General features: G+C 44.4%; 3 protein-coding genes across 5 annotated transcripts; 2 read left to right on the top strand and 1 right to left on the bottom strand.

Moving 5' to 3' along the window:
• Positions 1–45,379: 45,379 nt before the first annotated feature.
• Positions 45,380–59,786, bottom strand: SOX30 (SRY-box transcription factor 30). Its single transcript, XM_066612939.1, has 5 exons — positions 58,883–59,786; positions 52,787–53,026; positions 50,100–50,336; positions 47,445–47,937; positions 45,380–45,761 (listed from the first exon to the last, which is right to left on the bottom strand). The coding sequence occupies exons 1-5, from the start codon at positions 59,784–59,786 to the stop codon at positions 45,380–45,382; spliced, it is 2,256 nt and encodes a 751-aa protein (XP_066469036.1).
• Positions 59,787–61,178: 1,392 nt separating this feature from the next.
• On the top strand, positions 61,179–73,028 carry THG1L (tRNA-histidine guanylyltransferase 1 like). 3 transcript variants are annotated; one of them, XM_066615701.1, is made up of 6 exons: positions 61,179–61,361; positions 63,552–63,728; positions 65,017–65,186; positions 66,525–66,613; positions 68,575–68,682; positions 69,943–73,028. In XM_066615701.1, the coding sequence occupies exons 1-6, from the start codon at positions 61,198–61,200 to the stop codon at positions 70,102–70,104; spliced, it is 870 nt and encodes a 289-aa protein (XP_066471798.1). In that variant the 5' UTR covers positions 61,179–61,197; the 3' UTR covers positions 70,105–73,028. The 3 variants fall into 3 exon arrangements, with proteins under 3 accessions (XP_066471798.1, XP_066471800.1, XP_066471799.1); XM_066615703.1 differs by lacking the exon at positions 61,179–61,361 and having other exon boundaries at positions 63,568–63,728; positions 65,112–65,186; XM_066615702.1 differs by lacking the exon at positions 61,179–61,361 and having other exon boundaries at positions 63,642–63,728; positions 65,021–65,186.
• Positions 73,029–75,401: 2,373 nt separating this feature from the next.
• LSM11 (LSM11, U7 small nuclear RNA associated) lies at positions 75,402–99,979 on the top strand. Its single transcript, XM_066617257.1, has 4 exons — positions 75,402–75,819; positions 90,883–91,022; positions 92,826–92,909; positions 96,023–99,979. Exons 1-4 carry the CDS (start codon positions 75,402–75,404, stop codon positions 96,410–96,412), a joined length of 1,032 nt encoding a protein of 343 aa, XP_066473354.1. The 3' UTR covers positions 96,413–99,979.
• Positions 99,980–125,775: the final 25,796 nt, after the last annotated feature.

The raw sequence follows: 125,775 nt of genomic DNA on the forward strand, positions 1-125,775 counted from the left end.
GCACTTTTTTATAAGACTTGCAACTTCTGGGCTGGTTTTCAAGCTACCACAACAAAGATATTGCTGCATCAGAGTGTTTGTTTTTTTAAAATCCATGTTCCTTCACCTGGTTATGCACCCAAGTACAAAACTGCATGGCAAAAATAAGTATAGCTTGTTTGTGTGAACCAGCCCTCAAAAACCACTATTCAAGGCAAACTAACTGAGGAACACAAGCAATCTAACCATGCTCATGTTGGTGCATTGTCCAATCACGGATTCCCATTCAATTGAATGGTGTTTACTTTTAAGTAAGGATTACTTACTGCAGCTTATTTTCTTCTGCAGCTTTATTTTCTTCTTTTGAACCAGCTGCAAAACTGAGAAACTCTAAAAAGCATTTTGCTCAGTGGACTTTGGGCGATCCTTGCCAAACAAAAGTGGATTACTAAATCACTACTCCAAATGCACACTTATTCAGTTCAGTGGAATTTACTCCCAAGTAGGTGTGACTGGTATTGCAGTCTCTGGCAGACTCCCACCCAGAAAGAGTGCTATTATTTGGGCAATTGAAAAGGAATCTTCAGCCATGAGCAGGACATAAACCTTTGCTTTGCAACAATAACTTGTGTGGATGCAGCCTGCTGCCTGCAATTTTTAATGTCCTCTGCTAAAGCATAGTGGCTGGCTGGAAGAAGACAGCTGTTGCCGGTTCTCATTAAGATGAAAACCTCAGGAGCCGGGCTGGATCCAAAGAGTGAGCAAGGCCCTGGCCCACAGCCATAGCGTACAGATGTCTTAAGGACTGCATTCCCCTCCCAGTCCTATTCAGAGAACTCTTGGCTTGCTCCACTCTGTCAATGATGGTATTGTTCAGGCCAAAGCCTCAACACCATGGAGCTGCACAATGAGAGTCTGCAGTGAAGGGGGCTTCTATTTTGTGGTCTTAAGTACCAGCACAGGCTGGGAGTGTCAAATGCCTCACAAATGAGGCAGATGGAAATTTAGGGTCAAAGGGAGCATTATGTCATAAAATGGCAACATGGGAATAGCGAGATGGGCATCATAGCTCCCTTCTCGCATGGTTGTTGTGGCTATCCCGTCGGTTCCTACACAACGGAAAGCCCCATCGGAGTGGAGAAAGCCATCTATAGTCTCCAATGTCTCTGCATGGCTCATGACTTATCTTTCAGGAATGCATCCCATTTTAAAATTGCAAAGGCAGAAGACTGCATCTTTACATCAATCGCATCTTGAGAGATTAAGGACATCTTCTTGTCCAATGCAGAAATCACAGTACTGAAGTGTTCGAAATATTGCAAAGATGGAGTTTGCAGATGCCAATCTGTGTATCTTACCTAGCCACTGAGTGAGAAAAGCTACCAAGCTACTCTAGCCCACCTACCTTCTCGAGATTTTGGCTTGCTAGCCCTGCAGGTAAATATAATGAGCACAAAAGCCAGTAAATAAATGGAGGACATGAGCTCTTTTCACCCCAATAAATCCTGACAATGGCCTATCAGTTATTATGACATCACTTGGATTAATTGGGGACTGCAGCCCTTTTCAGATGCCTGTAAGGAGAGAGACTCTGCTGCAGATGTGCTCCGACCATCACACTCTGCTCTCCATGGAGAAACAAGGGCAGAACTTCCTGGGTGAGGTCATAGCATCTTATAAGCTCTCTTATGTCTGAAAATAGGTTGTTCCACATACTTAATATGGGCATACAGGTCTGTCCTTCTTCTCTGCAGGTTTGAGACTCATGGATTTGAGCCAACGCAGGTCAGGAGGGCCAACCTGTGCATTCTGGTCACGTTGAGAAGGAAGCAGCACGTGGCCCCTTGTGTTTCAGAAGGCCTGCCAGAACCTTTCAGGGTGCACTTTTGGTTTTTCACTAAATCAGAAATGCACTTTAAGAGGCTCCAGCAGACCTTCTAAAGTGCGGGAAAAGCGAACATGTCTGTCCGTCACCCTGGGCTTCAGAACACCTCCAGACATAACCTGAACACAGTTCCAGTTGCCTCCAGAGGTCTTTTATGGACCAAATCCATGGATTCCATTAGCTGCGGGTTTCAGTATCTGCAGGGGGAGTGGTCTGGGAAGGGATCCCCCATGGATACCAAGTTCCAACTCTATTTTGGCATACTGTGTGCGAGCCCTATGTATGCTGCTTTGAGTTCCATGATGGATGAAGGACTGGACAGAAATGAATAAATACATAAATTCATCAAATGTACACATGATATGCCAGAATGAAATGATGCCGGTTATTTCAATCTCTCTCTCTAAAACTTGGTAACTTTTGATCCCTAACTTTCTAAAGAAATATTTGATTCATGCAAAATGTCCTCGACACTTCCTAGTGAGCTCAATAAGGAAAAATTAGAAATGCTTCTGAGAAAAATGTATTTGTCTCACACTGGACAGTGGTTGTGCTTTAAGAGGAAACTGTCATTTGAAGTTTTAAAACAAATATGTAAGGTGTTGCCTCGCCACGGTCCGTTAACCTCATGGGGTGCGTGGGGTTTAGGGTGAAAACCGACAAGCGGATCGACAACTCTGCACCATGCAACAGAAAACAGAAAACTACTGCCCTAAAGCTGGGCACCTGGAACGTTAGGACAATGACACCTGGCTTCTCTGATGACCTGCAAGAAATAGACGACGCACGCAAAACAGCTGTCATCGACATGGAGCTGAGCAGACTGCAGATGGACATCGTCGCCCTTCAAGAGACTAGGCTGCCAGATTCCGGATCTGTCAAGGAGAGAAATTTCTCATTTTTCTGGCAGGGAAAACCACCAAACGAAACCAGGGAACATGGCGTTGGCTTTGCGGTCAGAAATACCCTGCTGAAATCCATCATCCCACCTACTGTGGGAAGTGAAAGAATTTTGTCCCTGCAGCTCCAGTCATCAGCAGGACCTATCACTCTCATCAGTGCTTATGCACCGACTCTGTCGTCTCCAGCAGAAGCCAAAGACAAATTCTATGATGACCTGGCCACCACTGTCAAGAAAATCCCTGTAAAAGAGCCATTGTTCATCCTCGGCGATTTCAATGCTAGAGTTGGTGCTGATAACAGTTCATGGCCCACTTGCTTAGGTCAGTTTGGCACTGGGAGGATGAACGAAAATGGCCAACGCCTGCTAGAGTTTTGCTGTCATCACGGTCTCTGTGTCAGCAACACATTCTTCAACACAAAGCCCCAACATAGAGTCTCTTGGAGACATCCAAGATCAAAGCACTGGCACCAGCTCGACCTGATCCTCACCAGACGCTCCAGCCTTCCCAGCATCAAGATCACACGCAGTTATCATGGTGCTGCCTGCGACACTGACCACTCCCTGGTGTGCAGCAGAGTGAAACTGCAAACAAAGCGACTGTATCACACGAAAAAGGAAGGAAGACCTCGCATTGATACCAGCAAGACCCGGGATCAGAGAAAAGTGGAGGAATTTGCACAAGCGCTTGAGGAATCTCTTCCAGGCCCGGCCGACGCAAACGCATCCAACAGATGGGAACATTTCAAGAATACCGTTTACAACACCGCCTTGTCCATATTCGGCAAGAAGACCAACAAGGCGGCAGACTGGTTTGAAGCCCACTCTGAGGAGTTGACACCAGTCATTGAGGAAAGGAGGAGAGCTCAAGCAGCATACAAGGCCTGTCCCAGTGAGCGCAACCTGCAGGTCCTCCGAACTGCTCGCAGCAAAGTCCAACAGACTGCCAGGAGATGTGCTAATGACTACTGGCTCCAGCTCTGTTCCGAGATACAGATAGCAGCTGACACGGGCAACATCAAGGGGATGTATGATGGTATCAAGCAGGCCCTAGGTCCAACACAGAAGAAAATTGCCCCTCTGAAGTCTGCCACAGGCGAGGTCATCCAGGATCGGGCGCAGCAGATGGAACGCTGGGTGCAGCACTACTCTGAGCTATATTCCAGAGAAAATGTAGTCACCGAAGAAGCACTGAACAACATTGAGTGCCTGCCTGTGCTGGAAGAGCTTGACAGTGAACCAACCCTAGAAGAACTTCACGTGGCCCTGGACTCCCTTGCCTTTGGCAAGGCACCTGGAAAAGACAGCATCCCTGCTGAAGTCCTAAAATGCTGCAAAGAGATCATAGTCACTGAGCTGCATGAAATCCTCTGTCTCTGCTGGAGAGAAGGTGGAGTACCTCAAGACATGAGGGATGCAAACATCATCACGCTGTACAAGAACAAAGGTGACAGGGGTGACTGCAACAACTACCGCGGCATCTCTCTCCTTAGCGTCGTAGGAAAGCTGTTTGCCCGAGTTGTACTAAAGAGGCTCCAGGTACTTGCAGAGAGCGTCTATCCAGAATCGCAGTGTGGATTCCGAGCCAACAGGTCCACCACTGATATGGTATTCTCCCTTAGACAACTGCAGGAGAAATGCAGGGAACAACGACAGCCACTCTTTATAGCCTTCATAGATCTCACGAAGGCTTTCGACCTGGTCAGCAGAGACGGCCTCTTCAAGATTCTCCCCAAGATTGGATGTCCACCCAGGCTCCTCAGCATCATCAGATCTTTCCACAAGGACATGAAGGGCACTGTTGTCTTCGATGGCTCCACATCAGACCCTTTTGACATCCGAAGCGGAGTGAAGCAGGGCTGTGTTCTTGCACCAACCTTGTTTGGGATTTTCTTCGCTGTCCTGCTGAAGCAGGCCTTTGGAACTGCAACAGAAGGCATCTATCTCCGGACCAGATCAGACGGAAAGCTTTTCAACCTCTCCAGACTGAGAGCAAAATCCAAAGTCCAGCTGAAATGTCTGCGTGACTTCCTCTTTGCCGACGATGCAGCTGTCACTACCCACTCTGCCAAAGATCTCCAGCAGCTCATGGATCGTTTTAGCAAGGCCTGCCAAGATTTTGGACTGACAATCAGCCTGAAGAAAACACAGGTCATGGTTCAGGATGTGGACTCACCTCCCTGCATTACAATCTCTGAGCATGAACTGGAGGTTGTCCATGACTTTGTGTACCTTGGCTCAACGATCTCCGACACACATTCTCTCGATACCGAGCTAAACAAGCGCATCGGTAAAGCAGCTACCACGTTTTCCAGACTCACAAAGAGAGTCTGGTCCAACAAGAAGCTGACGGAACATACCAAGATCCAGGTCTACAGAGCTTGCGTCCTGAGTACACTTCTGTACTGCAGCGAGTCATGGACTCTTCACTCACAACAGGAGAGGAAACTGAGCGCTTTCCACATGCGCTGCCTCCGACGCATCCTCGGCATCACCTGGCAGGACAAAGTTCCAAACAACACAGTCCTGGAACGTGCTGGAATCCCTAGCATGTATTCACTGCTGAAACAGAGACGCCTGCGTTGGCTTGGTCATGTCGTGAGAATGGATGATGGCCGGATCCCAAAGGATCTCCTCTATGGAGAACTCGTGCAAGGAAAGCGCCCTACAGGTAGACCACAGCTGCGATACAAGGACATCTGCAAGAGGGATCTGAAGGCCTTAGGGATGGACCTCAACAAGTGGGAAACCCTGGCCTCTGAGCGGCCCGCTTGGAGGCAGGCTGTGCAGCATGGCCTTTCCCAGTTTGAAGAGACACTTTGCCAACAGTCTGAGGCTAAGAGGCAAAGAAGGAAGGCCCATAGCCAGGGAGACAGACCAGGGACAGACTGCACTTGCTCCCGGTGTGGAAGGGATTGTCACTCCCGGATTGGCCTTTTCAGCCACACTAGACGCTGTGCCAGAACCACCTTTCAGAGCGCGATACCATAGTCTTTCGAGACTGAAGGTTGCCAATACAGGACAGTGGTTGTGCTTTAAGAGGAAACTGTCATTTGAAGTTTTAAAACAAATATGTAAGTTTTCTTGTGTAAATCTAATATCAGTCCATGGAACTCATCAGGGATATGTCAAAATGAGGTCAAAATCACCAAGACTTACTTACAGCAAATTCTTCATCTGAAATAATAAATCTATCAAAAAGGTTTGCCAAGAACATTTGGAAGTAGACAAATTCATTTCCCAGTAGTGTGCTTCATGCCGCTCTTTTAGGATCCACATTTCTATCTCTGTGTTGCTGTCATTCTTTCGACCACTGTACAATCGCCTTAAAGTAAGTGATAATCTGACTTTTGCTCTGGCTGTGTGACTGTAATAATATAAAAGCTGCTTATTGTGAGAAACTCAGCTGTCCCAATGTGTGAGCTGGGTGGTGGCTGTCATTATCATCAGAGATGCTTTTTAATTTCTGTAATGCAACCTTGGAAATGAGCAACGCCTCTAACCACTGAAATTTAACATTTTCAGCTGGCTTTGGAAATTGTAACTCACACTTACTTTCATCTGTCCCAAGGAGATTAGGAAGAATGTTTACCCACCAAGTCAGGAATTAGATACAAGCCAAAAGCTTTTGGATGAATTGTTCTTTTTTTTAATGACTTGCAGAAGGCTTAGTTTAGTACAGGCTAAATCTGTACATACGTGTCAGGACAGCAGAGGCAGCAGTCAGTGATGAGGTATTGCAACAAAATGTACAAGATACATAAAGTCATAGAAACAAAACACAGTCAGCAGCTGGAAGGGGTCGTTCTCTTTCTATTATGCGCTGAGAAACAGCTACAAGCTTTTCAAAAAGAGTTGTTGCAGCTTAGTGGGTTTGAGTTACAGAACACTGTAAGAAAGATGCAGCCAAACAGGAGCAGGTTCAGAGGAGAGTGATGAGGATGATCTGAGGGCTAGAAAACAAGCCCTATGATGGATCGGACATCAGGAAAAAATTCCTGCTAGTAAGGGCAGTTTGGAAGTGGAACAGATTGCTGAGGAAGGTGGTAGGTTCTCCCTCACTGGAGAACTTCAAGTAGAGGCTTGGCAAGCACCTGCTGGAGATGCGCCGTGGCACACTGATGTGCAGTGAATGGTCCCCAGGTGTGCCGCAGGAATTTGGGAGAGGGTCATTTATCAATAGGACCATTGCGGGATGCGAGACCCCAATGACAGCACAGTGTGCCTTATCAATTGTCAGAAAGCTGATGGTGTGCCCTGACCATTTTAGTGCCTTGCCAGTGTGCTGCGAGATGAAAAAGGTTGAAAATCACTGCTCTGGTCTAGGAGAAATCTAGGAGAATTTCTTTGCTGCAGGCAGGGGGTTAAGACTAGATGAACTTTTAGGTCTCTTCCAACTCTATGATTCTGTGAACACTCAAAAAACAAGTGAGCAGTTGTCCTTGCAGAATCTACCTCTACCTGCTCTGGCTGGTCTTACCATGAATTGTGTCAAGCGGCAGATTCAAGAGGAGTATCAATTCCCTACCTCCATCCTCCAGTTGTGTGGAGTGTTTTTGTTTCATTTTTAAAGACAGTGTTAATATGATATCGTGAAATGTCTACACCTAGTTGCCTCTGAAGTGAAAAAAGTCGTTACCCTGAACAGATACAATACAGCTGTCCAAACCAGGCAGGAGAGACGGCAGCAGAAGTATCAAGGCCATGTCAGTGTCTTTATTTAGCCAGGTCCTGACCAGGAACCTTGAGCAGGTTGTATTCAGCACAGGCCAAGTCAATGGTATGATCTACTTTAGTGTTTTACAGAAAGAGCAGAGAAATACACATCTGGAAATTATCTTCAAAACAAACACATTCAAAACAACTTGTACGCTAATCCTTTCCTATACTAAAGATACAACCTACACATTACACCGAACAAATGAGTAACAGGAGGGGTCAAATTCTGAGCCACTCCACTTTAGAGTTCAGATGGGAAGTCCAACTGTTGAATCTTTCCCACACACAGACCCACGAAAAAAGGATCTTGTACATAGAACAGCAGCAACTCAGAGAGAAGCCTAGGCTAACCCTTTCCTCCAATGCGATCACTTACTACATGCAATGAGAGGTTTTTAAAATGTGACCTCACTCTTGCAGGTCAAAGTAGAACAATCCCAAATTGAACCATTTCAGCTTGCCTCTTCATTCTGTATAAAGTGTATATTGGAACTACTTTCAGAGCACTCTCACTATCCCGCGGTAACTCCATCAACCACTTCCAACTTCCAAAACCCCAGAGCGCTACTGTCACTGAAGCAGGTTCCACCTCCCCACATTCCAATGGCTAATCCAGAGCAACAGAAACATAAGGGACATGAGACTGCCTATACCAGAGAGCTGATCAAACTCAGACTACAGGCCACTTCTCACCCACTTGCAGCTGAATGCATGAACCAACTCTGTTGAAAAATATTATAAGAACATCATCTTTTGAGGCAACCTCAAGTGATATGAAAGCTCCTTCTATATTATAGTATTAGATCAACAATGGCTCTTTCATACATGCAACTCATCACTTGAGCATGAAAATATGAACTGGAGTTAACTTTTCAGAAGAGTCCCTTGACACAGACTTCACTCAGTGCATGTTTTTTGTGTTGCCTAGTTTTGGTTGTCCATAAGATAATATTTGATATGTTATGACTGAAAGCATCCTTGTTGGTATTTGAACTGAAATTATCTTTTAACAAGTATACCTAGACCCCTCAAGCTGAACATGAACATCTGTTAACTCAGATTGCCCATTTCACGTGCAACTGAATCACTCTTTCACTCCAGCAGACTTCAGAGATTTGGGTTGTGTGTGTCACTCTCTCCCCTCACCTCATTTATTGAGCAAGCTGGTCTTCTAGAAAATATGATTTGTCAGGTGTGTTTTAAGTAGAGCTAACTAAGTCCCCCTCTTACCCTCCCCAAAGATCAAAGAATGTAAATCTGGAAAGCAAAGCTGACAGTACATCCTCCTGCAAGATAAACAAAAAAAGGACAGGAGAGAAGGAAGGAAGTATTCCTCCAGCCTAGGAAATTGTACAATGTTTAGAGTCGAGGAGGAGATAACTTAGAGAGGCCAGTTTCCTGGTTGAACCCTCCAACAATGAAATCATTATTCCAAGAGGAAGATGAGCTAAAATTCCCTGGTGCCAGATCTGTTTTTCCTGACCATTCAGATGCTCTTTGTAAGACCTGCAGAAACAGTCAAATCCTTTAGTCATTTATTTCCATTAGTACCCCTGTACATACAGCCTGTATGTAGGAAGTAGACTGATAAGCAGGCAGTTGCTGTGCAGAAAATCTTAGCCATCCTTTCTGCCAACAGTTGAAGTGGACAACAGCCTCCTCCTTTCTTCAGTGCCTTAACCAAGCACTGGAAAGGGAAGAGATAAGGCAGGAAATGACAGAGCAGGGAAAAGGGCTTTCTTGTTGGCTCTGACGCAAGGAAACAGTACAGTGCATTTGGCAGTGACACTGTTTTACTTTCTGGGATACAGTAGGCTAGAATTAGATCACTGAATCAGATTGTGAGCCAAGACATTTTCATTGCCAACTGGTCCAGTCACACCAGTCAATTGCTGCCTTGTACTGGCTTCCATCACAAGGACTTTTTCCATAGCTGAAGTAGAAATGGTCTCTCAAGACAAAATCCCATGCCTCCACAAAATCCTATGCTTTCTCTATCAAGCAAACTATGTTTATCAGATTCACTTCAGGCTAAGCCATACGTTACAAGACAGATCTACGGTTGGAATTCCCAATATTTTGGTTTTTAGTAATTTGCAGTTACAGAGGGTAGCCAGGTTTTTAATTTTTTTTTTTTCAAAGAAGCAGTAAGTGGAAAAATCACATTTCACCTTTCCTCCCAGCACTGTTTTTCTAATCAAAATTGCACATGCACTTCACCAAGTTTCTCTTTACCCTATGGGAGAAAAAAATACAGGCAAACTACAGGCACCTGTTGTTCATTTTCAAAAAAAAATTAAAAATTTTAAAAAATTAACCACATAACTTTATGTGGAGGTGTTTAAATAATTAAACTTTATGCAGAGGAGTTTAAATAATTAAACTTTATTTATTTTAATTTTTAAAAAATTAACCACATAACCATGTTATTCTAAAAATCTGCAAGTGTAAATTAAGTTTTGATATTAAACAAGTGTGTTCTTCCAAAAATGTCTAAATCAAACATGTGAAATGAGAGGTCCCTGGGACTTCTTCCTTGTTGCTGCCTGATCAAATACAAAAAGGACAAATCAGCAAAGCCAATTGTGGCTTGTTTTTATCACTGATAGCATGCTGAACTCAGACCTGGGTTCTAGCCTTTGCTTGTCCTTTTTTATTGTATTGGCAAACTTCAGTCTCGAAAGACTATGGTATCGCGCTCTGAAAGGTGGTTCTGGCACAGCGTCTAGTGTGGCTGAAAAGGCCAATCCGGGAGTGACAATCCCTTCCACACCGGGAGCAAGTGCAGTCTGTCCCTGGTCTGTCTCCCTGGCTATGGGCCTTCCTTCTTTGCCTCTTAGCCTCAGACTGTTGGCAAAGTGTCTCTTCAAACTGGGAAAGGCCATGCTGCACAGCCTGCCTCCAAGCAGGCCGCTCAGACGCCAGGGTTTCCCACTTGTTGAGGTCCATCCCTAAGGCCTTCAGATCCCTCTTGCAGATGTCCTTGTATCGCAGCTGTGGTCTACCTGTAGGGCGCTTTCCTTGCACGAGTTCTCCATAGAGGAGATCCTTTGGGATCTGGCCATCATCCATTCTCACGACATGACCAAGCCAACGCAGGCGTCTCTGTTTCAGCAGTGAATACATGCTAGGGATTCCAGCACGTTCCAGGATTGTGTTGTTTGGAACTTTGTCCTGCCAGGTGATGCCGAGGATGCATCGGAGGCAGCGCATGTGGAAAGCGCTCAGTTTCCTCTCCTGTTGTGAGCGAAGAGTCCATGACTCGCTGCAGTACAGAAGTGTACTCAGGACGCAAGCTCTGTAGACCTGGATCTTGGTATGTTCCGTCAGCTTCTTGTTGGACCAGACTCTCTTTGTGAGTCTGGAAAACGTGGTAGCTGCTTTACCGATGCGCTTGTTTAGCTCGGTATCGAGAGAATGTGTGTCGGAGATCGTTGAGCCAAGGTACACAAAGTCATGGACAACCTCCAGTTCGTGCTCAGAGATTGTAATGCAGGGAGGTGAGTCCACATCCTGAACCATGACCTGTGTTTTCTTCAGGCTGATTGTCAGTCCAAAATCTTGGCAGGCCTTGCTAAAACGATCCATGAGCTGCTGGAGATCTTTGGCAGAGTGGGTAGTGACAGCTGCATCGTCGGCAAAGAGGAAGTCACGCAGACATTTCAACTGGACTTTGCTCTCAGTCTGGAGAGGTTGAAGAGCTTTCCGTCTGATCTGGTCCGGAGATAGATGCCTTCTGTTGCAGTTCCAAAGGCCTGCTTCAGCAGGACAGCGAAGAAAATCCCAAACAAGGTTGGTGCAAGAACACAGCCCTGCTTCACTCCGCTTCGGATGTCAAAAGGGTCTGATGTGGAGCCATCGAAGACAACAGTGCCCTTCATGTCCTTGTGAAAAGATCTGATGATGCTGAGGAGCCTGGGTGGACATCCAATCTTGGGGAGAATCTTGAAGAGGCCGTCTCTGCTGACCAGGTCGAAAGCCTTTGTGAGATCTATGAAGGCTATAAAGAGTGGCTGTCGTTGTTCCCTGCATTTCTCCTGCAGTTGTCTAAGGGAGAATACCATATCAGTGGTGGACCTGTTGGCTCGGAATCCACACTGCGATTCTGGATAGACGCTCTCTGCAAGTACCTGGAGCCTCTTTAGTACAACTCGGGCAAACAGCTTTCCTACAACACTAAGGAGAGAGATGCCGCGGTAGTTGTTGCAGTCACCCCTGTCACCTTGTCCTTTACAATTTACAATATCACATCAATGTCTGGATCTTCTGAAGTAAAGAAGATCCTTGGAAAAGAGATAAATGGGCAGTGGCCAGTTGTTAAGACAACCAACAATAACATCCATTCCAAAAGAGAGATTTTCTAATACTATTCTACTGTTAAATGTACAAATGTCTTCAAATATATCTTTCACTCTTTGGGAGAAAAAGAAAATTTGTTTCAGTTTGTCTGCACAGATATCAAAGGTTTACCCAATAGTATTTCTGAGGCAGAACCCTGCCACATACAAGGAATGTATGTTTTCATCACTTCTTCAGTTCATTGCCAGAATGTCAACACTGACATTTGAGTCAACACTGACTTCTTCCCCCCACCCCCGTTTCTCTATTTCAAAATGCATTTAAACAATCTCAGTACCTCTTGGGTTCTTCCTACATTCTGGCCAACATTATTCTTAGAACCTATTCTATATATATTTTGCTAATAGTTTGCCTGGTGTTTTCTGTTCTGCATCTGCAGAGGCTCGCCATCTCAACAACTCATCTTATAAAAATAAAATGGAACTGCAGCAGGTATTTAGGAAGTGCTGTAATCCCACCTCTTCAATACTAGCAGCAACAACGCCACAAATGAGCATTAGTTTATATGTTCAATGTATTGAGCTTTGGTATACGCTAAACTTGTTACAAAATAGAAAATTCCAATTGTTGGCCATGTGAACTTAAACTGTTGCATTTTAAGACTTCCGCAAGTCTAAGACAAAAGGGGAAATGGGATCTTAAAAACAAGTTTTCAAAGAATATGTCTTATAATCTCAATTTCATCTTTTTCTGTAATCATGTTTACTTGGAAATAAGAACCACTGACTTCCTTCTAAAATTACAGCTCCGATACGCTCCTTAACCCACAAGCGATCTACTTCTGTTTCTAGCCTGACGCCACCAAAGATTCAACACTTCTGAGTAAAACCTTAAAGGAACATTTTGCCAAACTGAATTTAGAACAGGATTAGGCCTGATCCAATCCAAGGTGTTTGCCTCCAGGAAATTTTAAATCAAGGTAAGATAAGGGATTTCCCCTAATATCAATTTTAAAGTAAAGAAAAAGATTTCAGGTTGTAACAAAGCATATTCCTTCTCCCTTCTCCCCATGAAAAAGGTTACATGAAGGATAGAATTTTCTAAGGTGCCTTTCAGTTTATGTTGATGCCCTATCTAGATCCAACAGCCATGGTAGCAGCTCTGGAGCATCCTGTCATCAAATTCAAATGCATCTCCTTGGACAAACTAAGGACTGCAACCCTAAGGGTGCCTCTATCAACTTGAGGCCTGGGATTACCACACTCTTTCCTTTGTTCTGGTGGTCACAGATGTAAACACTCATTTCTTGCACCATCTCCCCAATCCACATCCCTTGTCCATTCTCACACAAGAATTTGATAAAGAGCTGATCATGAGCTCAGATCAGGATTTGAGCCAATCAAGACCTAAGACACTTCTCAAAGCAAATAGTCAGTGAGCCTAAAATTCTACACACTGGCTCCTGGATCACACCCTTCTCTTCAAGCAAGAAGTCAGGAGGAGACCCACCATTCAAGCTGCAATGGGAAATTCAAGTATAATGACTCGATTTTGGGTAGATATTGGTGCTGTGCTCAATATCTTGAACCCAGCCTTGGTTTTTGATCAGCAACTGAAAAACTACTCAACAGGTTGGGGGGGGGGGAGGTCCAGGAAGCCTCCATGTGACAGGAAGCACCCTGTTTTTCTCTAAGAACCATTCAAAGAGATGATTGGCAAATTATTAACGCTGACGAGAGAAAACATATTGAAAATGTGGGCCTTATTTGTGCAAATGATGCTTTTGAACTCTGCAATGATCGGTTTTCTCAGATGTGACCATTTCTCATCATGTATATAGTGGGATACATTAACATAATTATACTTTAATATAGATTGGTGGAGGATGCATTTGTGCTAATACATATTCATAAGGGGGTTTAGGTTATATGTCATTGCCTATGCTACTCCTTTGCTGCTTACACACATATACACCCATGTTAAATTGTGGTGCAATCCAGGCGTGGGCCACAATTCACCAGATGAAGTCAAACAAATTGGATTATTATTTCTGTTTTAGATGCCAGCAAATATAATCACAAGAAATGTGTTTCTACATACACAGAACTAGAGTTACTGTGGTTTAATTACCTGGACATTTGATAGAAGCCAGTACAAAGTATGTGTGGGAGTTGGGAGGCAGGGGGAAAGTTGCATGAAATAAATATATCAAACGAATTTATGAGTCCAGTTTCTTTCTGCCTGTATTCCCTTACCAAGTTGAATGCTATGCAAGTGTGTTTAGAGTTACGAGGGGCCCAGCTCAGGAAGTAAACACAATATATGTGTTCCGTTTGCTAGCATGTTAAGAGCAGGCCTCAGATGAAAATAGAACAACACAGTTCCCAGGAGGCACCTGGAGGTTATATCATCAGGCTTAGAGCTAATCTGTTGCTATGTTTTGCTCAAGATTCTGGGTTTCACCATTAATAGATTTATCTTTGCTGCATTTCACAGTTTAAAAATGCTTAGTTTAAAAAAAATGAGCATATTGGCATATTATTTGCACTAGGACGTGGACCCATACTAACTCACAGGCCAAGCGTACTGTTGTCCTACCTTGGTGAAGCCGCACAAAAAACAGACATGCTGTATCCAGGGGGGAGGGGATCAGGAAGCTTTGGAGAGGAAAGGGGATCACCATACCCCTCCATTATTTTCCTGCTTTGTGAAGTGTTTCCTTGAACCTGCATCAGAAACTTTGCTAGTGCAAGTTCAAGGAGAGAAAGGGGGCAGGAAGGCTGCTTCTGGAGGGGATAGGATCTGGTGTGCACCATCACTGCCAGATTCTCCCCATCCCACAACCTCCCTGTTGCCTGTTTTGGCAGCTCCCCACCCCATTCTGCCCCCCCCCCATTCCTCCAGCCTCTCTGCTGTCTTACCTGCTTTGGTTGGTGACCAGTGATCCCCTGACACACATGGGAAGTCTCCAGTCTTCCCACTGGGTAGTGTGCTACTCTACACACTGCCGGAGCACCCTTTATGGTTTCTTTGCAGCAGTCACTGCTTGTGGAACATGCATTCCACTGGCTGAAGGGCCCAATAGGATTGGGCTGTCAGAGTAACAGATTGCTGAAGACTCTTCATGTCTGCTTTGCAGCTTAAATCCTAGTTCTATTCTGTCTATAACAAAACATATTGAGTGAGTTCAATGCTTCTTCATAAGGATGCTATGACAGAAATATTGAAGTTTTCCTATATTTTAGTACATTGAGTGAAATCCTGATCCCCTTGAGATCAATCAAAACTTTGCCCTTCACCCAAAGTGATAATGGAGCAAAGATTTGATTTTAGATACAAAAGAGTGACAAAAGTGGATGTGTACTTGCACCAGTCTGACCCAACACAGGTCTTTCAGCTCCAGGAGCCATTCTGGAGCCCGCAGAAGCTACAGGTGAATGCGAGCAGCATCTGTAGGCTTCAGAAAGCCCCCCAAGAAAGGACCAGAGCATAACTCCGGTCCCCTGTGGAGGCCTTATGGGGCCAAAAAACGCAGATTTGCTTATCCGCGATTTTCTTTATTCGCCTGGGTCTGAGAATGCGGATACCAAGGTCCTACCTGCATTTATACCCCACTTTGTCATACAAGATTTCAATGCAAGTTACTTACTCATTCTTCTCAACATTCAAGATAAGATCTCTTCCTTCCGCTGTTATCTCAACTTCAGCTCTGGGTGGATGCTGCATGCAACATAGACACTGTTGGTTATGCAATCTTTGCACAGCCATCTTATTACAGCCCTAAAAATAAATAAAGGTTCACAAAAATGGCAGCTGACTTCTGTCACTGGTTTTTAAACTGTCATCTGCAGAGTCCTGACAGCCCAAGCCCATGCATGGTTACTTAGAAGAAAGCTCCACTCCCAGGAGCGTGTGCGTAGAAGTGTATGCATAGAAGTGTAATGTGCAACCATGTAATGTGTGCACATAGGTGTTCTTTATTCAAAAAACGGAAAACGAAACCAGAACAGCAGCCTAGGGAAGTGCAAAACAGAGTAGAACCACAACAGGGCAAGGGTCTTTGGGGCTTTGTTTCTGCTTCAGTTTTGTTCCCAATTACTTCCTGTGGCAAGTTATTTTAAAGAGAATATTCTCAGAGGTGTCACATGATACCTCAATGACAGTTCATGGGTTGAGGGAAATGACATCATAGACAGAATCATTCCTATCCACATAATTGATCTTGTGGGTCTACAGCTCCTTTCTATTAGGAGGGTGGGGGAGTTCATGGAATGATAATACCCCAACAGTTGGTCATGAAAGGGATGGAAATAGCACCCCAACAGGCACCATTTCCAGTCATGTGTACCCCAAAACCTCCTTCTTTTGCCTTACAAAGGCAAGATGACTGTAGAACATCAGGCCTAACATTCGGGGGGGGGGCAGAAATGATGCCCTATAGGTGCCATTTCAGGTCATGTGGTTGGACTGCTTTTAGGCCCTATCTTCTGTCACTTTATAGACTTTACATATTAAGAAAAACTGAGAATTAATAATACATGGAAGTTCAACAGAGATTGTGGGCCCAATCCTATCCAATTTTCCAGTGCCAGTACTTTTGTGCCAAAGGCGTATGCACTGTTTCCTGTGTTGGGGAGGCAGTCACAGAGGCCTCCTCAAGGTATGAGAACATTTGTTCCCTTACCTCAGGGCTGCATTGTGGCTGCCCTGGTGCTGGAAAGTTGAATAGGATTAGGCCCTCACTCTGCTTCTATAGACCACAAACTGTCTTCCTGGTTAGTTAAGGCCAAGGTCAACAAGTTGCATTACTTATTGACAGTTTCAAAGAAGAAAACCATCATTTTGCAACACCTAAGAATATTGCAAGATTGTTCACAGAAAAGGGGAAGTTGGCAAATTCAAAAGAGTCTTTGTGCTGATGACCTGTGAATGCCCCAGGTTGGTAACCTGCTTTTACTTCGCAAATCAATTACAGCTAGACCACAGGGGCAAAGCAACAGCCCCTTCTCTTGCCTAATTTTCCCACTACCAGTAACTATTAGTGAGAAATAAAGCAAAATGTAACATTACACCACTCCTGAAAGTACATGCTCCCTTCGTCAACATACGCACAAATGAGCCTCTTTCACATCTAGGAGATTGTGCATGACAGATGACACAAGAAGTTGTTCAACAGCAGCAACCTGCAGTTGCTTCTATAGTTTGGTAGCCTCCTTCTCATAGGTGGTGTTGATGATTGTACATAGGGGAACGTTACCTTCTCATGCTAACCATAATTCAAGAGTTTCTCTCTTCCCATGACTAATTTGAAGCAGTCTGCTTACTCTCCCTTATAGTGACAATTCCCTCTGGGTGGGGAAAAAGCGGGTTACAAATATTTTTAAATAAATCAAACTTTACTTTCTGACTAGGGCTATAATCTTTAATCAATTACTTTGAGTAATTGACTTTTAAAAGATTTTGATCCACTACAAGCAGTGGTATTCAGACTGGGGCGTCATGACGCCCCAGCCTGAGGATCCTGGCCTCTGTCCCCTTAAGGAGTGGGGGCAGGGGGGAAGGCAAAAGCAACTGCTAACGGGTCTGCAGGGACTGGGATGTACTCAAAATGATGCAGGGCTCCCCACACCCTGGGAAGGCTGCTGCAGGGACTGGTGAGTACATCCCAGTCCCTTCAGCTCCCGAGTGGCACAATCCTGGGGATTGCATCGCTGCCTTCGCCCCGCCCCAACTGCCTCCCTCCCTCCCCTGCAAAGACTTAGTGGCTCTCAAACTCTCCCAGAGAGTTTGAGAACCACTGCACTACAAGGATGCTGTAAAGCAGTTTATGTACACACATACACATGCGTGCGCACTTTCAATATAAACATTTACAAAGATTAAAGATGGCGAGTACCACTTTGAGAGAGGCATGCCTCTCCTAAAAGTATGCCTACTTTGACACACATTTTGCCCTCCTGACTGAGGAAAGAGGCCTCTTTTAAAGTGGTGGTTCTCTTACACTGAGCAAGAGGGAGAGTATCTGTCCCTATTCATCTCAGCTTATGATCTCTCCCAGTGATTGCTGGTGTTACCCTTGTGCTTCTTTTTAGATTGGGAGCTCCTACTTTCTGGATTTTTGGTTGAAAAACGACACACAAATATTCAATCATCTTCATTCAAAACACAAAGGAAGCATGCTTTTTGCTTCAGAGCCATTGCATTTAATCATATACAGGTTTAAACAACCCAGTCCTGAGCTGCCTGGCACACAGAACTGCCAGGGTGCCAAAAATGGCTGCCACAGTATTCTGCATCCTGTGTATCCTAGACACAGTATCCTGTCTGCACTGGGCAGCCCACGGTGGCTCCTGAGGGGAAGGGGACAAGTCCCCTTACCCCAGGTGAGGGAAGTAGCTGAGCTCCGCTGGTCCCACCCCTCCTGCCCTGTTCCCTCCCCTGCCACGCCTCCTCCTCCTCCTCTCCCTGATCTCCTCCCACCCCAGATTGCCTCCACTCCACCGCCACTCACCTCTCTGCCACCTGACGGTCCGGGCAAACCGCTGGGCAGTGGAATGCGGGCCCAGTGCTGAAGCTGGTCCAGCGCAGGCTCGCGCTGAGCTAGCTCCAGTGGTGGGCCTTGCAGTAAGGCATGCAAACGTGCACTGCATGTTTGCGACAGCGCATGCTGGCAGTAAGCTAGTAAGCCAGGCTCAGGATCAGGCCCTAATTGGCTAGCGTAGATAAAATTAATTTTGCAATTCTGTGCACACATCTGGAGTGGGAAGAGGTCTCACTAAACACAATGGGACTTCTTCCCAACTAAAAAAACTTTGACTTATAAAGATTTCTACAATCTGTTAATAGGGCTATTTCTGAGAGCTGGAGTTCATGAGAGGGGGAAAAGACAATCTGGCAGCTAACGCACAGGTTCAGACCCCAGCTTGACAGTCCCTTGTGTCAACACTTTAATTTCTGCCCAACGTTGCATATATGCAACAGGGACCACATGTGTATACCTGTGGACGGGGCAAAAATGGGTTAATAGGCAATCCATGTCACCACTCTGTAACTAAACACTAACACATGACACAGTGCTTTCTTCCTTCATGTTACACAAGACCTCTAACATCCTTCCAAACAGTTAAAACAAGAGGGGCTTCGAGTGCAAGTGAGCCTGAAAGCTGGCCCTCTACCTTTGATCTAAAGCACATGCGCATGGCCACACACATAGCAAGGAAGAAAAGCTGTTCTTGCTTCAATGAAATGTCATCTTCTGCTTCACACCTGTCTAGTACTTCCACACAAAGGGAGATTCAATGCAGAGAAGGCCAGAAACATCTGCTTTATTTCCTCAGACAACTCTGCTGCACATGTGGCTTTTTTTTTTAACCTCAGGGAATCATTGTGTTGGAGTAGCTCCCCCAAATTAGCCTGTGTTTGGAGCAGGTGAGAGACTTACACAGCACCACTGACCATCTAACAACTACTTCACACAATCAGATTTCTCTGTACACAAGCTGCCATAGCACCACAGCCACACAGGAAACCAGGAGAGAGAAACTAAGCTATACATGGAGACAGTTGCCAAACATTTCCACAACCCCAGCTGCACTTTTTCCAACAGCTGCAAATCAAGTATTGCTCTCTCTTTATATGGGTGGTTCACAGTAATGTGCCCTTGTGTAACCACATGCCCCATAAGGGGCTGCGGGTGCTCAACTGTTCCCCATGCTTTCAAGAACTAGTGTGATGAGGTAAGGGTTCAAATCCCATGATGGCCACAAATTCACGAGATAACCTTGTGCAAATGGCACAGACTTGCTCATCCATTTTTACCATACAGTGTAGGAAACACTGGTGATTCCTATCTTACTGGAAAGGACAGTTGGTTTTTTCTGATAGGGGCACCATACAGCTTACTGTGTTTTCCAAGGCCTGTGGCTTCACATCACAGATACTTTCTCACTTGACGCTTCAAGTGAAAGCTAGCACCTGCCTTATGGAGAACTGGAAACCATTCATGGACTTCCTGCATGTTGAGGGGAAAGTGGGCCAAATGATCTATGGATTTGACGAGTAGATAGGAGTTAATTTTTCCACTTTTTTATTTTTCTATTTGCGTGAAAAATGTACTCTATAATAGGTGTAGACTGTTTAAGATTTGATAATTTTTTGTATGATTTTATAGTAGAAGAAAGAAATATAGTTTGAGATCTCCACACTTGCCACATAACTTGTAACGTATTTTTGTGTGTGTGTGTGATTGTTTTTAATAAAACTAAAAAGTAAAGAAAAAAAGAAAGCGAGCACCTACCACTTCATGTTTTAACAAACAATGACCACAAGTAATATAAAGGCAGTAACAAAAAGCAAAAAAAAAAAAAATCACACCTTCCCTGTCCTCAAAGCTAGACACCCTACCTTATCATAGCCAGAGCTTTCATCTGCTCTCCACTGAGGTATTATGATTTCATGGTGCACCTGGAGATCAACTGCATTCCTTGACCCTGAGGAAACATAAGCAGCTGTTTAAAATTTCAATATCAACTTGTAAAGCCCATTAAATAAAACCAGCACAAAAGCAGCCGTGAACATTTGGTCCATTTTGCCTTCAGTGTCTTTAGGCACCCAGACAATTTCTTATTGTTACTCAGCAGCAGGCGTTGTTTCAGCAGAAGAATAGTCAAATGCCTTTCAAGTGCTGTATTTCATTCAGTGTTCCACAAATATAATCATAAAAATCATGTTGCCCATGTGGGCTTGAACAGACATACACACATAAATACCACAGTTTTCAAAGAAGATCTCATAAGAATTAGAAGAAGGAAGACTGATCAGTCAAGAAATAAAATATCATTTATTCACATATTTGATAATTAGGAAAGTGAAATTAGAAACAATTTAAATGACACTTGTCACCATGAGAGTTTTGGAAAGGCTCCCAAAACACACTTTTCTCACATGATTTCACTCCTGTTTATGCCCTTCTAAATACAGTAGTTGCTTCAGTGCAGCATTTCTCAAAGTATGCTCCTAGCAGCCCTGGAGCAACCCAAGACCCCTTCAGTGGCCACTGTGTGCTCAGCGCTGTGCCATTCTGCACATGCTCTGGAGCTCTGGGGTTCCCTGAGACTCCATGCAAGAGCTGATGGGGCTCCCTTAGACTCTGTTTAGGGATGTAAAGGGCTGCACAGACAGAAATGTTTGAGAACCACAGTCTTAGAGGATCTTAAGAGCACAGTGGAGCACAAATCCCTGCCAGCTTCCATGTGATAGCCCTTGAGATATTTGAAGATCATTGTTATGTCCCCACTCAACCATCTCTTCTCCAGGCTAAACATGCTGTGTTTCTTCAACCTTTCCTCACAGGACGTGTTTTTTACTTACCTCCTGTTTACCTTCAGATTGTTCCCCCACCATAGCAAAGAACACATGGCTTTTTGGTGTGGCTGAATGCTGTTGCATGGCAGGGGACAGAACTGGGCTCCTAGTCAATCAGGAATTGTGAAGGCAGTATGAGAACATCATGGCACTAAATAGTGATATTTGATAATATGATGACATCATAAAACCAAATCAGAACAAGAACAATGTTTCCTAGATTCACTCCGAGTCAGAGAACATTTTTGTTCCATTTTGGAGTCAATGTTGTCCCCAAATTATCAACTAAATAGGGAGCACATTTCCTCTTGAAAACACCTGCTCTCCCCAATTATAGTTCAGCTAAGAGAGATTAATATAGTAATGTTGTTTATAGATATATTAATTTTGCTTGAAAATTATAGCAGATGGTGAAAGAACTGTATATTTGAGGATGAGGAAGAATGGGACTTTTCTTAACTCTCAATTTTAATGTCAGTTTCATAATCGCATCAATCTCATAATCAGCAGATGGAGAAACAAGAAGCATTGCTGTAGCTATCTTTAGAAGAAAATGTACTTCAAATTTGCCATGTAATTCCAGAAATCCTCTATTGACTGATATGATTATGATCTCATTCTTTAGGTACTTCCTACCAATCTATAGATACGGAACTGCATTTTCACTTTCTCCTATACCTTTATTGCCAGTTCTGTTGGCAACTCCCAAAATCCTGTCAGGCCTTTAAAATGAGAAGGTTGCATGATTCTAGTTGGGCAAAAGAAATAAAAGATTTTTATTTTGTTGTATATATCCAGCTTTTTAAAAACCGCACAAGGGAACTAACAATCTAAAAACTAATTACAATAAACATAATGCATTATTTATTGATAGAAGGGAAGAGCAGAATGGAAACACCTGGGACTGAAAGTTTGGAGAGTCTGGTGCCCTGCCTTTCAGGTACAATGGGTTGGCCCTAGTTGTGAGCCCTTAGTGTGAGCAAAAGGGCTCTTGGCCCTAAAATTGCAGCCCTCAGATTCATCACTGGGACAGTGTGGGTTGCATACACTACAAGCATCCAGTAAGCAACATTAAGTGTAAGGCGATGCACACTGGGGCAAAACATCCCAGCTTCACATATACACTAATGGATTTTAACATGTATTCAATGAACCACGAAACCAGGAAAGAACCAGGTTGTGGTGGACAGCCCAATAAAACTGACAACTCCATGTGAAGCAGCAGTGAAGAAGGCAAATTCCATGCGACAGGTCATTAGGAAAGTAAGAAAGATTAAGATTATTCTCCATTAATAATTTGTTATTAATATATTCCCCCTGCATAAACCCATGGTGCAGCTACATTTGGAATACTATGCATAGTTCTAGTATACTATGCACAGTCTAGTCTGTGCATACATCGATGTAGAGCTGGGAAAGATGCAAAACAAGGGCAAGCAAAATGATCAGAGGGTAGGGCACCTTCCTAGCAAGGAAAGGCTACAATGTTTGGGCTTTTTAGCTTTGAAAAACAGCAAATCAAGGAGGAAATGCCTGAGACTTATACAATTATGTACGGCAGTGTTATTCAAACTGTGTGGCGCGGCTCATTAGGGAGGCGCCAGGAACTCAAAGGGGAGGTGCGGGATGTCCTCTTGCAGCTATACAGTCACACCCCTGGGCAGAATACGAGCCCGTGGTCTTCTGCCCGTCATCTGCGCTTTTTTTTAAAGCAGAAGAAATGGGAGTTGCTCAGCTGAGAGAGTGGCCGCAGCCGCCCCGCCCTCTTCTCCCTCCACTCCGAGGCTGCCGCCTTCTGTGTTCGCTGCATGTTGTTTCCAAAGCTCTTCCACTCCAACCCCCATCTGGCAAGTACCGAGCATGCTCAGCTTGCAGTCCTTAACCGTCGCTGATCCTTGTCTGGTTGGTTCCTAGTTCCCAGCCTGGGATCGCTTCTCATCAAAGTGAAATCTCTCTTTTCAGCCCCCTCCCTCTTCCACTCCCCCTTTCAATCTCCAAACCTTCCCACTTTCCTCCTCCTCCCCAAATAAAACGCTTCCTATTTTACCAGTCACCGGGGGTCTTAAAGTTGTTTCCATGCAGTTGGCAAAGGGGGGGGGGAGAGAGAGAGAGAAGCACACACTTTACTTGGCCAGGAGCAGAAAAAGGGTACTGTTTTTAAAGTGATTTATTAATCTTGTTGTTTGACTGAAGAGGAGAGGCTGTATTTTTTAAGTGATGAATTTTGCTGTTTGAAGGGAATACTTATCAGCCATTGATGAAGTGATTGCCAGCCCAATCCTATCCACACTTTCCTGGGAGTAAGCCCCATTGACTCTAATGGGACTTACTTCTGAGTAGACATGCATAGGCTTGAGCTGTGCACCTCCTAGTATAGGAGACAAATCAGCTTCCTAACCAAACCCTTATCAGCTCTGATATATTTTCATGGTCTATTTTTGTTTCATTAAATTTCATTAAATTAATGAAGGGTTCAATCCTATCCAAGGAGAATGGGAGAAATGACTAGTTGCATTGGGGTCTACAGGGGTGTGTGTGTGTAATGTTGGTCAGACTGGTTGTTCACCAAGTTCATTTGATAAAACAATTCTATTGGTATGCTTACAAAGTTTAAAAAAATGAGTCTTCCTGGACCAGACAAAATCTACCTACTCCAGCATCCTGTCTCCAACAGTGATCAGCAGCTGATCATTTATAAAGCATGTATATTGCTGTGGATTAATAATATATTTTTAAGATCTGAATTTAATTAATGATATGATTAATATAATTAATATTAATATAGTTAATATTATAGTATTATATTTAATATAGTTAATATTTCTGACCACTTCCTGTTTAATGATGTCACTTCCAGCCCTCAGGAACATGATGGGGAGTCATGGCCAACAGCCACGGGGGTCAAGGGAGCCACTGGCCAGAAAAGTTTGAGTACCACTGATGCACGGTGTGGAAAGAACAAAGTTGCTCCCTTTTTCACACAGTACCATATAACCAGTACAGGTGTGTGCCAATTGCAGAGGGGGATACATTCTCTTATCCCTGTTGTTATGTGATTAGGTCATTAAGCAAACATTCAGCTCAATCTAATCTTGGTTGTATAAACAGACACTCCCTCCCTGCCAGAAACTAGCTGGCTGAACAGGCTACTGAAGATAGACTGCCTCTTCTTTGCATTAAGAACCCCTTTGTTGTGTAAACAGACACTCTGCTGCAGGCTATGGGAGACCTGACTGCCTCATTAAAAGCTTCTTTGTTGTGCTTTGACCACAATTGCATAATCAGTCAGACAGTTGTTAAGCAGGGAGCAGACCTGTAGTTTTGTTAGCCAATGAAACTGATTGGCAGGAGGTATAGGGCAGATCAAAGGAGGTACTTCACACAATGCATAATCAGTCTGGGGAATTCACTGCCACAAGATGCAGTGACAGTAGCTAACCTGGAGGGCTGTAACCCATTGCTGCCCAGTCCACAGGTGTACACATTTGATCCCTGTGGCATATACGCAACATTGGGCAGAAATGGCTTAAAGGGGGACTGTGGCGACTTGCCACAAAGGCTGTGCCTCTGTGCTGCAGGAGAGCATTAGTGGGAGAGAAGTATGCCTTTCTCTCCTGCTTGGGGGCTTTTGAGAGGCAGCTCATGGTCCACTGTGCGAAACAGGATGCTGAACTAGAGGGCCCTGGCCTGATCCAGCAGGGTTTTACTTAGATACCATTACTAATCAATAGTGATGTAAATATAATTGCCATAATAAATAATTAAATAATATGTTTCTCTGTTCGTTTATTATTCTATCACCTCTTCCTTGTGCCCACAGCAAGTGTATGAAGTGGCCATGAGGTTGAAAAACAGAAATTTCCTTTATAGCCAGGGTGGGTTGGAAGAGGGTAGCACATGGCCTGTATGTACATTGCTTGCATCCATTAAAAAGCATTTCATTCTGTGCAATGAACTAGGGCTCATATTACACCAGCTATGCTTTCTCTCCAATTATCTTTTCTTTGGTGTTAAAAAAAAAAAAAGGCACTAAGGCTGCTTTCTCATCCTGTGTCGATTCTCTAGGGATTTGTGCTGGCTGTAGAGGTAAACAAGGAAATAAAACATGAGAAAATCCTACTGATTTAACCTCAATTTCATTGTGCCAGTATCCAGATGTTGAAATTAAGAGGATCTAATTCTGTTTCAGTCAAAACCTAAAACAACCTCCATTGGAATAAGTCACTTTTCAACCAATCATTCAGGTATATAATCTCAAATTACATTTTACAGGCACAAGATTTATTCTGCTAGCAAGTGAGCTGAATTTAGATTAAGACTTCCTGACCAAACTGAGACCAATCAAACATCTTCACCACAGTCCACTGAGGACTTAATCGTAGTCAGCACTCAGTCCTACAGCTGTGCTGGGGGGAAGGAATTCCCCAAAGCCCAAGCTTCCTAGGTCCTGGGCCATGACAAAACAAACTATAGACTATAAAACAAATTTATTACAAAACAAATATGTGGATATTTCAATCTCAGCCTATCTAGGACTGTTTCCACTACAGTTTTAATCAACTTTAATTAAGATCATAAGAACAGCCCCACTGGATCAGGCCATAGGCCCATCTAGTCCAGCTTCCTGTATCTTACAGCGGCCCACCAAATGCCCCAGGGACCACACCTGATAACAAGAGACCTGCATCCTGGTGCCCTCCCTTGCATTGGCATTCTGACACAGCCCATTTCTAAAATCAGGAGGTTGCACATACACATCATGGCTTGTAACCCATAATGGATTTTTCCTCCAGAAACTTGTCCAATCCCCTTTTAAAGGCATCCAGGCCAGATGCTGTCACCACATCCTGCGGCAAGGAGTTCCACAGACCGACCAAACGCTGAGTAAAGAAATATTTTCTTTTGTCTGTCCTAACCCTCCCAACACTCAATTTTAGTGGATCTCCCCTGGTTCTGGTGTTATGTGAGAGTGTAAAGAGCATCTCTCTATCCACTTTATCCTTCCCATGCATAATTTTGTATGTCTCAATCATGTCCCCCCTCAGGCATCTCTTTTCTAGGCTGAAGAGGCCCAAACGCCATAGCCTTTCCTCATAAAGAAGGTGCCCCAGCCCAGTAAACATCTTAGTCACTCTCTTTTGCACCTTTTCCATTTCCACTATATCCTTTTTGAAATGTGGCAACCAGAACTGGACACAATACTCCAGGTGCGCCCTTACCATCGATTTGTACAACGGCATTATAATATTAGCCGTTTTGTTCTCAATACCTTTTCTAATGATCCCAAGCATAGAATTGGCCTTCTTTACAGCCGCTGCACATTGGGTCGACACTTTCATCGACCTGTCCACCCCTGTCCACCCCAAGATCTCTCTCCTGTCACAGACAGCTCAGAACCAATTAGCCTATATGTGAAGTTTTGATTTTTTGCCCCAATGTGCATGACTTTGCACTTACTTACATTGAAACGCATCTGCCATTTTGCTGTCCATTCTGCCAGTTTGGAGAGATCCTTCTGGAGCTCCTCACAATCACTTCTGGTCTTCACCACTCAGAAAAGTTTGGTGTCATCTGCAAACTTAGCCACCTCATTGCTCACCCCTGTCTCCAGGTCATTTATGAAGAGGTTGAAGAGCACCAGTCCCAGGACAGATCCTTGGGGCACACCACTTTTCACCTCTCTCCATTGTGAAAATTGCCCATTGACACCTACTCTCTGTCTTCAACCAGGTCTCAATCCTGGAGAGGACCTGCCCTCTAATTCCCTTACTGTGGTGTTGTCTCAGTAGCCTTTGGTGAGGGACCATGTCAAACGCCTTCTGAAAGTCCAGATATATAATGTCCACGGGTTCTCCCGCATCCACGTGCCTGTTGACCTTTTCAAAGAATTCTATAAGGTTTGTGAGGCAAGACTTACCCTTACAGAAGCCATGCTGATTCTCCCTCAGCAAGGCCTGTTCGTCTATGTGTTTTGAGATTCTATCTTTGATGAGGCATTCCACCATCTTACCCAGTATAGATGTCAGGCTAACCGGCCTATAGTTTCCTGGGTCCCCTGTCTTTCCCTTTTTAAAGATTGGTATGACATTTGCTATCCTCCAATCCTCTGGCACTGTGGCTGTTTTGAGGGACAAGTTGCATATTTTAGTCAAGAGATCAGCAACTTCATTCTTTAATTGCGTTTAAATTTGGAGGTGGGGGGGAGAATCAAACTAGACCCAACGCCAGCTCTCAACTGCCCTGTGCTGAGTCAGGAATGTGAAAGCACTTCTGAACATGTGCAGATTACCTTTCCATCCTCAAAACAAAAACAAACCCTATAGCCTGTCCACAGATATTTTGGTCTTGGAGCAAGATTTCCAGGACAGGGCTTGATTTGCGCTCCAAAATCAGATATCTGATTTTAGGAAGTGAGTCTGCTGCTGCCTCTCTTTTTACTTTGGGTAAAGGTTGATTTCCCTGTGACTGACCTACAAATCAAAGCTGCTATATTTAATCCAGTCTAGGACTTCATCTCTAACTACAGCTGCCATCCACTCCCCCCATCAATCCTGCTGGCATAGGATTCTATGTGGTGTGTCAAGAGACAATGGAAATTTGTAGTTCTGCTGCAATAACCCCCCTGGGCATACCTGTTAGCATCCTCTCACAAACATGTGTTGCTTCTAAATTTGGGCTCCACTGCCAGCAGAACACACAAAAGATGTGGGGGGGGGGGAGCAACTATTATGCTTTCTCACCCTCACCCCCTCTGCTCCACCTGTAATCTTTTGTTGACAATTTCAGGGACTTGCAAAAAAAAACCCTCACCTAGATCAAGGATGCTACAAGCTTCCTTCCTGGTCAGATTCCCATTGCAAATGATACGCTTCCCATTAAACACACCATCCTTTCATCAAAGTGTCCCCATGTACCCAAATATCCCACTCACCTATCCCAGTTGCTGTAGCCTGATGAACAATGCCTTGCACACAGTGCATTTTTTTTCCATTGCTTTGCAAATTGTGGTCCAGTTTTCATTCTGCTCTGCTGCCTCCCCCCCCCCCCCGCACAAACAGAAATAGAAACACTCACCTCTCCATCCAGTCTGCTGGGCAGCAAACGGTCTCAGCCAAAGCAAGAGGATAGAAACGTAATAAATCAAGCCTCGTTCTGCAACCCTGGGCATGATCTCTCCCTTGGTCTTCAGGGAAGGCTCCTTCAGGGAGATGGAGCCCTCATAGGTTCTGCTGGTGGTGATTCAAGCTGCTGCTGCTGCTGCTGCAATCAGTGAGATGTAGAAGCTTCATATTTTGCAAGCATGCGAAGCAGAAGCAAGGGTGGGCACTTGAACTCGTGCCTACCCAAATCGACCCATGATGAAAGCCTGTCCCAAGCCAGATAAGGACCGGTGACGTCTCAGATGCAAACCCAGGCTTGCTCCAACCATGATCAGAGAGTCGGAGTGGGCGGGGCTGAGAAATGCATCCCGGTTTGTTCCTTGCTGCCCGTCTTCACCGGTGCCCCTCCTTTGTCTCCAGACTCTGGGTTGCAGGAGGAGCTGAAGGCAGGGGAAGCAGGGACGTTGTTCATCAGAGGTGGCATTGAGAGGTGGAGGCTCTATACAGATAGATTTTCTTCAATGAAAGAAAAAAAAAAAGCAACCACATACTCATATGAATGGAATGGGATGTCCCACCTAATGCCACTGCTCTGCATCACTCTTCGCCCTTGGAGGAGAATGCACCCACCGTCCACATCTCCAGCCAGCTGCAGAACGGGGCTGCAGGGCTTGTTCAGATGAACGCTGCCTTCTGCAAGGCACATCTGTGCTCTGCAAGCCTGTCCAGGCTGTTCGTTCGCTCGCCCTCTGGTGGCAAGTCTAGGACTTGCAGCGAGCACTGCTAAGAATTACTGGGCACTCCCCATGCGCTCTGTGTGCCCATGCTGGTGCCTATTCTAGAGTATGCGTGTGGACTGTATTTTAGTTTGGTTGCCCCAGAGTGCAGGTGAAGGGAGTCTGCACCTGTTGAACTTCTGTCTGCTCTGCTCTGTCTGCTCTGTCTGTTATTCCACCTGCTCTTGGAGAGATGAAGGAGCTGCTTGTCAGCCTGTGAGGGAGGAATCTGGAGGCCAGAAAGTGATAACAGACCATAAAAGATCCATCTGAAATGTTGTGCGGTTCTTGAAAGATAGAACCTTTCTTCAATTGTAAAAATCCCTATGGGGATTTAGAACAGCCTGCCCATGTAAAACGCCTTGAATTAAAGTCTGAAGAGAAATCTGACGACCAAGAAAGGCGGTATATAAATGCCTGTATTATTATTATTATTGTTATTGTTATTATTGTTATTATGCATCTGTTAAAAGCACAGAAGCTCTGCTGGAGAGGGGGGCGCAAGTGTGGGCACCAGGATGCAGGTAACTCATCTTGTGTGCTCCCGGAGCATCTGGTGGGCCACTGTGAGATACAGGAGGCTGGACTAGATGGGCCTTTGGCCTGATCCAGTGGGGCTCTTCTTATGTTTTTATAGGACAAATGGCAACTGTAAGCCAGATTTTGAAAAATGAAGGCAAGAGTTGCCCCCCCTCCAATCAAACAAGACATCAAGGTATGTTCTCTTCTACTTTATCATCAATTAGAGCATTTATGGGCACTGCCAGGACTCAAAGTCATCCCCAAGTTTTTTTTCCAGAAGGTTCAGGGGAGAGAATGATAATCTTGGGAGATCTGCATTATAATTCATGACCAGCAGTAAACTCCGTGAATAGTCCTGTGTAAATCAAAAGCCTGTTTGCCATTTTTAAGGGGGGGAAAACTGCCTGTATAGCATTTTTGTCAAGGAATAAAGCAGTTTATTGCGACATTTTTGATCACGGGAAAGAAAAAAGAAGCTATGCAATCGCCACTTCCAGTGCCACATCTGTTGGGGTCAGAGTGGGGCAGAACAGGATGGGTGGCCATTCCACTTAGTTTCCAGTGAATCTAAAATAATCCTGCTTCCATTTTTCTCTCAGTGAGAGTACTGAACTGAATAGACCACAAGCTAAATTGAGTTCAGCTTAAAAAATCCCACTTCCTCTTTTTCCTCCTATTTCCAAAATTGGTTGTGCTCCACACTACCCTATCCTGCAGCATGAATAACAATGTTTGCTACCAAAATGGGTTTCATCCATTGATGGCCATGTATAAGTAGAGATTCTGTATGAATGCTCATCTTTGGGTATTGATGATGGTGGCTTCTGCCAAAGGAGTATTTTGCTAATACTGAATTAGTTCTGTGTATCTTCAGCACCCATATAAGTAGTCCCCATGTAACGGTATGCCAAGACTAACCTTACTGCTAGAGAGAACCCATGTTGATAGAGGATGGGCAGATAGTTTTTGTCACGCATGGAACATATGATAACTCATTGCTGGGATGTGTTACGGGAAAATCCCCCCCCCCATTTTATTGTATTTCTGGTTATGTTACTTTGATATCAAAAACAGGCCTTCATATATGGATAATAGCAGGCAAAATGAACTATTCTCCCAGAAAACACTGGCCTACAGGCCTCATTCCCACTGTGGTCAAGCTCAGACTCTTGGTTGTTTGTTTGTATTCCCTCTTCTCCCCTCACAATCACACATCCTGGAAGGAAATTGATAATCCCATGTTGTATCTCTAGTTGAATGAAACTCAATAATCCTGTCAGACAGTTTTCCATTGTATCTACAGTTTGTGTTTGCTTTCCTGAATGCAATTCCAGTAACTTCTGTATTTTGCACCAAAACATTGGATTATACCTGTATTTTGCATTAACTTAGGTAAACCTCACTTAACGTTGCCAGACATCCTCTGGCACCAAAGAGCTAATTTGTATTTTAGCTGACACTGCTAGCCCTATTTACCCACATCCTGGTTGATTAAGAGGAATTCCCTTCATTCATACCCAAGTTACCTATTGATACCCCAAGTTACACATTTATCCCCTAAACATTCTGCTTATACATAAGCAACTTTTCAATATCCTTAAATACTAAGGAGATTTGACTAGCAAATGGTCACTCTCCAGAGTGCTCTAACACAGGGTGTCCACACACGCTGCTCACCGAAACTGCTGCTCATAGACCAGACGTCCAGACAGGTAGCTATGTCTTGCGCTTTGAACTCTTTCTCTTCCCTCACCCCCCTTGTTCCCTTCTCTCCCCATCTTTAGCTAGCAGCTGGGGTTGGCAGAGCAGGGATCCCTGAAATGCTTCCCTACCATTCTCTTTCTGATTTCTTCAGATGCACCAAGTGCACTCGCACAACACTGAACTCACCACTATAGGGCACTCTGGTTAGGGCACTACAATAGTCCTGTACTGATTCTTTTGGATATCTATTTTGTGTCCCTTTTAATGAAGCTGTAGTCATTTATTGGAATATTTCTCTGTCTCTTCTTTAAAAGGAATTTCTGCAGAACGCTGGTTCGCATCCAGTCTAAGGTCCCAGTGTTCCAACAGAGCAGGTATATTAATTCCCCTAAACAACTAAACCAAGCTCATTTGGTAACAGATGTGCCAGGCTCACTGCATCAGTCATGAGTCTCCGACCCCCTGACTCGAGTCAACTCACAAGTCATAATGGGCAGCATTTTGCAACTCATCCTGAGCCACTGTAGGGTCATTTTTTACTTGAGTCTGAGTCATTATGAGAAATGAGTCACGGTGTGAGTCAGGCACAGCCAAAAAAAAAGCACATGCACAAACACAAAACAGAGTTGCAAGCACACAGAAAAGCAAGTCAGGACACAAGTCTATTCGAGTCATAACTCTTTTTCGAGTTACTGGTCATGAGTCGGGTTCGAGTCAGTGACATCTATGACTTAACACTTTTGTCTTTTGCCTTTCCCTCTTGATGCACCGTTGAACTTCTGTTTCTTTCTATACCTATATTAATTATTGTATTATTTTAAATTCTGTTTCTTGGAGTGTATAAAGTGTTCTCTTGCTTTGCAGCTGCCTTCTCCTTCTTTACCAGGGGACATCCACTAAAATTGAGTGTTGGGAGAGTTAGAACAGACAAAAGAAAATATATTTTTACTCAGCGTGTGGTCGGTCTGTGAAACTCCTTGCCACAGGATGTGGTGCTGGCGTCTAGCCTAGACGCCTTTAAAAGGGGATTGGACAAGTTTCTGGAGGAAAAATCCATTACGAGGTACAAGCCATGATGTGTATGCGCAACCTCCTGATTTTAGAAATGGGTTATGTCAGAATGCCAGATGCAAGGGAGGGCACCAGGATGAGGTCTCTTGTTATCTGGTGTGCTCCCTGGGGCATTTGGTGGGCCGCTGTGAGATACAGGAAGCTGGACTAGATGGGCCTATGGCTTGATCCAGTGGGGCTGTTCTTATGTTCTTATCACATCTCTTGCAGCGCAATCCTATGTGTGCCTACTCAGAAGTGATTCCCATTGTATGCAGTGGGGCTTCCTCCTAGGAAAGTGTGTACAGTATAAGACTGCAACCTGAGATGGTGAGCCTGCAGACAGGATCTTCTGTGTTTTATTTTTTGAACTGTGGCTAGCATGTATTAGCCACTTGTATCAATAATAAACAATGATAACTAGAGATGGGAGAAAACAGTGATAACAAAATAAAGGGCGCAATCCTAACCAACTTTCGAGCACTGACTTAGTCGCAATGCAGCCCCAAGGTAAGGTAACAAACATGCCCTTACCTTGAGGAGGCCCCCCTGACTGCCTCCCTGCTGCAGGTTGAAGTGCATGCCACAGCTATGTCAGTGCTAGAAAGTTGGTTAGAATTGCACCCCAAAAGAAATAACACAACTTTCTGCACTTCATTTAAAAACAAACAAAAAAGCCCCTGAAATCTACCAAAAAAACCCAAACATTTTATTTGGTTTTTATTTATTATTTAATGTGAGGAGCATGGGTGGTTGTATCTACAGACACTATACTACCTATATCACCCACCTAGTACACCTTTAAAATGATTATAATTTATAATTAAAGTGTAAATTTTGAATAAAAACACATAACACCATTTTCTGCACTTCTAACTTTGGAAAACATTGAAATCCTTGAAAAAAAATAAAACTGTTCTCTCCACTTCTGATGATAACAGGCATTATCCAATAAATGACTGATATTAATGCAGCTAAAACAAGGGGAGGTAGTTGTACTGGGTATTCAATAACTGAACTCTCCCAGCAAATTCAGTTTGTGATATGTGCTGAGAAATTGTGACTATCAACAATAGCTGCCCCTGGAAAGATGACACCAACTGATTAGCAGAAGAGAGAGAGAGAGAGAGAGAGAGTCTCTCTCTCTCTCTCTCTCTCTCTCTCACACACACACACACACAAAGAGCTTATGGTTACATAATGCCTGAATAGGGCTATTCTGCCCATCCATCCATCCATCCATATGTCAACTGAGGCTAATGCTCTGGGCCACACAGCTTATTTCACAATAAATCATGCTAGTCTTGAGTTTCTAACCACTTGATTTTTGTTGTTGTTTTAGGCAAAAGAGCTTGTGAATTACTGTTTTTTATGGAAAATATCATATGGAGAGAATAGTGGTTTAGGCTTCACATCTCCAGTTTTTCCTTTAGACCAGGAGTGTCCAAAGTTTTTGGCAGGAGGGCCACATCGTCTCTCTGACACTGTGTTGGGGGCCGGGGAGGGGGGGAGAATTAATTTGCATTTAAAATTTGAATAAATTTACATAAGTTCACATAAATGAATATATTAAAGATGAACTTGTATGAATGAATGAAGGTCTTGCAAAAGCTCAAGGCCTATAAAAGGCCTTGCACAAAGCAAGGCTGGCCTTTCCTTTGCTGCTGCTACTGCATCACAGACATGAAACAACAAGCAGTGGAGGGAGACCTCATCCCACAGCTCACACAAGAGGTCAAACAGTCACCCTCACACTAAGAGCAGTTACATCGGGCCAGTGTGGGCTCCAACACATCTCTGGAGGGCTAGAGGCTCATTGGAGACTAGGGGCTCCCTGAGGGCCGCAGTGAGAGGCCTCAAGGGCTGCAAGTGGCCCCAGGGCCGGGGTTTGGGCACCCCTGCTTTAGACTAACAATGAACCAGGAATGTATATGTTATTGTAAACATGCTTCTTGATTATGCAAAATGGATGTCACTCTCTTGGTGTTTGCACAGCCTGACACCTTATGATGCACAGTAGGGTCCTGGTTATTTGTCTTTGATGGCCAATGGCTGTCCCTACAAGGCACTATAAAAACACTCCAGCTGCTGGTTGGCAGCCGTGGGGTGAGGGAAATGTCTGAGAGAAATCTGTTTTTTTGGTTGGAATGTGATTGGAAGAGTGAAAAGTTGGGAACTTGCTAGAATATGTTGTTTAATTTCTGGAAGGCAGAAACAGATCTGGTACCACATCAACCTGCTCACATCTATGATACTGAGAAAAACGTGAGACCTTGGAATTATAAAATTGGAAGGAATTCTAAGAATAATTTGTGCTGAAATGTGACATTTGAACTCAGGTAAGGTGTGTTTGCTTTTTCAGGGACTTGGAGGTGGCTTGAAACACTTGTTTATGCAAATGTTTGCCTTGTTTTTTCCACTCTTAGATTTTTTCAAGCTTCTGCACTATTTCAAAAACCCGTTTGAAGTGACAGTGAATGAGACAAATATATGTGTGTGCTGTTGGAAGCAAAACCTGTCTCTAACCACTTTCAGTTCTCTCAACTCTCCAGCCTCAAAGAACTTGCACCTTGATAAGAAGAGAAAGACTATGTGAGAGCCCTGAGGAACTCCATGTTTACCTTTACTAGACTGTTGGGCCACTTCTGTGATGGCAGCGTTCAGGAATCCAGCTTGCCAAGACTGAGGCTGGCACGCACTCTATGCACTGGTGGCTGGCACACACTGTGTCCTATAGCAGTGTCAAATTTGGTTTAAAACAGTGGTGCCCAAACCCCAGCCCTGCGGCCACTTGTGGCCCTTGAGGCCTCTCAATGCGTCCCTCAAGGAGCTCCCAGTCTTCAATGAGCTTCTGGTGATTTGTTGGAGTCCACACTGGCCTGATGCAACTGCTCTCAGCGTGAGGGCAACTATTTGACTTCTCGTGTGAGCTGTGGGATGACGGCTCCCTCCACTGGTTGCTGTTTCACATCTATGATGCAGTAGTGGCAGAAAAGGAAAGGCCAGCCTTGCTTTGTGCAAGGCCTTTTATAGGCCTTGAGCTATTGCAAGACCATCATTCATTCATATAAGTTCATCTTTAATATATTCATTTATGTAAATGTATGTAAATTTATTCAAATTTGAAATGTAACTTAATTCTTTTTTTTCCCTGGCCCCCCACGCAGTGTCAGAGAGAAGATGTGGCCCTCCTGCCAAAAACTTTGGACACCCCTGGTTTAAAACACAGGCATTTCTCCTGGCCAACCTAAGGACAGGAGGGATTGCGTAAGGTAGGTTTCTTTACACAATGTAAAGTAGAAGAATGTTGGGAAACCACAGTGATATATATCACTTCCCCAGAATTGTTTATTTACGTACAGGTTAAATGTATATATCACCTTTCTGGTTGGCATTTGAGGCTGTGTACAAGTTAAAATATACTGCCACCGAACCTGGAGGTAGTGCATAGCCATCATGACTCGTACCCATTGGTAGACCTGCCCTCCATGAATTTCTCTAATCTCTTTTTAAAACCATCTAACCATTGTTACCATCTACCACCTTGTGGTAGAGAATTCTATAGAATAATGATGCCGTGTGAAGGATTTCCTTTTGTGCATCCTAAATTTCCTGCCAGTCAGTTCCATTGGGTGACCCTGGATTCTCGTGTTGTGAGAGAGGAAGAAAAACTTCTGTCCATCCACCTTCTCCACACCATGCATAATTTTATAAACATCAGGCATGTTTATACTTCTATAAACAAACTTCTGTTCTCCATGCCCACTTCTCCAATCCCCCCCACTATGCAGTGTCAACCGCACAGTTGGGACGGCACAGCTGCACGGCATAAATATCGTGGCACAGTGCAGCTTCTCGTTCATGGTGTTAGCACAATATAACAACTGGCTGCATGATGCTGGCAAGAGCCTTGAGCACAGTCGTATCCTGCTCATGTGGCACTTCGCAGAGGATAAGATTAAGCTATAAAACGAGATTCCTAACCGCAGCTAGCACAGGCAGAGGGTTTATATTTGCGAACTTTATGTGAAAATGGCAAAAAACAAACAAACCATGTTCATTTTGGTGTAATAGAAGGCAGACGGTTGAAGAAGAATAGCGATTAAAGTAATAAATTGGTTCGGAGAATAGCTTGGAAGGATATCAAGTCTTCAGTCCTGATTCAGGGGAAAAAGATAATTGAATAAGTCTTCATTCAAAAATCCTTCCCATCTCTGGAGAACAGATGTGTGTGCCCGTATTGATACACTCACACACTTCTGTATATAGCACTGGTTTCTAACCTGTGATCTGTGGACCACAGGTGGTCTGCAAGACCCTGAGAAGCGGTCCGCAAGGTTTCAGGGGAAAAAATCACTGCCAGTGTCTTGCCAAGCAAGTAATCTCCCATGGGCCACCAAAGAGGCTGGAGACTGCCCACAGCCACAATCTACCCACTATTTGCCCACAGACAGTGTCTGTTGTGGTTGTGGCTGCTCCATTCTCTGTCCTTTCTGATGGTCTATAGGGGAGCGCTTGGGAGACAGACCACCAGAGAGGGCAGAGGCCAGACCACCCACAGCCATATGTGGTTCATGAAGATTACAATTTTTGCCTCAGTGGTCCTTGGGCTCCTAAAGGTTGGGAACCACTGGTGTATAACGTGTGTGTGTGTAGAAAATAAGGGCTGATTACATGTGATCAAAGGCCAATTCATATGTTTGAACCCCTTTCAAATACTCAGTTGTACAACTGTGTCTCAGGCATAGGTTCACAGGGAGAATGCCATTCTGAGTTGCTGCTGTGATCCAAAGCAATGAGCACCCATTTCTATACGGCCAGCTGTAGGTAACGTATCTGCTGTTTATCAACTCTTACTGATTCATCAGCTGTAAATTGCTTCTGGACAGAGACCTGCCACTTTCATCCATGCCTTGGTTCCAGGCTAGATGAGTGCAACATGCTCTGTATGGGACTATCTTTGAAAATAGTTTGCCATCAAAATGCTACCGCTCATCCCTTGATGGGCTTGAGCAAATATATCACCTAGTTTGAAACTGCTGCACTAGGTACCATTTTGTTTATAGGCCCAATTCATTGTTTTCTTTTGATCATTCAAGCCCTAAACCAGAGATACCCAAACTGAGGGGTTGCAATTCTCCAGCTAGGGAAGCCCTGTCTCTGCCCTCTTATGGGGTAGCGAGATGGTGAAGGCAATGACACAATTGCCACAATCACACTGCTGCCTGGATCAAAAGGGTATTTTTTTGTCTTATCTCTGGCAGCATTGGTCCTCCAGTGGGTATGGGGAGCCTGTGGACCCCTCTGCAGGGCTTCCCAAGCATCAGAACAACTAACAAAAGAAATTGCAAGTGGGTCACAGTCACTTTTTTTAGCTGTTCTGAAGCTTGGGGAGCCCTGCAGAGGAGACCATGGGCTCCCCACACCCTCTGGAGGGCTGCTGCCAGGGGTAAGTAGAAAGCAGCCCTTTTGTCCCCAGTAGTGGTGCAATCATGTCGAACGTGTCACTTCCTTTGCTCCTCCCCTGAAAGTACTTACAGTGGCCCAAACTCTTCCAGAGAGTTTGGGAATTGCTGCCCTAAACAAATAAGTTTGCTCATGAAAGAGGTACCATGCTTCAGGCATCCAACAATAACTATTGTACAACTAACGAAAATCATATTAAATAATTACATCACTGAAGTATCTAAATTCAAGCACCTTTTTGGCCTTAGGCTCTCCTCTCAGGTCCAACCACTTACCAAGGCCACTACAGCAGGATTGAACTGTCAGACCTTGCACTTTACTTTTGGCCTACCTCTCAAAGGCATGATACATAACACAAGGCACCATCACCACCCCCACAGAAGAATGAGCTGTCCATGCTGGACACCTTCACAGCTCTGTTGTCTTCCCACAAGACCTGACTCAGCAGTGGGCATAGCAGAGGATGCCTCCAGTGTCTTAGGAAGCAAATCACCAATATTTTACAAACATACTAAGGCTCTCATGGCTGACCTCCTGAAGTTGCTTTCCACAGTTGAAAGTGAAACTTTGGTTCCTACTGTATGTTTTAATCCATATCTTAAAGACTCAAGCAACATGTTAAATTATGTTTTAAACACCAATAATTTCTTTCCCAGGAAATGCAGGAGAATCCCAGGTCAGTGGAGACAGGAAGGCATCTTCCAGAAACACCCAAATCCAGTGTCTTTGGATTGTTCACCAGTGGCAATTAATGAGGAAGGCCACCTGCATATGCACATCCTTGCAGCTGGGCAATGTGCCATCTCCAGACCTGACCCTTTGCTTCCTGCACCCTGTATGTTACAGGTCCTGTCACCTCCACAGTTGTAGGAATTCATTAGGGATGGGGAGCCTAATCCTAACTGTGGAGGCACCGCTGGGTGTAGTGGCCCCAAAGTGGTGACCGCTGTATCCAGTAGCCTTGCTGGGACTGCAAGGGGACTTTTGTCTCCTTCCCCTGAGTAAGAGTGCAGGGGCCACAATGGGTCTCCATCAGTTTGTGCAGGCTATTTTGGAGGAGCTCCATCGAGGAGATTTTCAGTCCAACACTGGGCATAGGATCTGGCCGAGCAGGACTCTGCTGGTCCCACCCCCTCGCCCCAGATCTTCCCCGCGCCCTGTCCTCCCCTGCCCTGTTTTGCCCACTCCCTGCATCACCCCACCCCAAAACTACTCACTGTGCCAGCGGTCAATAACAAGGAAGCTGTTCTCAACTCAAAGGGGAGGGAATTCCACAGTGCAGGTGCCACACCGAAAAGGCCCTGTTTCTGGTTGCCATCCCCTTCACCACTCTCAATGACGGCACAACCCTTCTGATGACCTCAGAGAACGGACCAGACTATACAGAAGAAGGTGGATCTAAAATGCCTTAAGAGCATCTAAGATGCCTTAAGAGTGTGAATCAGCCCTTAGTCAATACCTTTTTCAGACATAGGTTCGATTTGTGGGAACACTGCATGTCAAGAATCTGCAATGGAATCAGTAGCCCAGAAGTCCTTAACACTGGGCAGGAAATTCTTGCATTCTTACCTGTGTGAAGGATTTTATTTGACAGCTTCACCCTGAAGCTCTGTTAAAAAGTTGGGGAGAGGGAGAAAGGGGCCTGGAATTTGTTCCTGAGTATTGGCAATGAATGTTAGTATTTTGGAGTTGTGACAACCTAGGAAGGCTCTATTAAATCACACGGAACTGCCTGGGCTTCAGGTTATATTTTTTACAATTTTGGCAAGAAATATTTGCAGGCCCTTGAAGCAGCTGTTCTTTCCAGAGTAAGGAGACATATGGTAAGAAGATATTACCTCTACTGCACACTTGATTCTACTCTTTGAGAGAGAGAGAGAGAGAGAGAGAGAGAGAAACTATAAAACCTCTGTTCCTTCCAAAAACAAAATGACTACATTTAAGAGGTGAATGATATATTCACAGAAGAGGTCTGTTGTTGTAGCATTCACCATTGCTATGGAATAATATTCCCCGCAGTTCATATTCATGGATGCTCAAGTGACAGTGGACTTTCCCATGAGCTATCAGGTGATGAAACCTGAGCTCTGTAAGGGATATGCGGAATTACAAGTATAATACTGAATAGACTGTGTCACGGGGACACAAACGTCCCTTTGGACCTATAAGCACAACCGTTTCACACTAAAGTTTGTTGCCTATTTATTCTCTTAATATTAAAAAGTCAGGGAACAGACATTTAAATTGTGGTGTTTTTCCTATGTCTTAAATCTTCACAGTGTTGTCACACAAGTCCAATTATTAATCTTCAAATGTTAGTGTTTTCATGCTCTTTCAACTAAGCAGTGGCATTGAAAATAGATGCTTGTGTTAAATTCTGGTGGACATTGGCCCAAGTTAAGCTCTTTATTTTGTCCACGTGGCTAAAATTGTTCTTTACATTTTGAAGTGGGGGGATCATTTGGGATACTTTTCTTTTTAAAACTATGCAACCAGCTATACAGTAGATACATATATGAGTATTTCCTCACATTTTAAGTGCTTGATTGGTTGCCTTGAATTTTTGCCAGCGGGTGAGTGGGTATGTGTTCACTTAAAAATGCATACATTCAATAACTTATGCCAAGTGGAATTCATGTCGTTTTAACAAGTGGCTTAATTTCAAAGTGACAGGTGCTGGAGTTCAACTTTGTCTGGAAGCCATGCTCCTGCCCTGTCTCTTATGGAAGCCATTCCCTCTATCCATAGATGTGTAAAAAGAAGAGCTGGATATTTCACAGTCAGGAGATGGTGGCATCTGCACCTCTTTAAGGGCACTCTTTCTTTTCTAAGACCTGGTACGGGGTAAAAATGAAGGTTTAAAGCATGCAGTCCCACCAACCCCAAAAAGTCACCAATTGCTTCTGGTCACCAGTATATTTGCTGGGAGGAGGCATGGCAGGGGGAGGGAGTAGGGTGGGACCAGTGAAGCTGAGCTCTGCTAGATCCAGAGCCCGTGTTGGGCCAGGCGGCCTGATATGAGGCTTCTTGATTCTGCACTAAATAACCAACGCAGAATTGAGAAGCCCCATTGCGGGGCTGTTTCCCTTACTCTGGGGAAGGCGATGGATATCCTCCCAAGGAGCCAGTGGTGGCTGCCCAGTGTGCTCAGGATGCCATGGCAGTCATTTTAGTGCTGTGGCAGCCCAGCCCTGTGTTCCAGGCAGCTCAGGATTGGGCTGCCCATCATCATTCTACCTGTGACAAGCTTGGCTCTGATTCACAAGAGCTTATGCCAAGCAATAAACATGTTACTCTTGCAGGCACCAGAAAACTTTTGATTGTTTCAATCTCAAATTAACTCTAATGTGCAAGAATCAGCTCCCCACCTCCACACTTTATTTGTGAAAATCTTCTGGAATAACTTCAGACCTTGCATCCAAAATGTTCTAAAGACTTAAAGTTCCTGCAAATGAAACTTTCCTTTTGTATCCTACAATGGGGGAAAGTTTCCAGCCCCATGCTGGACCTCATCTTTGAAAGCACATACTCCAGTGTTTTTGTATGATTGAGCTTCGCTGCTTGTCACAATGGAGAAGGCAGCCCAGTACAGGCACTGAGTTGGGTTGCCATCTTTTTAGAAGTATTCTTTTTTTGTGACTTCACCTCTCCCCTGACAGAAATTGAGCAGTTTTCCCCATCATTCGGGTTGGGAACAGACAATGGTTATTTCAGAAAGCTTATTTGACACAACTATGATTGTTCATTGCTTGTGATGTATGCATTCTCACCATTCTTGTCTGAAGTTAAACAGGTTATTATTATTTATTTATTTATTTATTTATTTATTTATTTTTACCCCGCCTTTCTCCCTGAAGGGACTCAAGGCGGCTAACAAACAAGGTTAAAACAAGTTAAAAACATAATTTAAAAGCAGATAAAAACATAACATAACAGGTTTTGTTGGGATTTGTGGTGCTTCGAAAACCTGTACAACCATGAGACATTTATACACCACATAGGATGATACTTTGTACTGTACTGCTTTCAAGAGCCTTAACAAACTCTGATATTTATCTGCATGTCAGGAAAAGCTTCATCTGCAAGATCTACATAGGTCTGGTTGCTGTGAGGGGCACAGCAGGGCTCTTAAAAAAATAACATCCCTAGCATGAAGACTTTTGCTTTCCTTGCTGGATTATAAAGTGCATCTATTTTTCTGTCTATGAGGGGCAATGAAGAAATTATCCAAGAAGAATATGCCTCATGAAAGCAAACAGGGGTAGGGAACAGTCAATATTATATGGAACTGATTCCCAGTTCTAGAACGTGTATCAGCAGCAATTTCATAAAGCCAACAGAACCTTTATAAAATGATCCTTTCTTCGGATTCAGTGCCAAGCCTTGGTTTTGTGTTTTGTGCTCTAGCCTTACATATTCTCTCCTCCCTCTTTTTCCCTGTACTGGAGAAGAGGGGGGAAGGGGAGGAGAGAGCATGTGAGCCCAGGGGTCCAGCCAGATTTGTTCACTTAATTCTAAAGCATAGTGTTATATTTGAACTACTGGTCTGGTGATTCCTGCTAACCGAGGCTACAGTTTGTAAAAAGAGTGGGGCAGGACAAATGGAAAAAAGTCAGATGAAGGGAACAATCTGACAGCTGTTTTATACTTTAGAGGAAGGCATAGTTATGTGGGAAATTGCACATTTGCCCACAAGAATTCTTGAAGATCAGTTTTCAACCAGAAGCCTGTTTAGGAGCAAAGGCATGCTTTTGGCTATTAATAAAACTTTCCTTTAAAGGCACCACTGACACAGCAGGCATAATGAAAGCAGAGGATCTGGTTGCAATTTTCAGTGTAGGTAGGCATCAGCCATCTTAACTATGTTCTGCAGCTAGCACAAACTCTTGGAAATGTTAAGTCTGAAGTATATCTAATCTATCAGAAACTGTAATGATATTGATGGGATTTACATAGTCCACTGCTGATGTGGAGATACTGCCCTTAATGGCCTGTGAAAATTAATAATCCCACTCTCCCCACTCCCCGATGTAGCCATGCCAAGAAAGGCTTAGACTGCATCAGGGGTGGGGGTCTGTAGGCTTGGGAGATGTAATGGAACATATTTTTCCTTACCTCCCCTTAAGCCTCCCACTCGCCAATGGGTCTTCTTATACCTGTTACCCTTCACATGCCTGATCTTGGAAGCTCAGCAGGGTCAGGCCTGGTTAGTACTTGGATGGGAGACCGCCAGAGAATACTGGGTGCTGTAGGCTTATACCATAGTCTTTCGAGACTGAAGGTTGCCAACCATTTTTCTTTAGCTGATGCAAGCCCATGAAGAGAAAGGAGGTGTCAGAAGACAAAGAAGGGGATAGCATCCAGTGTATGCTGCCTATGCTGGGTGCCACTCCCCCCCACCTCCGGACATGCCTCCTGCCTTCCCCTTGTTTTGTCCTATTCCACCCTCACCTCTAGCTGCTGACACTGTCATTAGGGGGCACTCCTCTATCCTGTGGTGCACAGAGGCTCTCTGTGGCCTCGCTGCCTGTGCTTTAGCAGCACACAGCTTTGTGCGCTGCTGGAGTGGCTTTTACGACTGTTGTAAGGCAGACTCTGCTGCCAGAACAGGACTGGACTGTTTAGGACCTTATTCTGTTTAGGTTTGCATACTCAAACAGTGTCTGCTTTAATATGTATCATAAGGCTGTATAGAGACCGTTTGCCTTGCTACTGCTAGTACTTTGAAAAGACTTTTTAATAGAAATTATACATTCCTCCATACATCTATGATTTCATAGTCTTTGAAAAAGCCAATCTTTTTCTTCATAATAAATCTCTTCAAAGAGATATTTAAGATTTACCACTACAGTCACACTTACTATACAGGAACAAATCAAATGGGATGATTTCATAATTCATAGTTTGTCACAATAGATAGAGCTAACAGCTCTATATATATATACCTCACCCCTCATGTCCCACAATCCTCTCCTCCCTCTGCCTTCTCTATCCAGCACAATCCAGCCTGACCCCTCCCTCCTCCATGTCCTACAATCTCTTCTCTATCCACCATAATTCTGCAATCCTCTCCCTCCACAACCCCAGTTTGGCTGTACTTGTCGTAAGAGGCGACTAAACAGCCACCAGGTAGATGAGGCTCGTCAGCCTGGGAAGGCAGCTCATCTAAGAGAAGGAAACTCTGACCTCAACACTGCCTTGTGGCTAAATCCAGTTGTGGAAAAGGCTTCAGGACTCAACCTCAAGGCAAAATTCAGAGCCGGAGTCCCTGAGTCAGTTCATGGCTGAACAGAGTCACGTTCTAGCAACTCCTGCGACGCCACTGGAACCAACCGTATTGGCTTCTGCCTTTCCGTTGGACTGTTGCAGTGATGTGGAGAGGGGGGATTTGCTGCATGGGTAACAGTCTATCCTCCATACCCACTTTACCCAGGCCTCGCGCTCTGGAGAGGACCACCATTCAGAGCGCGATACCATAGTCTTTCGAGACTGAAGGTTGCCAACATAGAGCTAACAGCATACAGTTAATGTGATTTTATTTTAATGTAACAAAAATGGAACAAATATATTATCAACCCTTCTCCTTCAAAACAAAGAAAAATTGGAAATAAAATTAAATAGTTTTTAACATGAACAAATAGTTTAGTAACATTTCATCTTTCTTTACAACTATTTTTCAAACACTACATTTTTCAAAATGTAAGTTTGAGATACTACTATAATTTATAATCTGGTATAGAATCATAGCCCACTTATACAAAACACAGCTAGATTCACCCTTATTTATCCTTGGAAACATTTAACAATCCCAATAATGTGGGTTTTAAAATATGAGCTCCTCTTGCAAAGAAAGGAGTTACCTGAAAATTATCATTTTCAGCATAAACATTAGAATCTGAAACAACTGTACTTGTTTTAACAGCGCTGTGGCCAAATGACACGTTTTAAAACCTTGACAAAATTATCTTATCTGAAATATATCAGAATATGTATTCTTGGCAGGGAAGGGAAATAGATAATTTCAGCCCCATTATGTCATCCAGAACAGAATAAAAATCCCACGATGTCATTTAGGGACACAAAGATTCCAAGATAAGGAAGTCTCCTTTGTATGAATGGTGTCATCCAAGTGATACTTAAAACTATATTTGCAAGTCTACAGACATTTGAGGAATAGTGCAATCCATCCATGGATCTATTACTATGTCCTAACTCCATAAACTGCCATACCTCTTCCAAGCACCTTTACAATTTACTGCACATATTGGCAATCACATGAATCTGACACTGTTGTACTGGAAGTGCTAGCTGCTAGCTGCCAATGTTCATAAAGGGGGAGTGCACAAACATGCAATGAACTGCATAGTCTTAACAGCTGCCTAGACTAGATATAGTTCCAAAAACTAGTGTAATAAAATAGAAGTCCTGTGATGGCACAGGATCTAACACTGCCCTAGAAAATCTCCCATGTGTATCATTCATATATATGTTTTATAACAATCTGGACTTATTATGTCTTCTTGACCACACTCACTAAAATAGTGTTATATGACCAACATGTTTTATTTTATGTTTTATAAAAAGGATGCTCAATACTATCATTTCGTTTTAAAAATTACAAATCTCTCAACACCTTTCCTTCTTCCTCATCATCACTATCAGTTACATTGACTTGCTGTACACTAGAGGGTGTGGATGGGGTTGCTGTAAAAACGTTCTCAAGAGCCCCAATGTCCAGCTGTGGCATAGGATTCAAGTATTCCTCTTCAGTCTGACTGTGGCTGCTGTAATAGGATGTCCCTTCCAAGCTCTCGCAGCTACGGGAGTCTTCACTATGTGTGTGCTCGTCAGGGTATTCCCTAAAAGGATAGTCTCTGTTCAGCGCAGAAAACATAGCCTCATGCTTTTGATACTGGTCTTCATAAAAGCCAAGGCATTCAGGCATGGAGCTGGGGAAATTCCCATAGCCAAATGGAGGACGGCTGTACGGACATGTGCTGCAGCAAAACAAAGATATGTTACATCAAGGTTTTTACCATGGGATTAATCTACTACCAATAATAAGTACATCCTGTTTTTTCTGAAGTCTGGAAATCAATTGTTTTAATACAAGGTTACCACTGAGTCAAGGGATTGAGTCACAAAATAAGTCACCAGGATAAGAAAGTACTGTATATCTCAACCTTAAATTGTATATCCACAGCATACAAAAATGATTGAGTTAGAAGAGACTAGTTTATCTAGTCCTCTGACAAGACCATTCAATCCACGCATGCACACACAAACCCCATCTCATGTAATAAGCAGAGAGCATGTGCACTGAAAGAGATGCTTATAGAGCAATAGCTCCAGAACCAGCTTGAAGATCTGTAGTGAGCCAAGCCATATATTGACAAGAAAGACAAAGAAGTCCACAGTGTTACTAGTCAGTATGACCATGAACAAATGTTTTATAAAGTTCCAAAGCTTATAAATGGATATAAGATAATGTATATAATGTTTAAAAAAGAGGCAGCATACCACAACAGAATTATGATTACCAGAATGGAATTATCAACCCTGTTTAACTTGCCTGAAACTGTCTTTCATAGAATGCATTCACACTTATTTTTAAAGCAGAACTATTTATGTATTTATTAAATATTCTGTGTTTGGGGCTATTTCAGGCCTTCTAGCTGGTTCAAAATACCAGAATACTAAATAATAAAATCACCAGCATGTTTCAACAGGAAAATCAAGGGAAAGACAGAGTTGACTGGACCAGCTGAAACAGTAATGAATCTACCCTTTTCTAAACTCCCATACCAGCTAGTTACTCTGCATATTGTTCACAAATTATAGTCTTGTGAGGAATAGGGAAAAGAGGAGGAGTGTTCAGCCACTTCAAGAGATAAAGGAGAATCAAAAAAGGACAGCGGGTCAACAGAAACTCATTGTTCCATGCTACATGAATGAGCCCTACAGAATCATGTGCTCACATACTGCTTCCTCTTCGTCTTCACTTACCTCCTTTGCTCACACAGCCAGAAATCCTGATTGCTTTAAAGTTTAAACCACAGCCCTGCAGTTCATGTTGCATGATTAAGCATTATTAAGGATAATAAAACTGGGAACTATAATTTAATTCTGGTTTCCAGACCAGGAAGTGAAACCAGAGTTTGAAGTTGGCATCACATCTTGGTTTGAAAATCAGAGTTAAACCACAATTCTCAGCTTTGCACAAGCTATAGCATCATGGTTTAAAGAAACCAAGATTTAATCATTATGGCTCCATGGCAGAGCCTAATAGGTAAGAAAGAGAAGAAGGGAGCATGCTACTCTCTCAGGACTTGCTAGTGTAGTGAGAAACCAGGGTTTCCTTAAATGCCTGACAAAAAAAGAGTCCAAAGACACCAAGGACAACAGGGAACTGAGGAGGAAAGCATAACAATAGTATCAAAGGCAGACAGGTTCACTGCTGGAAAGCTCAATAAGAATAATTTCAGTGAAATGAAATAAACTGAGAAAAGGTATGACAGAAAAGAGAGGGGAATAGGGGAAGGCAGGGGAGAAAGGTGTATACATGGACATTCACAATGGATCTGTCACTCCTTTCTTTGTACAGTAGATTTGCCCAAATCTTTCAGTGACTGTTTGATTATATATTAATTCTCAGTTCAGAACACATTTACTTGCATTACCTTGATGGAAAGTAATGTGGTCCTGGTAAAAAATAAGGATGATGAAATGAAAACCGAGGTGGAGCTCCAAGTAGAGTGGCAGGATGACCGATGGGAGGAGGCTGATAGACATGCGGATGGGGGATGGGAGAACCTTGAGGAATGGGTCCATTTCTAGAACAAGAGGAAACACCTGAGTACTCCTTAGGGGGCTGACTATTAGATACGCTGTATCGGGAATGTGTAGTGTTTGTATTATTTGGGTTCCTGCTTGCACTCTCAATGGAAACCTGGGTGGGTCTCTTTATAGAGCAATTTGTTCCTGAAGATACACGGTGACCTTCTGTCGGTGAAGGTGCAGCAAAGCGCTGAGGCTGAAGCACAGGGCGAATTGGCAGGCTTGTAGGTGGGGCAGCCAATGGCGTTGTGCTTCCTACACTTGGCTGGAACAGCGTAATGGGGCCTGGATGCTGAGCAGAAGGAGCGGGCAACTGGATAGTAGAAGGGGCTTCACCTTTGGAAAAGAGAAATGGTCAGTAGTGAGTGAGAAGTTCTCATTAAAAGTATTTTGTAAGTATTATACTATGTGACTATACCTTTAACATGATGAAGAAGAAAAAATCACAGGACTATATGATGTTATCCTTCCTCATTTTTCAAGCCAGACAGCTCTAGCTCAAAAGTGTGTTTCTCACTTTTCTTTAACAGAAGAACTACTTACTTCAGTTAAATGTTCAAAATAATCTGTACATCCTGTTCCATGAATCAGTCTCACTGGAAACAAGGAAGTTAATACTCAGATCATTAATCCATCTTTCTTAAACTCCTACTAAGCCTCCATCTTGAGAGGAGCCATGGCCAGTGATAGAGCACATGATGTGCATTCAGTAGCTCCCAGGTTCAACCCGACATCTCCAGCTAGGAATGGAAAAGATCCCTGTATGTAATCATAGAGGGATCTATGATTACATACTTGCTGCCACTCAATGGCAAGAATACTGATTCAGGAGAAGGCAGCCTTATAGATTCATCTGATAAAGTCCAATATGCAGTGTTGCTACTGGAAACTTTTCATAAGTCTCTCAGTTCCTGAACTGTAAAATGGGCATACAGTATTTTATACAAAATCAAGTTCTTAACATTCTGTTCCACTCTTTGTGTCATTCTCTAGCATGACCAAAAATCAGAACCCAAGGCACAGCTATGCAGCTGAAGACTGTGTAAGGAACTGTGTGTGAATGTCTCAAGTTGTGTCTCTCTGTAACCAATGTCTAATACCTGAGACCCAGGCCTGGCCTTTTAGCAAGTCAGGTCAAGTAAACATCTCAGAGAAAGGGTGCCCTGGAAAGGCACTAGACTGGATGAAAGGCACTAGCCTAGAGAAAGGCACTAGACTGGATGCAGTCAGTTGACCCAGCCTGAATGCAGTCAGCTGACCCCTAAGGGCACAATCCTAACCCCTTATGTCAGTGCTTTCCAGCACTGGCATAGTGGTGCCAATGGAACATGTGCTGTGTCCTGCAGTTGGGTGTCACTCACGGAGGCCTCCTCAAAGTAAGGGAATGTTTGTTCAGAGCTGGAAAACACTGACAATAAGGGGTTAGGATTGCACCCTAAGCCTTATAAAACCCAAATCTCCAAGCCAACCTAACATTCTAAGCATCTTGTCAAAGTAAATCACAGACTTCCTCATCTTGCCTTGTCTTGCTCTGCCTCTGGATGGTGTTAGACTGATTCTCCTGGCACCTGACCCCAGCCTAGCCCTAATAACACCTGCTGCCTCTGGCCCTCAGCTGACTGACTTCCCTGGTATTCAGCCCTCACCTATCCTGAGGTTTTCATCCCTTGGCTCATCAAACTCAACAGACCTTTTGCTAGTAATAATAATAAACACTGTTTTGAAAATGATTAAGAAAATAAAGCATTCTTCATAATATAATAAAGAATCAAGTTGTTAAATAAAATAGTCACAAAAATATGGCCACATCACATCATCTCATCTATTTTCTGTGAAACCTTTTACTGGGACCTTTGTTCCTGGTATTTGGTAGCTGCTGAGCAGCCCAATCCTGAGCTGTCCGGGGCGTGCAGCTCCGATGGCATCAAAAACAGCTGCCGTGGCATCCTCTTCACCCCTGGCTACCATGGGCGGCACCTCGGGAGAAGGGGACTTTTGTTCCCTTCTCCCAGGTAAGGGAAGCAGCACCGCAATGGGACTGCTCACATTACCGCTGACCAAAAGGTAAGGTAAAGGCGTTTGTGTAGGGCACCGATCGGAGCTCCACGGGACCCACCTCCTTCCCTCCCTGCAGCACGCCTCCTGCCCACCCTCTCCCTGCCTCCCTGTCACACCTCCTGCCTGCCCTCTCTCCGGCCCCCCTTCCCCACTTACCATGCTGTGGCTTGGCAGTCCATGCAACTGCTAAGCAGTGGAGGGCGGGCACCCATCCGGCACTAGCCCAGCACCAGCCAGCGCTAGGCTAGCACAGGAGCTGGCCTGGCGGTAAGTCTTGCAGACGTCCCTTACGGCACGTTTGCGACAGTGCACTCCGGCAGGAAGCCTGCGTGCCGAGCTCAGGATTGGGCTCTTAAACATTCCTACAAAATCATACTCTTCATATGCATTTAGACATTGGGTTCTTAGAGAACTCACATAAACTATTGGAATGAACTCACAGACTGAATGTCCAATGCTGTTCTGTACATTGGGTATGACCACAGAGTAGGTGGGTGATCGGAAAGGATAAATGGTAGTTGGATTTGTAGAAATGATATTCTGAGAGGTCCCAGTAAAGACAGTTGAGGCCGCCATTGGGCTTGTGGCAATGATATTCTGTGTAGTGCCAGAGAACACAGTGGACACTGTCAGTGGGAACCGCTTCCTTTTGCCAGGCCGTGGTTGGTAAACCCAACCTGTGGGAACAGAAAAAGATATTCTCAGTGAGACATGCAGGGCTTTCTTCTTTCACTAAATGTTACCTAAATAAATAAACACAGCGCACACATTCTCAGTAATAAAAATGATTACATAATAATTGAAATTTAAAAAAAGATAATATGAAACCACATCAGGAGTTCACAAGGTCAAAATAAAATCTTACAAATATGAAGAAAAAGCTTCTAAAAGTGGATTTAAGAAAGGTTTTAGGTTTCCAAAAGGCTTTTTCCTCTTCCATTTTTTCCTTCTCTCCATGGATGTTAGTCCCACCAATGATCCCTGCCCTATTTTATTGTGCAGTTTTGCAAACAGGACAAATCACCTAACTTACCTAGATCTAACAAGATACTACTACTTCTGCTAATGCTTAATGAAGTTTGTAATAAATTACAGTATTAACATTCTGATTTATTTCTTCAAATAATATCTATATTACTCATTCTATTCACATTTAAACTTGCAGAATTTGGCTTTCAGGTTTCATTTTTTTTATTTTGATGTACAGCAAAATCAAGTCTCTGCATCTTATTAAAATATCTAGTAATTACATCACAAGCAAGGGATAAAAAAAGAAGGGACAGGAAGCATATAAATTTAGGATGCAAATGTCATAAAAAAGGATAGTTAACAGAGTATAGGGAAAATGACCATGTTAAAATGTGTTCCCTATTAAGCACATTTTTTAATTTCTTCAATGTTTACTCTCAGTTAATTAAATAACACGAGAGGGAATGCATATCCACAAAACAAATGAGGGAACTGCCTGTTTGTTTCAGGGGTGTTTTTTTTTTGCAATACTGAACACACCTGAATACTTGCAAGTCCTACTGATATAATTGGAAAGCCCATTTTGCTTCAGAGCTTGTGGATTACCAAATGTTGTGCCTGGTTCCACCACTATACATATGGCTGGGTTGTGACTGAAACACCTTTAGAGCGCCCCGTGTTGGTGAACCATCCCTATTTTGTTTTCTAAACAATTTTGTATTACATATTTTAAGGACTGGTTTCCATTCTTTTCTGGTCTGTTTTCCCAATGAAGAGCTTGACATAGCTTCAAAGACATTGGGCCTTTTAGCAATATTTGCTACAATAAATTTGCTCCTGCCCTCAGTTATTGTTTGTAGAAGGTTTTTATGACTAACAAATATTTTCTTTCTATAGACCAGTGTTTCTCAGACTGTGGATCCCACTGTGGGTGGGGACCCACACTTTGGTGGGTCATGAAAAGCTTCTGAATTTTTTTTTTAACTTGCAATCACCCTTCCTGGGTTTGCAGAAGAAAACTGCAGAAGTGGATGATCCGGGTGGAGAGATCACTTCTATGGTTGGAATACTGTCATGTGGTATGAGGTAATTTTCATACCCCCAAATTAAAATGTTACATATTCTATTTTTTCTAGTAATTGGCATTCCGTAGATCAAATGTGAATCCAGTTTCAGCCTTTTGTCTGGCCTGGAAGTCCCTAACTGCACATCTTGCTCTCCAGTTCAGCCTTCTGGGTACTCTGGAATGACTGCAAAGGTTTGGGAGAGCCGTCCTTGAATTCAGTTGTTTCTGAATTCAATTCAAATTCAGTTTCTGGAGTCTACATACACACTATATGCAAGGTCTCTAGCAGCCTCAGAAGCACAGGGCCCTGATTATTATTAATTAATAATTTTATAATTATTATTAATAAAATATTATGTCTTTCTTGATCTCCTTTTTTGTCTAGTAAAGCTATGTGGGTTGCTACAGATTGTCATTTTAAGAAGTAGGTTCTGGTACTAAAAGTTTGGAAAGCACTGCTGTAGATCAGGGGTGTCCAAACTTTTTGGCAGAAGGCCCACATCTTCTCTCTGACACTGTGTAGGGGGGCTGGGAAAAAAGAGTTAATTTACACTTCAAATTTGAATAAATTTACATAAACGAATACATTAAAGATAGAACTTATATGAATGAATGACGGGCCTGCAATAGCTCATGGTCTATAAAAGGCCTTGCACAAAGCAAGGCTGGCCTTTCCTTTGCTGCCACTGCTGCATCACAGATGTGAGACAACAAGCAGCAGAGGGAGCCCTTGTCGCATAGCTCACATGAGAGCACCCCTGCTATAGATTATGATCTAGAAACACACAAGTGCACATGCCCCCCATTCAGCGAATTTATTTGGTACAATCCTCTTGCTGCAGTTCCTTCCATAGAACTACCAAACTGATTTTTAAATTCCCAGAGTATGAAAGATTAGAGGAAGGCATAAGATACTGCTTAAAAGAAAAGTATCTTGTAGTATGTGCATGTTAAAATTTGCCTGTATTTTTCTTTAAGCAATGTTTCTTGCCAGGTCAAGGTGCTTATACAACATCATTCCAGGTATCAAACTGTTTGAAATATACAAAACATTTCAGCAAGACAATCCAATGTTTTATATCTATTTTGTACCAGGAAATTCTTCTCGGTGTTTTTCTTTAATCTTCTGAGCTTCATCATAATAAGGCTTCTTTTGCTCTTCCGTGAGTTTGTTCCATTCCAGTCCAAGCTGGACACTTATCTCTGCATTATTGGCAGCAGGGTTAGCTTTGGCTAAGGCTGGCCGGTGAATTCTTGCCCAAACCATAAATGCATTCATAGGACGCTTGACATGGCCATCTCTATCTTTGCTAAATGGTGTATCTGGAATCCCTACATGAAAGAAAGAAAAACTGATTTGTAGGAAGCACAAGTACTATCATGTTGGAACAGATAAAGTTTGCACTGAAATTGATACTCTTGCTAACAACGCTGAGCTCAATACTTTCAGTGCAAACTTCAGAAATAATGATCAGAATCCAAACCATGAAACTAGCTCCATGAGCCCAATGGGACTTGGATACAGGAAGAGCAACACACCACACAAAAGACTTTGTGACATGGGCAGCCCAATCATAAACTGTTCTGGTGCAGCCAAGCCACATGACCTGCACTGTATCCAGTGCAGGAGGCAGCTGCAGATCTCTTACAAGGGGATATATTTCCCTTTACCCCAAGTTACACCCAGCCAGCTCTACAGGGCTACTTGGATCTGCTATATTGTTGGCGGAAGTCCTTAGATAATTCTCGACATCAGCCTTTTGGTCAGCATCATGGATGGGCGGGTCCTGTAACAGCCGCACCTCCATGAACTACCTCATGACTGTGATGCTTTGGAAGCTGATTTTAGCTCTAACCCTCAACCATTTTCCTATGTCCCTGCTTCTATGTCCTGTTAGAGAAAACCTAAAGGAGCATATAGTAGCTTATGCAGAGTGATGATTCACACTGTGGAAACACTTTGGGGAACAGGTTAACATATCCCCTGCCCCAGAAAGTCCACAACCCCAATCCAATTTCAAATCTGATGCTATTTTTTTTCATATAATCACACCATCCAAACTCCACTGTTCTGTTACTTTTGGCCGCCTTGGAATGCAAGAAAGATACAAAATACTGCAAACTATCCTGTCTGGAAGAAAAGTTTCTTGATTATACAATGATCAATGGAACTGCTGCTAGACTCCATTTTAAATGTTAACTGTATTTGAATTTTACTGTTTTCTTTGTTGCTAATCATAATTTTCCTTACTTTACAAGGTACTAGATATATTTATATTTTTAAAACAAAATTTATAGTACATCACTGAAAAAGTGTGTGTGTAGAATGTACTTGTTCACTGAAAATACTACTCAAAGTGCATTGTATCTCTGTGCTCTATGAACAGGAAAACACCGCATATTTTATGTGTTAATGAAGGCCAAGATTACCAATGTCAGGGCTAAAGACACGTGTTGCGTGAACTGCAACACTGGCCCAAAGAATAACACTTTACCTTTACCCCAAAAGAAGAGCATGGCACCTAATCACTTACATGAACAAAAGTAGAAAGGACACCACAGGCTGGAGGCTAAATCACTCCCTGACTCTAGTAACTCCACTTACTGGGAAAGCCTGCTCCTATCTGCATAGCTCAATTTGGGATTATTTTTTTTGGTCACACTAGACTGTGACAGATCCTTGCAAATAGTTTTTCTAGTGTTCAATACTTCCCCATTTCTTTTATGTAAAGGGATAATGGTACAAGATTTGTATGAGCAAAGACATTGTGTAATATTTGTTTTATTTACAAGTAAACAAACAGAACATATGGGAACCGAAGGACTCCGACAGTAGGTAGCAAATCACTGATCCTGATTCATATTACCAAAGACAGCAACTGATGTGATTTCTGGAACCCCACCCCAGGCAGTCCAGGTAAACTTGCTCAAAATACTTTCAACACTGTGAGACAGTGTTGGAAGCGTTTTGAGCAACTGTTGATTCAAACTTGCTACAAACTATTCCTCTGCCAGGACCACAAAGTCTCATCTGTTTCTCATTTGGAGGGAAAGGGAAAGAGCTTTCCAGACCATTAAGGAAAACATTCCTAGTCACTAAGGAACATTATGAGCCTTTTGACAGGTTACCAATTAATCTTCAATGTGAAATGATAGTAATAGGCCCATTAACACTAGTCAAGACAGCAAAACTCATAATACAGGCAGATGGATGGCTGAGGATATTGGCAGAAACCACATCAGAGACGCCTGCTCTGTTTCAGCTGGACTGTGTCCATCATCCTCCCCTCTCCCACAGGACCATGTAGCACCAACTGTCTGCGAGGGCAAAGAAGCAAAGAAAGGGGGTGGCTGACAAAGACATCAGACGCCTGCTCTCTTCTATGAAGTTATTGTTGTTTTAATGTTTATATTCTAGCTGCTCTGGGTGCCTTCTGAGGAGGAGGGGAAAGCATGGAATATTAATTTGTTAAACAAATAAACCGCATTGTCATCAGTATTTGGGATAATCAAATTAGGTTATGAGGAAAGGTATCTCAGCATTTTGTGATTTCTTTGTTGAATACGCATATTATTATTTTAGGGAGGGGACAACTGTATACTGCAATTTCCATAAAGGAAGAGCAGTTCTACCAAATTAAAAAAATTACTATAATGTTCTTCTCTTATCTTTTATATATAAGATATTAAAAGACACATGATTCTGACTCTTCTGGTAATTGGAAAAATTTAGAACTTGCCCAATTATTTCTTTTACAAGGTTAGACAGCACTGGGGTCATGTTACATGAATGTTTCTAAATATGTAATGCCTCCTCATTATAACAGTCAAACTTCGTTTTCAACTGCATCTTTTGCATAATATGCAGTATGAGGAGGTAAGCTGGATTGTTCTGTGCCCCCCTCTGGGAATGCCACTGTCCTCAACTTACCACCTCAACTTGCCTTACTATTGTGTAAGATGAAAAGCGGTTGAAAAGTGGTATATAAATACTGTTAATAAATAAATAAGATGTAGACTGAATCATTAAGTGTTGATTCAGTTAGGATGCAATCCTATACAGTTTCCTGGACATAAGCCCAAATGAACACAGCAGAGCATATTTCTAAGGAGAAAGGCACAGGAGTGTAATATAAGACATTTGGAAAAATCCTGTAATAGGTACTGTACATGGAGAAATGGGTATACTGTAGCATTCTTAACTTCTCTCAGCTGATAGCTGTTGATACATTTTTACCTTATCACTATAAAACACTTTTGAAATAACAAAAACTAAGTGACAAAACACCCTACTACACTTTTGTTTATAAAAACAAAATCAAAACAAATTGAGTCTACAGTAATGAATAATAGAAACTTTAAAAAAAAATCTGAGAGCCCAAGCCTATCCAACTTTCCAGTGCTGATGCAGCCATGCCAATGGAGCATGTGCTGCACCCTACAGTGGAGAGGCAATAACAGAGGCTTCTTCAAGGTAACAGAACATTTGTTCCCTTACCTTGGGGCTGCACTGTGGTTGCATCAGCACTGAAAAGCTGGATAGGATTGGGCCCTTAAAGACTTTACAACTTGTTTTCTAAGCCTGCTATAATACTAAGCAAACATACCTTGGACTGCAATCCTATGTGCATTTTCCTGGGAGAAAGTTCAGTTTAACTCAGTAGAATTTACTTCTGAGTAAACATGAATGGGATAAAGCAATTGGAGATCTTATACCAGACCTAGACCACTTTAGACAGACTTGAAACCAGGAATCTGGTCAGCAGCATATACACTATCAATTAGGACAATGCTCTTACAAACAGCCCAGTCCTGAGCTGCCAGGCATGCGGGGCTGCTGTGGTGCAAAAAACTGCAGGTTGGGACCCATTTGGTGGGTTTTGACCCAATGCACTCTGTGTCCTAGGCTGGGACAAATCTCCAAATTGGAGGCTGCACCAGGCCTCCAGAAACAGCCAGAAAGTGCTTTCCTGTCTACTTTCGGGTTCGTGAAAGTGACTTCCAGTTGCTTCCAAAGGCTTGTGGAGGCCTTCTGAGGCCTAACCACAGAACAGATGGGTCATCATGGGAGAAAGTTTGAGAACCCCTGTGTTATAGTGTTTCCACCTCAACCTGAAAAATGATGCTTGGGAACTTATGAAAGAAGAGAGGTTTTAAAATGCATATCGTACCTTTCAGGTCTTAAAACAGGTTTTTAAGACTGCATTTCATATAACCCATATACTGGTGCTGTGTGATCCTAACCACATTTATTCAGAAATCCCTCTGCCATCACTAGCTTAGGGGTAAACCAGATGTTACCATAATTACAGAATGTGGCCTTTCTTTGGTCCCCCCTAAATAGTTTTCTAAATTAGAAATTAGAAAAAAGAAAGACACAAAACATCCTTCCATTGGCTTTCAATGGAAGAATTTTAAAAATATAAAGAGCACGCAAGGTGTGTGCGATGCAGTTGGGTTGGGAATTCTAGAGAGGGACAAAGAGCTAAAGCTCATTTCCTCCACTGTAATTTTGTGCCATTCAGATCCCATATGCACACTCTTTAGAGAGAGAAAAAACAAACAGCCACAGTATACACGTGCAGTAATGTCTGATTTGGCCCTCAGGTAGTTTTATGTATGGAGGATGGTGTCTATCAGTGGCTATCATGACAACGAGACGGAACTTCCAAGGTACGAGGCAATATGCCACTGGATATCTGGTGCTTGGGAACAGCAACAGGTTAGAACTGTTACCTTTGAGCCCAGCCTGTCAGCTTTCTGGTCACTGAGGAAGCTGGCGCATGCCAAATTCCAAAGCCCCTCCTGGGTCTGATCTGCCTGCACAGACCAGCGTGGACTTGGGCCAGCAATATTGCTGGCTCATGCCTGAGTTGGCCCATTGAGGCTGCTGGGGCATAACCTGGTACAAGGGGACAAATTATCTCCAGCAGCCAAAAATCCCCTGCGGGATGCAGTGTAGCCTGCACCAGTGCCACTGCTTTGCCACACAGGAATTTAGGTTGGATTGGGCTGTTAGTGTTTAGTCTCGCTGGACTACTATAATGTTTTCTGTGTGGGGCTGCCCATGAAAAGTGTTCAAAAACATTAATTTGTGCAAAATGCAGCAGTTCAGTTTTTAACTGGGCCTGCTCACAGGATCACATCACCCTAATTCTTCACAAACTGCAAAGACTACCAGTTTGTTTCTGGACTCAGATTAAGGTGTTGATAATGACCTTATGAGCCTAAGTGGGATAGGACCTAGATATCTTAAAGACCATCTCCTTCCAAAGGTGTCACCCCACATGTTCCAGTCATAATCTCATTTCAGGTACTCTTGCTTTCAGAGTCATAGTAGGCATCCACGAGGAACAGGGCCTTCACAGAGGTGGTACTGATCTTGTGGAATGCCCTCTCAGTAAAGACCTGCTTGGCTCCTCTCTACATTCCCTCAGGACACATGTTTAAACCTTGCTTTTCTAGTCATCTTTAGCAGTGATGTTCAGCAGTGGTGGTAGGATTATTAGCTATGGCATTTAAATTTTGTTTTATGCTGCCTTTGTAACTAGTTACTGTTTTAATTGCGTTTTTTGATCATTGTTTTATCTTTTTGTTAAATTATTTGAGCTTCCTAGGTAGGAAAGAAGGGGTAGATATGCTTTAAAATAAATAAGCCTTGTTTCTGCTTCATGTGACCTGTGTAGTGCAGTTAGTCTCTTCTTTAACTTTATAAAAAAGAACGAACATTACTATTTCTCTTTTTCAAGAAGCTCCTGAAACTCTATGAAGCCAGTTTAGATGGGATGTTGTACATCTACCACAGTCAGCTAGTGTAACATAGTGTCAGATTAAGAGGAATCTGACTGTATATTCTTATTCAGCCATGAAAGTCATCATAAGGCAGTCACCATCTCTCCACTTAACCCACCTCACAAGGGATTGTGTATGGCACTCTAAGCTTTTTGGAAAAAGGGTGGAATAAAAATGGAAATAATGAATTGATTCATATCCTTTTCCTGGTGCTTCCTATAGCCAGTCAGTCGCACATGGGTTTTACTGCATAATTTTTAGTGGCGCTCTGCAATATTTTGCCCCAACAAAATTTGGGAATGTATAGCTAACATGGGTAAGAATGGTTTGATTTCTATTGTTAACACATATCTAAAATACCAAGTAAGGGGGCAATGTGACTCTTCTATCTAATACCTGCATCTGAGGGTAGAACTGTGAGAGGCACATCTTTAGTTTCAATTTTCACGGAAGGCTCAAGCAAGGACTGCATTTTAAGGGGCACCTGTGCCACAGGCACTTTAGTCATTCTTAGGAGCTCAGATGAGGGCGGCCCCTGAAACTGGATCCTGGCCCCAGGAGGGACTGGGTGGAGTGTCACTGGAATCTTCAGTTCTTGAGGATGCTGCATCCCAAGAGGCCGGGACGTGCTGGCATCTTTGCTAACATGAGCTGGGCCGTTGGAGGAGGTGCACGGCTTGGATGCCGAACATTCCTTCCCCTTGCAGCCCTCCTCGGGAGGCTCCGCCAGTTCTGTTTTGATGGCTCCTTCTTTGTCGGCTCCCAAGGCTTTGGCATCACAATTTTCTTGTTTCTCGCTCTCCTCGGGCTCTTCCTTCCCCGCCTTGGCTTCCCAGCCGCCTTTGGTGCAGCCACTGCCCGAGGGCTGGCCCTCATCCTTCCCTTCTCTGCGAACAGAGGCAGCTTTGTGGTCCCCTCTCTTCTTCTTGCCGCACGCCAGTGCCAAGGCCGCTAGGCCCTCTGGTTCCTGCCCCTTGGCCTTCACCGGCAACACCTTCTGGGGGTCGTTCTCACAGTCCCCAGCAGGCTCTGGGGCGACGGCAGCCTGGTGGAGCTGCTTGCTGGGGCAAGCCTGGTCCTCCAGGAGGTGTTGCTGCTGCTCTCTGCGCAGGACGCCCTGCTTGGGGTGGAAGAGGTGGTGCTGGGGCGGCGCCTGCCTGGGGGGGAAGAGCAGCGGGCGCGCATCCCTGGGCTGGCCCGGCAGAGCGTGCAGCAGCAGGTGGTCCATGCCCTGCCAAGCTGCGGGGTGCAGCAGGCGGTACTGCTCTCGGGGGCTTTCCTCCTGCACCCCTTTCTCCATGGCGCGGCCCGCCGCGCCCCGCCCCGCAGACTGGGATTGTCGTGGGATTGTGAGCTCAGCCGCCGCCCTCTGTTATGCCCGTTTGTTTCCTGCGGTTGGCTTGCAAACGTTCTCCGCTCCCCCCACCCCCCCACCTTGCACGCGCCGCGCCGGACCCCGCCCCTCTGCCTCGCGGCAGCCTCGCGCCCTGCAGGCACAGTGGCCCGAAATGGCAATTGCGGCGCTCCACGTGCCTCCCAGCTTTTCCCTCCTCTGGCCGGTCTCCCCGCCGTCGCCATGGCGACCGCCAGAGCCGCGTCACAATGGGATCGCCATGGAGACCCGGGGAGGAGGAACACGAGCGCCCCTCCCAGTGGCGGCCGCGCGCCCATTTTTGCAGCGGAACCCTCTCTGCTATTCCCCCCGTTATCAGCGCCGATCTTGCATCGGGCTGCATCGCCTGATGCACCAGGCAGTTCCAAGCCCTCTGCCCCGAGGGCGGCGCTAAACGAGGTGCTCCATGGCCACGATTGTAGGGCTTAAGAGCTCCGGCCTACGCATGTCTACTCAGAAGGAAGTCCCATTAGAGTCAATGGGGACTTGACTCCCAGGAAAGCGTGGCTGGGAGCGCAGCCTGAAGGAATAATGCACTGCTGGGAGTTTAAGGCGACAATCTTGTCCACACTTACTGGGGAGTAATCCCCCATTGGCTATCATGGGACTTACTTCTGAGTAGAGATGCGGAGGCTTGGGTTCTAACAGGGCGATCCTGTGCGTGTCTGCGCAAGTCAGCCCCACTGTGCTCCAGAGCGCTGACTTCCAGCAACCGCGTGGACAGGACTGCAGCCCAGGCGTCCTGGCGGGGCAGAGTTTAATGACAGCTACAGCCCCGTCAGAGCCCAATCCTACGCATGTCTACTCACAAGTAACTCCTCTTATAGTCAGTGGGACTTACTCCCAGGCAAGTATGGATAGGATTGCAGCCTCAGAGCCCAATCTCTGCAGGTCTACTCAGAAGTAAGCCCCATCAGAGTCAACGGGGCTTACTCCCAGGTAAGCGTGGACAGGATTGCAGCCTGAGAGCCCATTCCTGTGGATGCCTACTCAGAAGCAAGTCCCATCAGAGTCAACGGGGCTTACTCCCAAGTAAGCGTGGGAGGATCACAGCCTTCGGCGCCTAGGCCCACGCCAAGCAGCGCTCCCCAGCAAGGGCCGAGGGCTTTTTCCTCTCTTCGCACACCGGCCGGTGCCTTTGCGGCCAGAGGGGGCGCCCTTCACCCGCTCCGCCCTACCCGCGCCCCGCAGCCTCCACTCAGGGACTAGGCCGGCCCCCGCCTTCCCAGCAGGCCTGGAGACACCATAGAGAGTAGCGCTAGAGGCGTCTCTTCCGGTACCGGACAGCGCGGCCTCTCTCTGGTCGCTTCCGCCGCCGATGCTGGCGCCTGCCGCCGCCGTGTGGCTCCGCGCGGGGCTGAGTTGCGGCCGTGCCGCCATGGCCAAGAGCAAGTTCGAATACGTGCGGGACTTCGAGACGGAGGACCGGTGCCTGCCCAACTGCTGGGTCGTAGTGCGCTTGGACGGCCGCGGCTTCCACCGGTAGGGCCTGTGTCAGCCATGGGCGGCGGCGGGGCTCCCGAGCAGGCTCCGTTGCTACGGCGACGGCTCGGCCAATGGGAAGGAGGGAGGGGCCGCGCTCCGCGCGCTGGGGGCTCTGCCGCTGGGCCCGCGCACTCCGTGCAAGGACGCCTTGGCTGCGGGCAGCGCTGTGGCGGGGTGGCTGAGGGGTGCCCCGCCCGACTGGGAGCCCAGCCCTGGGCACGCCTGCTCAGAAGCAAGCCGCCTTGCGCTCAGTGGGTTTTCTTCCCAGGTCGGTGTGGCCGGGACCGCAGCTTCCACGTGTGGCTACTCCGCGGAACTCCTTGCCACAGGATGTGGGGGTGGCACTGGCCCGGGTGCCTTTCAGAGGGGACTGGACAGATCTCTGGAGGAAAAGGCCATCACGGGTCACAAGCCATGGAGGAGGCTGCCTCAGATTGCCAGATGCAGGGGCGAGCACCAGGCTGCAGTAGTGCTAGTGTGCTCCCTGACAGCCCAGTCCTATCCACACTTTCCTGGGAGTAAGCCCCATTGACTCTAATGGGACTTTCTTCTGAGTAGACAAGCATAGGCTTGGGCTCTGAGGCATCTGGTGGGCCACAGTGACAGGCAGGAAGCTGGAGGAGATGGGCTTGTGCCTGATCCAGCAGGGCTCTTCTTTTGTTCTTATACTGGCCGGCCAAATGCCCCAGGGAACACACAAGACCACAGGAGACCTGCATCCTGGTGCCCGCCCCTGCATCTGGCACTCTGAGGCAGCCTCCTTTAAAACCAGGAGGTTGCACATACACATCACAAACCCTGAGATACAGGAGGCTGGACTAGATGGACCTGATCCAGCAGGGCTCTTCTTAATGTCATGTAAACATTGCATGCCTTGGGATCTCTGCAGTGGACACCTTTCTAAAACTGTGCAATAGTTTCTTCAGCAGATACTTGTGTTTTTTTTTCTTTTGACTGTTTTTAGCATACTGATTCTCATATATTTTATTACAACACATTCTAAGCAGTTCTTCTGTATTGATCAGAAGCTCACAACCCACAAATTAAGCTGTGGTTTGGAAACATTATAATGAAATAATTGAGAAAAGTGTATTTCTCCTGCTGCCTTTTTGTAAGTGAAGGAAAGGCCAGAAGGCCATTTGGAGTAGCAGGAGGCTAGTCTTTTCATTCTACCAGGGAAGACATTGGGCTGTTTGTATGTTACAGATAGGGTTCTTCATATTGGTTCAGTTGGCTTTTTCAGTATAAATAGGTTAAGTTTGCGTTATGGTGTTCAGTGGGGATAAATGTAATGAAGATAGTTCCATTTGCAATTGTAATAGTTTTAAAAACCATTACAGTACTCTTAAACATTAAGGGCCCAATCCTATCCAATTTTCCAGTGCCAGTGCAGCCATGCTAATAGGACGTGTATTGCATCATGTTTTAGGCATACGGTTACAGAGGCCTCCTCAAGATAAGGTAACATTTGTTCCCTTTTCCTCGTGGCTGCACTGTGGCTGCACGGGTGCTGAAAAGTTGGATAGGATTGGGCTCTAAGCCAGGGGTGGGCAAACATTTTGGCAAGAGGGCCACATCAGCTCTCTGACACTGTGTTGGGACCCTGGGTGGGAAAAAAAGAATTAATTTACATTTCAGAGTTGGATAAATTTACATAAAGGAATACATTAGAGACAGAACTTATACGAATGAATGAATTTTACTGAGCTTATTTATAATACACATGAGAACTATAATACGAGAACTAAAATATATATGGTTCTATATGTAGAACCATATGAGAACTATGAACTGTTTGCCACACACCTCTTGCACAACAAAAACATACAGACCAAGCTAGAAACACATGGACACATAAGTTGTTCAGAAGTAATGGGGGGGGGGGTTTAAAATAATGCCCAGGGAAAAGCAGAAAACACATGGAGACTATAAAAGGTCTTGCTCTAACTTGGTCCACAGCTTGCCACTGTCAGCTGAGGGCCAATGCGGTCTCCAACTGGCCAGAGGCTCATTGGAGACTGGAGGCTCCCTACAGGTGGGATTGGGGAACCCTGAGGGTTGCAAATGGCCCCCTGGGCCGGGGTTTACCCACCACTGCACTAAGCATTTAATATCAGATCCTTCACATACAAGCTGAGAATCGCTTTAATAGCTTTGACAAATTTAGTTTCCTTTCCTCCCCTCAAGGTTTGCTGAGCAGCATGATTTTAAGAAACCCAATGATGATCGTGCCCTTCAGCTGATGAACAAGTGTGCCCAGACAGTGATGCACGAGCTGGAGGATATTGCTATCGCCTATGGACAAAGTGATGAATACAGCTTTGTTTTCAAAAAGAAAAGCAACTGGTTTAAGAGACGGGCAAGGTAATGGGCTTTTGATCTCATTTTCTCACCTTATCTCTATATATTCCTTTTTGTGTATGACCCCTTTTTGTAGAATTTTTTTAAACAGTTTTCTTGCATTTGATTGTATTAGCAACTTTGCTCTTTTCGGACCATCCCTTTGTTTTGTGGCCGGTCATGAGGCTAGTTGTAGAAATAAATCAACTCTTAACAGGTACTGACACTTAAGTCATCCTTTAGGCTTGGAAAGTTGTAAATATAATAATTAAGGATGGCAGCTAAAGATAATTTTCAGCATTTCATCTGCTTTGAATCCATTTTGGTCTGCAAGACTTGAGATTCAGTAGTGAACTTTTTTGATGCCTCTCATCAGGGTGTAAGATAAGGCAGCACTATATGAATGCTGCCAAAAGTGTTGACCGGTTTGAGAAAGTGGTTGTTCATCACACATGCTTGCTTCTAATACTCACTTTGGAGTTGTTGAAATTGCTGCTTTTTGCTACATAAGGCAGTATCAGTGTGTCAAGACTCACTGGTCACATTTAGATTTTTAGTGCACATTATGCCAGACTGTGGATACCTCAGTGGTCCATCAATCTACCTGTGGACCACTGGGGCCTGTAGTCTGCTGTTTGGGTGTGTAGTACTGCTTCACAAAAATGGATTATTCACACATTTACAGGTAAAGTCATTAAAATGTTATGATCCTTAGCCTCTGGACTCAGGGAATAGAAGACTGAACAACAGAAAACTTGGATTGGCTCTGAGACATTATTTCGATATACATAATAAACTGATTAGATCAATGGTTCCCAAAGTCGTGGGTTGTGACCCACTATTGGGAGCTAAACCTGGGCCATTCCCACTTAAGAGGAGTGGCCCAGGAATTGGTCTGCGACAGTGTTGCAGCAGTTGTGGTGCTGCAAGGACCCAGGGACATCCCCACGTTTCTGGGGGCGTCCAGCACCCTCACGGGGGGTCCTGGAGGCTTGCAGGCTCCACAACTCTCTGCGCAGCTGCAGTGAGCTCTGACTGCTATCGGAGCACACAAATCGGAAATGAGCTCTGATTGCAGATTGGAGCTTATTTCAGCCGCGCAGAGGGTCACAGAGATGACTGCTAGCCTCCAGGATACCCGCAGGTATGTGGGGTTTTCCCTGGGTCCCCACAGCACCGCAATTGGTGCTGTGCTGTCAGGGCAACCCTCCTGCTCCTGCCCAGGTAGAACTTTGGGATACACTGGATTAGTTTGTGGGTGATGGTGGTGGTTATTAATCCATGCTCTCTCTCCTTTTTTTCTCCTTGCAAGCAAGTTCATGACTCATGTGGTCTCTCAGTTTGCCTCCAGTTATGTTTTCTATTGGAAAGATTACTTTAAGGATCAGCCTCTTTTGTGCCCACCAGGATTTGATGGACGTGTTATATTGTATCCTAGTGACCAGAATCTAAAGGACTATCTCAGTTGGAGACAAGCTGACTGTAAGTATCCTTTGCACAAAAGGAGAACTCCAAACTGATGTTTTTACATGTGTTTATAATTACTGCACTGGGTTAGTGTTGCCATCATGGCTGCCCTCCACTCCTCTCCCCAACAGTTTTTCACTCCTACAAGGGAGTGGAAACCCTAGGTGGGGTGGGGGGATAGCAATGACACCATAGCTATTGCAGTGCCACCAGGAGCAAGGGGCTTTTAAACCACCTGGTGGGTTGCGCTTGCCTCTGGCAGGGTGTGGGGGGCTTGCAAACCTCTCTGCCTCCTCACTGCTGCAAATTTGATTTGCCAATTTGGAGTTATTTGCCAATTTGGAGCTATTTGCAGCAGTGGGGAGGCCCACAGAGGGGGCTGCGAGCTTCCTGCACCCTGCCGGAGGTCAGCACGACCCCCTAGTTAGGTTTAAAAGCCCCTTGCTCCCAGTGATCTGTGATCATTGCAGTGCCGTAACAGCACTAATTTCTGGGCCCTATTCCCCTTAAGGGGGAATGGCCCCCTTCTGGTCCCCTAGTGGGTTGCGACCCACCAGTTTGGGAACCACTGCTCTTACCTGTACAGGAGTACAGTTCTGCTCTGCGGTTTTCCTAACTGTAGGAGCTGAAGAATCTTGAGATGTCCCTTCATATAAGATGAAATAGTGATGATATATGAAATACAGGCAATATTTAATGCAGTAAGTTGTGAATCTGTTCCTCCCTTCAGTGTTCTAGTGGTGGGGCTAAGGCAGCAACACAGTTCCTAGGATTGCACCACTGTGGGGAACAGAAGGGCCTACCTTCTACCAGCAGTGCTCGCCTCCTGGGAGGGTGAGCGGAGCCCCATGGCCGCCGTCACAGGGCTTCCCAAACCTTGGGAAATGTAAAAAGAAAAGAGGAAAACAAGCGACCAGAACTCACTTCTGGTTTTCAATTGCGGTTCTTGTATCCCACAGTGGCCACCAGATATTCCCAGATACTTTAGGTAGCACTAAAGACAACATGTGTCTTGTTGCTATTCCCTGGCATCTGACATTCAGAGATATGCTATCTCTAAAACCAAGAAGTTACATATGGTCATCATGGAGATGATAGTGGGAAAGTTTATTTTTGTAATAAAGCCTTAGGAACTTTGGTAGGATAACAATGGGTAAAATGCTCACAATTTTACATAATGATGAATTTGCACAACACCTTCCATACTCATATTGTACTTCTATTTGTCTGAATACCTTACAACTTAAATTTTCTTTCTTATAGTAATTGCTTCTCTGTAGGTGAACTTGTTAAATGTGTTTAATAATCTATACTTTGAAAATTATCTCATTATTCCTTTTGGTACTCATGCAGGCCACATTAATAATCTCTACAATACAGTATTTTGGATTCTTATACAGAGAAGTGGCTTGACACCCCTACAAGCACAGAAGAGACTACAGGTATGAAGATTCCATGCTAGATTGTTAACTTGTAATTTGTGTTTACCACAAGTCACGTATACAGTCATTCAAACTATTTCACACTCATAGCAGTGGCAGACAGGCTGGTCTTTTGTGTGTACATATAGTGTGCAGGCTCTTGTCTTGCATGTGCTATTTGGGTTGGAATGCTTGTCCCTTTAGGTTTTAAGTTTGCTTTTGTGTAATAAGATTGCACTCAAGATAATTTACAATTTTACTTAAAAATAATTCACAATTTTATTAATTCAGTTGTGCCCAAAAACAAGGAAAATGCAGAATTTAGTTAATTCTTCCATGACAAAATAGGAAAAAAATTACTACATAAATGTCAGTTGAAAATTTGCAACTGTTAAGTGAATGTTCCTTAGTGTTCAGGTGCTCTACAAAAGAATTACAGAGATATGACTGATTTCTGAATGTTGTTAACTGTAACCAAACTGAACGTTGCATTTCTTTGGTAGTAGTAAATTTGGGGGCTTATAGTTACCTTTGCATTAATGAAGTTGTCAATCAATCATTCCCGTAGCCTGGAAAAGGCTGGTTTCAGTTGCCTGATTCCCAGTTCTGAGTGCAGAAACTTAGAAGTGTGTCCTACACTCAACACTTGGATGAGATGGAAAGTTTTGCTAACTGGCAGATATTGGGCAGTGCTCCAAGTGGTAGAAGGGCAGGAGTGTGTGTCAAAATGCCCTGTCATAGTACAAAGTAGTTATAAGATGCTTCCACCCACGTTTGGCAGAGCCTCTCTTCCCCACATCCATCCTGTTCTTGAGGGTTGCTGGAGACTTGGGAGCATTTGATGAGGTGAGGGCACAGAAGGATGCAGCTGGGAGAAAGGACAGAAAAGTCTCCTTGCCCTATGTTCCTTGCAATACTTTGGCAGCAACTTATCATAGTCAGAACAGTTTCCTAGAGATCATAAAACACAAACATACTATTTTTTGGAATGATATCCAACTACATGTTAAACAACGTAGAGCAATGGGTTGGAAATATGCTTACACCAGCAAAAATTACTGTGGTACAAAATTGAAACCTCATGTTCCTTACATAGACTGGGTGAAAATAAAAGTGTTGGCATGCTTTGTGTATGAGTGAAGTTACACAACTTTATATATGGAGGCAAAAAAAATTATGCATGGCAATTTTTTCTAGACAAATTGAGGAAAAAACTTTATAGAAGCTGTGCAATGAGACAAGTTATACTTGTTTTATGATGAGCATTTTATCTCCCTGGTTAAAAAAAATCTAGGTACTGAAAAGGAAGATGTTTACGAAAAATTTGTATGTCTGTCTTTTCCTCTTCTTCCTGTTTGTATAATGCGTATCTTCTGTAGGATAATTAAAAATTGAAAAATAGAACAAAGATTAAAAATCACAGCAGAATGTCGTGGCAGTAAAACATAAATAGCAGCATCACAATAACAGAGTCATCAAAGATAAAAGGCTAGATGAAAATAGAGACAGCTTTCAGGATCCTCCAGGGAAGGGCAGACACATTCATCATTTGTAAAATAATTGGGAGATGTAATATTCTCAAATGCCTAACACAGGGGTGTCAGACTCGTTTCATGCAGAGGGCCGAAAAGCATTCATCATGTTTGCTGAGGGCCGAAAGTGATATCATTAGAAAGTGATGTCATTAAACAGGTGATAACCAAAAATCAACACTTATTCTCACTTAGCTGCAAATGACAGAAGATAAAACATGCAAATCTTGATCATATTTCAAGATAAGAGACAGCCCAATTTTCATGTGGACTGCCCTTTCAGCAGTAACACCTCAGCACTGCTGAGAAGCTGAGAGCCTGAGGGCCGTATAAAAAGCTTTCGAGGGCTGCATCCGGCCTCCGGGCCTTATGTTTGACACCCCTGGCCTAACAGATATAGTTGCTTTTTAAATGAGAATGAATTAGGCATTTTTTTTTCTTTATCCTTAGGGAACTCTTGCTGGAGATAAGAATGAGATTTTATTTTCGGAATTTAACGTTAACTACAACAATGAACCCTTGATATATAGAAAAGGAACTGTTCTAGTATGGCAAAAGGTAAAACCATATGTGTTACATATATTTGTGTTAAAAGTGTATAAAAAGAACCAAGAAGCAGATAGGTTTTACTGAACACACAATAATCTATTGCAGTAGTTCTCAAAACGTTTTAGAGGTCCTAGAGGCTTTGCAGCTGTTTAAGTATCAGTTATCTCTGGAATTATCTCTGCCTCTGAAAGATCAGAACTTTTCTGTAAGTATAATTTGAAGATCAGCTAATGCTGAAACATACAGTAGTCATTATGCTTGTTGCTGAAGGAGAAAGAAGATAAAGCAAAGGTGCAAAGCTTTATTCTGTCTCTGCACCTTTTTTTTCTCAGAAGTAAGTCGTATTTTGTTCAGTGGGGCTTGCTTTCAGGCAAGTGTGGTTAGGATTGCAGCCTTAGTTAGTCAGCATCAAGCACTAAATTCTACTGAATATTGTTTTGACTTAAAAATGGGGGAGGGAGAACCATTATTTGCTTCAAAAAATGGGCTTTGTACATTATAATGTACTAATCTTGAATATTTGCATTGTCATATCTATGTGTAATGTTTGATGTAATAATTTGTGGCTTTGTGCTAACTACGGGCCCAGTCCTATTCAACTTTCCAGCACTGGTGCAGCTGCAATGCAACCTTCAGGTAAGGGAACACGTTTCTATACTTTGAAGATGCCTCTGTGACTGCCTCCCCACCACAGGATGCAGTGCATGCCCCATTGGCACAGCTGCACCGGCATTGGAAAATTGGATAGGATTGGGCATGCCTCATTCTTAGCACTCTATGCTGTTACAGCAGATTTTAGGATTGGGATCTGAGTAACTTGAAAACATTTGTAATGCTTATCCTTTTGAATACCTCTGAGAAAAGGGTGGGATTCAGATCTATCAAATAAGTGGAACTGTCCGTTAAGTTAAAGAAAGTCTAGTATGTCAATGTAATGTAATTTAATTTGTATTACATTACATTTTGAAGGAAAAAAAATTACCCCTTGTATTTTAAAATCATGCCCGTACTTACAGCAAGAATAATCTTGGAGGCGGTGTTTCCTCCTGTGTGAGGGAGAATGGGAAACCTTATAAGAAGTATTATAGACACCTACTGTTGTACATTCCCTAGTACTTTTACATTAAACATCTTTTGATTAAAAAGGTGCCTGAATATTGGGCAGATTTTTAAAAAAGTTATTCTTCATCTATTACATTTTGCAACTATAAAAATAACTGACTCTTGCACTGATTTCTTCAGTTTTGTGATTCTGCATTAATTTTATAGGTAAATCAAGTCATTAAGAAAAAAATTAAAATTCCTGAGGAAACAGAAGAGAAGGAAGTTGAAGTGACCCGGATGAAGACTACAGCAGTTCCTTTGCATTGTGACATCATCGGAGATCAGTTCTGGGACCAGTATCCTGAAATCTTAGCTGATGATATTTGATCTTTTCCAACGAGATCCTGGTGTGAATGACTGTACAGTTTACTTGACAATGACCATGTTGTGGAAGAGGGATAGATGTCTGGCCCAATATGGACATTACTTTAGTTTAAATTATGTACAGTATATATGTCATTCAAAGGTAATTCCTTGTTTCATAAAATAACTTTTTTAAAAACCCAAATATTTTGTATATTATCATGGATGTGTGGGTTTTCATGGATGTGTCGGTTTTCCCCAACAAAGTTGTGAGGTGCCTTATGATATTATCATTGTCATATCAAAGAGTTTATTGTGGAAAAGGAATGCCTTTAATTTTGGCTGCATCCCTCAAAGGCGCTCTCTTCATCAAAGTCCCATGAGGTATTACACTGCCCATTTAGAACTCTGAAAACATTTAGACTTCTGCTTCAAATTAAGTTCTATCATCAGGGAGCCAAGTTACAAATTATCCTAGTTGCTAATGTCTCTGGATTATATGAGTGATAAACAAAATACCCTGGCAAGTAGCTGAAACTAATTACGAAGTTTTCTCTCAAGTGTAAATTAGTTCTGGCCTTTTTGAAAGCTAGGGAAACATAATTTCCCTCTGTAATTGTACGTTTATTGTTTGGCCTCTCTCCTTGCTGCTTTACTGATTATTAGAGAGGATCTCAGGTGGCCAAACTGAAGTAATAAAATTATTGTATAAGGGAGGCATCACACCAGGGCACATTTACAGGTCATGCTCTCATTTTTGTGCTGCCTGGGAAACTATCCAGTTCCTGCTGTTGAGGATTGTGGCAACCAACTTAGAGAAAGTTCTTGTTTTCTGTGGTGTGGCATTCACAAAGAGTTGGTGTCACTCTTCTGTATCTCCTTGTGGCAAGGCTTTATCAAGCAACAAGACCTGCCCCAAAACAGAAAGATAAAACAAGTGGGAGAGATTACACAGGAGGCATGTGAAAGCAAGATGCGCATGAGCATCAGAGCGTGCAAAGACTGGGTGATAATGACGAAAGAAGGGTTTTACATGAATTGTTGTCTGGACTGTCATTCTGGTCCTCATGCTCTGACTTTTCCCATTATTATCTTTTTATTTTAAAAGAAACCTGATGATTTGCAATTTACAGGTTTTTTAGTCTCATTTATTTAAAAATATTTTTAGAACTTTTTTGCCATTGGGCAACCCAAGGCAACGTACAAAGCACAGGGTAAGTAGCAATAACGTTAAGCAGAAAAAGAAAAAATTAAATTGAAGGTCACCCTAGCAACCCCATCACAACCCTCATCTGCCCCCCAGCAAAAAAGCCAAGACTTGGGACCCAATCCTATTTGATTTTTCAGTTCTGGTGCAGTTGTGCCAGTGGAGTGTGCACTGCACCCTGTGGTGGAGGGGCAGTCATGGAGGCCTCCTCAAGGCATGAGCATATTTGTTTCCTTACCATGGGGCTGCAGTGTGGCTACACCAAATCTGGAAAGTTGGATATGATTGGGCCCTTAACCAATCTGAAGGACTAATGGGACCAAATCACACTGAGGAAGCATTTTGTAGTGTTGGTGCCACCACCAAAAATTCTGTGCTTCTGGTGAATAGCTGTTGTGCCTCTGAGGACAAGTGTACCCACTGCAAAGCCCAAATTGACAAATTAACAATTATAGCATATTGTCCTCAAGATAGCCAGGTCACAAACCATTTAGGGTTTCAAAGGTCATAACCAGCACCTTGAATTGAGACTCAAGTAAATTCGGACTTGAATTGAGTCTGGAAACAAATAGGCAGCTGATGCAATTCAAGAATTGGGATGTGTTTCCACTGTGCTGCCCCTGTTAACAATGCGGCTGTGCATTTTGTATCAACTGAAGTTTCCAAATGCTGTTCATAGACAGAATTCAAATAGAGTCCATTACAGTAGCCTAACTGAAAGGTGACCAGAGCGTGGATGGATGACTGTACATAAGTCAGACTTCTTCAGGAAAGGCCTTGGCTGGTGAATCATAAAAGATCCTGCTCATCACCAAGGCCTCCAGGAAAAGCTCTGGATCAAGTTTCATCTGAGACTGTGAAACGGCTCTTTAAGGTGGAGTGCAACCCCTTTAAGAACAGGTGCTGTCACCCAACAGTACCGCCATCTTGTTTAGATTAAAGTTCAGCTTGCTGTCTCCCCCCCCCCATCTAAACCCACACAGCTGCAAAATGCCAGTTTATTTATTAGTTTGGAAAAGCTATTGCAATAAAACCTATCTTGGTGGCCATCTTCATTAAAAATGGATACTTCCATCTTGTATCAGTTTATTGATAGCATATAATAGTGAACTATTCTTTTGAAATCTGGAAAGAATCAGCATATATAATCTTTAGGCAAAAATGCTGGCAAAATTGAATGATAAAAAAGCCTATGCAATTCTGAATGTGATTAGGAAAGTGATAAAACAACTGTGGGCGTAATGCTAAGCAATTTTCCAGCAGTCGAGTAAAGGCAATGCAGCTCCTAGGAAAAGGAACAGACATTATCTTATCTTGAAGAGGCTTCCTTGACTGCCCCCCAACAGCAGGATGCAGCACACGCCCCATTGGCACCACTGTGTTAGTGCCGGAAAGTTGGTTAGGATTTGGGCCTCCGTCAATGTAGGATATGTGACAGTTCGTTTTGCATGTTATTTGCCACATCACCACTGCAACTAATTAACTTAAAATGCTTTATTCCTTTTGAGCCTTCTCCATAGTCATGTCTAGCGACACTTGGGCTACTATCCTATACATGCTTACTTGGGAGTAAATCCCATTGAAATCAGTGGCACTTATGAATAAACATTCATAGGGTTGCACTATTTCTTATTTCAATTATTTGTTTAGCAAGATATGCAGCATCTTATATTGTAATCATAAATGAAACTAGACCTTTGGGTTTTCCTTCTGCTATTAAAAATTAAGATAGAAACTAAAAGTGTTTCTAGTTATCCATACTTTGGATTGTGCTATGTTTGTGCACCTTACAATGCTTTCTTCCAGCTAGCTTGAATATTTAAAACTTGTTTCAAATTAGTAACTGCAACAGCTCCAACATAAAACCTGAAAATTTTATTTTCAGGAAATATATTTTCAGGCAGGAAAATCTTTCAATAAAATAAACATTTAAGATTTGCCATAAATAAATTTACTTTGCAGAACACCCACAATCTCACTGGATTCATCTGGATTTGCTTGTTATGAACAGAGAAGAGCAAAATGTTGCGCAGATTGGATGTGTAAGATAAGTAGCAGTGCCACATTAAATGGTCTCTCTGGTGCTTGGAACCAGGTTACATAGATGCTAAACATGCAGTAGGGGCATATATTTCTTGCTGTTAATAGGAGAAAACATGATGGGGTAGAACATAAGTACACAAATGTGTGATTCCCCATCTTTTAAAAAAAGAAAATGAGGAAAACGTTCATCAGTTTTGTGCACTCTCCCACTTTATTCACAGAATTGCCAGCTAGTAAGCATGAGAACAGATTTTTCAGTTCATACTTTCTCTGGTAAATAAAATAATCTACATGGGATTGTCAGGCAGCACTGTGCCCCAGGCTGCTGGTCACACATATGGCCGCTGTCTTTATGAGCTGGTCCTTAGGCTGTGATTCTATCCATATTTTCCTGGTAGTAAGTCTCATTGAATGCAATAGGACTTACTTCTGAGTAGGCATGCATAGGCTTGGGTACCAGTTTTCTATTTTTAGCTCATTTCATTTAAAGAAATGGAAACCCTGCCCAGGGGCCACCAGGCAGCTTACAACACCAATAAATCAAGTCATTGGATATTTAAAAAATATTAATATCTTGCAATTTCTGGACTTGCATTTTAACAGCACAGTAAATACAGGTTTTAAATGTCTATTCTCTGCATTCAAATACTGGTGAAGGTGAGAAGGATCCTTAATCTGCTTTTTTTAATGGTTTACATTACAATATACACATTCAGTAGACTTTCCACAATGAAAGGTCAGATATTCTATAATTTTCACCTTTGTAGAGAGAGTGGTTGTTGTAAGAAATGAGCCAGAAGAACACCAGTAAAAACAGGAAGGGATTTGTGCATGTTGTATATAAACTCATGTATGTCATGTAGATTGTGTAGATGTGTGTGTGACTAGTGTTTGCAAGCATGGGCTTTCCCCTTTTGGGTGCACTGGGGAATTTAAATGCATGCCTACTGAGAAGTAAAACCCATAGGGTTCTAATGGGGTGCACTCTCAGCAAGTGTGTACTGTATACTAGGATTGCAGCCCTAGGCTGGTTTCTATTTTGGGTCACACATGACAGAAAGCAGCTTCTAGGTTACAATCCTATAAATACTTACATAGGAATAAGTCCCATTGAACTCAATGGGGCCTACTTCTGAGTCTACATGCATAGGATTGTGTTCCTAGTCTCTCCCTGATTCTGGTTCACACATGAAGGTTGTGGTTGTTACCCTGCACATGCCTGATCTCAGAAGCTAAGCAGGGTCAAGCCTTGTTAGTACTTGGATGGGAGACCGCCTGGGAATACCAGGTGCTGTAGGCTTATACCATAGTCTTTCGAGACTGAAGGTTGCCAAACAAACAAAAACGTGAGAGAGCCATTTTAAAATCAAATATGCCATCTGGCCACCGCGGAGTTTACATGGGGATTATATATATAGATGCACCTGATAGTATTTTGTAGGGAAACAGCGGGTGGGGGTAATCGGGCGGTCCTAGAGCCCAATCCTACACAGAAGTCCTATTATAGTCAATGGGGGTTACCCCCAGGAAAGTACAGGCGGGATTGCAGCCTCAGAGCCCCATCCTAGGCATGTCTACTCAGAAGAAAGTCCCATTAGAGTCAATAGGGCTTACTCCCTGGTAAGTGTGGCTAGGATTGCAGCTTTAAGCGTCTGAGAGCCCCATCCTAGGCATGTCTACTCAGAAGTAAGTCCCATTAGAGTCGATGGGGCTCACTCCCAGGAAAGCGTGGCTGGGAGTGCAGCCTGAACCCTTTCCTGGAGAGCCGCTGAATGGGGGCCACGGCGAAAGTGAGGCGAGGCGGTCGGTGTGGATCCAGGAGGGGAAGGCGCTGAGCGGAGTCTGCGGGGACTCGCTGGGAGCGCGACACCGCAACTCCCGCGGGCTCCAGCTAACGATTCTCCTCTCGCCAGCCGGGCGGGGGAAGGCGGCCTCGCGGACGGCGGTCGCCCGGCCGGGCTGTCCCTCCGCGCCGGCCAGCCGGGCCCGCCGAGGGGGTGGGAGCGCGGCCCGGCCGGAGCGGCTCTCGGCGGCGAGCGCGGGCGGCTCCTCCCTGCAGAGCCAGCGCGACATGGAGGAGGCGGAGGCCTGTGCCGGGCCGGGGCGCCACCGCAGCCGCCGCCGCTCGGGCGGCCGCGGCAGCTCGGAGCGGTCGCCCAGCCCCGGCCGCCTGGACGTGAGCTCGCCGCGCTTCGACCCGCTGCTGGCGCTGTACTCGGAGCGCACCCCGCTGCCCTACCCGGCCGCGCCCTGCTTCAACAACCTGGCCGAGTACGAGAGCTTCCAGCGAGGCCTGCTCCGCGGCCCCGGGCGCCCGCGGGGCCGCTCCGCAGGGACGCGCGCCCGCAGCCGCGGCGGCCGCGCCCCGCCCGACCCCGAGCGCATCCAGCGCCTCCGCAGCCTCATGGTGGCCAAGGGGCCCGAGGCCGAGGAGAAGGCCAGAGCGCGGCCCAGGAAGCCGCCGCGCAACGTGCTCACCAGGATGCCCCGTAAGCTGGGAAGGGAGAGGGAGCCCAGCCTCGTGCCCCGGGAGGCGCTGCTGCTGACACGCAGCCAGCCCCGCTTTCCTGGGAGTCAGCCCCACTGACTAGAATGGGGCTTACTACTGAGTAGACCCGCATAGATTGGCTCTGGGGCTGCAATCCTACCCACACTTTCCTGGGAGTCAGCCCCACTGACTCTAATGGGACTTCTGAGTAGAAAGGCATAGCCCAAACCTATGCCTGTCTACTCAGAAGTAAACCCAATAGTAGTCAATGGGGCTTACTCCCAGCAAAGTGTGGGTAGGATTGTAGACTAAGGCACGCACCTTCTGGCCCTGTGGGAGGTTCTGGGTTGGATGCTGCACATGTTCAGAGGCACTCCTGTTTTTTTGTTGTTATTACTACTTGAAAGGCATTAAGGGTTACTTTTCACAGTTGAGCCCAGGTGTGTCAGCATTTCTGGGATTTGCACTTGTATACCATGTGTACTGCTCTATGTCGGCTTGACCACAAGTGTGCTGTGTGGGAGCTTGACCACAAGTGTGTACACGCACTGCGGGGAGCTGTCATTGGGCCCAGGGCTCTGCAGTGTGAATGCTCAGCCAAAACAATCTCCACTTGAACATAGCAGAACACACCCTACATGTCAGTCAGCTCCCCAGCTACTTTTTATGTTGTGTTTTTTTTCGTGTGCACCCATATTTATAGGTATAAATTAGATACCAATTTTTAAATGTAGGTACCCTATTTTTAGGTATAAAATAGGTACCCATATTTATAACTATAAATATAACATTTGATGTTCTAAAATGAGTGTTTTAAAACACGTTGGTGATGGAGGAATGTATCTCCAAGAGGTCCAGTTTGCTCTGGTTTTTATGGTGGGAGAGCAAATATGCCTTCCTTATGTAATAAGTTGGAAGCAAGGATAGACAGAGGACATAGGGCCCAGTCCTGTCTAACTTTCCAACACTGGTGCTGCCACAATGCAGCCCCGAGGTAAGTGAAAAATGTTCCTATACCTTAAGGAGGCATCTGTGACTGCCTCCTCACCACAGGATTCAGTGCACACCCCATTGGCACAGCTGTACTGGCATGGGCAAATTGGATAGGATTGGGTTCATCATCTATATAGAACAGGGGTGAAAAAGTCATTTCATACAGAGGGTCGAAGTTAGCATTCATGGTGTCTGCTGAGGGCCAGTAATGACATCATTAAGCAGATGATGACATCATTAAGCAGATGATGACCACAAATAGGCACTTTGTTCTCATTCAGAAGCCCATTAGCTGCAAATGACAGAAGAGAATGTGCAAATCTTGTTCATATTTTCAAGATATGAGAGAGCCCAATTGTCACGCTGGAAGAGACTAATTGTAATGGGAACCAAATTGCTTCTGGGGACCATATTCAGCCCTTGGGCCTTATGTTTGATACCCTGAGATAGAAGATAAGGCATGGAGGTCCAACTTCAGTGTATGAAGAGGTTATGGAGTGCTGGGGGTAAGGGAAGAATTCTGAGGCAAAAGGAAGTTGTTTAGTGAACTGGATAAAGGAGAGGAGATTAGTGGAGGGGGCGATTTGTTGGGGTAACTCAGTGGTGGGGAGCTCTGAGTGAAAGACTGAATGCAAATAGGGCAGGCAGTGTTGGCCTCTCTCTCTCTCTGAGAGATGTGAGAGAGATGTGGGCATTTATTTCAGTTTGAGTCCTCCAAGCAGGGCCTGCCTTAGGAGCTGTGAGGCCCACTTCAAAACATTTTTGTGGAGGCCTCTAGCCCCACAGGGCCCCCCTACCTGCCATAATGAGCGGCAGTGGTGAGGCACTCGATAGCATCACTATCTAATGCTTGTGGTGGTGATGGTTTCAAGCCAATTGGAGCCAGGACAGGTGGGAAAGAGGACTGCCCAGCAGCAGTGTTCTGCTCACCATGCTTTCCTTGCAACACCTCAGCATGGAAGTTTCGATGCGGAAGCATCAGCTACAGAGCAAGGTGCTGGCTGCAGGTGCTTCCCCCCCCTTGCAGGGCCCCTTCCAAGTACAGGACCCAATTTGGCCATATGGCCCTAAGGGCCAGCCCTGCCTCCAAGTCCAGGATGAGCACCAACCTCATGCAATATGGAGGATGAGAGACCTGTCAGATTCTAGGGCAAGGCAGGTAAGAGCAACTGCTTGAAGTCATCTGGAAGCATGAAAGGCAGGCTTGGGGGATGTGGTCCATGCTAGAACTCGGATGTAGTGCTAGATAGGATATTTTGAAGTTCCCACCAAAGGCATTGATTTTGACATTTCCCTCTCGTGTGTTACTTGATGGGAAATAAGGGCAACTTCACAGTAAGGCTCACAGCTCAAGTATGGCCTGAAGACGTACTCTTTCTGCAGCAGAAAGAGCTGTGGTGGTATGCTATGCATCCATGTCAAACTTGTTTTCGAAAAGCATCGTTGTATCACTCAGCATTTATAACATGTTCAAAAACATCACAGTAACCCGAAGAAGGTCTATCAGTTGGTGTTAGATTTGGGGTTGTTGCAGCCATTTTCTTCCTTACTTCTGCTTCTTCTTGATCTATCAATTTTATACAGCTACTGCAGTTTTGGAAAAAGAGACTATTATGCTTCTGAAAAATACCACTTTTGAGCCAGGTATCTGGCGTTGTCTCATCCACCTGCCAGTTATAACAACAGTATGTCTTTTATACTGTGATAATCTTGGTTCTTAACCATGCATCCTAGGGTTTGAAGTATAGTGTAGTGATGTCTGATAATATGGTGATAGGCAGAGGAGTCAAAGATGGAGGGAACTATGATGATTATTGTTCTCAGCTGATTGATGAATCCTCAGTCAGAATTCCCTTATATTTCAGTGTGATCAGAATTTTGGTTTAGATGTCATCATGGTTAGATCAGTGTTCTTCAACTTGTGGGTCATTGCCACAGTGGGGTCGCGAAGCCTCCTTTTCAAGGGTTGATGCAACCTTTCAAAGCCTGTGCAAGACAGGTTCTTGGATCCAGTCCAATTGTGGTCCTGCCTTATCTAAACTGAGTTCTTGATATAATTCTGCACAGCTTCTTCTTGCTATCTTGCCCTGCAGCTCATAAGGCTAGCTCTGCTAAGGATGCTACCTCACAGGGCTATTGTGTAGACAAGAGAGGTGGGGAAAATGGGGTGGGCCAATGGGGGTGTGTGAGATCAGGTTCTGGGGAGGGGGGCAAATTGGTGGTAGGTCCCCAGGCTCATACTTTATTTATTGGAGTTGGGGCATGAAAGGTTGAAGACCACTGGTTTAGATACTTGTTCTGAGAGTGAGAAGGTTGCTAGAAATGAGATATGTATAGCTTAAAAATATTGGCCCTTATTTGCCCAAGAGCAATATTGGATTGTTTTTCATGTATGTTCCTATTGCTGAGATGGCTTTGGGACCAAAAGAGGATGGTACTGTGCTGGTGCAACCAGGCCACCTGGCCTCCACTGTATCCAGCACAGGTTTGGAGGAGACTGGAGATCTCCTCTGCATAAGGGAATATTTTCCCCCTTACACTGCATAATGTCCCAGCCTACACTCTGAGGCTACTTGGATCTTCACCAGCTATATTGCAGAAGCCCAAGCAGCCCTGTGTAAGGCTGCCTGCCCTGGGAGAGTGAATAGCATATGACAGAGGCCTGCTCCACCGATCCCACCCCCTCCTAGGCCCAATCAGCCCCTGTTATGTCCTCCCACACCCTGAAACAGCCCATCCCCACCACCCTCCACATGTCTCTTCACCAGTCAGCGCAAATCCTACCTCCGCTGGTGGCCCTGGCTTGTGATGCAGCATTGGCAGGGTGACGCAGTTCTCCCTGCTGGCAGTACTGACTCTTGTAGTGAATGTGCTTTATGGCACATTTGCAGCACTCGGGGCCAAAAGAGGAGTCACTGCTCCAACAGAGTGATCCTTTAGGATTGCACTCTGGGTTCAATTTGTATATTTTTCTTGTCTAATTCTAAATCCAAACTAATCTAAATCCATAGCAGATAGGCTATGTTTCATATTCAAAGGCATAAATGTGGAATTGAACTTATTTTGGCACATTTCTTTTTAGATAACCTGGATAATGTTCTGGTAAAAGTATATCTCCACCAAAAGCAGTTTATTAAGGGAGAGGCACAGAGCCCATGCGCTGCCTTCATAAGATCAGAACTTCAGTCCCTAGCATCCTGCTCCCAGTAACAACTTTATTGGAGGTTTTATTATAGCAGATGACTCTCATGTTGGTGTTACAATCACAAAATACATTTTCAATAGTTTACAGTGAAACAGGGGGGATACTAAAACATGCACCTAAGACCCAAATTCTCAATATCTTTTGTTTGGTGGTTTGTTTTATTACTGACAGATTCTTTCTCTTTAGGGTATATTCAGTGAGTGTATATTTCAGTTTAATATTATGTAAAAGATAAAGACAAAAAAAACAACAACAACAACCAAGGTAATAAAAGTTGGATGAAAGAGGCATGAGCTGGAAGATCTCAGGAGGCTGGGCAAAATTTCAGCCTTGAAGCTTTAGCACCAGCATGCCAGGCCATATGGACCAGTGGTCTGACTTTTTAACATTGAGGACCTCAGTACAGTATATGCTTTGAGGACCTTTTGAGTAGAATGGCACAGTGAAAATAAGACAATTTAGGTTTGCAAGGTGTTTGTGTCACAGATTTATAGGAGGAATCTGCATACTAATAACTTTTTTCTTTAAATTACTGAAATACAAATTCATTTTGCTACTACTACACCATAAAATTTTGAATCTACCTACCTAGCGTACTTGACTTGGAGTTATTATCCAGTTGCTTTTAAATTAGGTGGCTTCAACCAGAAGCTTTAGCAATGAAGATGCATTTTGCATCTGTGCTGTAGCAGCTAATAAACAAAACCCATACAAAGATAGGCAGGAGTTCCACATGCCTTTGACCCATCAAATCTTATGCCCATTTTAGACTAATTAGCCTCTCTTCTCCTCCCCCCAATTCTGCAGAAAGACCCCATCACACAGGTAGCTCACCTGTTTAAACTGCAGAGGTCCTCCTTCCTCCCTGCTCCAGTCAGCAGCTTCTCCAACCATAGCAGCCACCTTGGGTCTCAGCAAGGAATCCACACCCTCTGGCAATGACCCTTTCACCTTTATCCTCAAGGTCCTCATGATCCCTACTAGGTTGCAGTTGTGGGCCACACTCATTGCAAGCCAAAGTTTTAACCCTATACTATCCACACATTGGGCCCCTGCTGACACCATAGCTTATCTCCTTGGGAGGAATCTTCCACAATTCCGCTACAGCCCTCTGCATTGGTAGTAATCTGGACAGAGCCTTGGCCGTCTGTTGCCATTTGACTGGAGTAGCTGCCAAAGCTTCTCAGAAAATTATTCCAAGCTTGCTAGCTTAGGTTTACTTGGAGTGTTAATCCCTGATTCTGTTACAGCAATCTGTGCTGAATTACCATCCATGCTGTGTTTATTTTGTGCATACTAAACCGATTGATGCTTCTGAATCTAGCTACACTTTGAGCTTATTTTATGCATGGTAAACTGACTGTTGCCTATGAGTCTATCAATGCCACTTGAAGCATGTGTTGCCTCGTTATTTTGTTTGATATGATAATTGACAGATGGCATGCGATATTATAAACAAAACAAAAAAATGTGTTTTGTTGCAAGCAGTGCTTTCTAGTTGGTGTGTATCCCATTTCTGATTGTCATAGTGGTGACAGTTTATCCTGGGAGAATACTGAGACTGACTGAGAGTCAATCATCTGAGATCCACACTTATCTGAGAGTAAGCCCCATTGACTATAATGGGACTTACTTGCTAAGTAGGCATGCATAGGATTGGGCTCTCACAGCCCGATCCTGAGCTGCCTGGGGTGTGCGGCTGCAGCGATGCAAAAAATGACTGCTGCCGCATCCTGCACACTGCAGGCAGCTGCCGGCGGCTGCTTGGGAGAAGAGGACTTTTGTCCCCTTCCCCCGGGTAAAGAGAGTAGCTTGCAATGTGGCTACTAGATTCACTGTCAACAAAAAGGTCAGTGGTGAATCACTGCCTCTTTGTCCTGCAGTGAGCCCAATGTGGAGGCTTTGGGTCTTCCTCCTTCCCTCCTCTCTCCCTCTCCCAGCATGCCTCCCCCGCCCTCTCCCGCCTCCCTGGAGCACCCCTTCCCTCGCCTCACCATCCGCCCCTCCCCCCTCCCCAGAACGCCGCCTCCCCCCACGCCCCGCTTACCTCTCTGCTGCTAGGTGGTCCACATGACCGCCAAGCAGTGGAGGTCAGGTGCCTGCCCAGCGGTAGCCCAGTACCAGCCAGCGTTGGGCTGCCACCCAACGGTAGGTGCTTGCCCAATGGTAGGGCCCTCAAACGTGCCTTACAGTACGTTTGCGACAGTGCACGCTGGCGGTGAGCCGGTGCACCAAGCCCAGGATTGGGCTCTCAATCTTCTCAGCTTCTAAATATTGACTTGAATATTGCGGTAGTCACAACATTCTTTTACAGGCTAAGCATCACTGCAAAAAGTCTGATTTGGAGTCACTGATTTTGTAGCCTAAAAGCATTATTGAGTTAATAAACTTCAACACAATCTATTTTACGGAATTCATATGCTGCAAGAATGATAAACCACATAATCAACTTTTAAAAAGTGATCTAAGTTATCTCTGTCTTGTTTTATTACATTATTACAATTTTTTTTCCTCTCATGGGTGATTCAGTGCTTTTCAAAGACCTGTTGGAGCTTTGACATTGGCTCGAATGCATCTACTTTTCAGAATCAAACGATTCTACCAGTACCTGACTATAGACATTCTAGCTGTCTCTTCAGTTTTCCTGAATTCTAGCTGAAGCAGACATAAACAGGAGCCACAGGGATAGTGATTCTTTCTCACCTGGCCTGTATTCATGTCATAGCACCTACTGAGTGGAGGTCAGGCATTATGCTGTGAGTCTCTGCAGCTCTTTCAGCAGCCACAGGGAACATGGAGTGAGCAAGGAAGTTTTGCATGGAGAAAAAGAAGGGGCATGATCAATTATAAGATTATGCGTGGTGTGGGAAAAGTGGATCTAAGGATGGCTTTCTTCCTCCATAAGATTAGAACTTGGGGTCATCCAATGAAACAGATAGGCAACAGATAAAAGACAGACAAAAAGAAATCTTTTTCACACAACACATAGTTCATGGAATTTGCTGTCATGAGATATAGTGGTGGCCACTAGCTTAGATGTGTTTAAACTGGCAGATTAATGGAGGAGAGAGGTCTATCTGGTTATTTGTCAGGATGGCTAACAGCCCAATCCTGGGCTCGGCGCACTGGCTGACCGCCGGCGTGCACTGTCGCAAATGTGCCATAAGGGCCTAGATGCCAGGTGAGCACCAGTGGTAGCCCAGAGCTGGCCAGTGCCATGCTACCGCTGGGCAGGCACCCAACATCTGCCACTTGGTGGTCGTGCGGAGCACCAAGAAGTGCAGAAGTAGGTGGGGTGTGGGGGAGGCGGGGAGGAGGCGTTCCGGGGAGGCAGGGGTGGGGCAAGGCGTGCCAGGGGAAGGAGGGAGGCAGGACAGTGGAGTGATGCTCCACAGGATCCAAAGCCTCTGTGGGCTCACCGCCGACACAGAGGCACTTGATTCACCGCCGGCCTTTTTGGTGGTGGTGAATCGAGTAGCCCCATTGCGGGGCTCCTACGTTTACCCGGAGGAAGGGGATGAAAGCCTGCTTCTCCCGAGGTGCCGCCCACGGCTGATTGAAGTGTGCAGGATGCGGCGGCAGCCATTTTCGGTGCTGCTACAGCCCCACACCCCAGGAAGTTCAGGATTGGGCTGTAAATGAGCCTAAATGTATAAGAACAGCCCCACTGTTCAGGCCATAGTGTTACCAAAAGGGCTGTTTTGTTTAGGGGAATTAGTACACTGCCCTTATTGGAAACTCAGGATCGCAGGCTAGATAACAAGACAGCGTAATGCAGAGAAAATCCCTTGTCTAGCTTAAAGAGGAGACTGGGAGAAAGATAACTTTCAATCAAAGATTATATTTTTATTACAAAAACACATAGGTAAACATAATGCACATTTCTTGGTTCTAGTACTTGAAAAGTGTGCCTAGCTTTATGGTGGTTGCATGTGGAAAGTATTTGGTGCATCCGAGGAAATTAGGAAAAAGGGAAGGTTTGTAGGGAATGATTTTTAGGGGTCCCTGATCTGCCAAACCAGTTGCTGACTAAAGATGGGGAGAGAAGGGGAGAAAAAAGGGGGGGAGGGGAAAGGTTCCGGACGCAAGATATAGTTACCTGTCCTGAGGAGCAGTTGGATAGGGGGTGGGTGGAGAGTCCTATGGAGGACCCTTACAACACAGATGTGTTGTGTCCTTAGAGGGGGGAGCCCAGAGAGAGAAAGCTAGCATGTGCCAGCCTTCTCTTAAAAGGGTTTTTGCTGACCTGGATGCTGACCTGAATGACCCGGATGTGGCCTAGAGCTGTCCTGGATGCGCATGCTCACTACAAACAGTGGGACACGTGGAGCATGCAAGAAAAACAGGATGTTCAGGTATCAGCCATGACTGGCCTCCTGGAGGGGACGGGACTCAACCAACCCCTGAAGGCAGTTTGTATACGGTACTTAAGAGTGGTTGAGTTACAACAATGAGACATATAAGCAACGATTTACAGTGATTGAGACAACAATTCACTCTTCCAGACTCCTTGACTGGGGGATGGGGATGTGGTCGCCATGAGCTTGACTTGACTTGATTGTCCTGTGTGTTGAGGTTTAATGGGTTTGCATAACAGTGATTGGATCAGGAGACCCTTTTGCATACATTGACCTGCAGGGAAATGGGGGTTGTGTAATCCAAGTGCTTGTGGTTTTGACCAGGGTTTTTGGAAAAGTGTGCTGAGGGAAGTGTATCCTGTGTTTTGAGGTTTGGCCTGCATGGGTTTTAGTCCATAATACATAACCAGATATAAAATCACAACTTAAAAGGAAAAAAGGGATTTTCACGTAACAATACCGCTGCTAATTGGGTAAGAGGCACTTTTTCAAGTGGGTGCTCCTCTTTTTAGCAGGGGGAGAGTAACTGGCCCACCTCACCCCAGCAGTGTCTGTTCTAGTGGCTGTCTGCTGGTGTTCTTTTGCATCTTTTTAGATTGTGAGCCCTTTTGGGACAGGGAGCCATTTAGTTATTTGATTTTTCTCTGTAAACCGCTTTGTGAACTTTTAGTTGAAAAGCGGTATATAAATAGTGTTAATAATAACAATAGACCCATCTAGTCCAACTTCCTTTATCACACAGTGGACCACCAAACGCCCCAGGGAGGAGGAGCCTCCAACTGCAGTCTCTGCATCACAATTGAATTTATACAAGTCAAGGGGTTTTTGTGTGTGTGTTTTGTTTTGGTCTTGTCATTATATATGGTACAAGTGATTTTGCAGTTTGTGGGACATCTGCAATGAAATGAAAAAAGGGCGCCAGTGCAGAAACAACAAGAAAGGAAAAGCCTAAAGATGTACTAGAAATGTTTCATATTACAAAAGTCAACATGTTTTCAGTAGATATTCTTCAAGGCACTGATCAAGCAAAGCAACCTTCTGTATTATCTCTAAGTAATTCTCTCTGGCATGGGCCATGCTTAACATTGTTTGCCTATCCAGAAGACAGGATGCTCAGGTTCCTTGATCAAGTATGGTAAATAAACCCGCAGAACCACAATTTAATGTCCTTTTTTATATTCTTTGGTACCAGTCTTTCAATCTCATCAAAGCAAGTGACTGCTGTATTGTATGTGAAGTCACCCATCATAAATTATGGAGTCCAGAGGACCTTCTTGCATGGGTTAGAGCAAACATCCATGCTTTTGACTGGCTTCCCATTACTGAAGTGGTGATTATCTACCAGAAATATTTCTGTTGTATAGTGACAACCCCCCACATAGTCTTTTAATAATACTGTAGAATTCAGGTATTTAATATGTGTTTTATACTCAAATCCTGTTCACGACTCTTGAGTATCTAATTATATCCCCATAAGCTGCACAGAAGATTGATGATGAGTTTGTAGTGCTGAAAGTCGCAGGAAAATATTAGTTATCTGCTGAGATTCACATAATTATGGAAAATCATTACATTCTGTAGAGATATGTTTCATATTAGGAGGGGTTCTTTTGTTTTTTTCCTCTATAAAGTATTGTTGCAGTTGAGAAGCTTGCTCTTTTGTTTTTTGTTGTGATTGATCTAGACCAGCGTTTCCAAACTGGTGGTATGCAAAGTAGTGTCGGATGGTTCACGTGGCACCCCGGACACCTGCCACCTGGCAACAAGACTGTGACATGACAGACACTGGTAAGAAGCTCAGGGCCCAATCCTATCCAACTTTCCAGCTCTGGTGTAGCCACAGTGTAGCCCCATGGTAAAGGAACACATGTTCCCATACCTTAAGAAGGCCCCAGTGACTGCCCCTCCACCACAGGATGCAGTGCGCACCCCACTGGCACAACTGCACCAGCACTGGAAATTGGATAGGATTGGGCCCTCAGTGGGCAGAGCTTCAGGGTGCAGTTTTTGTGTGCTTGAAAAAGCCTGCCCACCCGTCCTGAGACTTATACTGGTGTCTGTTGCGTCACAGTCTTCCAACCCAAAAGTAACTGGCAATGACAGCAGTTACTTCCGGTGGCACTTCCAGTAGGTCAGCCATTGGAAGTGGAACATTGGGGGACAAAGGTAGGGAAACACGGACCTATTCTAGAGCACTGTGCCAAATATGGTTGGTTGGAGAACAGACTGTTTGGCAAAGTAGCCAAAATGCCACCAGGTTCAGGTTCAGTTTTCTTTCATAGCAGAGTCCTTTGTATATTAATATATGTCAACAAATGAGTTGTGACATTGAAATTTGAGGTGTAAGTATTTTTTAGATGTGAACTGTCCAACATAGCTAAGTACTACAGTATATTGGCATAGAGTAATGCACTTGCTGTCATATGCAGTGGGCAGAAGCACTGATTCAAAATGTATGTCAGTGTATAAGTAATGTATACAGGAAACCTGTATCGCGGAGGTTTGCCCTGGTACTTTGAGAACTATACATGGAAAAGGAAGTCTATTGGTGACTTCTAACTTTGGTGGGCCACTGTGAGAGACAGGAAGCTGGACTAGATGGGCCTACGGCCTGATCCAGCGGGGCTCTTCTTATGTTCTTAACTAGTGAGGGCATATCTGAATCAAGACCAATATTCCGGCTCAGTAGGAAATTAATTCAGATTTGTTAGGAAAATGCATTTTGATGATTTATTCTCTTTGTAGAGAAATGAAGCCTGGGTGGAAAAAATGAGGAGAGGTATGTTCTTTTTTTTTTTTTTCTCAAGACCTGAGACACTGGAGATGGGAGGGAGGCCTGTTCTAAAATGTCTTTTTCAAAATAAGTGAAATAATTTTGAAAGCCATGTCTTAAAGGAATATTGTTACACAGTCATTTCGCACTGCTGGAAAGCTCTTAGATTCACGCTTCAAAGGTAGTCATGTTATTTTCAAATGTTGCAGAATATCTTCAAGTAGAAGTGTAATCTGGGAGTCTGCCAAGCATATTGCTCCTTCAAGGCCTTTGTACAACACAGCCTTTGACTCTTGGTTTCTAGTTGCCTCAGATTCCTCTTCCCTTCTGCATCAAATGAAAGAAACCTATGAAAGTTTGAAAAATATCCATGCTCATACATACAATCAAGGAGAAGTTGAGGAGTTTGTTTTGTGCAAAACTTCCATTTTCTCAAGTCCATAAGCCAGTGTTATTCAAACTGTGAGGCACGGCTCTTTAGGGTGGTGCCAGGAACTCAAAGGGGAGGCGCAGGATGTCCTTTCGCATCGATACAGTCACACTCCTGGGCAGAATACGAGCCCGTCTTCTGCCTGCCTCTGTGCTTTTTTTTAAAGCAGAAGAAACGGGAGTTGCTCAGCTGCGAGAGTGGCTGCTGCCACCCACCCTCTTCTCTCTCCACTCTGCGAGAGTGGCTGCTGCCACCTTCTGTGTTCCCTGCATGTTGCTTCCAAAGCTCTTTGACTCCAACCCCCATCTGGCAAGTACCAAGCATGCTCAGCTTGCAATCCTTAACCCTTGCTGATCCTTCTCTGGTTGGTTCCTAGTTCCCAGCCTGGGATCGCTTCTCATCAAAGTGAAATCTCTCTTTTCAACCCCCTCCCTCTTCCACTCCCCCCTTTCCATCTCCAAACCTTCCTGCTTTCCTCCCCCTCCCCCAATAAAACACTTCCTATTTTACCAGTCACCGGGGGTCTTAAAGTTGTTTCCATGCAGTTGGCATTGCATTTGGCATGGCAGTCCTTGCGGGGGTGGAGGGAGGCAGCGGGGGTGGAGGGAGGCAGCGGCATGATCCCCAGGATTGTGTCCCTCATGGGGCTGCAGGGGCTTGGGTGTACTTACCAGATCCTCCTGCAGCCTCCCAGGGGTGTGGGGAGCCCTGCGTGAATGTCTGTAGGGCACCCTGAAGCTAAAAAAGTGAAAGTGGAGTGATCACGCTCCACTTCCAGTTTAGCAGAAGTGGAGTGCAATCGCACCACTTTTACTTCTAAAGCAGTGGTCGGGGAACAGGGGTAAATTACCCCAAATGGGGTAAAAGTGAAAATCTGGGGGTAATGAGGAGGTAGCGGAGGGAGTCAGCGCACCCGCTCTCCACCCGCTCCAGGGGGCCGGCAGCGGGCTGGTGCGCTGTGTGCACACCGCCCGCTGCCCTGCTCCCTTCCGCTCACCTTCAGATGCGGTGAGCGGAAGGGAGCAGGCGATACACTCAGGCTGTATCCACAGCCTGCGTGTATTGCAGCCGCCCGCTCTCTCCGCTCTGTGCGGGAGACTGGAGCTGCCCGGCGCTGTAGTGATGATGTCATCACACAGCGCCGGGCCGTCAGTGTCTCCCGCCGAGCGGACAGAGCGGGAGGAAGAAGAAAAGCCGCGCCGACCGACGTGGGATCGAGGTAAGGTGAGTATTGTTTATTTATTTTTATTGGGGGCATCGTTGGGCTACCTATACTGGGGGGATCACCGGGCTACTAACTACCTATACTGGGGGGTCATCTGGCTACTGACTACCTATACTGGGGGGATCACCGGGCTACTAACTACCTATACTGGGGGGGTCATCTGGCTACTGACTACCTATACTGGGGGATCACCGGGCTACTAACTACCTATACTGGGGGGTCATCTGGCTACTGACTACCTATACTGGGGGGGTCATCTGGCTACTGACTACCTATACTGAGGCATCACTTGGCTACTGGCTACCTATACTGGGGCAGCTACACCTCTGTATGGGGGATTCTGTTGTATGCAAATCAAGGGGGTAACGTCTGCGTTTATAAATTTTTTGGGGGGTAAGAGGTAAAAAAGTTCCCTGACCCCTGTTCTAAAGCATCAGGGTGTACTTGCGGAGAGCTCTGGAGGCTGCAGGAAGCTCTGGTAAGTGCACCCAAGCCCCTGCAGCCTCCCCTGAGCAGCGCAATGCTGGGGATCGCGACACTGTATCCTTCCTACCTCCTGGCTGCCCCCAGCCCTTAAGGGGACAGAGACCAAAGCCCACAGGCTGGGGCATTGCGACACCCCAGTTTGAAAAGCTCTGGCTTAGGTAATAAATGCTGACTTTTCATGGATTCCTATTTTCAGCATCTTCCTAACTTACAAAAGTTATTTTCCCCTGCATCTTCCTAACTTACAAAAAATAAGGTAATACTTGGATCCCTTGGCGTACATGGGCGTGTAGTTCTGTCTCTAGTGCCAGGTATAATTGTAATGTATAAATTTAAATGACTGCATTTGGGTAAATGTTACAGACCTGTACTTTTAACTAGCTACTATGTATGTTCTTGGTAGTAAATGTGACTTACTCCTAGGTAAGTGTGGATAGGATTGCAGCCTAGGATTGTTAAAAATGTTCTTGCTTGATGATGTCACTTCTTGTCATGACATCACTTCTGGTGGGTCCTGACAGATTCTCATTCTAAAAAGTGGGTCCTGTGCTAAATGTGTGAAGCTCCACGGGTCCCACCTCCCTCCCTCCCTCCACCTGGCATGCCTTCCCCCGCCCTCTCCTTGCCCTGCTTCCTCCCCGCCCTCTCCTTGCCCTCTGCCTGCCTCCACCCTCCCCGGAATGCCTTACCCCCACACTCCTGCTTTCTTCTCTGTTGCTCGGTGATCCATGCGACCGCCAAGTGGCAGAGGCTGGGCTAGCCCAGGCGCTCGCCTGGCGTTAGTGATCACAAACATGCCTTACTGCACATTTGCAACAGTGCGCGTTGGTGATAAGCCAGCACGCAGAGCTCAGGATTGGGCTCTGACTTGTCCCCTACTAATTTCAGTTGTGCATTTGCAGAGCTAACTTTCTGTGTTTGTACGGTAAGCTTCTTTAGTTTTCAACCTGCTTTGAATGAGAAAAACAGGTGCTCTGCACTGAAATATGATTTGTTCACTTAAATTCATTGCAGCAAAATGAATGCTTAGCGTTGATACACTTGGCATCCTTCAGTCTCGGAAGACCATGGTGTCACGCTCTGAATGGTGCTCTGGAACAGAGTGTCCTCTCCAGTGCGCGAAGCCTGGGTAAAGTAGGTATGGAGGATAGGCTGTTACCCATGCAGCAAATCCCCCCTCTCCACATCGCTGAAATGGTCCAATGGAAAGGCAGAAGCCAATACGGTTGGTTCCAGCGGCGTCGCAGGAGTTGCCAGAACGTGACTGTGTTCAGCCATGAACTGCCTCAGGGACTCCGGCTCCGGATTTTGCCTCGAGGTTGACTCCTGAAGCCTTTTCCATAACTGGATGTAGCCACAAGGCAGTGGAGGTTTGGAATCAGAGTTTTCCTTCTCTCAGTTGAGCTGCCTTCCCAGGCTGACGAGTCCCATCTACCCGGTGGCTGTTGATAGTTCATTTATAAACTAGTGATTCCTCTCCCCCCAAAACCCACAGATTTCAATGTAATATTGAGCTGAATCCCTCATAATTTGTTTTGTGCTGCAATGAAGTTTATTTCAGTAACAGCTGATGATCCTTTATATGTTTTTTTAGTTCACGAAGGCAGCCCACTCGGAGAACTTCACCGCTGTGTCCGGGAAGGTGTGAAAGTCAATGTCCATGTTCGAACTTTCAAAGGGCTTCGTGGTGTCTGCACTGGGTTCCTGGTTGCGTTTGACAAGTTCTGGAATATGGTAATTTATCATGCCACTCTTCCTATGACTAAGAGAAGTGAATGGGGTAGTCTGTATTCACAGGAGTTCCTTTGTGTATATAAGAGGAGCATTCAAACCTTTTGAGGGGGGCATTTCTATACATATTCGACTCATTTCTGTGTTTACAATTGACTGCATTTGGATGGTACCCATTTCCGTTTTTGCTATACTACTGTAACTTTTTGTAATGTGACCTTTTCATTATCTGTTTGTGCCCTTGGAATTTAACTCTTCTCACTGTTGACTACATTATTAAATCTACACTAATCTTTCTCAGTGATAGGATTTATTTGTACAGTATTTGCATGAACAAGATGTGTGGTATCCTTACCAAAGCAAAATAATATCCTTTATAGGTTTTGTGGGCCCAAACCTATCCAATTTTTCCACGCCAGCATAGCTGTGCCGATAGGGCATGCACTGTATCTTGTGGTGGGGCAGCAATCACAGAGGCCTCCTTAAGGTATAGGAACATTTGTTCCCTTACCTTGGGACTGCATTGCAGCTGCACAATTGCTGGAAAATTGGATAGGATTGGGCCCTTTATCATTTGCTGCAGTTTCCATACTAAAGCAGAGCTGTTTTTTTCTGTTTGTCTTTAATTTTGGTTTAGACTAGGTAATAGATCTAAGCTGGATGTTTTTGTGAATTTTTTTCCAAGTTTGCATATTTGATGAGGGAGAGCCTTTCTGCAAGCAAATTACTGCCCAATCCTATGCATGTCTACTCAGAAATAAGTCCCATTAGAGTCAATGGGGCTTACTCCCAGGAAAATGTGGATAGGATTGGGCTGTCAGTTTATAAGCGAAAGTGCTTAGGATCAAAACCACAAGCAGACAAAAACTAATCTCAGCTCCAATAGAGCTATGTAAAATCCCTCAAAGGCTAATTTTTAAGGCTTTATGTAACTGTAAGTGTGAATGTCCTTTATTGCTGGGGCTCGGCTACTCTTTCTGGTCACAGCCAAACCATTCATGTAAAAAAAATTATATAGGAGTAGTGGTGGGAAATCCAAAGTTCACAAAGGTCAGAGCAAATAACAAGGGTAAATCATATTTGGTACTACACGATTATATTGAGGAGCTGGTATTGCATTTTATAGGAGAGTAATCCCTCCTGTTTTGTTTTCTTTACAATCTTTTGTGTCCTATTTATTTATTTTATAACCGTACTTATATACCACCTTTCTCATCTGATTTTCATCAGACGTATTCAAAGCAGTTTACGCACTGAAGTAATTTGAGGTTATTTTCTCTGGGTTGTGTTATTCCCAGAGGAAGTAACCTTGGGCACAGAGTGACCAGATTTAATGGAGGACAGAATTCCTATGCCTTTAACCATATAGAAGAGGAAATTTTGACGGGTGTAGCTCAGTGTGGAAGGGTTAAAAAACCTGCACCTGCCAAAATGTCCTCTTCTATACAGTGGTTAAAGGCATAGGCAGTCTGTCCTCCATTGGATCTGGTCACCTTGCTCAGGCAGGAGTGGAGGAGGACCAACCCTGGTAATGTATTTGTAAATAAAGATTTTGTTCTTCATTTCAGGAACTGGAAAATTAACTTTTAAAGAGGAGCCCTAGCTCCTGCTGTCTCTCCAGTTCTCACACATGTCTCACTGAGAATAGGGACAAAATAACTAAAGTGACTGTTGAAGCTAGTGTGGGCTGGGTAGTGCAAGGTGTGTCTACGTGGTAATTCTTGTCTTTCTTCACCTAGGTTATGATGCAAAAATACTGTGCAAGTTTGTAGCCTGTTTTGAGACTCTGTACTTTCTTTGCCCTAGGCACTGACAGATGTCGATGAGACATACCGAAAACCTGTGCTGGGTAAGGCTTTCTACGTTGAGCCACAGTTGACTCTCACCAGAGTAAGTAAGCAAAGTCTGTGTACCCCACACAGAGTCACCTCATTCATGTCCATTAAGCTCATTTAAGCCTATTAGCACGGTTTCATATACATTGCACATCTTTTTTTTAATAGCGTAGCTCTGCGGTTTTCAAACTCTCCAGGAGTTTGAGACCTGCAGTAAGTCTTTGCAGGGGCGGGGGGGGGGGGGAGGCAGCAGGGGCAGGGGGAAGGCAGCGACGCGATCCCCAGGATTGCGTCGCTCAGGGGGCTGCAGGGACTGGGATGCACTCACCAGTCCCTGCAGCAGCCGTCCCTGTGTGCGGGGAGCCCTGCACGAGTGCCTGCAGGGCGCCCCAGGTCAGGGAAAGGGAGAGTGGAGTGATCTGCTCTGCCTCTGCAAAAGCAGAAGCAGAGTGCGATCGCCCCACTCTCCCTTTCCCTGACCTGGGGCGCCTTGCAGGCGCTCGCACAGGGCTCCTCACACCCCCAAGAGGCTGCAGGAGGCTTGGGCAAGTGCACCCAAGCCCCTGCAGCCCCCCGAGCCGCGCGATCCTGCGGATGTGCTGCTGCCTTCCCCGTCTCCTGGCTGCCCCCGCCCCTTAAGGGGCAGAGGCCTGGACCCACAGGCTGGGGCGTCGTGATGCCCCAGTTTGAATACCACTGGCATAGCTGGTTCTGTATTTGATTTCAAAGATTTTCAAGTCAATTTGTTACACACTAATAGTGCTAGCAACTTTTATGTTCGGTAGGTGGGATAAAGCAGCAAAAGTAGATTCCCAGTTTGTTTTAAACCAGCAGCTGCAAATTTCCTTCCCTTGTAGATGAAGAGGAAGGGGAGAACTCATGAATTCAAGGCTCCTGACAGTATTCCCACACCAGACGTTAGTAAGATGTCTGAACCCCCTGAAGTTTTATACAGGTTGCATTCAGGTTTAAATCAGCAATTTTTATAATTGTAGAATCAATTAACATGCACTTTTATATATCCAAATAATAAACAATTTTGATTTAAATCAGTGATTTGAATTATCATTTTTTCCTTTAAATCAGCTTTATTTAAATCAGGGGTGCCCAAACCCCGTTGCGGCCCTCAAGGTCTCTCAGTGCGGCCCTCAGGGAGCCCCCAGTCTCCAATGAGCCTCTGGCCCTCCAGAGATTTGTTGAAGCCTGCACTGGCCCAACGCAACTTCTTTCAGCATGAGGGCGACTGTTTGACCTCTCGTGTGAGCTGTGGGATGAGAGCTCCCTCCACTGCTTGCTCTTTCACATCTGTGATGCAGCAGCGGCAGCAAAGGAAAGGCTAGCCTTGCTTTGTGCAAGGCCTTTTATAGGCATTGAGCTATTGCAAGACCTTCATTCGTTCGTATAAGCATCTTTAATATATTCATTTATGTAAACTTATGTAAATTTATTCAAATTTTAAATGTAAATTAATTCTTTTTCCCCCCGGCCCCCCAACACAGTGTCAGAGAGCTGATGTGGTCCTCCTGCCAAAAACTTTGGACACCCCGATTTAAATGAAAATTCTGCTGCTGTCTTCTGCAAAAACCCTGTGGAAAGGAAAAAAACCTCAGTCCTACTCTCCTCCCACACGTTCTCTTGGAGTGGTGATACTAGATCTTTCCTATTGGCCTTTATTGGGAGCTGGCGGCAGCAGCAGAGAATGTTCTTAAAATCCTACCTCTTTGTCCCTAGAAACCATGAACCTTCTGAAACTGGGATTTGTTCCTGTAATCCATAAGTCAAGGATGGTGAGCTGGAATCATAGAATCATAGAATTAGAAGGGGCTTAATAGGTCATTTAGTCCAACCCCTTGACTATAGCAGGTGCTTATCGAGCCTCTGCTTGAAGATTTCTTGAGGGAGAGTCCACCACAACCCTTAGCAATGTGTTCCACTGCTGAATTGCCCTTACTGTCAGGAATTTTTTCCTAATGTCCAATCGAAATATCTTCTCTTGCAGTTTGTACCTACCCATTGGTTCTAGTTCTACCTTCAGAGCAAGCTGAGAACAAATTTGTCCCTTCTTCCATATGACAGCTCTTCAGGTATCTTATGGAAGAAGGGACAAATATCATATGGAGGAAGGGAAGGGAAATGCTGATGCAAACTCCATTTTCTCAGTGACAACTAGTGGATGTTATAAGTCCTGGCCTCGAGACTTAGTTGTACATACAGGTGTATTTCTTGATGACATTTTTAGTTTCAAGGCATCAAGTGATATGTGAACTGCCTCCACTAGGAAATATTGGTGAAGTGATAGAAAAGCTTTCTCCATTTGACCTGCAAGATGCTTTTCATTTGGACAGGCACCATGATACTGCTGCAGTAATTGAACATAAGAAAAGCCTTGCTGAATCTGTCCAAAGACATATCTAATCCAGCTTCCTGTTTCCCACAGTGGCCCACTGCTTACCTCTGGGAAGCCCACAAGCAGGAAAGAACAGCATTCCTTGAGCACTAATGCACACGTGTGAACCCTTCGTAACCATTGCTGTTCATGATGTGTGATGATCAGATTTATCCAGCATAAGGGGTGCATTAGTACTACTATGTGATATTTTTGTAATACCAGCAGCGTGCTGGCTACTTTTAAATAAAAAACCCAGACAAAAACCCCAAACTAAAATGGTGCCATCTGTGCTCCAGAGGAACTACAGTTTAAATCAGATTTATCACAACTTTCTAGCCCCTGAGACTTGACAACAGCATTACAAGATTGTGGCAGTGTCACCTATCAAAAAATCAAATCCTCTATGTACATAAGATGCTTGAAGTCTATGTACTATTCAGAACTCAAATGCAGAACTCAAAAGAACTTCTTGGCCACAAAAATAGGTCATCTTCCCTTCAACAGAGGGCATACAAGAAGCCTGCTTGAAGTAACTGTTAAAATGTAGCTAGTGTGTAAGCATCAACTCTCTGACTTGGCTTTCTGTGCTGTGCCTTAATGTGCCTAAGGCTGCAATCCTAACCACTTTCCTGCGAGTAAGCACCATCGAACAAAATAGGACTTACTTCTGAGTAGACCTAGTTAGGATTGTGCCCTTAATGGGTCAGTTCAGTGTGCAGAATGAAAAGTCACTGTAGTAACACGTTTCCTTTCCCCACCCTTTGAATGCTTATCTGCAGCTGTTTGACAGGCTGAAACTGCAAGAGTCCTCAGTGAGAAAAGGAATGGATTCTGAGGTGGCCACAGACCTACTTTCCCTCCCATATGACCCAAGGACACTTGGACGGAAGTCAGAGTTGAGCCGGGGAAGATCAGCGGACCAGCGTGGAGCAAAGAAGCATTCAAGCAAAGAGAGGACACGAAGCGCTAGCTTGCCTCGAGCTTCTAGGAAGGAGGTTGACCTGCCTGGCAGAATCTCCCAAACAGGGGGGATGAGCGCAGAAGGCCCACGAGGTCGGTCCCGGAAAAAGCGGAGGCCTAAAGTGGATTATCAGCAAGTTTTCACACGGCACATAAACCAGATTTTCATTCGAGGGGAGAATGTCTTGCTTGTTCACCTGGCGCATTGATCAGATTTCATCCTTTTCAGCCGCTAGCATGAGTTGCAATAATGGCTGTGTGTTACATAGCATTGGTATGAAGTATTATGGCATTGTCGCTCTTTTTCTTCCTTTGAAAAGAGAAGAGGAAATGGACCTTGGAGGCCAGTTGCCAGCTTGTTCCAACAGGAACTTGACCGAGGATGTTGACGTCATCAGAGCAACAGGTATTCCAAATCCTAAAGAACACATGGAGTTTAGAAAATTGGGGTGCTTGGATATGAGGAAAGTATCCTCGTATATTTTAAGATAATGTAAACTGAAACGAGTGGCTGATGCCAAGAACTCGTTTTTTACTAAGTGTCTCCAAAAGAAGTGGAGTTTACCAATGACTTGGTGCCTCATTGTGGAATGCTAGTAATTTAAAATCATGGAAAAGCATGCTTCAGAAAAAAAAGAAGCAATTAAAGTTTTGTAAAAAGAGAAGAATGGTTTTAGATATTAGCTTTTTGCACCCATATTTCCCATTCTGCCTAGAAGTGTGCATGGCTGGGCAAAAAGAGGTACTGTACTCCAGTCTTGAACTGCAGTGCCCTCTGGTGGCCAAACTAGCTTCTAACAAAAAGTGAATGAAAATGGAAGTAGGTTGTGCTTGCATGGTATCATTCAGTAGAAGGAGCCTTCACCTCCCATTCATCTTTATTTGAAATCAAAGGAAGTATTTGGATTTGTCGACAATGCTGTAAGGTTTGTGCTCTTATCCACCCTTCCCTGCTCTTTTCCCTCTGCCACCAGCAAGCAATGAATGTAGCTAAACCTGTAGCATCTCTACCTGGAGCTTGTCTCAGTGTATTGTAATTGGGTTGAAACAACCTGGAAATTTCAATCTAGTCTATTATAGTGCTTCTCATCCACTTGTGTGTTACAGCAGTGAAGGCTAAGGTCCAAAGCAAGCGTGCAAAAATCAAGGTGGAAATTAGCACATCCCAAGTACACACTTGGATGCAAAACCTATATGGTTTCCATATCCATGCGGAATCTGCGACTTGTTTCCCACGGAATAAGCCAAGTACTGTTTTCACTGCTTAATCTGTGAGTTCAGTGTCTTCCATCTGGGTTTTGAACATTTGGTTGGAAAACCTTGAATTTGATGCTTCTGAGGAGGTGAGATGGTACCCTAGACTGACTTCCAGCAAAGTCCTCCTTTACCAGAGCTTGTCCTCTCCTTGTTTTTTTGTTTAAGAGAGCAGCCATCTCCTCCCTGTTGCTTGTGGCAAGTAGGATAGAGGCCTGGCTTTTGATTTATCTTTTACTCTACAAAACTAGTTGGAGTCTTCAGGGGCAGGGAGGAAAGAAGGGAGGGTAAGCCCCATCCATTCCTTTTGTGACAGTGGCAACGTAGTCATAGGACTGTGTCATTTAAGGAGTATCATGAAATGGTGCTTTGGAGGAGCAGAGAACTAATGAGTGCCCCCCTCCTCAACATTTCAATTCTCTTCCCATTCACTAAGAGTGAGCAGGAAAAGGATCAGGCCCCTTTCTCCCTAAGGCAGTGCTAGAGGGCAAAGGGGGAGGGAGGTGCCACCACTGCAGTTTTCACCGTCTTCTCACCTCAGTGACAGAGGTGGCACCAATGGCACTCTTCTCCCTGCAAGTGGGAAGATGATCAGCACACTGAAACCTTCTCAGAAGTAAGTTCCATTATGTCCAATGTTTATTCCCTGGAAAGTGTCAGACTGAGTGCAGCAGTGGGCACAAATGAGAGTGAGGTGGGGAAGGAAGATGCTTACAGCTAATCAGTATATTCCTCCAGTGCCTTGCAGAGTCAATTTAATCTCTTTTTACATTTTTGTTATATAATTTTTTTAAAAAATTGAAATCTTTTTCTCTGCTTTTCTGAGTGTGGGTTTTAAGGGGTATGTGGGTAAGCATCCCCATTTGCCTGCTTTGGGGCAAAATTCTGTGCTCACTTATGTGGAAGCAAGCCCTAAGGAGTGGCTGGGGGCTTGCTCTCATGTGAACAGGTCAGCCTTCAGTGCATGCTCTAGGTAGCTAGGGGACAGATGGATGGACAAACACCCAACCGCCCAAAGTTGTGCTGCAAACTTGAGCACAAGTTCGTGAAAATCCAAGGTAAACTTGAGGGACTTGCATAGCTGCGAATATGCTGAAGGCAGCAGCTTGAATGCCTGGTCATGATGACACAAGTAAACACAGAAAAAAGCATGCAAATAGGATGGGCTCTCCTTATCTGTTGCGTTTAGGAGACACCTCTGTATCTGCGGAGGGTCAAATCCACGGATGTAGAGGATCCACTGTCTTGCCACCCTCCCCTAAGGTCATTTGCAGGACCAGGAAGTTTACTGCCTTCTGAAGGGCAAGCCCTCAGGGAGAAACTCCCCCCCTTTTAGTGGCAAGTGCTGCTGGTATACATCCAGATGTAAGAAGTCTGCTGAAGGATGATTGACAGTGCTGGAGGAGGGACTAGCATTTCTTTTTCACCCAAAAACTCACTGGATTGGAATGAACATACAATTGCATACAAATCCCAGTTGTTGAAACTCATGGATGTGCTCATGGATGTAATTTTCCATGGAACAATTGCACATCTGGTGCAGAGATCATGACCATATACTGCTAAACTTTTAAAAAGAAAAGATGGTGTTTGTGCTGGACACAGTTGTGCCATATCCATTGGCCTTGAGATGCTGTATACCCAGCATCCAGTGACAGTTGCAGAGAAGAATTCATCTGTGATAACTAGATTATTTCTGATTGCTTCTGGGTTTTGAATGATGCTTCTCTAGTACTAGTTGGATTGTTGCAGAGAAACATGTCTAACGCTAGTGAAAAGCATGCATAGTATCTATTTGGAAAAGTAATTCCATTAATCATTCCTTCTTAACCATCAGAAGAGCTGCTCAAGGTGTAACAATTCATATGTATAAGCTTCTACCAAGAGAGATTTCATGGTGCTATATAACAGTGCCCTCTGTTTACAGTGAGTGCGTGTAGCACTCTAGTAGTAAGGTGTTGCTTCCATAAGGTGACATTGTGATGCAGTGAATGTTCAGTAGTCCTAAACTGTACTGTGAGGTATTTTCAAAAGAATTACAAAGCTCATACAAAACCACCATCTTTCTTCAAAATATATGCACATTCACTGCACATAATGCCATGATTCTTTGGACCTTTTGTGTATGTATAATGCAGTACTGAACAGACCAAATCCTGCGTAATGTTTGTGTATTTAGCACAGTGGTATTCAAACTGGGGTGTCGCGACACCCCAGCCTGTGGGTCCTGGCATCTCCCTCCTTAAGGGGCGGGGGCAGCCAGGAGATGGGGAAGGCAACTGCACGATCCACAGGATCGCGCCTCTCAGGGGGGCTGCAGGGGCTTGGGTGCGCTTTTGTGGAGGCAGAGCAGATCGCTCCACTCTCCCTTTCCCTGACCTGGAGCGCCCTGCAGGCGCTTGCGCAGGGCTCCCCGCACACAGGGACGGCTGCTGCAGGGACTGGAGGGTGCACCCCAGTCCCTGCAGCCCCCTGAGCGACACAATCCTGGGGATCGCATCGCTGCCTTCCCCTGCTGCATCCCCCCCCCCGCCCCCGCAAAGACTGCGGGTTTCAAACTCCCAGAGAGTTTGAAAACCGCAGATTTAGCATAATGGGCTCTGAACTGACTTGTAACTTCCCCATTGAGTTGGAGTAGTGTGTTCAAAACACCTGCCTGTAGCTGTATCCATTCTTTTCCTCAGGTCATGCTTAGCCCTATGAGACAGTAAAAAAAAAAAAAATCTGTTTCTCACTCTGTCTCCAACTGCAATCCATTTCTTTATTTCTAAAAGAAATCTTTGGACGTGAAATATTAGCTTCTAGTCCCCTTAGCAACCTCTCTCTACTCTTTCCTTTTTCTAATGCTTTGCTGCAAAAACCAATGTAAAACGGATTCTAAGAGATGCTCAAGGCTGGATCTAAAGGGTTTCATGTCTAGCCTTGCCTGTCTTGACTTATTCACTGGTTCTTTTTTCTCCTTCTCAAAGTACAGGTGTTTGATTCTGCAGGATTTTATGTTCATCCGGATGTCTGTCCTCCCTGCGTTCCCCACATGCATTTTCTTCTTTTGGATGTATCTCCTGTATCTGTGTTCTTCAGCTTTTTGTTCTGTCACCTTATACTTCAGCGAGCATGAAGTAACAAATGAACCATCCTGTTCTGCTATCTCCTTCCTGTCCTTCGCTTTCTTTTAGTGTGCAGTTTCGAGGACATGTTTCTTTCATATTTGCCAAATTCTTTTCCTTCCTGCTTTTTCCAAGCTGAAAATGCACTCCTTTGGTCTGATTCACTTGTCCCATTTTGCTTCGGTCATGTCTCTCTGCAAAGAATGCAGTTGCCACTGTTCAACATATTGCCCCTGTTTTGTTACTTCAGGGCAGCAGGAGCCTGGGTCTGTAAATTTACTACCTCATGTTTCAGCATTGCCACTGTTACTTTGTCTCTTCTTTCCTACTCTTCCTGCCTGCAGATACTTCCTTTTCACTTCAACAGAAAGAACAGTGTACACACAAGAATGTGTGTGGATGGGGCAGTCTATGCATTTTAGTCCTCATGGATCTCTGGACTGTTGCAATAGACCACACTTTTAAGAACTAATTAACAATGCCTTAAATCTGCTGTCTTGCAATCTTTATTATTAGTTCTTACCGCATTGTACAGTTTTTGGGGCCTGCTTTTTCAGCAAGCAGGTGATCCTATCTCTGTCTTCCCTTATTGCCCTTCCATTTTCCTTTGCTTGTACCTCTTCTAGAGATTTCTAAATATCATTAGTATGCTTGGTAATATTATTTAATCTTTCCGATCATCCCAAGCCTCCAACTTTGTTTCCACGTGTACCTCCAACATGCATGAGATATTCTTATTGTGAACTCTTGTAGCCATCTTGTGAATTTGGGTAGTGTTATTGGTTGACTTGTATGTCTTTTTACTGTTACTTGAAACTGATGGGATCAAAGGTGCTAAATGCAGTTTTCAACAAGTTGATTTGGAATTCTAAGACTCATATACGTATATCTTTGTATAAGAAACACTTCAGAATATACCTGTTTGTCCTGTTCTCCCCCAACCAGGCCTGAGGAGGGGGGCAGATGGGCAAAATCTCCAGGTCCAGACTTCCAGAGGGCCTGGGTCATGAAAAAACTATACACAACAAAACCAATTAGAAAAGGGGGGGGGCAATTAAGTATCTTGCTCCAGGCCCAATGCCAGCTCTCAGCAGCCCTACTCTCAACCCTATTTTACTCAGGACAATTTTGCATGATTTTTAAGTTATTTGTGATGTAACTTCTCTCTTGTCTTGCTGCTTTTTTCCAGAGCAGTCAAGTGTGGTATCAAAACATACTGTACATGGTGATCACCCCAAAGCATGGGAATGTCAGATGATTACAAGACCAGAATGCATAGAAGCCCAATAGAAAGAAAGCCAAGACAGAAGGCACTGCTGAAAGGACGAATAGGCCCCAATCCTAACCAACTTTTCAGCACTTCCACACCTGTGCCAACGGGGCATGTACCACATCTTACAGTTGGGTAGGGGGCAGTCACGGAGACCTCCTCAAGGCTGGAAAGTTGGTTAGGATTGCGCCCATAGAGTACTAATGGTTTAGAAAGGAAGAAATGTTTTGTATTTTTCCAGGTTTATTTCTGAGTGAAACTATATGGGCAAATTTCCTGTAGTGACTAGCCCCTCAGTCTGACTACAAAGATAGCAGTGAATGAAGAATTCAGACTGAAAAGGCCTGTCTTTCAGATGTGACTGGATGTGCTAAGTGCCCTCTCCTGATTATTGTTCTCCACTTTGCTCTGTATGGAGAAGGACTTGTGGTGGAAAAGTATGATTCAAGAAACCAAACTGAGTGAGCAGGCTGATTTCAACTATTCAGCCTCCATGTTCAGGCTGTGAAAGGTACATCTGTATGGTAGCAGTTCATACATCAGGTGTGACATTTGACATCATGTTCATGTGTATTGACTGGGCTTGTGCAGCATTTCCACACAAATGGTACTAACCTCCATACAGAGGTAAAAACATGGGCATTTACAACTCTCAATCAACATGTTTTTCAGAGATCACATGTGAAAGGCACTATGTGATTAGCATCCCGTATGGAGATCTTGAACAGTTCCCCCCCCCCCCCCACTGGAAACCTGCCTGCCATTTTGAGCCATTAGTTGTGGTATGGTCAATTCACTTCATCAGCCACCCTTGTGAGAAAATGGAATTCCTGTCTGACCATTTTTGCCTCATGAAGAGTTTAGTGGTGTATATGTACACCTCACCAGTAAGTCTTAATCCTACAATGTGTTGTCAATTAACTGATTTCCTGCAGCTCCCAAATGCACTTGAAGTGGTTCTGCTTCCTAAGTTTTCAAAGAAGCCCCTGTTGGGGATAAGACGCAGAGTCACATTTCTCTTCAACGCTAGGAATATGCTTGTGCCTTCGTGAAGCTTGTGTAGCTTCCTCAGAATGGATGCGAGGGGCCTGTTTTTGCTGAGGAGTAATAGAGATGACTTGTCTCCTGATGTGTACAAGGTTGTTTTTTTTAGATGTCTCTGAAAATGCTGTTGCTCTCTGCTGACAGAGGTGAAAGCCTGTCACAGAAGAGAAAATGGCTTATGATGTTCCTGGATAGCTGTTCTATTAACTTCACAACATGGAATAGGACAAGTTAGCTGAAGGAAAATTAGTACACCTGAGACTCCCAGTCAATCTTCTATTCGTTTCCAGTGAAAAGTAGTTTGATCAGGTTGTGTAAAAACATATCTAGCCTGTTTCTTCCACTCTCTCAAAAGGCTGGAGCTCTCCCTCAGGGAAGAAAAAAAACAACCCCGAAAGCTGCTCCAGGCTCCTTTAGCAATTGCTTTTGATTTTTTCCCCCACTTCTGAGCAAACTGCAGCTATACCTAGGCTTCTCCTTGATGGATCAATTTTAAGTTAAGAAACTGAAAAATACTCATGCAAACTTCTTCTTGGCATTGTTAGGGATATTTTAGTTAACTGAAGTGCTGCTGGTGTATGCATACCCAGTATAATTGTATAGGCTGGGCCTCAGTCGACCTTGTAAGAAATTCTGAGAGCTAGGTGAGCAAACCATATGTGATACAAACTGCTCAGCTGTTACAGCTTCACCCTCTGAATTTTGGGACTGTCGTTTTAGGACTGTTGAAGTCCCTGGCTCCTTCAAATGGAACTAGAGTTCTCAGGGCTGGCTGTTTGGCAGCCCACATAGCAAGCTCAACACTGCTTTAATTTTGTAGTGTAGATAACAGCCTTAGCATCAGTAGCTAATTGTGGTTCCTCTTTACTTTTACTTACTGTGCCCTCCCCCCCATGTTGTTCCCATATGTGTAAAATGGTGTTTTACAAACGTTTTGGAGGGGGGATGTACCAAACTTAATGTGAAATATAGCAGAAATATTGGCTAAACCTTTTTATCAGAAACAAAGACAAGAGCCTTTTGCCTTCCATCTGAACTGACTTTACAGGTATTGGGCCGATACAGGTATTGGGCCTACAAGATGCAAACTCCTGAGTTGGCTGCAAGTTTGTACTTTATTCATCAGAGTACTGTACTTGGGAATGAGAAGATAAATGGAACGAATGTGGAGTTGCTTCCAACGTGTCTTCCTAAGCATTTTATTTATAAGAAGGAATTGCTGCTATGAACTTACCAGTGAATGTATCGCATTTTTTGCTTGTTGGATGTAAATATCTGTACATAGAAGAGTTTGACTGAGGCAATAAATATACCCATGATAATAAAGGCTGTTGCAGAGTTCTTTCTTATGAACCTGATTGTTGCATCTGCAGGACTGGGCCAATGCTTTCCATGTCCTAGGAAGATGAGAATGTATTTACAAAAGAAAAAAAGCTATTGAACTTGAGGGCTTTGCAGGCAGGGGACAACTTGAAGAGCTTACATAACTTCTGCAGAAGCCATGCTGAAGTTTGGACAAGGGCCATAGCTCAATGGCCTACTTTATACACCTACTTTGTATAAAGGAGGTCCCACGCATCCCTGGCATCTCCAAGTAGGGCTGGAAAAGACCACTGCCTGAAACCATTGACACTGTGTTTAGCTAGAGGGACTAGAGGTCTCAGTGGCATACCTGGGGGGGGCAGTGGAGTTGGAGCCCAATCCTATCCAACTCCACTGATGCAACCATGCCAGTGGAGCATGTACTGCAGCCTGTGGTGGGAGTGCAGTCACAAAAGCTTCCACAAGGTAAGGAAATATTTGTTTCCTTACTTTGGGACTGCACTGTGGCTGCATTGGTGCTGGAAAGGTGGTTAGGATTGGACCCTTAATTGCCCCAGGTACCACACCTTGGGGGAGACTTTCTGAGGCCAGGTGAGGCCTCCCCGCACCTCAGATCACCTCTCAGATGCCCCCGGGGGGATGTTCTGGGCATCCGGCCCCTGGGGGATGTTAAAAATTTTTGTTCTCAGGCAGGGCCTCTGAGAAGAATTGTATCAGGGGGTACAAAGTTTCTTTTGGGTTTCCAAAGGGGGAAGAGGTGAAAGAGTAGGGGAGGGTGGCAATAGGGGTGAGCAGAATGGGGGCAAAACAAGGCAGGGGGAGAGTGGCAACAGCCTGAATAGTTGGAGCCCAGGTCTGTCAGGCTTCCCAATGCAGAGCTCAGGTTTACCTGCTTGCCCGGCGTTGGCAGCTAAATACAGTAATATGGAAAACCAAACACACTCCGAAGTCTCTAAAATCTTTCAAATGTATGTAGAAAATCATTGCAGAAAATCAGCACCATTGTATTTAGACTCACACTAGAATGATGTCTCCTGTGTGCTCCGAAACTCATTTCTGCAGCAGTTGTAGTCCCACCACTGTGACCTTGAGGTCCTCTACACTCCTTCATGGTAAGTGGATCCATAAGCCAAAGAGCTACTGTAGCAGGTCAGACTCCTCCCAGTTATGACACTGTTAATAAATGTATGCATTCCTGGGCATGGTGTGTATGCCCTGTGGCAGTAGTCACTGCCATGTGCCCAGGGTAATGGCCCCAGCATCCTGCACAGGCAGCAAGTCTGGGTGAGATTGTAAGATCCCAGGAAATTTCTGGGGCCCCTCCTTTGGCTCTTGGACCCCCTTTTTGACCCAGGGCCCTTTACCTCCCTCTCTTAGGCACTCTCATCAGGTGCCAGATCAGGGCCCAATCCTATCCAACTTTCCAGCACCAGTGCAGCTGCAATGCAGGGTCGAGGTAAGGGAACAAATGTCCCCAGACCTTGAGGAGGCCTCTGTGACTGCCTCCCCACCACAGGAAGCAGTGCATACCCCATTGGCACAGCAGCACTGGCACTAGAAAATTGGATAGGATTGGGCCCTCACTTAGCTACACCACTCAGTGGTCTGTCTTAACTTTTGTGCAGAAAGGATAAGAACATGTTTCCTTAATGGCTCCTATATCCTTGTAATTGTTTTTAACGTTTTTATTTGCTTTTCATGTTTTAACTATTTAATGATCACATTTTTTGTTGTGAGCCGCTTTGAGCACCAGAAAAGCAGTTTTAAAATCTTTTATTTAATTATTAAGGAGAAGGTGGAACCTGGCACTAGATTTGCATGCATGGCAAGAATGGAAGAGAAGAGTGGTCTGGGCTCTTCTGAGTTTTTGTGCTTAAGTTTTATGTGTACAACTCTGTGTTGGGTATACAGATGACACAGCAGAGCAATGCAGGTCAGAAACAAGATAGTGCTTGTTTTTGCAGATTGGAAGGTCAAAAAGAATATGGACAAATGTCAACTCAGGCAGGAGAAATGGATATCTCCCCTTTTTTGCTTCCAGGTAGAAACCAAGCTTTGCTTTTCCTGCAAAACTTGAAATGAACTGTGTCTTCCTTTCCCATGCTTCACGCCCCTTTCCTTTGGTGTTTCTTAAAAGAGCACTTTTATGTTCTTTGCTGAACCTCAGTAAGATCTTCCCCCCCCTTGCCTATTAGCAAGTGGCACAATCTTTATTTATTTATACTGCCGTCTGCTTTTATACTTGTTTTTTACTGGGGTTTTTTTTTTTTTTTTAATTTTTCCAAATTTATCTATAAACATTTAAGGGGTTCTTTTGAAAAGGGAGGTGTGTATTGCTTTGTGTATACTTGAATAGGAAAAACTAGACTGTGTGTGCATAAAACAACTTTCAGTGCTCTTTGATGTTAATTTTCTGTTCTGTTATCCTGTTTTGTTTTATTTTACAAAGTGAATTGCCCACCAGTGACATATTCAATAGCATAACATGCTCCAGTCCTGCAGGGGTCCAGTCTTTTGCTAATAAAATATAGAAATTTATTTTTCTCAACAAAACATGCTGGCCCAGAGCCAGCTAAAGTTAGCAATGGCTAAGATTCAAAGTACAGTCAATTCTCTTTATCTGCTAGGACAGGGGTATTCAAACTTTTTGGCATGAGGGCCTCATCATCTCTCTGACACTGTGTCGGGGGCTGGGAAAAAAGTATTAATTTTCATTTCAAATTTGAATAAATTTACATAAATTAATATATTAGAGATGGAACTTGTATGAATGAATGAAAGTCTTGCAGTAGCTCAAGGCCTATAAAAGGCCTTGCACAAAGAAAGGCCGGCCTTTGCTGCCACTGCTGCATCTCAGATGTGAAACAGCAAGCAGTGGAGGGAGCCCTCATCCCACAGCTCTCAGGAGAGGTCAAACAGTTGGCCGTCACGCTGAGAGCAGTTGCATCAGGCCAGCACGGGCTCCAGCAAGTATCTGGAAGGCCAGAGGCTCATTGGAGACTGGGAGCTCCCTGAGGGCCAGATTGGGAGTCTTCGAGGGCCACAAGTGGCCCTAGGGCCAGGGTTTGGGCACCCCTGCGCTAGGGTTAGGTTCCTGAAAAACTTAGTGCGTACCAAATTAGCGGATACTGAATTGTTGAACTTATGAAGAAAATGGGGTTTAGTTCCAGGGGCCTTTCTTTATCTCTATGAACTTTATGAACCTGAATCTTAACTTGAAGTCTAGCAAGGGCTCATCAACATCTCCAACATCTGCTGCTTCCTCCTCCATGCTGGATATCATGTGACTCGTTGAAGGTTGCTGGCCCAATGACAAGGCCTTAGAGTTCAGCAGTGGGGAGGGGGTTGCTTCGCATCTCCACCTGTCACTTGGTTCCTTCCCTTGGCTTGACCCAGCCCCAGAGCAGCCCTCTGGTAACCTTCCAGAGTCCCCTCATCATTAGCCTCTTATCACCAGAGTTGTGAAGGTTCAGCTGAAGTCCCCAAGACAGTGGGACAATTATGAAAGCAGACACAGGCCAATACCAATGCTCACTTGAATCAGAAAATTGACCCAATCCAGAGAACATTCTAAAACATGAGGTGTATAATTGGCTGGACATGATTACTGCAGCCCCCTCCCATGTCAGTCATCTACTGTATAGTTGGCTCTTCCCCCCCCCCACGCAGCACTGATGCTGCCTTCTGCTCATGAGAACACTGTCTCTTCTCTTCCTCCACTTCTGCAACCTCTCTCACCCCTGCCCACCTGCCTGTATAGCTGCTTTGAGACCCCCCCCCCCACCCAGAGTGCTCTGGCACAGTATTAACAGATAACAAGAAGTAGGTAGCAATTCTGCCCTTTGCAGATAAGTGAATGTATCTATTTATAAGTGAATTTATCGAAGATAGCTAATCTTTGCATAAAGACAACTGACTGTACTGTGTCAGCAAATGTGCTTTTAAGATGTTTCAAGAATCAGCTGCTCTTTTTTGTGGGAAAAAACCCACAGGGGCCCCAATACTGATCAGCACCACGTTGGGTGGGGAGGTTGACTTTCTCCCCAGGCGCTGTATTCCTCTTGAAAATACCTCCCCTCTCCCTATCTTAAACTACTTTTTAAAATCATGAACTTGCAGCAAGTAGCCACTTTGGGGCAAAAAAGCAGGAAAAAAGCCATTTTCAGCAGGAAAGTAGTATGTGAGGAGTTTACCATTCCCCCACCCCCAGGCTTACACATCATGTCCCAAATCAGGATAGGAGCCTTCTGTGGCTGCTTTTTGGTGGTGATGGTGGGAGAGTAATACACCCCTGTTGATTGCAAGTTATGTTAGATGGGTGGCTTTGCTAGTGAATGAAATGCACTGAAATATTAAATGCTGATGCTGTATACTCTCATTTGTAATATATCAGAACCAATATCCCATTCTTTTCTTGAAAAACTTCTCAAGGAAAATAAAGACCTGAAGGTTTATAATACTTTAAAAAAATGGGTTCTTCTGTATCTTTAATGCTGCCCACTAGATGGCAATCATTTAAAAAGAATTTATGTTCTGCTCAGGTGGCAGTAATGGTATTCTCTCTCACACACACACACTCACTCACACCAGTTATCTCCTCTATCCAGGAGACAAAGGGCCCAATCCTATCCAATTTTCCAGCACCCATTCAGCTGCAATGCAGCCCCAAGTTAAGGGAACAGATGTTCCCATACCTCGAGGAGGCTAACTACTGCCCCACCGCAAGATGCCGTGCATGCCCTATTGGCACAATTGCACCGGTGTTGGGAAATTGGATAGGATTGGGCCCAAAGTTGATTGGGTGGATGAGGTATTTAATGTATAAGTTTGCATTGGCCAACAACCTGATTACAGAATGGAAAGCAGACTTTGGGAAGAGTTGGATGAAAGCACTTTCTGTACTTTGTTGCAGCTGATTTTTAAATGCAATATATTGCTGAATTAGCTTAGACTCCTCGCAGCAAGCACATCGCTGTGTTTTGTATCCCAAAAAGTGATTGCTGCCTGAAAAGGTCCTCAAAGGGGGGTCATGCTGACTTTAGGTCATTAAAGAAATTAATGTTAACTAGCCTGTCATCTTCTTGGTTGTCTCTTCTACCCTTCCCACTTGGTTCTCTCTGGCTGTCTCCATCCTTCACTCTCTGGCTCTCAGACACTGGAGTATGATGAGTGTCAATACCTGAGTAAAGTTTCATAGCCTTGCATCTGATAAGACAAGAAGGCTGTTCACATATTACACTGTAGCTGGGTATATCTGTGTCCCTGAGTACAAGCACTGTTAGTAGGTACCTGGGCACATTCTTTCAATGCAAGTAAAGTTTGTGTATATTACATGGATTGCTGATCTGTAAAATAAACCCAGGCATAATCAGCCCCATAGATATACTGTATGTTCCAGGCTACAACATAAAATGTTTTCCTGGCTCTACTATTCTTTTGAGACAGAGTGAAGATGTGCTCTGTCAAACAGTCACTGGAAAAGATGCCATACTGGGGTGAAGATGGACAATTGCTTCTCTTGGCTAAATATACAGGCCAACACACATTTTGCTTCCTTAAACGTTACACCAATTCCTGGGTATATCTGGGGTGCTGATTCAAAAAATGGCATCCATTTTGACCTATCATGTCTAGTTTTGGAGATATGGCATAGCCTCTTCAGTGAAAGATTCAAGCAGCTTCCTCATGAGGAAGCTGCTTGAACCATTCACTAATGAGGCTATACTATATCTCCAAAACTAGTCATGATAGGTCAAAACAGATGTCATTTTTTGAATCGGCACCCCAAATTCATATCAAACCACCATAAAGTTTGGGAAAAACTTTTCTGACCCTCAATTTTGTAGGCAGGTGATATCAGAGGATACCACTTTGAAAGGTGCCTCTTTGCCCAGTTAGCAGGGGTAACTAACTGCCAGTTGCATCTTCACCCAAAGCACTAATCTGCATTGCAATATGTAGTCATTCACAGATTTGTTTTTTCTGAGTGTTAAGAGAGTCATTCATTCAACCATTTTTAAGGCTCACTACCACAATTTTTCTCTTAAGCTTCTCTTGGAACTTGATTTCTTTACTTTTGTACAAAGACAGAGGTACAATAGCCTTGGCTTTTGCGAAAAAGATACACTACCTACCTACAGTGTGTGTGTGTGTGTGTGAGAGAGAGAGAGAAATATAAAATACGGTATAAACCAAACTACAGTTGATAGAGCAATTAAGCAAAAACAAGGCATCACGGCAGGCTTGTGCCTGTTCTGTAGAACAGTGGTGGTCTGAAATAAAGGACATGTATTAAATTCTCTGAAGCCATGCATCCCAATTCCAAAGGAGCTCTACCTGCAGAAACAAGCTTCTAATTGTACACCTAGTGAGGATGCAATGCGCTCTGGCTGCACATCTACACTGCAGTTGTCATTTGGGCCCCATTGAACTGGCTGGATGCATCTTTTGATGAAAGGGCACATCTTCATCTGGGCTCACCACTTGGTGCCAGCAGCTAGAGCTGTATTGAGGTGTCCTGCTGCTTTAAGAGTCAGGGAGTTCTGCCAACCCTAGTAACATTGGTAAAATAAATTGCCGTAGTTATGATACACTTCTAAACAGTTGCTGCCTCAGTGCAAATATGCTGGACTCACAAATACAATGCAAAACCCTTCCCTGCAGGACTGCTTCACTATAAAAGTGCTGGCAGGAACCAATGACCCTGGAAGTAGGCCTCCTGCAGCAGAGTTCCGCAAACACCGTAATTCCATTATGGACAACAGAGCGCCAGCAAAATCAAGTGACATGAAAAGTGATCATAGGTGCATTGCTACACTGTATTTCACCACAGCAAATGATGCTGGGGTAAAATTGGGCAATTCATCCACGCAGCCTAAGCCAGTGATTTTCAATCTTTTTCACCTCATGGCATGCTGAGAAGGTGCTAAAATTGTCAAGGCACACCATCCTTTTTTTGACAATTGACAAGGCACACTGCACAGCTGCCCTGGGGCTCAACCCCCCCCCCCGAACGGCCCTATTAATATATGACCCTTCCCCAAACTCCTACAGCTCACCTGGAAACCATTCACAGCACACAAATGTGCCACAGCACAGAGGCTGAAAATCGCTGTCCTAAGCTAAGAAGTCACCAAGAGTTTAGATTCTTCAAAGTAGTAAGTCCCTCACCCCACTTAGGGTTTTTTTCATATTCACAGCTGGAGTTGTGAATACATCATTGTCAAGGGAGCTCAGAGAGCAACTGGTGACATCAGAGATCCCTCATTCAGACACATAAGAAAACCTGAAATGCATTTGCCCTTTGAAGGTCTGGACCCCTGAAAAATTCTCCTTACCCTGGACTGTGCGTGCAAATAGAAAGGAGCCAAAAAGGTAGATTTTGGAAAGCCCCCCGGCATCACCAACATTTTGTAAAAAGACTAATTGCCAAGTACCATATGCACGTGGGACCATTAGTAATTCCGTAGCTATGCAAATTAAAACAGTGATGTATGATTTATAGCTTTAATAATGTTCTGAAGGCTCTTAAATTTTAATCACTTGCAACATCCTTTTTAATATTCAATTACTTTATTAACTAATTAGGTCACTTGCTGAAAAAGCACATAAGGTTGGTGCTATTTTAATACAGCTGAGCCTCACAAAATACCTTTGAAATGGCGTGAATGGTTTATTTATTTTAAGCAGATCATTAAGATGCTATCATTAATAAACCAATTACAGGGGAAATGCGAGACACCAAATTGCAACTGCTGAGGCCAGAGGCTTAGCCACGATAGACACAATTGCTCATGTGCAAGACTCAGAGGCTCCTGGATAAAGAGGATTACCATCAGTATCTTCACCCTGGGTTTCTGCAACCCCAGGACCCGAGGGTTACAGATTCCCCCATTAGTGTTTTTCAAAACCATGGGCATTGGCCAGAAGAGCTTTTTATCGACTAGATCAGGTGTCTCCAAACCCCAGCCTGGGGTACAGATGCGGCAAGCCTCTATCTGGCCCATGGCCCACCTCTGGTCCCCTGAGAGCTTCTTGTCCCCTGAGAGCCTCTGTGTCACTTAACTGAACATGACGGGAGCTGTGCTCTGGTTGCGTCCAAAGGATGTTCTGAGGACCTGGGAGCTGGCCCTCAGAATGCCTTTTAAAGGCCTAAATACATCACCTCCTGGTTTTCAAAAAAAACCCCAGAAGTGAAGGTCTTAGAAGGCTTTCTGAGGGTTGGGGATGCCTCCTAAGCCCTCAGAACATGTTCCAGCTGTTTGCTGTGATATGTTGGTTCTGAGGTATTTACTCCTGTATATTTCAGTAAGTTGCTTGGTAGTGGGGTCCATTTGAGTATGTGCTTTATTTCTGTGGTGTATGTTGGTGCTTTGAGAAATCTTGGAAATTTGAGCTCATTCATTCATTCATTCATTCATTCATTCATTCATCTAAGTTCCATCTCTAATGCACTTATTTAAATTTTATATTTAAAATTCATAATTTTTCTATCTCTATATTTCTTTATCTCTATAAAAAATTCTATATTTTTCTATCTATCTCTCATGCATTTGTTTAAATTTTATATTTAAAATTCATTATTCTTCTGGCCCTCGACACTGTGCCAGATATTTGATGCGGCTCTCTGGTGGAAAAGTATGGAGACCCCTGGACTAGATAGCTCTGGCTGCTTCCAGGAGAACAAGGATATGGTCACTATCATTCATGAACAGGTAACCTGAAAGATTAATTACCACTAGGAACTATATACAGAAATCTCCTGAAAGTTAGGTTGGAAGCAGAAAATGGTGTAAAATGTTCCTGCTTGCCTGGTGGTGGTGGTTGTTATGGGGCTTATTAAAAGCATTTGTGAACAGATGTTTTGTCTTAAGAACCCTGCTGCACCAAGCTATCTAATCCAGTATCTTATTTCCAACAGTAGCAAACCAGATGCCTTTGAAAGCCCAACAACATGGTATAAAGACGACAGTTTGCCCACTATTGTTTGTCCTTAGCATCTGATTATCAAAGGTATACTGCCAATAAATGTGGAGGTTCTATACCACTGGTTGGCAACCTTCAGTCTCGAAAGACTATGGTATAAGCCTACAGCACCCGGTATTCCCAGGCGGTCTCCCAATATACCACTGTGAGACATGGATAGGTGTATTCCCTTATAACAGGACTAATCTTTTTAAAATACCATTAAGAAGGTGGGTGGTCTTGTGGGTGGTCTCTTCACACATGGGCACAGCGTAGTGCGCTAAGGATTGTTCATAAAGTTCTATGCGTTTTGAGCCAGCATGTCTTAGGGAACACAGGGATCCCCTTCATGTACTAAGATCTATAGCAGACACTTTGTTTTGAGGACAAAATTGGAGGGGGAGTAGCTTGATCACCACTAGGAGCGACATTGAGGAAAGGGGGGGATGAAAATGCAATCAATATGCTAACAGTCTTAACAATTAACTAAACCCTCTTCCTGGCGATGCAGCCATGCCAAAACAGCTCATGCTGCATCCTACAGGGGAAGGCAGACCAAAGGCCTCCTCAAAATAAAGGAATTTTGGTCCCTTACCTTGGGACAAGCCTCCATTACCCCAGTGCAGCCATTTTCAACCACTCTGCCATGGGACACTGGTGTGCCACGAATGGTCTGGTGTGCAGTGAGAGTTTGGGGGAGGATCATTTGTTAATAGGGCCAATGGGGATGTGAACTCCCCACCAACAGCATGGTGTGCCTTGTCAATTGTCAAAAAACCGACGGTGTGCCTTGACAATTTTAGTACCTTGTCAGTGTGCCATGAGATGAAAAAGGTTGAAAATCACTGCCCCAGTGGGTCTTCTCGGGTCTGCACCAGCCTTTTTGTAGGTGCAGAACTGAGGAGAGTAAGGGAAAGGGAGGGAGAGAGGGATAGGATCCTGGCACATGACGGTGTTGCCAGGCTCCAACTCCTCAATTTCCTGTTCCTCCCACTGCCCTCCCCTTGTGCTGGCTTACCCGAGGTTCTGAAGCAGTGGGCCTCTGACATCATCACCATTTGTGACAGAGTACCTTTTCCAGACAGAGAAATCCACTTCTAGCACATGGCTGACTGGAAAAGGCACACAGTGGGACATCCCTGCAGCATTTAGCAGCTGAACTTGCACAGGAACTTCTGGGAAGTTCAAAGTATCCAAAAATATAGAAAATGGGCAAAAATAGGGGGGGGGAAATAGGGGGGTTCATCACACAACCACACATACTTTATCTTCATAGTGCCCTCATTTATTACCAATATCATTGTTTTTTCCTTTAGCGAGACAAAAGTTTGGATTTGTTTGTTGTCATGCTGTAAAGCATCAAGTTCAACTGCAGTCAGGCTCCCAATTGCAGTTGTCATATGAAGACACAAAGGAGTTTAAATATGCATGATAGTCTGAAGGGAGCCATAGCACAAATGTTTAAATGAATATATTCAGTTCTGAGGGAGCATGCACTAACCACACCCTCATTCTGCATTACCACATGTCTATATCCATGCAAGTATTGCACTTCTTTCAATTGGTCAGGTGCATTTCTTGGGGTGCAGAAACCAGCATAGGCAGGGAAAGGAATTTGTCAAAATCAGCAGGAGGGGAGATTTTGGTTGCATGCCAGGAAGAAATGCTTAGCGGTAAGAGCAATTCAGCAATGGACCGGATTACTGAGGGACATGGTGGGGTCTCCCTTGCTGGAGGTCTTCAAGCAGCAGCTTGCCAGGCACCTTTAAGAGATGCTCTAAAGACGATATTCCTGCTTCAGCAGGGATTTGGTTTAGATGGCCTTGAAATCTAGACTTCAGTTCTATGATGCTATAGGCACATCACCATACCCCTTTTATGCTGGTGCTAAAAACAGAGCTTCACTTCTACTCCAGATATTTTTAACAGCTATCATTTTGCTCTTCTGCATGCAATCTGTTAATGTACCCAGATTTCAGTGCCATCTCATCAACATGCTGTCTGTTTGGCAACCTTCAGTCTCAAAAGACTATGGTACAAGCCTATAGCACCCGGTATTCCCAGGCAGTCTCCCATCCAAGTACTAAGCAGGCCTGACCCTGCTTAGCTTCCAAGATCAGATGAGATCAGGCATGTGCAAGTAACATGCTGTCTGTGCTTTGTGCATCTGCTGCCTGCTGAGTATACACAGATATCTCAAAATACCTTTCACTATAGAAGCCCTTTCGGATGTCTGCTTAGAAAACTCTGAAGCGAGTAGAAGCAATAATTCAACATCAGTGTGAACTTGCAGGAGAGCTGGAAGCAGGAAAGGGAAACTAGTGATAATGGGAAGGCCGACCCATCCATGAGGCTAGCTGAGGAAGTTGCTTCAGGAAGCAGATTGGCAAGTGGCATCCACCTTGGTCTGCTCCTCTTCCCGCTCTCTGACTTGGAAAAGGAAAAGGGGACTCCAGCAAAAGAGGAAGTGTGGAGGAGGGAAGGGGGGGGGCTAGAGTGTTGGAAAGTGGGAAGAGGCGAGGCTGGCGCATCATCAAAGTGAGGGGGGCAGCATTTGGAACTCTGCCTCATGCATCAGGAGGTCTTGGGCCAAACCTGGAAGTGGTATTCCTCAACTGTGTGCTGAAGCAAGGGAATGGTTCATAACCCTGGTTCACATAGACTGGCAAACTCAGCCCTGCTACAAATATAAAATGTGCTTTGCCGCTGTTGTGTTATGGTGAAAGATTCCCAGTTCGACTGTTTAAAAAAGCTAGCAAAACCTTCTTCAGTAGCCAGCAATTGCCAATTTGGGGATAAAAATCTGTTGTCAGATTTCAGAACACATTGCCCAAAGCATCGCTATTCAATGATTTAACATCAAATATTTATTTGTGTATGATAAATAGCTTTGTGGCACTGGGCAGATTTCAGCAAAACTCAGTGACAAGCAGGGGACAGCCACAGCCTAAGGGCTTGTACAAGTGTTTCTGGTGTAGTACACAATACCTGCAGTTTCAAAACCAGGGGGCATTGTAGCTCCTGGAGTTCAGAGAACTGGTGATTATCCACACTCTGCACAGTAGCATGACATGACTTCGGTTCCTAGTCTGCTCTGTAGCTGAGGCTTGGTTACAGTGTCAATGAGACATTACAATCAAAGGGGCAGTGAGGTGGGGAGAATCAGACTAAGAACACACTCTTAAAAGTTTAAACATTTGGCAACTAAGCCAAGCCATTTGTAATTTGCAGCAGAGAAAACAACAGAAGGAGAAAGTGCTTATTTTACCCACTGCCATTCCCCCCTCCCCACCTTCCTGCAGTTGTTTTGCCCTCAGCCAATCAGGTTCTAGCTTCTGTTTGGGATGAAGGTGATGGGAGGATTAGAGGATTATCCCAACTTGTCTTCAGTTTGTTTTTGGGTTTATGTTGATTTAGTGTTTTGAATTGTTCACTGCTCTGGTTGGTTGTTTGGTTTTTAACTGAACAGTGGTATGCAAATAACACAGTGTTTCTCAAACTGTGGGTTGGGACCCACTAGGTGGGTCGCAAACCAATTTCAGGTGGGTCCCCATTCATTTCAATATTTTATTTTTAATATATCAGAATTGATGCTATCTTGGTATGTGACTGAATTTGGGGAAATGTTATAGATCTGTACTTTTAACAGGCTACTCTGGATATGCTGTTAACAATGATAGTCAACAGGGCTAACTCCTGGGTGTGTGTCAGTAGGATTGCAGCCTAGGATTGTTAAAATTTTTCCTGCTTGATGATGTCACTCCCAGTCATGACATCACTTCTGGTGGGTCCTGACAATTATTCTAACAAGTGAGTCCCAGTGCTAAAAGTGTGAGAACCACTGAAACACTTTTGGAAGAAAAATAGAGATAACTTTCCGCATCTACTAAATTGTGTTATCATTAACACTGGTGAGCAAGGCTGGCCCAGATTTCTATGAGGCCAACTGAAGTGGTCCCCTCACAGCTCAATCCTATGCATGTCTACTCAGAAGTTAGTCCCATTAGAGTCAATGGGACTTACTCCCAGGTAAGTGTGCATAGGACTGCAGCCTCAGTCAAGCAGTTTGGTGGGAGCTGCCCATCTCAGTCCATCTACACTGCTCCCCCTCCTCCCTCCACTATCTGGATTGGAAAAGGAAGAGGTGGACAGAGACAGAGGAAATGCAGAGGAGAGTGCTGAGCTAGAACATTGGAACGTGGAAGAAGCAGGGGCCACATTTGGCATGCTGTCTCAGGCATCCCAAGGTCTTGGGCCTGCTGGTGAGTGACAGAAGTGCTGTAGACAGGAGTGTAGCATAAACTACCTCTACACTGGTTACTTAGGTATCACATATAAGGGAACTAAAAATTTTAAAACCAAAGAGGCTGTACTGTAGCCTGCAAATGAGTGAATGAACAGGCCTTATGCAGCATTCTATGTCCCTGCCAGGGATGGGCACGCGTGACTCGTAGACTTGACTTGAGCCGTGAAAACACACGTTTCCTGAGATTTATGGGAACTTGAGTCACTCGCAACTCTGGGCTCTGACCGGAAAATAGTCATGATGCATATAAACGCAAGTCATGAAGATGTGTCATTTTGGACCTGCGTCTCGGCTTCACGTGTACGCATGCTTGCTCATTATTTTTTTGCTGCTTCCACATTGCCCTGAAAGGCCACATGGGTGATCTAGAAGCTGGCATCCACATGAGGAGCAGACTTGTGGGAGGAGGATAGGTTGGCTCCAGGGGGAGGGGGCTGGGGGGTGGCAGGGAGGCTGCATGAGTCTGGGGGGAAGGAACAGAAGAAGGCAGGGAAGTCAGGACATGGTGGTGGTGGTGGAGAGAGCAGGCTCTCTTGTCCATCTTGGAAGGAATGGTCAATTGATTAGTAAAATGGATGGCCTAATTTTTTTCTCTGGATGAGAGAAGGGAGAAGGAGCCCAATGGAGAGGGGGAGGAATCTTGCAATAGGAAAATCATGCCTGGAGAGCTAAGGAGGCAAGCAAAGTAGGGGCGGACGCGTTTCTTTGCAATGGAAGACGAATGCCTTCCAAAATTGTGGTTTATTTGAAGTGAAGGACTTCAGTATATTGCTGATGGCAGATGGGATGGGAGCATCAGGGCTGTGTGAAATGAGAACTCTACACACACACATATCCCGCCAGCACCTCTGTTTATTCTGTGGAGCTGCACCTGCCTTGTGGCTCCTTTCAGAAAAGTCTCAGACTCGAGTCAAAATGACTCTAAAAACGGCTTAGGAAGCATCTTGATGGCCACCTGTTATGACACAGTGAGCAAGCTGAGGGGGGCAGAGACTCACGATTTGTCATTGTGGCTCTGCCACATACCTGGTCCCTGCCCTCAACTCTATTCTGCGCTGCACATCACCGTAGCTGTGCCTTGCCTGCTTCCTTACATCATTTCCCTGCGCAATCTTGATTGGGTGCCACATGACTGCTGCCAATCATGGGCAGAATTTTCTTGCTTGTCCTGGCCTCTACACTGGACATTTGGCACTTAAAATGACAGGGAGAAGTCATGTGTCAAAAGTGCTGGATGGCGTAGTGGAGAAAGTTACTGTACTTGGTTTTTTAAATTTCTGTCCTGCTCTGTTGTGCAAAAGCTTTTTCACAGTAGTTAACAAAATAGATTGAAACAAAAATACAGACAAACAACCAAAAGGGCAGAAAGATGATAAAAGCCAGTTTTAAAAACAGTCATGAAACAAACAACAGTATTTTAAAAGCCTGGGCTCAACCAGACATGTTCAAGTGGCACCAGAAAGACACCAGGCTTGGTGCCAGGCAAGTCATCCTGGTGAGGTCATTCCAGAGCTGGAGCACCACAACTGAAAATGTCCTCTTGTAGAGGTGAGGCACCAAATTTTTGAAGCTGTTGAAACCTAAGAGGACCTCCAAGGAAGAAAAGAATAGAAGGGCAGGTTGACGTGGGAGACAGTCTGTCCTTGAGGTAATTTGATTCAAAGTTGTTTAGGATGTTATAATTTTAAAAGTGAAACCTCAAATCACACCTGGAAATGGAAACTGGGACCTCTCAGTGGGGTCATTTTATTAAGACAACTTTTAGTTTGTCAAATTGGACGCCAGCAAGGGCTGGGCTCTCCTACACTCTCCCCTTCCACCCCCCCCCCACATAAGATGTCAGAGGGATCATTTAGAGAACCATATAAAACTACATAAGACTACATATACTTTTGTCATGATGAATTAGTACTTGTGTGGCCTTACACCAGGGGTGCCCAAACCCCGGCCCGGGGGCCACTTGCGGCCCTTGGAGACTCCCAATCCGGCCCGCGGGGAGCCCCCAGTCTCCAATGAGCCTCTGGCCCTCCAGAGATTTCCTGGAACCCATGCTGTCCCAATGCAACTACTCTCAGCGTGAGGATGACTGTTCAACCTCTCACCTGAGCTGTGGGACGAGGGCTCCCTCCACTACTTGCTGTTTCATATCTGTGATGCAGCAGTGGCAGTGAAGGAAAGGCTGGCCTTGCTTTGTGCAAGGCCTTTTATAGACCTTGAGCTACTGCAAGACCATCAATCATTTGTATAATTTCCATCTCTAATATATTCACTTATGTAAATTTATTCAAATTTTAAATGTAAACTAATTCTTTTTTTCCCCGGCCCCCGACACAGTGTCAGAGAGATGATGTGGCCCTCCTGCCAAAATGTTTGGACACCCCTGCCTTACACCAATTAACATTTTGCTAAAGGTAGGGGATAGCATAGTGATAGCATAGCCTTACCTTTTTCATGTAAATCCCAAGTTTGCACCCAAACTACACAAGATGTAAAGAGGTTGATTGATCTGTTTTGGTCCATACACAGCTCCTCCTCTTCAAGGCAGTTGTGGATAGCTGGTCTGATTTGAATCTTACTGGGCTGGAATCATGAAAAGCAGCAACAACTAAAAAAAAGAGCTGCACCGAATTGTGTGTGTGTTGGCAACCTTCAGTCTCGAAAGACTATGGTATCGCGCTCTGAAAGGTGGTTCTGGCACAGCGTCTAGTGTGGCTGAAAAGGCCGATTCAGGAGTGACAGTCCCTTCCACACCGGGAGCAAGAGCAGTCTGTCCCTGGTCTGTCTCCCTGGCTATGGGCCTTTCCTTCTTTGCCTCAGACTGTTGGCCAAGTGTCTCTTCAAACTGGGAAAGGCCATGCTGCACAGCCTGCCTCCAAGCGGGCTGCTCAGAGGCCAGGGTTTCCCACTTGTTGAGGTCCACTCCTAAGGCCTTCAGATCCCTCTTGCAGATGTCCTTGTATCGCAGCTGTGGTCTACCTGTAGGGCGCTTTCCTTGCACGAGTTCTCCATAGAGGAGATCCTTTGGGATCAGGCCACCATCCATTCTCACAACATGACCGAGCCAACGCAGGCATCTGTTTCAGCAGTGCATACATGGTAGGGATTTCAGCTCGTTCCAGGACTATGTTGTTTGGAACTTTGTCCTGCCAAAGGATGCACTGAATTATGAAGGTAGTAAATAAATATGCATGACCAGAGACTATGGAATTGGCTACATAGCACTAGGATCAGGGTGTTCAAGAAGATGGCACAAGATGGAATGAGGGATTATTTGTATAATTCTTCCTACAAATGTGCCATGTCCACATGGGGTTCTAAGAATGAAACCTGCAGTTCCTTTTCTCATGGACACAAAACTTGTGTCAGCCACTATAATTATCTTCCCAATCATTTGCACTGGGGAATTCAACAGTGTTGCTTATGAGTTTGCACCAGTAAAATTTGCCCCTTGCTAACTGGGCAAAAAGGCAGCTTATAATAGTGTCTTCTTATGTTTAGCAGCACGAGAGCAAGACTTGGTCTTCACCTCAGCATGGCGCCTTTGCCAGTGGTTGTTGCTGGCATCTCTTTTGCCTCTTTTTTAGATTGTCAGCTCTTTGGGGACAGGGAACTAATGATTTATTTAACTAAGGAAATCGTGTTGTGATCTACTTTTGGTTGAAAAGTGGTGTGTAAATAGTCTTAATAAAACAATCATCCCCAGCTTTCCAGAATGCAGAGCAATGTTTCGGTTGTGCCAAGAGGAATATCAAGGAGACAAGGATGCCAGCCCCCAGCATGCAGCTGGGCATCAGGACATGTGAAGGGAACAAAATGCAACAAATGCCATGCCATCACTCCCTATGGCTTACCATGAAGGGAAAATGGAACTTTGTTTGCAGACACAAAGACACAGGGACTAAACAGTTGATTGTTAACCTCGCCAGCCCAATTCATTGTGACAGTGACACTTCACAGCACATTGCATCCAATCTCATTTGAAGCTGACGAGGATTGTTTCTGCTTTATATCTATTGGTTTATTAATGGACTACAGCCTCTTAAGCAGATGCATATTCATTAGGTAGCCAGCTGTTCAGAGGTTCCCAGATGTCGAATGTAGCTTTGTCTTAGAGTGTTTTTCTTTCTTTCTTTTTTTTTAAAAAGCTCCTTATGAAACCAAGTAATTGAGGACCTATTAAAAGAGCCAGTTAATTACTAAACTGGTACCTTATGGCATCCAATTTTTTTTTTGCCCCTTTTTATGATTTCCATCATAAAAGCTTCTAAGGGCTATATATATATATATATTTTGACACTTAACCAGATGATAGAATTTTAGCTATTCAAGTACCAGTAACTCAGATAGTTGGGAGCTTAGCTATACACTACAGATCTAGCACAGTGTAAGAGACCATTCTAACTCTATGGGCATGTAAGATTTGCCCTAATAACCTGGGAAGAGAAACACAGTATAAGCAAACCGCTTTATCACTTTTCCCATTGTAATTTACAATGTCACTTAAATAAGGTCAGAAAAATCTTAATATGAATATAACTTCTACTTCATGCAAGAATAACGCATGAAGTGACCAAGTGTACGAGGAGTGGGATTCATGACCTTAGTATAAACATTTCATTCACCAAAGGCTTGTTTACACGGTGTCTGCTACCTCTGAGGAATGCTGAACTCCTCCTCGAAGCAGACATGCCTGCAGCTTCATGGCAAGCAAAACTGTACACGGAGCATCGCCGTGATGGGAACTTGCTAGACTAATAGCCCTGTGCTGCTTGCTTCCGGACGTGCACCAAACCAAAAGCTGGAGCTGCTCAGGTGGAAGGGAAACTGTGAACATGACTTTAGATACCATGGGTGAAAAGCATGGCTCTAGTCTACAGTACAATAAGTAAAATAAAATCAATTAATGGTTCACTGATTTGCTCCATCGAAGGCATCAATTTTCAACCTTTTTCATCACGTGGCACACTGACAAGGCACTAAAATTATCAAGGCAAACCATCAGTTTCTTGACAATTGACAAGCACACTGCACTGACAGCAGGGGCCTGCATCTCCCAGTGGCCCTACTAACAAATGATCCTCCCCCAAACTTCCGCGGCACACCTGCAGACCATCCATGGCATACCAGTGAGCCACAGCAGTGGTTGAAAATGGCTGATCTAAGGATTTTATTTTAGTGTTTTTTATTGGGGGGGGGGGGAACGGCAATGGTGTGTTCTAATGTAGTACATGGAAGCTTCTATTTCAGGACTAGGAGCCTCTTTTTTAGAAAAGGGAAATTTCTGATTTCAAAAAACAAAACAAAAAACCCACACTCTAGTGGAGGGTGCTCCACTCTTCCCACAAATCATAGGGCTCCAAGCTTCAGTTTTTGGCCTGCCCAGGCATAAGTCTCTCCCACTCAGGGTGAATTATTCTGGAACACTATAACCTTTATGCTCTGGTAATGCAGAAACAAATCTCCCTTTACAACTGTGACCCTTGTGCATGAGATGGTACTTTAAGAGGGATCAGTGGTGACAAGTTATTTAAGGAAGATGGTCATTTTACACAGGTAAAAGCTTCTGAACTTAAAAACAACTTATACCACATGCATTCTGGACACCAACAATTCTATAGATATTTGAATATGGATCCCTCTGGTCTTGTCGGAAATCCCATGTGTTGGTTATGAGGAAAACCACAAATTCTCTATTTGTTTGAAATTACACCTTGGATATATAGTAGCCCATCTAACAAGGCTGGCTACAATCCTGCTCAAAACAGTAGGAGACACAGGGTGTCATGTATAACCTAAAATTATAATAAAAAAATAAAACAGCATCATCAAGTCCTGAAATTGGGTACAGGATTACTAAATCTTGTGAACAGGGTATTTAAGAGGTCTTTTCTAGTGGTCGCTGCCCTCCTATGCCATTGCAAGGGTTTCCTTCTTAGATGAGACATCCAGAATAAGCCTCTGTCTGCAGGTTGGGAAACCATAGCTTAGCTATTGCACAGTCCTAGTATTTTTATTTGTAACCTCTGAATGTCCAAATCTTACCCATATCCCACATCTGAAGACATACAGCTATTTTTAGACCCATTGATGCATTAGTAATCCCACTGAGCTCAATGGAATCTACTTGCAAGTACAAAGAAGACTAATGTCTTAATCATTTGACAAATTAAAATGAGGAAAAATACCAATGACCTACATTCCACAAAGAAAACTGCAAAATCAGTTTGGGTCTAAATGGATACCTTCACAAAGAAGTCATTTGCATTTTGTCCCTTACAACTTGCTGACAGGAAAGTGGATTATACTTTGGTGTAGATTTCATGATGGAACTAAACAGGATCAGGCCCTGATACATTTAAAGTAAAGCAACTTAACCTAGTGACATCTTTTTTAGAGCAGTAGAAAGATAAATATTTGGTTTCCCAAATAAAGCTTTGGATCTTGTACAAATGAAACTCATTTTAGAAAAAAAATTCTTTCTCTGGCTACATAAAAATCAGTATTTTCATCAGAACCAGGAAGAGATTAGTATGAACTTTTTTGTTGCTGCTGCAGTCATCAATGAAAGTTTGTTGGAGTGTCATGGAGAGCAAAAAGCCTGAGAGAACATAAAGTGGTTTTAAGCATTTGTTACTGTTTTTGTTGATAGCACCTTGAGTACAGGATGCCTGCTTACATTACGCTAAGCCTTCATTGATAAATCCCTCCCCCCTCCTTACAAGAAGTGTCAGGATCCCCTTTGCAAATGTATTGAGATGAAACAGATGCTGTCATAAATACTCTTGTTCAGCAACAGATGCAGTTTCTGTTTTGCAGAACGCACGGAGTGCTCAGGTTATCAGCATGCCCACACCTGTGCAGTTTATTCCTTTGCTAGGCTCTTAGCTTTATGCAATGGCAAAAGAAATGGGTTCTGGAATATTTAACTTGTGTTTACTGACTCAAAGCAGCATTTATATATAAATTCACCATGAAACCCATAATCTGGAAGGAGGCTGTATATAAAACACAGGAACACTTGTTCACTACTAGAAGAACAAACGGTAAGATCCTTTAGATTTTGCGGAGCACTTTAAAAATGAAGCTTACAAATATGTCCTCACAATTATTGCTCTGCTGCCTCCTTACTATAAGAGAGCCACAGTGCTTGTGCTCAAGGTCCGGTGGCACATCCGTGAGACAGTGAGAGAATGCCAGGGTAGGGCTTTCTTGGTGGTGCCCCTCAGTGCTGCAAAACTAGTTGCCCAGCAAAGCCTGCAAGTAATGGCTGTTGCAAGACATTGTTCAGCCCAGCCTTTCTAGACAACTGATGATTGCCTGGTATTTTCTTTGAGCAATGATTGGGTCTTGGATAGTAGATGACAGATTATGGGCTTCATGGTGAACTTATATATAAATGCTGCTTTGAAGCCAGAAAACACAAGTTTTTAAGAACAAAACACATAAAGAAGTTCTGTAGAACTTTTCTTGGGTCAGAAAAATGGTTGGTCCATAAATAAGCAATCAGGGAATTTAGTCTCTTGTGAGCCAGAGCTCCTGTTGTGGAAGAATGGCATACTAGGTTAGGGGCAAATTGAATTCTGGCTTCCAGTCTGGCTTCTAGTCTTCTAGCATTACCTCATACGGAACAGATCTCATTCAAAGGTAGACGCTAGCTAAAGAAGAAAACTATTGTAGCATCAAGATTCAAAATTTGCACCTTGACAATGAAATACCAGCAGGAACTTCAGAAAAGATTTTGATAAAGTTAAACAAAAAGGAGAGGCTAGATTACTGTATCAGAAACATGGATATGTCAGCTATTGGCAACATTCATGCCATCAAATGGCTCTATTTAAATTTGTTATTTTTCTAACAGTATTTAATCAACACAATCTCTCAACAGTATTTTGCCATCACAATGGTAGAAAATTTAAAAAGAGCTGAAACAACATAGGTTACATTTAGAAACAGCTGTACAAAATCATTGCACCCAATACACATGAATAAAAGTAACATGTACAAAAAGTGGGCATCAGATGCACTAATAAATCTTTACTATTCCAAAAATCCAGGAGGGGGAGAATAGATTCTAGAACACTTTCAAAAATTACCATGTTCTGAATAAATATAAACACAATCCTGTACAAAGAAAACTCAACTTCTGCACCAAAAGACAGAATTTGAGCTTCTTTTGGTACAGAAGGAAGTATCAAAACCACACACCCAAGCACTGAACATTGGTACTGAACTCCTTCCCATTCTGGGCTTTGCGACTCTACTGATAGATTTCTGAGCCTGTGGACTAAACAATTAGTGCTAGAT

The sequence above is a fragment of the Tiliqua scincoides genome, chromosome 2, assembly GCF_035046505.1.
Source record: "Tiliqua scincoides isolate rTilSci1 chromosome 2, rTilSci1.hap2, whole genome shotgun sequence".
NCBI lineage: Eukaryota > Metazoa > Chordata > Lepidosauria > Squamata > Scincidae > Tiliqua > Tiliqua scincoides.

Bases quoted from the DNA above. Each gene is read 5' to 3' on its own strand.
- SOX30 (XM_066612939.1), bottom strand. From the start codon at position 59,786: ATGGAGAAAGGGGTGCAGGAGGAAAGCCCCCGAGAGCAGTACCGCCTG. The intron at 50,337-52,786 runs GTACAAAATAGA...CTGTTCCCACAG, and splicing joins ACACCGAGAAGAATTTCCTG to GTTGGGTTTACCAACCACGG. The intron at 47,938-50,099 runs GTGAGTTCATTC...TCTTTTCCAAAG, and splicing joins CAGCATTGGACATTCAGTCT to GTGAAGCCCCTTCTACTATC.
- THG1L (XM_066615701.1), top strand. From the start codon at position 61,198: ATGCTGGCGCCTGCCGCCGCCGTGTGGCTCCGCGCGGGGCTGAGTTGC. The intron at 65,187-66,524 runs GTAAGTATCCTT...GTACTCATGCAG, and splicing joins CAGTTGGAGACAAGCTGACT to GCCACATTAATAATCTCTAC. The intron at 66,614-68,574 runs GTATGAAGATTC...CTTTATCCTTAG, and splicing joins AAGCACAGAAGAGACTACAG to GGAACTCTTGCTGGAGATAA.
- LSM11 (XM_066617257.1), top strand. From the start codon at position 75,402: ATGGAGGAGGCGGAGGCCTGTGCCGGGCCGGGGCGCCACCGCAGCCGC. The intron at 91,023-92,825 runs GTAATTTATCAT...TCTTTGCCCTAG, and splicing joins TTGACAAGTTCTGGAATATG to GCACTGACAGATGTCGATGA. The intron at 92,910-96,022 runs GTAAGTAAGCAA...GCTTATCTGCAG, and splicing joins CACAGTTGACTCTCACCAGA to CTGTTTGACAGGCTGAAACT.